The following is a 112,501-nucleotide window of genomic DNA, read 5'->3' as shown; positions in this document are numbered from 1 at the left end:
TGAAGTACAATAATAACGCTATATAATTATTTATAGAAACATTGCTAAATGCTAAAACGTTGAAGGAAAATTATTTAATTATTATTTTATTAATTTCTAAATAGTATATAGCATATTTGTTTTATTATTCAGCGTTATATATAAGAAGTTTTAAAAGAAATAATTCTCAACAGTTTTTAAAGATAATATCATTTACGTATAATAAGAATAGCAATATCCTACTTCTTGTTAATTTATACATTTAAATTTTTTTGGCGGAAATGAAGAAAAGATGTATTCTCAAAAATTTAGAGAGAAACACATCTTGAAAATAGGTATACTTAGGTATACTTGCAAGTATACCTTATATTAAATATGTATATGTATGTATGTATATATAAAGTACTTTACGCAATGTATGCTTCAAAAACAACTGATTGTGCAAATTACGCGAACGCACTGATAAACAAATACTGTTAGCACTTATTTAGTGCGGATATTTATCGTATACTTTATATGTCACAAAATTAATTATGTAATAATAAAACAAAGATTTAATTGCTTCATTGAGGGATACAAAATGAAATACAAATTCAAGGAAACATTAATAAAGTTCTTGCTCTGTTGTAGTTTAAATACATACAGGTGTTCAATTTTAATCTCCTAGGGTAAATATCTTGAAAAATATGAATGATATAAAAAAAAGTTTTAGGTAGAAGTTGTATGGTTTTTTAGAGGACATAATATTCTGTCATTTATTTGACCTTGCGATGACCTTAGAAAAGCCTACGAAGGTCGCCTTTCAATTTTTAAATTGGAACCCATATCTTTTATTGCATATTATTGTTGATGGCATATAGGTTCGCATTTAAAAATTCAAAAGTGACCTTGGTAGGCTTTTGCAAAGACATTGCAAGGTTAAATAAATGACAACATAACATGTTCCCCAGAAAACCATACAACTTATACCTAAAACATTTTTTCATATCATTCGTATCTTTTGAAATATTTTCCCTGGAAGATTAAAATGGAATACCCTGTATACATTATATTTACTACAAACGTATAAAATTTGTAATCCAGTAATCTTCTCCTATGGTCCTATATTATAATCATTCTTAAATAAATTGACATTGGATTTATACGGATAACCGTGAAGTTCTGGCAAATGATCATATTTTGTTTTTATCGCGGCAAAGAATTACACGAACATCGGACAATGAAATGATCCAAAGTTTACAAGACAAAACATGTCCTTCTAACCTGACTCGATATTTACGAAAGGCTTCGTTGTAACGTACTTTTTTTTACAAGCATGTTCAATCTCAACATCGTCAGTTACACGAACCAGCTTAAAAGTTCCACAATTTTGTCTCTTTGTCGACAAGTCACGTGCCAGAGCAGTTATTACCGAACCTGTAGATTTCTATCCAGTGAAAAAAAGGCTGAAACACCAACGAGCAAACCACCTAACGAAACAAATAATATTATTGCTTCCGAGCTTGCCCTTATAAAAAGATGTAAAACACCTCCAGAAGTTAGCAATATTTTTACTTTACTCTCCATCCCTCTCTCGTTGAGAAATATTATATCCTTTAAATATTTTTGTCATGTTTTCATGTTATACAAATAATTAATAACCCGGTCAGCGTTAAAAATTAAATACTTAATGCGTACTGTCTCCGAAGTTTCTATGATTACCCTTTCGTGGAACATCATATACCGAGTGCTTTAAAGCGGAGATTTACAGACTAGTATACTTTATATATTATTTCGGTAATGAGTAAACCGATATAATACAAAAATATTACCTTATGTTTAGCTGCAAATTTCTGGCCGAGGAACTGGGCCCTTAAAATACATGTCGCAATACATAGTTAGAACCATAAAGTATTTATATAACTATGTCTTATGAACTGCACCCTTGGATTTTCTTTCTAGGAATACAATTCAAAGTATACTGAAAATTATCCAATAGTATCTTCATACGTTTTTACAAGAGTTTCGAAAGATGACCGTATTTTGCGTTTTAGTACAAGATTATGCCTGAAAGCACTCAAATAAATTGTTGCATAAATTCTGTAAGGAATTTATGTGAGCAAGTTATTTTTGTCATTAAAAATGTTCACATATTAATACATAAATGTTTACGAACTAAAGGAAAAGGAAACACCAAAACTACAGACAGTACGTGTATATCGTTGGAATCCAGAGAAACCAAATATCAAGCCGTACATGCAACAGTTCTCTGTGGATTTAAATAAATGCGGTACAATGGTGTTGGACGTGTTAACGTTAATAAAAGCACAGCATGATCCCACATTATCCTACCGCAGATCATGTCGCGAGGGCATTTGCGGTAGTTGTTCGATGAATATAAATGGTGTCAATACTTTGGCCTGCATCACGTAATTTATGTTTTTTTCTGGAATCATGTTTTTCACCACTTAAGTATCACAGTTGCATACAGATTTAAGTTGTGCAGAAACGATTTATAATTAATTAATAACCGGTATTTCGGATATTTTTTGCCATAAAACTTGTACCGTTTCCTTTGTTCTTAGAAAAGTGAAGGAATCACCGAAGCCAATAGTTATATACCCTTTACCGCATGCATATGTTATCAGAGACTTGGTAACGGATATGGAAGAATTCTTGAAGCAATATCAGAGTATCGAACCATTTTTAAAGCGTCCGGGTGAAGAAAATTTCGTAGGTATCCGACAAGTCCTACAGAGTCAAAGAGACAGAGATAAAATCAATGGTTTATATGAATGTATACTCTGTGGGTGCTGTACCTTCGCCTGTCCACCTTATTGGTGGCTCGGTGATAAATACCTGGGACCTGCAACTCTTTTACAGGTATATTGCAGACACGTATAAAACTGTTCTTATATCATGTAGTATGATTAATTATAAAACTTTGGTCCCATTTTTAACTATTTCGTCAAATCCTTATTCACGTTCACTATACGAGTTACAGTAATCGACGTAGCATGTAATGGAGTAAATAAAAAATATCATAAATTAAGATACAACAGGTACATTCATATTGTATGGTACGTCTAACACAATATAATCTTTTGTATTGTGCAGGCATACAGGTGGATAATAGATTCACGCGATATGGCACATAAAGAAAGACTCAGCAAATTACGAGATTTTTACTCGGTATATCGATGTCACACAATTTTTAACTGCACGAAAACATGTCCGAAGGTACGATATACCGAATATGTTTAAACGTTCAGAAACTAAAATATTTCCAATAGGTTGTACTTAAGTATTAAAGCGACAATTTTTTAAAGGGTTTAAATCCCGGAAAAGCAATAGCCGAAATAAAACGTTTGTTAGCGGGACTTGCCAAAAAAGAACAACCGGATATGGAAACTCCACTTCCCAATCCCTGCAACGGTGAGGAAATATATCAATGCAGGGAGGAGTAAGAATACGATAGGAAAAGATATGTGATTAACAAAACGTTAGTCTTGAGACAACATGTAATTGTATATAAACCGGTTTTTTGTAGTACAATCGAATTGTTACTTGCTTTAAATTTTTCCGAAGTAAATGAACTGCTCACAGTCACATTTCGTATGCTATAAAACCAATCGAGTAGAAATAATATATATTATAATTAACAAACTTTTAGTGAGCACAAGCACATAATATAAAATACAAAAATAATTTTTTACAACTACTATTCAGGTAACATTTTAGTTTCGTTATTAATATATCTTTATAACTACTGTAAAGTAATTTTAACAGTACAAGTTCATTTAAAGTGTAATTATTTTAAATCTCACTATCAATCAACTTAATGAATTATTCATTTTTTGTGATACATTTTTAAACTTATTTTATCTATCGTTTAGAAAATAATTAAGCTATATCATAAATATATTAGGTCTCGTATAACAAATAGATTACAAGTCGTTCGTTGCAACAGCTTCGTGATTTTTCTTTCGAAATCACTTCTCAAATATAACCGACTTTTAACAGATAATCGTTTAATTCTACATATTTGTACTCAAACTTCCATTCGGGCTCGTTTTATCAAACTAGGATATTGCTCATTCTTGTGTCGATAATTACTGGAAATACTTATAGGCACTACGTTTTCATCATTTTCTTTGGATAATAGCATATCAGCGGTATCTCTGAGATCACGATCCTGCAACCATGGATGCAACAAAACTTGCTTTATAGTGATCCTCTTTTGTGGATTCACGGTCATCATACGTTTGATCTAAAAAATTATTATTAGAAATTAGAATCACTTACTTAAATATCTTATATACTGTATTCCCTCCAGAAGATCGTGTCGTTCGGTTGCAAAACGAGATCATCGAGACTAGTTAACATGACTTTGTAATCACTTTTATTTGCCAGCGACTTGAGACCAGTGCAAAGATATAGAAGGCGATAAAGTGCGACCTTATGGGAGGAATACTGCAATGATATTGCGTATTCATACCAAATCTATAGCTTTGTTTGTAACATGACCAAATTTGGAAGCAGGAAATTTATAACATCCCCTCTTTATTTGCTCCTGCAAGCTTATTTCACGGTCTTGACAATTAAAGGGGACTGAACCACTTAAACAAGCATACAATATTACTCCAAGACTCCATACATCTACCTAATAAAAAAAGGGCATGATATACACAATTTAAGTTTTCGACTTTTAATATTGATGTATGCATGCATGCAATATTTCCTTAAAAATATAACTAAATACGTGTAATTAAATGTACGTACTTGATTCGTATAAGAACCACGTCCAATATTACATAATATTTCTGGTGCAACGTACATAGGTGTACCACAAAAGGTTTTCATCATAGTTTGTGCATCAACTAACTTTGACAACCCAAAATCTGAGACTTTAGCTAATGTGACATCTGTATCGCTAGCTAACAATATATTTTCTGGCTACAATAAATATGGTTAATTTATTACTTTTATTTAGTAGAACTATTAAGTCATGTCTTGTGAAGATGTACCTTCAAATCCCTATGAGTTATACCAGAGTCATGAAGATAACTAACAGCAAGTACAACTTGATAAAAAATTAATTTTGCAGATTTTTCTGACAGCTTCCCCCTACTTTTAATGCGCTCAAATAGCTCACCACCCTCCATTAATTCTAGAACTATATACACTGCCCTTGGACTATCTACTATTTCTTCCATTCGAATTATACAAGGCTGAAAATAAGATATGTTTTTTTAACATACGTGATTACAACAATTCATAGTATGTTTGATCTTACATGTTTCAGCGCTTTTAATATTTTCACTTCATTCATAATTTTGTCTGGATCATTTAATGGATGTCTTTGTCCATTTGTTGTGGTACTCATTTTTAAAACAGTTTTCATAGCAAATTTTTTACAACCAACTTTAGAAAAGACCAATTTCACTTCTCCACATGCTCCAGACCCTAATTTACGCGACACAGCATACCTGCTTTTGAGCTCTGGAGGCAAGTCATTGCTTTCAAATGCAACAGTACTCATAAATACATACACTGTTATGAATACAAAAAATATATGTATAAAACATAAAATATAAGTATCAGAACAAGATAACTTTACTTTCAAATAAATTATTAAAAGTGTTATATTTACCAGTGACCATTGGTTGTGCTAAAGATATAACATCATTACTTTCAAGTACAACTTTATTCCCACGGCCTACTCTTTGTTTATTAACAAAAGTACCATTCTGGCTTAAATCTTCCAAGTATATAACCATATCCTTAGTATTACCATTAATAAATTCCCTGGTTATTTTAAAGTGTACTTTACTCATTACACTAAGCCATTTTGGTTTTAATTCCTTGTTAGTCACCCAAATATCACAGCTTTCTGACCGACCAAGTGTATAACAATTCTTGATCATTTCTATACAAACAGTTGTTAAACTTAGAAATTACTATCGCATAAAGATTAAACAATGTCTGGAATATACATATATATTTACCCAAAGATTTGAATGGTAATTTAATAGGACATAGTCTTCCCCATACAGTCATGGTTCTGTCTTGCGACAGTGATACCTCTTGAGATTGAGTTAAACATACCGAATTTGCGTCTTGCGTGTCAGGTAATGTTAAAACAATTTCTTCATCGCTCATAGTTACAAATTAATTGGTTCGATACAAACCAAAAATATTTGCTGAACACGTCAAAATTTAGAATATCAATAAATAAAATTACGATGAAGTTCAACGCAAATGATGCTAACCCATAGCAATACAATCTTATTATTATTTTCTTTCGCACTACTATTTAAAACTGGATAACTTATTGCAGAAGTGTACAAAAGGACTTTTCAAATAATTCTCAAGCTTTATGGAGGAATTACGTTCAATCTTCCAAAAAAAAATCAAATAAGTATTGCACGACTTTAACCCATAACGTAACTTTGATTGCCTTTGATGTAAACACATTCTTGAACTCGCGGCACTGAATTTATTTAGAGAACATTGTCGATAAATTAGGTATTTTCAGTATCTGCATAATACATAGAGATGTACATACATACGTATGTACAATAAATTCACTTACACTTGTAGAAATAAATATATATTAATCAAGTGAAATTCAATTAAAAAAACTAATCAACACTTTTATTGCCAAATTATTCATAGCAACTTACAATGTCGTTAATTATCAGCTTTATCTACAATGTTTTTATGTAGTTTTTAACGCTACCTGCGTATACTGATTACTGTAAATGATGATTAAATAATTTAAGTTTTTCAACTAATACATTTTTTGGACAAGAATGTGAATAAATTGTTATATACATCTATATATCTTTTAGCAGTACGTTTGTTCAAATATATAGGCTCATTTTTAAAAATTTTATAATTGTAGTTTTATTTCTTCAATTACTGTAAAATCATGAATTAATGTACAAGCATAGTGTATTACGTTTCAACCTCAAGAATTGTTAACCGAAACTGTTTACAAAAAATAATTTGTTAATAAAATTTTAAGTTACGTTCACTTCAATCAAAAAAAGCTTGTCTACGAAATAATTAAGAATTCTACACAAAACATTAATTGTTTTGCGAAGCAAATGATAGGGATATAAAATGTGACTACTGATATCAGCAATGAACGTTAAATCTATTTCGTTGTTATATATTTTTTTTTAGTTTAATGTTTATGCATGTGCGAAAGTAGGTTCAACAACGTAGACATGTTTCATCTTGTAGAATTTAATTGACAATATGAAATTATACGCAGTTGGACAGAAATTATTTAAGTTTGAACATATTTACGATTTAGAACCGCAAGTTTAAATACAATAGAAAGGTTGATTTGAATGATCACTTCACAAACTGGCACTGGTCAAAAATGTGTACAAAGTCTTTGCGATGTGTACTTAATCTTACATTATGTTTAATAGCTGTAATTAATGGTATATTTCTAATAGTAACATCATTATTAGTATTATTATCACTTTAATTAGAATTTATTATTTTGGCAACTTACGGTTCAGCGGAAATTTCACATTATCTTTACATAGCTGCGATTGTACAGCTTAATCGACATGTTTGCTGCAGTGTCACTGTTGATTCACATATATTTCGTTTTCATTGTTACTGGCATTACATTAACGATTGTAGCATATATGTACCGTGTACTCGACTTTACAAAAATTTATTTATATATATTTACGAAAGTAAGAAAATACGAAACGACACTAAGGAATTATTATTCAATGATGATAAACATAAACATTTTAAATTACGAGATTTTTTAGGTGTAAAGTGTTGGGCTAGCTCTTGAGCAGGAGGGACAGGGAAGTTAAGTTTCTAACTATCAATATTAAGGTAATAATCGTACAGATGATTTTTTGCTTTATGTATATGTGTAAATTAGTTTCTTTAGCTGTTTATTATGTAAAAGGTGAGCTGCATGTATTTCCTTTATGTTCTTCGTATCAATGGATGGTACGTCAGTGGCGGTGGTATAAACTTGATAGAGGTGTGTGAACTTATCTTTTATTTTCACACATGCTCTGTCTCCCTCACTCTGTATAAGGATGGGTCAGGCTTTATCCGTTTTTAGTGGCACTGTGATTCATTTAGCTTAATGCTGAGCATCGGTTTCTTTTTTACAGTGCTTACGGCTTCCCTGTAAGACATATATATGTTATTTAAGTGTAATGGAGAAAAATTTAACTTTACACTGAGTAGATATGAAACATACCAGAATTAAATAAGTCTTTCCATTTGAATATTTGTTCATGACCTACAAACACTCCTCTTGGCTTTTTCTGACACACCTCGCCACCTTTCTCTTGAATTCTGTATAACTTTCCCTCCATTCTTTCTGCATTATATTAATTTGTATTGTTTACAATATTTCAATATCAATTGATAATAGAAGTTTTTACTCGTACATATAATTTTACTTACGGCAGCATCCACATTAGCAGGACTTTCATCATTAGGATCTGCAAGCATGCTAATAACACTTATGAGAATAGTCTCAACTGTGTGAACTGGTAACCACCGTTCTGAAGCTTTTTCATAGCCCCACTTATCATCTCCGGGTTCATGTAAAATCGATATGCATACATTACCATTCTTCTCGACTATAAACACAGAGAAATATTATTCAGTTGTATCCCATTATGTATACTAAAACTTAGTAAAATAACACGTACTGTTTGGATGCCATATTTCTGTTATGAATTTCATTCTGGGTGGCCTAAGTGGATACTCTCTTGGAAACTCTAAGTGTGCTTTGAAGAATCCACCCTCACTAAAATATGAAAAATATTTGTAAAAATGCTTGTACATAAAACCAAAGATATTAAATTACAAATGTAATATGATGAATTCCTTACTATAATGTATCTGGTGGACCAATAATGAGTACCTCCCACTGATATATGTCATTGTCATCTATGAGGCCTGCTGAAAACCCTTCTACTGGGTTTTTATTTAATTCTATGAAACAGAAGAAAATATAGATGAAGTCACTTTGTCTTGCATGTCAATATAATAATCTAACAAAAACTTAAGTGCTAATAACAATATCAAATTTGAATGCACAGCACTCTTATATGAAATGTACAAGTACATTAACTGATAAAGTATGAAGAAACTGAAGTATTCTCTTTATAAAAAAAAGCACAGTACAGTTAATCATACTTTGACCTGTTGACAATGAAAACATTAAAAGGCATTCTTAACACGAAACTATACGTTTGTTGCAAAAAAACGACAGAACACTTTTGTTATTCATTGCGTGCAGGTTAGGTCAAATCAAACCTTACAAAATAACCGTCAAACCATCCATGAGTTAATGACGGTGAGTCAGCGTTGACATGGTATTCTATGTAAAAATTTAAAGCGTAAATCTTGAGAGATCACGTCAACCGTCCATCAAGGAATCAAATTCAAGGAACGATGGAAACAATGTAAAAATTTGGAGGATCCTTCTGGCGTCGATCGTGCGACAAAAGTAATAAACTACAGGTTTACGCGCGAAATGCTATAAATAACGTTCCCTGCAATTATTTTCGGTAACAGCGAAAACAGGCTTTGGTGAACATGAAAATTACCAGCGTTAAGATTTATATCGGATAAGGGTATTGCTACGGGTAAACGCGACACTGAGTGCTAGGTTAAAGTTATTCATGGGAGGTACACTACGGTTCCGTGGCCGTATTGATTTTCACGCCCTAATCGGGCGCAGGGCCACCGTGAGATAACGAAAGACCGAACCGATGGTCAGATAAGGTCGTAAAGATCTCGACGAAACTCATATCGCGAAAGAAAAAATGTTCACAAAGCAATCTCGAAGGTCGAGACACGGCGGTGAGGAGGTCGCACGAGTTAGGAGTACGAAAACGGTTCCGGCTTTTCGTCGAGCTCGAATACGTTGCACGGATCACACTTAGCACTTATACTCTTTTTACTGGATACCTGCTAATTGTTTTCGTAGTAAAAGCGCGGACTGTGGCTCTGACATTAATAAAAGTTCCGTTAAATAAGACTAAAGCTGAAAACAATCACTTTTGCTTGACTGGAAAGATGGCTAGGTACGTCGCGGAAGCAATGATTGCGCATGCGCCACTACTTAAACATATGTTCTTCCGTCTCTCCTGTGCGCCGGCCTGATCAAACACCTGCGCTCTCTACTGGAAATTTCGCAAATATTGCAGAATTCAGAATGACTTTTTACTATCGATAAGTAATTTTTGTTATTTGTTGAGGATAATTGAAAACACATGAAAATAGGTACCAACTGCTAATATTGTAAATTCGTTTTTTAAATGTAAATTTTCAGTTTCTACATGTGCTACCAATCGCAAAAACAAGTAACAAATGAATAAATTAAATTAAACTATCGAATTTATAAAGTTATTAATTTAAGAACCGGAGAAATGTAACAGCATATTAAATGAATATTTTCTAATGAAATGAATAGCAATAATATTTTGTAATTGTAAAAAAAATAATTTGTTAGATATTATTTTGGTTTCTAGGTCACAAATCGGGAGACGATGCATTTAAAAATTTTTTAGTTTTTAAAATAATTTTCTTATTTTCCATTTGCAACATTAAATAATATTTTACAACAATTATTAACACATTATAGTAATTAAATGCGTATGTGAGTAAGCAAACGCAAAAAAAAAATGCTATGCAGCATACATTGTTGCTCTTAAATATATTGATTTAAATATTTTTGCCTTAATAAAGGGGCAACATAAATAGAAATTTATCAAATTTATAAAATCAATACTTTGAGGAAATATTCAATAGAATTTCAAATTAATATTAATTAATATTAAAGGTTTTTATAAATCGTTTACCACTATTTATATTAATTTCAGTATATTTACACTTTGATATTGGGTCATTTCACGCGAAATCGGACACTTTTTTGAGCACCATTTCCTGAATTGGAAATTAATTTTCTCAGTGTTAGCATTTTTGCTATGTGATGTTGCAAAATAATGCCACTCGGCGTTTATTCCAAAATCAGCAACTACAGCAAATAAACTTTCCCACCTCGCGGTTGGGACACTTCTTTTGCAATGTTTCTGTAGTAGGTTTAGTATTTTTCAAATATGTACTTACTGCGATTGGGTTTCACAAAGGGATTGCAGCACTTTGTTCGCATTATTTCAAACCCGCGCAGTACGAATGGACACATGCACACGGTTTGACTGTAATAACAGTACTGACAAACAGAGACTAAGAAACCCCACCCCTGGTAAGGTGAATACGTCTACCAACCAATAAAAGAAATGCAGGGTGACTCAGAACACAGGTAGTGACAGAAAAGTATTTCCAGCAATTATTATCATCGACGAGGGAAACTTTCCAATAACTATTAACGGTATTGGGCATTGCAGCGGTCGCATACCCATATATTAAAATGGCAGGTATAGCCGCCGGGCTGCTGGTAGTACCGCACTTGTAGGTGCGCTTGGACGCAGCGTTCACTTCAATTAATTTTTATATGAAATTATTCCGGGTGAACAAATTGCGTGGACCACCCTATATATGGGAAATATCAGCGTAAAAGACTAACCATTTGATAAGTCATTTTTCTTTTATTATTCTGTAATATAAGATACATTGTTCGACAAATGATTATACAGACGTACAATACCCAGCAATTTGTTTGTGTATTTACAGTGACGTCAAATGCACTCCCATACCGTTCATTTTCTTAGCTATTTACAAAGTGTTAATTGATGTTTATATTCCTTACGCTTTACGCGATACCAATTGGAACCACTGTGGTTCGTGGTATTCAATTGCTCTCTCGCTATCTCTCTCTCTCTCTCTCTCTTACGCTTTCATGCACACTTTTGTCAATATACAAGTACCGCCATCACAAAAAACGGGCGCTGATATAAGCAATTGAATGAAAAAGTGAGGAAATGCGTCGGCAGGTTTGTCATATACGTGGAGAATTGAATAGAAAGGGGACATGTAATGGAATAACGAGTAGAAGGAGGAATTTTCAAACATGAATAAAATTGTAAAACTTGGTATGTGATAAATCTCTTAAGGATGGCAGATTGCCGGCATCGCGCAAGAAATATATTTTAATAGACAATACGCGAAAAGTTCCGAAGAAATTACTTCTTATCGTCTTTTCATCGTCTTCTTGTGGTTTTCGCCATTTTCTTCAGTTTGTTCTATTTATACAAGTACTTGACGTGATTTACAAATTAGATTGGAAACAACAACAACTGTGAACATTGTTGGTCGTGTTGTTCCTAGTCTAATCTTTTAAGGACCGGCTTATTCCTCCATTCAAACATTTTGTACTTTATGATAAAGTTACAAAATTCAAACACGTCTTGCAGTGGTTTTATAGTATGGATGATAATTTCTAAAATATATTTATATACAATTTAACATTACGTTATTGAATATTCTGCTTCTCCCCTTTTATTTTTGATAAAAACCTTTTATGAACTGTTGTTACAGATGAATCCACGAAAAAGTAGAAACTTTGTTAAAATGAATTTTATTGTAAGAAATACCCACCAAACAAAACGGCTATCGAATAACTATTATTTCTCCATGATCGAGGGATTAACATAGCTGATTCTTTAATCTTTTCCAAATTTTGATATTTTGTTTCATTAAAAATAGGTTTTTACGTATTCACAGTAGCTTTTATGAACAAAAGGAAATTTATTTATGTTTTAATTATCGCTAATATATAAGATGTTAACATTAGTTTTCACTAATCGCCCACATACTATTTGGACACAAATGAGAGAGTACGAGAAAACAATGAATTCCGTATAAAATCGAGCTTGATGAAAATCATAAAGAAATGTTAAAGGTATTATTAATATTATTTAATTCGAGACATCGACACTTCTGTACAAAGATTTACATTTAATAGAGAACGGGTAATATAGTGAATCCTATAAAGTGCACGAAAGTGTTCTTTTGGAACGTTAATAGACTATGGATCAGTCTATGAAAAACTTTAATAGGTTGTATCTTCGATAGTTTTGTCAGCTTTCTTTTTCTTTGTCTGACGTATCCGGGTTCGTGAGGCGTCAGAATTCTTGCTTATAGACAAATATGATCGAGAGTGAAAATAGAAATTCAGCTCTAACAGTTTCGACAGCACTTCTCTAACATTAAATATTATATTTATCTATTTGTTAATTTCGTACAACGTTCAATGTTATATACAAAGTATTATAGAAAAATTCCGTACCGTTTTAGCTCGTTTCAACGTTTTCACGACCCGTTAATAATGATTAATATCCGGCGATAATTTACCAGTGAGTATTACGTGGTTATCGTCGAAAATTTAATTACGCTCAGCAGAATGTTGCATTACGCTCGAATTATAATTACGGTTGCGATTTCATATAGGATTCGCTGCAACGGGAGGAAGGCAGAAGCAAATCCCGCCAATTCGATAATTGTGAAAATTGAATCAGCCTAAGACTATTTCTATCACTTTTCACTTCCTCAGACATCCTTCGCGTCTAATGGTTTATTCAATTTTTTGCTTGAGCAATCGATGTATATCTTCTTTCATATTTCTTGAAATTTATAATTCGGGAAAATATGTGAATCAGTGGTTATATCTGTCGATGAAACAATAATTAATAAGGTATTGAACAAACGTCACCTACAATCGGATACAGCAGTAGTTGTAAAGTAAAAGAAAGTAGTTTACCAAAAAAGAATACCTAAAAATGGAAAGTAATTGTAAGTTTAACTGTACAAGGATAAAAACAAATTCGTTTATCATTAATTAAAATTATTATGAAACATAACTGACAGTTTCGATTAACAATTACCGTCGTTATAGGATTTGTATCAAATGTAGAGAATACAAAACTGAATGATAAACATCGGATTCTTCTTAGAACTCCAAACAGTAAGTATTAATTTGATCAAACTGACAAAGCTGGGATTGAGATTTTCGTCTTTCTTTCAAAAACCTCTTTGACACTTTTCTTGTAAAATGACTACGTTAAAGTTTCCTGGCAGCCGACGAGTGCTTTGAACTTGGTTATATTTCCCTGAGGAACAGAAGAAGAAACCAGAACGTAAGGGTGCGATATCACGAGCGTGCGAGGGAAGAAAACCTTGTGAAATAAGAAATCCTGAACTGGCAGTGTCTGCTATGGGAATACATGTTGAATCTAAAGATGACATTATACGTAACTTTCGCGTAAAAAGATTCTTTTCTTTCGCATACAAGAAATCTTAAATTTAATCTCTCAATTTAAATTAAAAAGAATCTTGAAGAAATCATTTTTAGCTTTGTTTACCATTAACTCTAATAAGGTAAACTTCGATCAAACATTTTATCTGCTGTAGCTATTGACTCATTTAACTTCATTAAAGCAAATAAGGGAATGATTTACCGATTTAATGTATACATATATGTATATTTATACGTTTAACGTAATAAATCAGCTGGTTTAAGAATTTTGTGATTTTCATTATTGAACAATATAATATGTTCTTTGTAGTGTATTCGACTTTTCGTTAGATAATAATTTCTTTTTTATGTATAATTATATTAATATATAAAAAATATCCATTAAAAAGATTCACGCGCATTGGGGAACTAGCAAAATAATATACATGGTTACTCTGAACGATAATAACGTAATGAAGCTTATGAAGCATATTCCTTATGTTCTGATATTAAATTTTACGCGATCCATAAACGAGTACGTCGGTCTATAAACATTCCTTAACCATCACTTCGATCGCCGTGTGAATTTTATTTCTTTCCTACCAAACCGTCTGCAGTTTCAAAATTTTATTGCTTACCTGGGACTGTTTCGAGTAAAGAATTCTGATTCACACGAACGAATTCGATGAAATTTCCGCGTGAAACGAGTGTTTCGAAATTGTTTCGACGTTATTTAGGGTCATTTCACGAATATCTCCAACCATGTGAATCTTTAAACTCAATAAAAATATCGCCGAATATGTCCACCGATTCATCGTACGTAAATGTGTGAGAATAAAAGAAAGAGTATATACAATTGTGATTTACCGTGATAAACCGTTCAAGCGTCGAGTTCGAGAAAACTCGTAAGTACACCCTTTCACAATAAATCGATTGAACGTGAGGAAGTTTGCTCGGTCAGCTGGGTTCGATCGATGGCTGGATGGGCTGATGCAAGTACCAAAGTAAAGTTTGCTTTGGTTGCCGGCCACGACCCACCATCGAATCGCCAACAGAGTGATAACGATAACTCTAGCAACTGCTCAAGCTAATACCGATTGTCATTAGACACCATACGAAATTCGCTTGTCAACACGCCGCGCATACAATGGAACCAATAGTCAAGATTGAGGACGATGACGCGACACGTGTCGTTTGTCGGTCGTTTATTTCCTCTTTTTCGTATTGTTTTTCCAACCGCAAAAGGATCGTAGCATTTGATTCGCTTATACCTTATGATATGTTACAAGAAACAGAAAAACGGATTTTTAAATCGCTACTGCACGCGGCTCTTTCGTCGGACGTACGGAGCAGATGCTGCATAAATTTCAGTGTTGCAGATCAATCCTTTACGATAATTATTTAACTCTTCATCGTTTTGTCGTGAAAATTGATTTCTATTTTACACGAACCACATTTTTTATTGTTTTCGTTAACGCGATATCCGAAATGTTTCTGTTATTTTCAATTGTCTCGGGAAGAAAATGTACGTTATAATTTGTTAAGATCTCGAAATAATTCAAGGCAATTATAAGGGTGTATACTTTATTCGTAGTACGTCACACGTAATATTAACGTAAATTAATAATCTTTTATTATTGATTTTTGACTTTTAAAATAATAATCTTTTATTATAAGTATTTTGTTTGATTGATATAATTTTTGTTTGTAAGTAAGAAAGCTTTACAGTATTGACAAATTGTTTACGAAAATAATGTAGTTAGGGTCATGTGTTAAATGTAGGATAGTTCGTAAAGAAAAGATAGAATTGCCGTGGAATTGAAGAAGAATAGCTTTGTATCGAGTAACAAAGGGCAATTTGTAAGGTTTGTGCAATTTATGCGATCTGCACTGTACCCGATGAGGTCAATTGTAGTTTATAGCTAATTGTAACAGACTATACTTTACGCACTCCATAATCTCATATTCTATGACGAATACCGATATTAAACACTGTGGGTAGTTTCATATGTAACACTCTTAACGATTAGTGCTTATCCGTAAAAGTATTTTAGTTATTGTTCTTGAGCACAGTATTGGAATGTGATTTTCGTTTCTCGTCGCTGATAATTTTTGCGTCTAATCGATGGCGCGCCGGAATACTTATACAAGGAGTAATTGATTACATCACCATAATTGATTATCGCTCAAGACGTTATATGACCTGGGAACTTATATTATAAACAATTTTTAGAAGTGTCATAGAATATAAAAACTTTCCGGTAAAAATCGATAATAAAAGTAGATATATACAAAAGTTAAAGTTACTTTAAAAAATTGAGAATTTACAGATTGTAGGTATAAAAACTTACTTAATTTTCTTCTCTTATGGGAATTCACTTGTCGCAATACATGTATGCATATTTCATCGATACTTATATGTTAAAATTCATGCAGATGATACTTTGTCGCGGCAGTGTTATAATATCTCAATAATATCCTTCGAGCGTGAATAATTGATCAATGGCGTAGAATGTGAAAAACAATGATAAAACGTGCGTACGCGTACGTATTTTATTATACATAAATCTATCATCTTACAGACTAGACGCAAAAATTAATTTAGTTATATTACCAGTAAGAACGTGTTTGTCTTGTGAGTGCTTAAATATGGAATTACAAGTTTTATCTAAGTAACCGTGTAGAAACATTGAGTCGATTTCCTTCGTAAGCTAGTATGTCATCTCCGAGTCTTAAATAAACTGTTTATTAAACACACTTTGCTGAAAGAATTAACGGGACATATCACCTAGAGTCTTGTCTCGACTTCATCAGAAAAAGTTAAATATATTCGCAGATACATTTCTTCCGACAACGTACATACAGATACTTTATGTTAGTTTACACATCTACAAAATAATCTCTCCTAATAAATCTGTTGCTACCTGTGTTCGTAATATAACAATTTCCTCCTATTACTTGTGTTATCTTCGACTCTAGAGAAAAGACTGATTACACATACCAGTAACATGGAGGGAAGTTCATTAAGAGTAATCTTGGATTAACGTAGGAACGTCTGTAGGAAGTTCAGGAAATTCCTAGAACATTTAGGAAACACTTCGTATACCTTGAAGACATCTTACTCGATGTTAGAACTTCTCTAATACCATTACTGGACTTATCGGACATAGCATTAACGGGTGCACTATCGTAAAATTAGGCTGAGTTTGTTTTCCATAGCTGTTGCCACTTTGATGCTTTTTCTAAAACAAACAGACGAACGGTAGCGTCCAGTAATGTGTCTTAATATACATAGCCATTCGTACCGAACTTTAACTTTCATTCCAAAACTCAGACCATTATTGCTTACAGTTTTGCTGGCCAGAAATTGTATTTTCTAAACACAGGAGATCGAACATTTTTATCTCTTTGTATTTACTAGAATCAAAATATTTTTCTATATTAATCTCGGAAACGACATCCCATCCATGTGCTTTCTTCGAAGTCACCGCATTTCTCGGATCAATGAGAATGCCTCGCTTGTGTTCTGAGTTTCGTGCGGTATTATTTACTTGAATCTGTTAATGCTCAACCCAAATGAGTCTATACGAATGCAGTCCATTAACAACACTGGTCATACTTACTCTTCAAACGAACGTTTGAAAATAACAAATTCCCTAAATCTCTGTAACAAATGATTCCTCGCCAGAAACACTCGGTAAGAAAGACAATTCAATTGTACAGCAGCTGCTACAACTATGCTTGTACGAAATCATTGTTCTAACCCAATATAACGTCTCTTCACTGTTCTCACCATTCGTTAAAGCGCATATTATGTCACTGCGATAGAATAATTATTCTCTATATTTAACATATACTGTTGCGTTACGTGTACCTATTTGACCCAGGTGTGTCATGTTCCTCGAACGAAACCTATCCACTGGGCATGGTGTAATCTTTTCACTTTCTTACTTCAATCAGAGAATACTTGTTCAACTACGAGAAGATAATAGAGTTTCACATCTCGGTGTTCTCCTCGGCCTCTTCATCAACCTTGGGCAACATGTAAACACTAGGAATCGACGGCACATGATCTTCGAGCTTCAAGATGGGCTTGCAGTCTCTAGTGACGTCTACCTGATTGAAAGAGTCCTTCAGTATATTGATCTCGTTCTCGTGGGCAAACAAATTGGTTGGTGGTTCGGATCCACATATATCGGTCTCGTCGGTGCCGTTCCTATGGCACAGGTTGCCAGACGGAAATTGTCACGAGGTCAACGCGAACGGATCGGTCGACAGCTCGTCGACGCTCGAGCTCGACTTCACCGGCTCCGACTTCTCTACCTGATGACTCAGCCTATGGACGATCTCGTCGTGGAGGATGTTGAAGCACATCGCCGTGAGCGCCATCCCGGACATTATGTAGCAGGAGCAGAACCAAATGGTCACGTTCCGCGACTCGTAAAGGCTTTGACGGGGGTAGGAACCGGGTACCATATCGCCAAACCCGATCGTGCTCAGGCTCATGAAGCAGAAGTAACTCGCATCTGCGGTCAAACATGAAACAGGATGTTTAGATACGCCGTATAACGCCTTTTATCGTGGCTGTAGCTTTAAACGAAAATGCAGTTCTAAAACTTCAGTGAATCAATCGTGGAGTTTTACATGAAAACCAGAACGATACGCTAATGTAAAATTATTTTGGAGTTGCTGCTTTGTGCAAGAGTTAACAAGGTACAAACATTAGACATTTTTTGGGGGTCATATTAGGTAATATCTTAACCTTTAACTGGTGTGACGGAATACATTCTGATTTTGCAGTAACATTGATATTTGGTTGTATGGAGCAGTAATGAAATATTGTTGGAGGGGACATTTTTTCGCGTTTTTATGAGTAGACTGCGGATTTTTATGCAAAATGACATTTTATGAACTGATTCATAAAGATAAGAGCAAGAGTAGGAATTTCTGGTAATTATTCGGAATAGGCCTATCCTCACCGATTTCAATGACCTTGAAATATGTTGTCAAGATCATCATTCTGAACAACTTTTCCCTATATATGTTACCGCTGCTCGGCCTTAGTTTTCAAGGCACTCAGGAAAATATGTTTCAATTTATAGGATACTTTTTCAGGTTTTTATTTATTAATTAATTATTATGCCACCCGAGTATAAAGTACAAAAAAGTTATCAGATCGCGACGGATGATAAAGACATTAGACGATTTCAAAAGGTTAAAATGTTCTTGTGAATCATTTATATATTATGTACTATACAAAAACAATACAACAAGACATTTCCTTGGTAATTTTTAAATAATGTGGGAATGAAAGGGTTAAGGAGAGTCTACAGCATTACGATAAAACGTTCAACATTGGAGCATGCAAATAATACGTTTGCCATTTAGAAGAAACACTACAACTCAATCTTATGTTACAACAATTGAAATCGTTTCTGACGTACTTTCCGACATATATCATCGGATGCATTACGATCACACGTGGTACGTTTTACGCTTTTGAAAGAATGTTTCTCCTCTGGGGAGAAATCTGGGATGTCTTTTGCACGTACCTACAAAGGACCAGCCGTCCAACTTGTGCAGAGTAAAAGCGCCTGCCACAATGTAGCAGAGCATTGCGCCGAGACAAATGCTGATTGGTGCGAGTATAGTAACGTTTGGCCTGTCACCGGAGCCAAGACTCGACACTTCGTCCTTTGGACTGGCCTTAATTTCCACTGTGCTCGTGAACGTTGACGCATTCGCCCGGACGTAAAAGGGCTCCTGTAACTGCAATTGCTGCTGCTGCTGCGCCAGTTCTTCCTGTTGCCGTTTCTTCCTCATTCGTCTCTCCTTCTCCTGCGACCGTGTCAATTTAAAAGCAAGTTTTAAGATCGATCTACGATAAAAGCGGTGCCACTTGCTCGTGTAGCGAGAAAAGCTATTTTCAAAAATTTATCTTGGCATGATCGATGTGGAACGATCTTACTTTGTATCCGATCTTGCAAAAGCATTACCGACAATGTAACGTGTAATGAATTATTGGGGAACAGAATGCAGTGAGTAACGATGTAGAAAAGTTTAACGACTTGTAAGTTTAAAAAGCATGTAGGTAGATTTAGAAACGCGAGAAATTCTATTTGATGCGTACTATCAATGCTGATACTACATAAAAAATAACTTGAAAATGTAGAATACGTGTTTTTGATATGGGGTTTTATATTTGAAAAAATGCAGTTTGACAATTGTCGAGTACAGCCGCTTTTGAACACGACCTGTATAGTGTCCGATTACTATCTGTCTCGTTTACTGGTTTGTAACGCAAGTAGAAAATACTAGTAATAGTCAGACACACGAGTTAAATGGTGCTCAAGCGCACCTGTACGCGATAAAATTTTGACATCGATGTAATTGAATACGAAGCCTTTTATTTAATACTCCTTTTTCTGGAAGATGTTAGAACTTCATGTACCTTCAAATAACGTAGGTTGGATCATTCTAGTCATGGAAATAAAAAATTTTCACAAACTAATACAGTTACTAGGTTGTACCACATGAAATTGTCGATATTCGAATAGTCAATAATCAGCTGCGATTAGTACATTAAATATGATCTACATTGTTTGTTGTACTAGTAAGAAATTATAACATTATTGTGCTCCTTCATCTTCTTTGATTCTTGAATTTTTATTCTCATTGTTTAATTATTGTACGTAAGTAACTAATATAATATCAAAGGAATAGTTTCCAATACTTTTCTAATATGAATTTAAGTTAGGTCATGGTAAAGATAGTTGAATTGAATTATGAAGTCGTTAATCATGACATTTATCAGATGATTTCCCAACAGAAGATCACTTTTTTGTTATCGGTTGTTTTGTCTGAGGAACAAAAATATGTCTCCTAATCGAAAATGCAACCTAATACTCACAAATTACAAATGCGTTTTCTGATTGAATTCCATTTTCCTCAGAACAGGGAGGTGCTTTCAATTGCAGTCTTATCATTCACATCAATTTTCAAGATATTCTACGGAGAATATTGTGCTGGATAATATTTGCATATTCACCTCCATTCGTCTTTCATCGTAGCAACAATAGCCGCAGTTCGAACAAAGACAGCAGCAAAGGGCGCGCGTAAAGACACCTCTGGCGCACCTGGATAATAGACCTCCAGCACTCGATAGGTAAACCAGCGTCAAGGGGATCCCTAGACTGGCGTAACCGGTGGTTGCGATCTTGCCCCATGTAGATTTTGGCGCTATACTACCGCAACCTGAAAAGAGACCATCGAATATTCAGATGATGGAAGGATTAAACGAAGTTTCCATTTCTAATTAAACACACGTGAATTTCAAATTTGTATTTTTAATAAACGTGTATGCTTAGCGTGAAGTTTAAAAATAGTGATTTTCTTAATCGGGTGAAGTCTGACTTTCAATGGTGTGATTACTCATAGGGTTAAAGCAATGACCTTGACCTTTACATATGTTGTTAAGGACACTCTCCTGAGTAACCTCCACGAAGTTTTAGCCGTCGTTCATGTTTTATTGAAAAGTTATTAGTAAAAAAGTTTACAACATATATCAGTTGTTTCAATCAGTTACACCTACCAACTCAGATCAGTATAATGCTTTAAAGTTGGTTACACACAGTTCCGTTTCTAACCAACTCTGATCAGTATAATGCTTCAGAGTTGGTTCGACACAGTTCAAGATGAAAAAGCCATTCAGAGTTGGTTAGAGTCTATCATTGTTTATATGCAATGGGTTAGTAGAAGTAACATTGCACAACACGAGATCTCAAGTAATATTACTACACATTGACCACACAATTTTGGAGTGTTCTGAATTTTATAGACAATGAATTATCATTAGAAGTGAAAATATTTTTACTATCCTTTTGAGCGACGATCAAAATTTTCGATAACATTCTTCTTCGCAACTTCCATAAATTTCGCACTTCTATTATATCGGCAGTATATGATTATTTTGTCCGTGGTCGAAAAAATTCGAACACTCATAAACTCGTGGCTGTTTCAAGCGACTATTTATCACAGTATCGACACATGGAGTAACACGACGCAATTTCCATAGAACACCAGGGTATTCGGTACCTTTTAAGCGGGTTCTAGAAAAAAAGAAATATTCCGCATTTCGCGAAAATGAAGAACGGAGAGGGTCGAAGGAAAGAGCCGGTCTCGCGATAGGAGGAAACGGGGTCGGAAAAAGCAGAGGGCCGAATCGATTGGGCTGACGCCGCTTAAGATAATGGATCGCCTATTGGAATTGCTCTGGACCGTGCATGATAGCGGCTTCGAGTCCATTGCCGATGGAATTGCGCTCGCGGAAACCTCGCGGAACTGCACGGAAGCCTATTCGTCACTGTCGTTTCGCCTTATCGTTCACGACGGTGTGACCCTTTTCGTATCCGTTATCTGTTACCATTTGTTAGGGACCTACGGCAGATTGTCAGCTCGAGTTTTATTGGTCGGAAAGCAACAATGTATAGCACGGTGAAAATGCGGAGTGCAGTAAATTCCGCTGATCTCCTCGCATTCTGTATGCATCTCAAGTCCAAGGACGTTGCTCCTTATCGTTAAATCTTATCTTGTGTATGTAAGAATATGAACTACTATCAAAAGTAGTCAATAAGAACCACTATCTAAAATAACTCATTACTTATCAGCTGTATCAAAAACATTTTAATGAATTATATAAGATTTTAAGGGACGCATCGGATTGTATCTTTTTTTTTTTAGATATCAAGATGACCTTGAGTGTTTTCAAGGTCAATACATCTTTTATTTCAATACTACGTTGTTGCCAATAGAAGAACGAATTCAACGATCTATAGCATGATGGTATTAAAGAAAAGATGCAGTGATCTTGAAAAAACTCAAGGTCACCTTGATATCTGAAAAGGATAAGATATAAAAAATTCAATAAGTATTCATCTGATGCATTCCTTAAAATGCTACATACTTCATTAAAACGTTTTCTGATACAATCAGTAGGTAACGAGTTATTTTACATGGTAGTTCTTATTGACTAACTCTGTATATGAGTGGTGTCCCAGTTTTTCCTGCAAAATTTTACTAGCATATTCTATGAGTAACAATATGAAGAAAATATCATGTAAACATACGCTTTTAAATGCTTTAGTACAAAGTTATAACAAAAATACAAGTCTTATTCAATCGTGCATATAGGTATAGACTGTCGGTTCACGTTACAATTCCATTTCAAAATGTTTACCGTTATTATGGATGCAGGACTGGCATCTACGGAAAATAGAATCTATTGCATTACTAATTTCTTGTTCATTTTCTTTAATTGCAGCACGTCACGAATCCTCTGCATTAACTCCTGACGCGTATTAATTTGTGTTTGTGTAACTTTTTCTTTCACAGTTCCCCACGCGTAAAAACCTATTGACGTGATATCTGGTGATCTTGCCCTATCTATCGTTGAGGGTAATAGTCACTTAACCATTGCAGTCGCAAGAAAGCTGAATTACATTATCATTTCGTGTTTTTGTTATAACTTTTTAACGAAGCATTTAAGAGCTTATGTTTATATATTTGTTTTTTAATTGTGCTCATAGAATATGTTGGTAAAGTTTTGCGGAAAAAACTGGGACACCTTGTATGTTGCATCAGGGAACTGTATTGAGTATCGATGACTTAGTTAAGGTCCATAATGTAGTCTGTGTTTCCATCGTCGAATCGAGAAACTAAAAGTGATTTGAATTATTGAAAGTCTATTGAAAAAAAACTATTCGATATCTTGAGTATTTTATAATATTGATTTTTACAGTTAAAGTAATATATTTCTGCAATTGTTCGATGGGTGTAACAATTGTTTGTCTTGAGATTAACCACCATCGAAGAAACCAGATGTTCGGTCGAGGGTTGCTAGTTCGAATTCGGTCGAATGCGATGCTACGAAACTCAGAAAACTCATTGGGAACATGTCCAAGTTTGACAAGCTGTCTTATTGTTAGACCAAGGAACTTATCCACAATGACCTCGTTAAGCCCGACTCTTGAACTTTCACTAGATCCTGGATAATGAAGATTTCCCGTCCGACAAGTGCAAACCTTTGACTCTGGTTTATTATAGCGCTATTCAAATATAGCTTGAGGTTGTTGGCTTTCAGTTAACCACTGACAAAATTAGTGTTCAAGATACACAGTCTGTACTACATACAGGGCTAAAATAGTAATATAACCATGAAGACTGATTTTTTCACGTGAAAACAAATTGAAAATATCGATTAAAATTATGTCATATGTGGTATTGTTTTTGAACAAAATTTATTTAGAAAATTCAAAGAAATCATCCATTCTTTCACACTTGTCGTTAATGTTATCGTCTGGTACAGTGATTTTTGTATTTCAACTATAAATCTTTGCTAAATGATTACGAACAATACATAAAATTATACTACTGCCAGTATTCACAAATATTAACACAGAAGTGATGAGGTAAATTTATTAGTCAAGTCTTTTTCAATCGAGCATTAGGTATATGAATTTTTTCAAATATGAGGCCTCGAGTAACAGTCTTCTTTTCAAGTCTTCACTATATTTTTACATCAGAAATTAAACCTTTAATTTATTAGAATGCACAAATTCTATACAGGGTGGAGTATTTAAATGAGAACATGTACATATTTATTGTCGTTATTTATAATTGTATGAAAAACTCCTTGGGACAAAGTTATATTATTTTAATGGGCACACGTAACGATAAAAAACAATTTTTCTCGAGGTCATTTTTTAATGAAATTTTAACGTCATCGATGTTTTCTTAGATGGAACCATATATTTTTCTTCCATATTCTTACAAAGGGTAAAATGACAAAGTGGATCACCCACAGAAATGTAGGTACCGTTGTAATAGTTGTAGGTTACCTTGCTCATATGATCTTCAGATATTTATTGTATATTTTACTTACATAGCAGTGAAGACTCATAATAAATGATTTATATGCATTTTCTATTACCAGCGACGTAATCGAAGCCCATGTTGCAGTAATTCTTTGTCTCGTATCTTCTGATGTGAATTTGTTATGGGCAACAGGATCAAATGAGCGGAACCGTATATTGTTATAGGCGGTAGAAATGGTTATTTTACCCTTTATAAGAATATGAAAAAAAAATGCATGGTTCCGTTTAAAAAAGATCGATGACCTTAAAGTCTCATAGAAAAGGGACCCTAGGAAAAAATGTTTTTTATCGTTACGCGTGTCCTTTAAAATAATGTAAATTTTATGTTCCCATTTAAATGCTCTACTCTGTATAATCGTTTATTTTTTTTTAGTAAATTTTAAAGTGAATTTTGTGGACGGTTTATACGTGAAGTTTCCTTGGGTACATGCAGGTTCTAATTCAGTTTAACACATACTGGCGATGCGGTTTCAACTCTGGTAACGAAATCTACTCGGCAGTAATGACATACGATGAGTAATCAATTAAACGTCTTCAAACCAGGCTGCGCGTAGCGTATCGACACCGAAACTTGCGGAACATCGTGGAAAGCATGGGGCGACATGATGTTACGGAGTAAAGTTCGCAACAACTGCTGGTGACGTTGTTGCATCTTTGTAATGTGCAGTAAATAGTTCTGGGAGTTCGACCACTCATCGAGACCATCGTGGTTACCGAAAATTCACGGTCCGTTCGAATTCGTTAATTATAGAGTCTTCAAGAACTTCCGTCTTAAATCCTGTTACGATGGCGACGATAATGGCCCAGACATTTCAGTTTGATCCGAACTTAAAAGGACATGGAGATTTCATTGGAACTGAAATAGATACTCCTAATATTGTAACTCTATTAAATCCTATCTACAATTTATCTATTAATCTTAACCATGCTAAGCTGACGCTAGGCTTCGAGTAAAGACAAATTTATCAGGCGCTGAAAACCTTTTCGCCTTGCCATGAATGCTCCGAAACGGATCCGAGTATGTCGCACTTATGGAGACATTACTGTATATCTATATTAGTTCCTAGTTTCGTATAACACAAATTTGCATAATACGGAAATTTTTTGGAACCTAAACCACCGTGTTATATAGGGTTACCTGTATTTACTCGTTTTTCTAGTAAAAAACGAAAGTTCGTATGATTGCCTTATTACCTGCAAAGGAAAATTCGGTTAATCTTACGCTGTTTAAACGGCTTTCTCAGCCGCGATAGAGTTAACTGGCAAACAATTTTTTATCCATCGTTTTTCAAAAACATCATAATATTACATCGAGGCACAGAGACGCATAGATGGAAGTAAGGAGCATAACCGCGACGGACGAGGGAAAAGCCGGAACGGTGTAACGAGATGACGGTATCGTGATAAAAAAGGCAACAGACACGAGACACGCGAGGCGGAACGAAACGAGAAACGGAAGACTTCGGGGATTATTTATTTTCGCGGTAACCGCAATCCGCGGGCGCATTTTCCGCGAGACGACCGACCAAACTGTCTGGAAAACGAGGAGAAATTACATCGGTAAAAATAATAGACCCTGGCCACTATCGGTTGGATACCCGTAACCAATTTACGCCTGCACGACGAGCGGCGAAAAAGAAGCATGACCTCCTATAGAAAATTTTACAGCACATCTCGGTTTTAAGGGTATGTTAACGCCTTAAGGGGATATTCTACTGTGACATGCGATTTTTTAAACCTTTTTCAAGCATTTTTTAAGGACTTAATGAATGATTTGTATGCTAAACTTTTTTGTTGTATATTTATTACATGTTAAACTATAAATAAAAATTTTGTTTGGTTGAAAATATGAAATAAAAATGACGTTGCAGCCCATGAAAGTCGACCACCTTGAAATAAATTGCTTGATTGGTTGTTCTGTTCATATAAAATAAAAAAGAACTAAAACGATTCTAAAATTATTCAGGCATGGCTATCGTAGGTGCCAGGTTTGAGTTGAAATATTACAAATCTTTTAAATGGCTGCAATTTGAAAATTAAATATCGATTGTTGCGATTTCTTTCGCCTTTTTCAAGCTGTAAGCTTGACAATTGGATCTGTCAATAGTCACAGAAATGTGACTAAACTTGAAAGTTTATCGTCACTAAAATGTTAAACTATCACGAGACATTTTCTATGGTATATCAAGGATTTCAGTGCATTTTAACAAGTGCTCCCTAAAAGTCGCTGAACATTAAACGTTTAATATACAAAGTGTCACATTTTAATCTAATATATTGAATTATCGCACGAACTATTAGTCGAAAAATCATTTCAAATAGAACTTACTTTGTTTCGAGGGGGACATCTTATTACGATGGACACATGTCTTACTTATATTGTTTCACAGACATTTGTTTCTTAAAACGTAACTATATGTATATTTTTAGTTTAGCTAGGTGTGTAGCACATTCTAAGACGAATTTATTGACCTAGATATGTTGGTGTTTCAAGGTCACTCAAAGTCAATTACAATCGTTTAGATTTCATTTTCGTTGGTCTGAAAATATCCCCGTCGTAATTTCTACTTGAAATATTTTTTCGAATAATGAATAGTTCGGGAGATAACTGCGTGTACAGATTAAAATAGGATAACCTGTATACTTCATGTCATACACCTGTTCGGTTATCCCGATAGTTACAGCATAGGTAAATCCGAGATGTCTATTTCAATAATCGGTGTACAGCGTAATGTGTAATGCGAATTCGTGTTATACGAAGCTAAGCCTAACATGTATTTACATACATGCAAAAACAAGAGTTAGGTTTCAAAAACTAACAAAACTGCACTATTCTCGAAGTTCTAGAAATACTATGTTATTCAGGTCTTCCCCCAATTTTCTAACAGTGTTATACGAATTCGTGATATACGAAACTAAAAACTCATACACATATGCATACAAAAACAGTGTTAGCTCCCAAAAAGTAAGAAAACTACTCTATTCTACACAATTCTCCAATCGTGTTCTATGAATACCGTGTTACTCGGGGGTTTCCCCGATTCTCCACCCGTGTCAGATCGAAACCATGTTACGGGAACACCAGGTTATACAAGGGTCGCTTGCGCTCGATTACGCCATTACGAACAAGAATTCCGTACACAGTGATCCCCACCAAACGAGTTTTTCCGCTTAAACTGTACACAACCAGCGCGACGAGGAATTCGGCGGTGCGGATATTATCAGAACCGACGCAACAGACGGTACATCCGTAATCAGCGTGCCCTTCTCCCCGTAATCAGACCCGCTCGCGCACGATGATTTACGGACGCAGCCGAGAACAGGCGTCGTCGACGGGTAGGCGACTTATCTTGCGGGCAGCATTTACGTTCCCGGTTTCGGCTGTTTAATTTACTGCTCGAAATAATTTGCATACGGCAGGACGAGGTGCTTTCGTCGGCGCAATAACATCTCGAAGATGACCCCCTCGTGTACCGTGTTTGGGCGAACGCATTTTGCGCCGCGCACGCCTGCCAACCTAGAATCGGCTGGCTGAAGCGAGAGAAGAGGTTAGGCAGCCTGTTCCCGGCGTTCCTTGCGCACCTATCATGTCTCCTCGTCCGCTCGGTTCGTCAACGTCGTTTCGCGGAGCAGAGGCTGTCGGGGGGATCCCCGACGCAACCCCCGGGCACGTAACCGGTAAGTCTCTCAGCGCAGGGACCCGAAATTAATAACGCGACCCGGCGCAAATACGGCGCACATAATTAAAGCGATATTACGATCCGGGACGGCGTGGCGTATCCTTTAGCGTATCCTTTACCTATTTCCTTAGACTCCTAACTTGGATGGAGCTGTTTGCGAGTAGGTGATTTATATTGATTCCCCACCTCCTCCCCCCGTTTTGATGAACAAAAGGTAACTCGACGGAGAAACCGGTCGGGGGTAACGAACTGTTCACCGACTCGAGGAAAAGAGCTTTTTGTCGGGGATTAAAGTAATGGGCTTGATGTTGATTTGGTTGGTGTAGTTCAGCTTTTGTGGGCGATTTATCATTCGGGGAAATATGGTATTGTAAGTTCGGATAGTTTGCGGGAAATACAGTTTCTTGGGTGGTGTTAATTCGATACGGATTTATTGCGATTTGGAAGATTTCGGGTTTGGAGAATTGAAATTGACTGCTGGTTTTGTGGCTTTCAAATTTGCGCAGAAGTTATAGTTCAAGTTTGCGAATTCTTTATAATATGGTGGTGGTAAGAAACATATGTTTTAGGGACTGAATTCGATTTGTAGTTTATTATAGAGGGATTATAAATGTAGATGTCACTGTGTGATAAAACAGTTTTAGTAACATAAGAAGCAATTTGACATCAACCCGCAAAAAAAGATATAAAAAATTGCTTACTTATAGTGGACCATTCAATATTTAACATTTACTGAGCTTTCTACTTTCCTTTATCGTTGTGCTTTTATTCCAAAGGTGTACATTTGTTCTGTCCATTGCATGGAACGTATGCAAACGAACAAACACAAAGAAGAAGGATTAAATATGACAGTCACGTAAAGACATCGAAACGAGAGAAAAATGATGAGAAAGAAACGGAGAAGCAGTAGAAGCAGTAGAAAAAAACGCATAGATCGAGGAATAAAATGAAATAGAAAGGATACGGATGGAATACCGAGAGTGTTTGAGGTTTCACGGAGACGGTATATGCACCTGATGTACGAGATACTTCTTCGTGACTGCTTGTATACGCCGACACCGTCAAGGAAACGTTGCCCCATAAAATATATCTCGCACGTTGGCTTATGCTTCGCCCAGGCCAGCGAGATACTTCATGGAAACGCACATTCGCCAGCTGAGCGTGTTGAAGGCGACACGTCGAATGATAAGGTTGACGATAGGGCTGAGGATAAACCACTAGGGGGTTGTTCGATGCGTTACTGTGTTTCGCAGCCTCTGCGCTCGACGTTGCAGGGGATTATCGACGAAATTTTCTCGTTAACGTGTAATTGCACCTTCTGCATCGAAACAATATACCTACATACACTATCGGCCAAAAGTATCGAACCAGCTCGGATAATTACAGAAAGAAAAACAACATTATTCTACAAAGATTTTATAAAAGTAATGTGCTACACCTAAATGATTCGAATACGTACTGATTCTGTAACTTTTATTATATCGTAGCAGAATAAATAATTTACTGTTCGTTCTATCAATCATGAATTCTGGTCGCATACTTTTGGTCGGTAGTATATGTACGTTACACAGCGTTACAGTTTCATATCTCACGGAACGTGGTTCCGCGAAGGATGTTCAAAATTTTAGAACTTGTGCGGAAAATTTTTACACAAGAAAAAAAAATTTTTCGTTATATTAGGCTCATATGTATTTTTTACCTGGGCCATGACAACTTGAATCATGGGTCATATCACTCGAATTATCCGGGTAATATGGCCGTATGCATAGAACAATAATTTTTTTTTATTTATATCTATAATTATTTCTTAACACCTTGACGGCTGCACTTTTAACAAAAACGTTTGCTCTTGCCGCCGGCATATTATGACGAAAACCAGCTGGCTGCGATGAATTTACTTGTTTACTTTGATATTATAAATCCACATGTACTTCCACAAATATATTTTTTTACTTTATATATCGATTAAATTTACAATGTACTGATTAGAATATATATTTTATCCAGAGTATAATTTACATTGTAGTACAAAGTGAAATCCTATAGAAGTACACAGAGGTCACCTGTACATAGGTCTGGAGATACTTATCTATTAAAGATATAAGGAAAAATACTTATATAGGTAATAAGTAATATAACTAAGAAATGTTATATGTATTCTATATATGTATTTCGTAGATTAGTATCTGCATCATTAACAGGAAATAAATTTTTACTCAATTAGAAAATGAAACGAAAAATTTTTCTAAACAAAAAATTAACTTAAACAGTTAGCAAATATTTGATATAATCCAAGTTTTCAGTTTCTTGATTATGGTCTTCTCTTTTACGTCTAAGAATTTTTAGAATATTAGGAAGCTTGTTGAATGTTTTTATTGCAGATATCTTACTACTCTTATTATTTTAAGATTCGTTTAAAAGAAGTGGACCATCACTCCCCGACTTACCCTATCAATAATTCCGCTGTCGAAACGGACCAATCAATTGGAAGCGTTCACAATTATGTCCAATCTGTGATTGTGTTTGCTTTGGAATGCAAGGTGTTTGCGTCTCGTCGATGTACGATCCGGTGGTCGCGCCGGAACAACGAGTTAACGGAATAAAGACGCGATAAGGTCGTTGCATAAATCACGGGGAGGGGGGGGGAGAGCCATTCGGAGCTACATATATTGCAGGGCCGTCTATGGGGTCGCCGTTATTGTGGCGATTTTCGCGCCGGCAGCGAGCGTTTTACGAGTGAACGGCTCGGAGCAAATTGTCGACTTTTTACGAAATACGACCGGAGATAGGAGATAGACCGACGGAGGAACAGGTCCGAAACATTTTGCAAGTTGGTAAAGTGCGGAAGAACATAAACGACGGAAAGGAGACGGGAAAATTTATGTAATCGATGCTGGTCCACGACGGGGGGTGGTGGCAGTATCTACATCCCCCTCAACCCCCCGAAAATACCAATAGGTTAATAATTCTCGCGACGTCGTAAGTATGCCGTGCGAATTTGGATGACGACCAAGAAAGTTGCACGAAAGATATCCCATTATATTCTATCCTATATTGAAACTCGCGGGAAGAGGAATCGTTTATCAGGTTTAAACTTGGACACCGCCCAAGATTAGTTAACGCGTAGTTTAATAAGAACACGTGTATCGTGCCGCGATCTTGTAGTAACGATGAACGGTGTTGTTAGAAACGCGGCGCCAAAACTGATAATTTCTGATAACCCCCAGAGAGGTTGTAAGCTAATGTCCACTGAAGATGATCGCGTACGAACGACGATACATACTCGTGCCGTTTATTGGGAATAACACTTTGATCGAAGTACATGTTGTTTTTGTAAGGTATGTTGATAAATACGTTATTTCTTATTGAACGATTAGATTTGTTTTAAGTGTGACAAATTTTCATCCCAGAAGACGACAAGAACGAACGTTATCATTATTAACGAATAATTTACTTAGTTTATCGTTTGTGTATTCATGATACTTTGGACTGAACGAGTTCTCTGCCTAGTTTAGTTTTACCTAGTTCTCTATCTACGTTATCTTTGTGGGTTAATGTGTTAGATGACTTTATACGGTTTCATATCATCGTTTCAAATGTAAAATTGTCAATTAATGTAAACTCACGTTGGACTGATTCTAACTACCAACTATACCATTTATATCTATTTTTTGACGTTTATTAAAATATTGATAAATTAAGTAAAATAAATAGTAAGAAACAAATAAAATCACGCATTTAGCCTGAGATTCGTAAAAAATGCAGTAAACTGTCTAATACATAAATACATTAAAACTGTCTAAACATTCGCTATTCTACTAGGGATAAAAAAAGTATAGCATGCTATTAAAAAAAATAGTGATGACTAAAGTGTGGATTTTATGCATTTATAGCTAATAGGGCTTTGTGTAATACAAAAAAGAAAAAACTTTCATCACATGTAATGTGTTTTCTACTTTATTCTGAACCCAATAAGATATTTAAGGGAAGAAATAAAATCCTATCTTTGCTGCTGTCGTCAAAAATTATTTGAGAAAATGTCATTTTGCATAAAAATCCGCAGTCTAGTGATGACTTTGTAATTTCTGAAAACTCTTTTCCCAGAAAGAAATCATTACTGACATGTTAAGATCCCTCGGCCCAGTATATCTTTTGTAAATAAAGTCATTTCACGTTTCTAAAAATAACGGATATTCCAGGTGGTCAAACGTATTGGTCCACCGTGTATAAGTACCCACTCTGTCTAATACTCCCCACAAATTACCTAACATTTAATTAAATCCACGCCAGCGCAACAATTAATAAAACCCCGTGTGACTGACGAATAACGTCCAGAAGACAATTTCGCCAGCGTATACCCACACTCATTCGTCCAATGACAACGCCGCCTGACATTTTTCCTTGTAAGAATTTGTTCCCATTTCGTCAGGTCGAGTGTTCACTTAAAACGTAATTGACATTCATGAATTTTACCTTTACCCCCTTTGACGGTTAGCACCGACATGTCGACGACTCGAAGACGCTTCTTCCCCTTCCCCAACCCCTGCCCTATGTAATAAGAAGCGGCACCGAACGTCCGCAAGGAGCTCGAGGAGTGCACGAAAATTCCAACGGAATCCCGGAAAAATTTATGATCGGGATGTTTACCGACGCTGAATTCCCCGGGAGCTCTCTCTCACACTGGGGGCGGCCTCGACGTTAAGGGTAGCGGTGAGGCTCTATTTCGTTTCGCTCCTCCGGCACTCAGAGGATGGTGTGGGGGGATGGTGGCTATTAGTAGTAATTACTGGAAGAATAAGTCTCCGTTTAATACTTCCCTCTCGCATCCTTTCATCTTTCACCTCTCCGAGACGGTACTCTCTCACCGTTGTCGTCTTTCGAGGGTGTAAACTACCCTCCCGTTCCGGGGGTCCGCCCAGACCTTCTAGCCGAAATCTTTCTCGTACGGCCTTCATTCCGGCTGAGTCGGAATTAAACGGTGAGTGGGAATTATCGCTTGCAGCTCAATATTCCCTGGCCCGTTCGTCCGTGAATCTCGTATATACATATATTCGAGCCGGTGAAATTGGGCACGGTTTCGCTTCATTGCGAATAAATGGCACTCCGCGATTCGTTAATCCGTTTGGCGAGAACAGAATTACGCACCAATATGTTATTTTGTTAAAATATTATTGGATATTATTATATTATATATACAATGTACATTTATAGCTTTGTGGACCGTATGAAACTTAATAAAGCGTTCCCATTAAAATTCTACTCTGTGTTTAATGGTTGCCTGACGAATACTGGGTCCAATTGTATTTATTTGTACTTACTATCGATCAGATAATATAACATATAATATACAAAAACACGCAATTAGACATTTTTGTAATCATTATGGAGATGCAAGAATAATAAATTTAGTACACTTATTTATTTTTTTAATTATGGCTATTTTATCTTGGTTTACTTTAATAATGTGGCAAGTCTTTGATGTACCAACACAGAATGATTTCAATGATTTTTGAATATGTCGTCTGGGTCATATGAAGGAATTAGGTCCTAATAAATATGGATCGAAAATTTAATATTTTCGAAGTTATAAACAATTTTTCATTTCGATTAAAGCAACTGATAGCTTCGGAAGCTATCGTACTCTATGGAAACAATCGATTATCTGTTGGAATAAAAAAAAAGAAAAATAAATCTTCTGTAAAAAGAAGAAATGATAAGGTAATCCATTGTTTCCATACGGTACAATAGCTTCTGAAGAGGGAAAATTAGTCGATTTAACTGAAACAAAAAATGGTTTATAACTTTGAAAATATTAATTTTTCAACCTATGTTAATTACTAGTATTTACCCTAGAAGTTATGAACCCTTTCTTTATTACCCTGCATACAAAATGAAATGAAAATTTAGCGAAGATGTAGAAACAAAAATGTACACCTACGTTGCAAAAATATGACATGACTTCAAGTAGATCCAGTAAGCATCATGCGATGGCCTATTAAACGATCCGTTACTTCAGGATTAAATGAATTATTCTAAGATTATCATCCAAATATTTAACACATGCTAGTGATCTGTAATACATTTTAGTGTTTTCTTTATTATTTTCATCTCATACGATATCAAATCATTTGAACGGATATAATACATAAAATTTCAATCTAATCAATTCAGAAAATTCTCTATTTTTCAGAGTTGTTGACGGGGTTCGCTGAAACGCTGACGGGGTCTAATCTTTTCAACCCCTTTTTGATCGACATCTGAATGTCGTACCAACTGGTACTCCACCACTGGGAAGACAAGTTTCCGGTGTAATAAGAGTAAATCGATGCCCCCGGTATCCCTTCGGTCCATCTTCTTCCCTTGGAATTCATTAGTCTATGTCAGAAGCTGATGTAAATGCAGCTGTGGCGGTCATGTGTCGATATTATTAATAGTAACGTCAATACAGTATTTTACTACAGGAAAAAAACGTGGAAAGAAGCAGCAGTCATGTTATAAATATTATGTGAAATTGTTCTCTAGTAATCATACTGTTTATAAAGTAAATTTTCAATGTATAAATTTTGTGTTTAACTGAAACCAAAAATAAAATATACGTTATTCCTGAGAACGTTTTATTGATTAATATTGCGTAACTAGTTTACTTAAGGGAATTTCAATATTCACAAAAACATCGATTTATTATGAAGATATTTCCAAAATAATCAGGTCATTGTAATGCATTTATTATTACCTGTCGTTTTCAGTGCATCATAAAATACCGTTCAAAACCGCCATTAGAAATACTTCTAAAGTTTCCAGTAATACAAAATTCTACAAAAAAGATAAATGTAATATTAGATTTGAACCAGTAATAATTCTTTAATCCGCACCACCCCATATCATTCCATTTTCAAGTTGGATATTAAGTAATAGTAATCTTTTGATTGTTTCCATTCAGGACAGAAAATTATTTTCTTCTTTTTTCTCTGTTAACGCTCTCGAAAAATGAATAACAATTCGATTCTAAAGTTAACATTTACCAAAGATTAATAATACTATTTGATATAGAACATGTTAATTTCTTTTCTCTCATTTATGTCTCCTCTTTGGACCATTCGTACTGTATTTCTCGTCTTTTTTCCTTTAACTTTCATCTCTTTTCCTATTTATCCGTAACATTTCCATCCACCACGCTCGACTCGATGCTATTCTATTCCAAGGGTTGGGTTAACATAAGCCGATAGTTTAAAGAGGTTTAATATTTGCTTTTTGTTCGCTCGTGTGTGTATGGAAGTTACTCGTTATAGGGAGTGTGTGCATAGCCGGTTAGAGGCTTGACTGTCGGGAGTGGTAAAACGAGAAAATCGAATCGAGGGAGAGAGAGTGATACATAAAGATAAGAAGGGTAGAAGGGAGGCGATAAAATGAGAAACTAGAGAAAATATAATACATCGAGCAGTGCAATGGAAGAAGGGTAAGAGAAGCAAAAGAAGCAAAACCGTGATAATACAAAATAATACTTTCTTTGTATTATGCATATTGATAATGAGATTAAAATGCAAAAGAACTTGAATCAACAAAACGTATTATATTATTGAATTACGTATTATTAATACATGACAAATTAATCTTGCGCGATTTGTTCAGATTAAAAGATAAATAATGTGTGTGTACTAACACCGACGATCCATTAAATTAAATAAGCATTAACGGAAATGATGTTGTTTCTTGTGTGTGCTGTGTTTCAACTGAATCTCTCTTCTATTGGTTAATTTGTAAGAAAAATGGGTGTGTTTCCCTTGCGGCTAATTGGTAGTTTTGTAGTTGTAGATATGTCACATGCAACCTGGGACAAAGAATGGAGAGGAAAGCTTCCTTGTTTGTCCCTATGCATTGTTCCAGGATTCCTGGAATTAGCTTTTGCTAAAAAATTCGGAAGAAGCGTACGGTTCAATAACCCAATGAAACAATTTAGACCCTCGTGGTCTTCAGTCCGCCAATTTGCGATGCGACAATTATTTTCATTTACTAGTAATTCTATCTAGTAACTTATTATTAATGTCCTATATTCGTATTTAATTGTTTATATGTTATTCTGTACCAAAAATACATTGAAATTGTAAATATAATGTTACATACATTTGTTTCTTCTAATTTTTAAAACCATAAAAAATTGTTCTCTCTGAAGCTCTCTCTAATAAATGGTCCGAATAGAACGTTAATGGCAAATTAGTTCCCACGATAAGTTTTTAATGACCGTCGTTAAAGAACGAATCCGGGGAGCGCAGAACGATCTGGATCAACGATTACTGACGTGGAAACGTTCAAGGTCGGTATTTATGGGCTTAGAAATCGACGCAACCGACGGACGATCGTTACTGCCTTTCGAAGTATATTTACTGGCAGCAAACTCTGCTGGGATCGGCCATTCCATTGTATGCTAATTCGACGAAACGTGAAAATATGGTGTTTTCAAAAATATTTTATAGAAATTGTTAGATTCGAATATATTATGTTTTTAAAAATACTATACGTATGTTGTTAGATTTTAAAATATGTACAATTCTTATGGAATTTGTTGCTTAGTAGAATTTTGTTCAAATATATCTTTTTAACGATTATTTTTTAAATTAACGGTGTTACATTAAATACTAAAATTATAGAAAGTAATGATTCTGTAATCCTGCTAGTGTAGTAGTTTGTAAAAGTTCTTGACCTCTTAATTGATAAATTATTAGAAATATGTTAGAAAATCTGTTTTAATTAAAAATAGAAAACTCTACATTACAATAAGCAGAAGAAAAATGTTTTACTGTAGGATCTTTAGACTTTATTGTTCACTTTAATTACTTGCACTGAAACGAAGAAATTATTCTTCCTTTTCGACTAAACGTAAGAATCATCTTTTATCATCACGAATTCATTTGATATTGGAATAGTAATTGATGTTCGCTCGATTCCAAAAATTTGATTACTTCCGTTTTTAGCGTATTGTAAATTTTCGTTGCGATTTTCATCGAACAATCGAATCCGTTCTGGAAACATGGAAACTCGATTTAATTCGAAGCAAAGTTAATTCTGTGATAAATGGAAGACAATAAAATTACCTTGTAATACGTTGCGAATATATCACGAACATGGTACCGATATTACAACAAATTATTTGCATGTTATTAGGTATATGTAACAGTAATGACCGCTTTCCAATGAAAATCTTCGTCAATATTGAATAATTGTTGTAGTATCTGTTACTCGAAACAGTTTCTTTTATTTTTTATAATTTTCTGTTAATACTCTAAAAAAAATGGGATTCCTCGTTGATAAAATAAAATGAAAGCGTTGTATCAATTTAAAAACGGTTATTGCTATTGCATAAACTGAATATGTTGTTTGAAACAGAAAAGTGGAAAAATTGTATTATTTGAAAACAGTTTATACAATATTAAGAGAAACGACGCGAGAATAATGAAACGATTAGTGCAAATAATACTAATATTTTCTCCTGATTTACGAAAACTCTCGTATGATAAATGAATCGGGCATATCGATTAAGGTCTTATTGAGAAAATCGGCTTTGGTAATTTATCTGATATGCATATTTATTCGTGGTTATAATAAGTAGAAACGGTAAGTTATGAATAGACATGCTACTCTTATTCAAAGGCACGCGTAACCAACGAATATACATATAAAGTTTTTCTTTTTTTTCGAAATGAAAGCTCCTATAAAAGAAAATTTGTTATATAGGGTGTCTGCGAACTGGTGGTGCAACCCGAGAGGAGATGATTTTGCATATAAAAATAAGTCAGCAATGTACAATAAAATTCGTTCCTATGATGCTCTGTTATCGAGATAATCGAATTGCAAAATCTGCTGATCATGCGAGCTTTTGAATATATTGTAACTGGGCTAACGCGTCTGTTCATTGCATTCAGTTTCTACTTATTGTCAGAACGAATGCATATGAGATAGATAAATTTTCAAAATTGATTATTTTGGAAATGAAAGATCATAACAAAAAAATTATATTTTAACATTCGTCTAATATGTACGTATTCGTGCGGACTATAATTGGATACCGAATGTAATAAACAATGTGTTAGCCACGTTCTAATCATTTGCATGTGTATTTAGTATGTTTTCAAATTTGATTACCTCGAAACTGAGATATTATAAGAAAAAATTTTATTGTATATTTTCGACTTATTTTCGCATTAGGATCACCTTCTTTCAGATTGTACTACCAGCTTGGAGACACCCGCTATACATATATTGACTTATTTTTGCAAAGGGAATCATGCGTGCTTAGATCTACCATAATGGCGACCCTTTACAATTAATATTTCAGCACTGTGTAATATTAATTACACTCATTCATACATATTAATTAATATATTTATTTCATTCATAATTAAATAGTGATTATCAATTAGTCGTTAAATAATTAATAGTCATTATTTAATTATCACGGAAACAGTTCTTGTGAATTTTCAAAATTATCAGTTTCTCAGACGTGCAAAGAATTTAAACGGTCGTATTGTTGGCAGTACTGTTATTCTGAGAATAAATAGAAAAATCCCTGAATTGAAAGTATGTAGTGCAAAGTAACCAAAGTAATATTTGTACAATTGAATGGAAATACCTATATAAAATACACGGAGTAAAAAGAATATACAAGAATAACATGAAGTAATAGGATTCACTAATAATGAATACATTCCTATACTTTACTATTTCATGTAACAAAGCGTATTTTACCATAACAATACTAGCCGCTGTACCTCAATACTCCGTCCAATATTTCCCGAGCAAAAAGTTTTGACAAGATATTTACGAAATTCAAATCGTATCGAACTATTTTTCCCCTTTGCTGAAAAAAGGATATAAATTATATAGGTATATAGATTACTGTTCGGTGCATCTATTGATCGGATATTAGAGAACGGAAATGCTGCAACATGTTGTTTAATATCGAAAAGTGCGATACAGTTTCGCATCTGCGGCAGGCGCTCGGCCTGATTGCGCAAAATAAACGTCTCTCTCGGTAAAGAAGAACGTCGGAAACCTGTGTAAAGGAAGGCAGAACATGGCCGACGCGGGGGTTAAAAGTACCAGGATAAAAACAATGCTGTGAGCACCACAAACACGTAAAAAAACGGAGAAAAGAAGCCACCGTCGTGACCCATTTCTGAAAATACATTTGTAATTCGCGCCACACAAATGTAGCAGTTGCAAAATTGCAACAGCGAAAAGTATCCGTGCAGAAAACAGGGAAATCGCCTCCGCGCCGGAAACTGTCGCGTGCGTAATACTGGGCCACGGATTGCTCGAGAACGGTCGTAAACGTGTTTCGTAAAAGCGTCTCGCCTACACTTGGCACGCGTTTTGCTTCTACCATGGTTATCATATGCCCGGGAATTAGCTTCTTACAGAGATTTCCTTTTACGCCGCGATCGTTTAAGACGTATAATGCTAACAGTTCTCGCGCGAGCTAGGCGCATATGTCATTCCTCCACTGTTTTGCTGAATCGTAAGGATAATTTAGGAGTGAATTTCTTTCTTTTTCATTCGCGATGCATTTTAGGGCGTTATAAATGTTGTGGATACCGCAACGTGTCGTATTAGTTAACCCAATAGGATCCTAGGTCAACGCAACTTTTTAATGGTAATTCTTTTTTCTCAGTGAATTTACATTATTGAATTTCGTTTTACGTGTCGCAGTTATGAAAGAGGATTTCAAACATTTGCATGATACAGTGATTCTTTGATGAATGCAACATAAACAACGGCGTTACTCCCACCACTGGGGGACTCCCTTCCTGGGACCAATCAAAACAGAGTATCCAGTAAAACAAAAGTTTATAAGGGGCTGAAAATCTTTTCTTCGTCATTATTTCTTCTTCCACTTAGATCCTACGATGTTTTGAAATTTGAAGAAATTGGAGCATTTGTAGCACAAGGGTCATTCCACGCGAAGTCAGACACTTTTTAGAACAACATTTCGGATTTTGTTCACATAAATAACTTATAAACGTATATAAATGTATCTCGAAGGATTTTTAAAAATTTTATAAATTGTTCATTTTACAGGTGTTTGAAATTTAGGGTCAACCTTTTTTTAATAAATCATAACTATTGAACTAACACACTGATCGTAATGAGTTTTGCGGGTATTTACAGTGGAGACATAAGAGTACCAAATAAAACTTATTTCAGTTAAAAAACGATATTTTTTAACTATGTATTTTGCAATTGTTTTAAATAAATGCCCTGTTTTTATCTCGGAGAACTATTTAAGAATTTGAAAAAAATGAGGATATAGCTCTATTTGTCCTCTTTATGGACATATCTTCGAAAATATGGATACTTTAAAATTGGCCGTATGAAAATGAATTGAAGTGAACGCTGCGTCCAGGCGCACTTACAAGTGTGGTACTATGTAGTAGCAGCCCGGTGGCTATACCTGCCATTCTTATACATATAGGGGTATGCGACCGTTGCAAGCTCTAGTACCGTTAATAGTTATTGGAAACTCACTCTTTGTCAATGGCACTCATTGTTAGAATCATTGTTGTAGTTAAGTTAGTACTTTTGCCGTAATATATTTTCTTATCATTTTTTTTCTCTATTTTTGAGCACCATATTGTACTAACAGATGACAGTGAAAAATATTCGTACATATGTATGTATACATTGATTATCATTACAAATATCTTTATGACATTCTAGAAATTCTATTTTTATATTTTGTCTTTTATAGTCCTGCCCATGCCTTATTGTCAAAAAAGAAATGCAGCAATTTTTACAACAATTTACATGTCACATATTGTTCTGTCAAAAAAAAAAAAAACGAGGGAGAAACTGTTTCCTGTATTATATTTGTGCTATGTATCAGCAATTTAAAATACAGATTTTTAGTCGCGTGAAAACGTGTTATTCGATCCGTCGATAACAAGATGTCAGTTATAATTCGAAATTGATGAATATCGTGTTCGGTGACTAATTACAAAATGTCATCGTTTAATGAAAGGATATTCAGCTTTTGCATACTTTGCAGATGGGTACTGGCGTTCGAAGCAATATTTACGATGCAGAAATCTCGCTATTGTTATCCGACTGCAAACGTTTATGAAAATATTAAAAAGCGACAAATTCGACGCAAAATCAAATTTGTCATTGAATTAATCCGATATCGCCTGCAATTAACGCGGACTGTATCGAAGAGTAACGGGCATTTGTATACCAAAATTAAATCATTCTTATACACCATTATCACCCCGCTTTTAAACAGATTATTTTAAGAACTTGATTTAAAGGTGAATACAAATTACATTAAACGTCACGTGAGAAATTACAGTTCCAGGATTATTTGTAAATTGAGGATTAAGAATTATTAATGACCTACATATTTCATTATAATTATTTAAACAGACTGGTAGAACTTAATGAACGAATGATTATCATTATTGATTCCATTTTAGTGTACAAAGACTCAACTTTGCCTACGAGAATCTAATTTCTACCATATCATTTTAATTCATCAATTGATAATATGGTTTGCATTTTATTTCGTATATGTTCTAAACAAGGTGAAATCTTTCTTGAAAATTTTAAGTAATTTTTAGATCATATAAAAAATAACGTACCGTTATATTTAATGGTATTATACATCCATGTACACGTACTTTAAATAATATATCTGTACAAAAGTGTTTTAACGATTTCCTCGGTGAAGTATCGGATATTGTATTTCATAGTATGTAATTTCCATGCATTCAACCTCAATTTATAATAAATAAACGAAAAATTTTCTAATAAATCCGATGTTTTATATAAAGACAAAAAAAAACCCACTTTAATGACAGGTCCCGTGTATCGTAGTCGGAGTAAATACTCTGTATGTTTCTGCTAGTTCAGCACATTTAATAAATTGCTTTTTTAATCCCGCGCACGAAAGCGATTCGTATTCAAATACGCGTTAAAACGCATTGTTTTTCAATAGATGAATTTCGTAGCTCGAGTTTCGTTATTCAAAATAACATATTGGAGTTTCGAGGAGCATCTCGAACGCAGATGGAAGACCGCCGGTTTGTAAATAATTCGAGGCAAATGGCAATCGATCGGTGTTACCGTTGCCGCTTGAAATACGTTCGAAAGTAGAAAGGTAGGGAAATTCGAGGGGGTTATAATTTCACGTAAAAACATTGCGCAACTCTGGTTCCAGATTAATTTCCGGTTGTTGCCGACAGAACGATTCGGAACACACGGCAATACAAACTCTTTTGGTGTTGGCGTTCCTAGATACACTGCTGTATACATATACAGGCGACCAATTGCAACGTGTAGCCAACGCTACCGCGGGAATTCGAACGTCAGACTTGCGCTCTGATTGGTCGGAGTTTTTCGTTAATATTTCGTTAACAAAGCCTCGGATAACATTGTGGCTAAGGAAAAAGTTGTTTTAAATCATCCCAGGAACCCCTCATCTTCGAGAGTCGAAGCTATTTTGGGACAACCTGTATTGTATATGTCGGTGGTGTATACGAACGAAATTAATTTGTGAAAATACACGATTCCTTTTCGCTCTTTTTTTTCCTTCCTACGTGCTTGCGTAATTACACGAGCTCACGCGTTTCCTGGCCCGAATATTATACGGCCGGAGCAGAATTACCCGGGCAAACGAGATTTATGATAGCGCAACGACGCCGGTGTAACGAAATGTTGCCAAGCTACACAAAACAAAATTCACTGACCGGTTTTTCGAGCCAAAGAGCAACTTCATTCCTCCGCGGTGTGTGTACATTGCGCTCGTAATTAGAATTTACGTATTTGCTACCCTATGCTGAGAAAAATACTGGCACGCGATAATGCACGAATACTGGCCGTCTGTCTTGTTCGGAATTTGTTCGAGCGCGGAATAGTTTTTAATTTTGTCTTTTACGAGTCTGGTTTACAAGGAGAGCGGCCCAACTGCGAGTCGTCGATTTTAATGAAACTTTTACGGCATGCTGTAGGCTTCTTCCTCTGCACAAATCACCCTCCATATAGAGGCGGATACTTGAAAATTTGTTCCTTCTCCAAAGATTTTACGACGTTTTCGGGACGTATTTGAACTCTGCCCGTCACGGCAGAAGCTACATTGTACCTGAGAATAATCGGGCAACATTAGCGTTTTCGATTGGAAAATTCCAGTATTCCCTCCAAAACTAAATAAGAAATACAAGAAACACAAAAATTGGTCGATTCAATATCGATATATTCGACTTCAAAATAACCAGAGACAATATGTATGTCAGTTTCATAATTTTGAAGTAACGATTTAAATGTTTGAGCGTTAAAGGGTTAATCTGGAAATAAGCAGTCCGGATAAATCGGGGCTTAGCAGGCAATCGAGATATGGGGAGAAATGACTGAAAACGTATTTTATATACAAAATAAGTACATTACTTTTTACGATATACATCGATGTGTATCTTTCGTGTAATAACCATTTATTTCGACTAAGCAGAGCGTCCGACTATTACGTCGGTTAAAAGTAGTTATCATTTTTGTTACTTAATCAGCTATTAAATAAAATACGTTAACATCGTCCACGCGCCTGTTAAAAGGAGGGTGGGGGCTATATCCAGAAAATATTACAGGTCGCAATTTATTCCGAGTAGGCGTTAGCTTCTCGAAAGGGATAGCCCAATCACGAAATAATTAGGCACTAAAGCGGCTTGCCTATTATGCGGGGGCAATATAATTAATGCCGATATTATACCTCGCGCCCGTTCACTTGCGCCGACAAGTCCCTCCCCATATTCCCGGGAGATCCTGAAAATAAAATCTCGGGGATCATCCAGCCAGTCTCGTACGTACACACCGGAGGGCGCCTGGCCCGGCCAGCCAGGCTTTCCCTGGATTTACGAGTAGATATTATGCAGATGGTACTTGCGTTAAACGCACTGACAGTGCAATACTGCGCGGTTGAAAAAACGGAGCTGACGTGATAAGTAATTATGAAGTGATTACATACGACTGCCCTTCGAGATCGCGTCCTTTCCAGTAGACTGAATGCTTGCAATTTTCGGACTGTATTTTACCAAATAATAAATATATTATTATTATGCTAATAAATATATTATTATTATGATATATTAGGTATGCGGATAAGTAGATAGATATATTCCTTGTTTCAGCCTCACAGTCAAGAAATTTAGACTTACTTTACAACTCATCCTAACCTCACATTACTGTAATAATTTAACCCACGCATTCTTCTCATTCACTCTCTCCTTTCATTCTCTTTCTATTTTAAACCCTAATTTATTTCTTACTTTTTTTTTTGGTTTTATGTTATTTCTTTTATTCTACCCCTTTTCTGTTTCAAATTTTTAAGCCATTCCTCTATCCTCCCGTCCTGTTTTTCACTCACTACGTCTGGGAGAAATCAAAATTTGTTTGTTTGCTTTCTAACAATAACATTTTCGATTAATTCTACTCTGAAACGAGGGATTGGTAAATTTAACGTTTAAATAACTTGATTCTGAATCAATTCATTTCTGTTACCACATGGAAAATAACGTATTTCCATCTGGTCCGTTTTGATATTCTCCTTTCGCCGTGTTAAATACTTCCAGTATAAATTGTGTGTCTGTGACAGAGGGTCGTCTTTGAGCAGCAAGTTCACGGAAGATTTTAATGGAAGGCCGGAAAAGCTCGTGCAAGATGATTTTCAAAGTAAACGACGTGGTACTGATCGATACCTGAAACTTTGTTAAAGTGTCGTCTGGCTCGAGATAATACGAACATACAGAGGGAATCTTCCCCGCTTTTCCTACAACCAACTTTACTCTACTCAACCCCGTTGTCCAACCACGTGGCAGCAACCACCCGTCTACCCTTACCAGAAGTTTACTTATCTTCCGTACTCCTGGGACAGATCGAAATACGATCGAAAAAGAGAGTACAGAAAAGCTGACGAAATGTAGTCCAAGTTCTTTCGGGAACAAATTCTTGTAATTTAAAATACAGTGACTTACTGCCTTTTTTCTCGTAAATCATATATAAACCTCATAGAAATCTTTTTTAATTCATTAGGAGCGTATGAACAACAACAAGTATACGTTTAAAAATCTCAAATACATCTTTCAGTACTCCACAATAACGTTAATATTTGAATTGGATTGTTAAGTAACAAAAAATACCGTGGGAATCCTCTCATAAATTGTATGTAGCTGCAAAAATCTGTAAACTTTTAGTGAAATATGGAGCTATGATCTCGTAACTTAAAACCTGCATTAAATTACTATTTAAATATCATCTAGATAATGAAAGAAAATATGGGAAATTTGTATCGTTTTGATATGGATTGAAACAAATAATGATCAATAGGAAAATCTGCGACGCATTTAGTTAAAATATTGTAAGATTTTATTACCTGCATAATTTTTGTAGAACTCGGCAATGAAAATTCTTGTTAAATATAGTAGATAACCACCTCCATCTTTTATTAGTTTCGTTAACTTTGTCTCTTTTATGATTAATTCGTAATATTCTTTTTTTTAAATGAAATTATGCGTAAAATTAAACGAGAAAACTACAATCGTAAAGTGAATATAATTAACCTATATCCACCAATGTATGCTGGCACAAAACATTAGTTTAGTAAAATTACACTTCGGATACGTAGAATATTTCGACGTGCCATTGCAGTTACTCAGCGTACGTACACATTTGGTTACTGAATGAGCTTTTCCGGTGAAGCCTAGTGACTGGATAATTCAATTTATTATATTTGAATGCGTATCCCCAGTAAAAATATTTTTTCTCTGATTTCCGCGCCGCTGTTTATTAAATGGAAGTCATATAGGAATTTCTTATCCTTTTTTTTTACGTCCGAAATATGCTGCGAGTTATATTACGAGATCCGGTTGCTATAGAAATATTGGTCGTTCCCTATCCTCCATGGAACAGAAAATTTACTGAAGCGGGAAATTAAAAAAATAATTCCGAGCTTGGCTGCCTGTGCTCTTTGTAAGCTGTATAATAAATGAAAACAAATTGCTTAACGAATGTATTTTTAAATTATATAATTACCGGTTCAAAAGATGTAGTACTTTTCTTTTTACAATGAAAAAGCTTCTGATCCTGAAACTGGTATTTATATTTCTGATATAATATAAATACATGTTCATTGGGGATTTAATATCTTAAAGTGTGTTATACGATATTAAAAATACAAATCATTACAAAACGGAGAAGTATTACATATCAAAATCTAAGATATATAATTTTGTTTCTATAATTATCGGAAAATTAATATTTACTTCATCAAAATAGTAATAGTGGAAATAAATAATAGTAAATACTAACTCGAATTTATTTGCTTCTGTTTGTATTGATTAATCGTACGGTAAACATCTTTCTTATTTTATTTATGCGTCTGTAGAATGTCGACCCTATATATGTATACTTTGAACATTTTGTTAACGCGTTGCCTTGTTTTTTGGTATTTTTCAGTTAGACATAGCAATGTTGCCAGATATTACCAACCCATATCGATTGTTTGTTTTATATATTACATACAATATTTGTTGTGTATAATATAACTCAAATATGCTTCTCGTGTATTGAATGTGTTTTATATTCTATTTTACTGTACAGCAAGCGTGGTTGTATTCACGTGTTAAATATAAAAATAGTTTCAGAATACAGCTATGTGATCATAATACTGTTTAAAAAATTTAAATCATAAATAGAATGTGACAATAGACAATGCAATAAAAATATACTAATTTCACTAAAGTTCACATTTCTTGTTTATTGTTTGTTTTCACGCGGTTCTATCTTCGTTCATGGATAAAACTATTAACAAAGGAATGTCGAATGGATTGTAGATGTATTTATTTTTATCGTAAATAAATTTTATGTCGAAGCAAGAGACTAAGCAAGATTTATTGGTTACGCAGAATGACCTGGTCGGCGAAATTTACACGTGGAATGCAGAATATGTCACATGATACGATAAAATCGTTAGAAATTTGGTGAAACTGTCAAACGTGTGCACAATACTTCATTTGTCGACGTAGAAATTCGAAACCCCAATTGGACCATATCAATGTGCTTTCGATGAATCGACAGGATTCAATTAAGAATTCTATCCAATTAACGATTCCAGACATGTAGATTTGGAATGATGAAACGAAAGCGGAAAAACGTTTGGTTTTTACAAATTGCTCGTTCGGATGAAAAATTGGAATCAAGTTTGCTAGAACTTTCAAAACTGCTGTTTGAAAATTCAATCAAAACCTTGTACTTAGAAAATTCCATAAATGGATTTTATTGACATAACCGTAGAAAGGATTAACGAAAAGTATTGTATCTGAAATGAGATTCCATTCCACTGTTTGGAAGAGTGAAAAATATTACGTGGTCTTTATGATGATACAATTGTGCATAAAATAATACTCTTTTGCAAAAATATATAACTCTTTAATATATTTCTAGGAGTTATAATTGTCAGTGTGTATCTAATAAAGTATTTCTTTCAAGTTTCCTAATCACCACTCAAGATTTCCCATTAATTTGATCTCAAGCAACACAAATAATAATGTTTATGAAAAATTTACGTTATATATTAATATTAAATATAAATATTAATAATAATTATATTTAAATTATATATAAAATATTTAATATAATATTTATATATAAATAAAAATAAATATGAATTAAAAATATTATGTTGACCACTACACACTATTAATAACTCAACAAAGGAACGTTTACTTGAAAATGTAAAGCGAACGATAGATGCCTCTGGTAATCACTTTATTATTATTAAGTTACGTTCACGTATATAAAATATTCTCTTTCACGATCACTCTTGTTTAGTAAATAACACACCGCGTCACACATATTTGTAACTAAACATCTGACGGAACACGCACCATAGAAAATTTAAAGCCGAAGCGAGGTCACGTAGTTCGGGAAACGATGTCGATCGGTTAAATGGCGTATCCACCGATATTTCAGCGCCCTCGGTCGCGTTCAGTGAATAAATAATCTCAGGTTAGTGCGTTCGAAGGGAACGACCGGGGGAGAGTAAAAAAAAAATAAGAGGAACACGGGGAATCATGTCGGAAGTACACAGCAGAGTTATGGAGAGAGCGACACAGTTCGTTCAAATCATTTCAACTGGATCGGAAATTCGATTTGATCCCAGGCACTTGTTTTTTTTTTGTTCCCCCCCCCCGCGGATGCCGACAGTGTATTTGACATTGACTGAGAAATGTGCACAACGGCGCTACGAATTTTCCAATCTGTGCCGGGACAACCGAAGGGCCGCCATTTAATTCGTCGCCTCGAGTAAAGCGCGGTCGCGTTTTTTCCCCGTGCCCTACCGAATTACTGGCGACCACACTGTACAACGACGAACGATCTACTGACATGGATCACACGACCGATGCTACTTCAGAATGGACGACAATAGCCTTTGTCACTCGTCTTACTGATCTGGAAGTTGAAAACACCTTCAGGGAGGTGTATGTATTTCGAACAGGGTTTGTCGATGTATATACATTTTGTAAATAAAAGTATACACTTATTGACAACAAATACGAAATAAAATACGTTTTATGAAGAGAATGTTTGTTGTTCGTGTTTATATGTAATTAACTGTTTAACGGTGGAATTTCGTTTTGGAAATGTGTACTTAGTTGATTCATTTATTCTAATAAAAGAAATATATTTTTCAATTTTTATAGTAAAAGATATTTTATTTTTTCACATGACGAGTATACTCGTCAAACACCGTTAAAGGGTTAACACATTTGCTACCAGCGTCACATTATGATACTCCAATTTCGAAGTCAGCATACTTTATTAGAAAAAAGTAGAATATGTTTTGCGATACATATTTACCTATATTTTACGTTATTCGTTATCCCTATTTTATGTCTTTTTGATATCTAATCAAGAGGGTAAGAATATTCCACTGAGTAGACTGATGAAAATCTAGTTTGTTCTATGACGAACATCTTCGAAATAATATGGTAGTAGCAAACACATTGATGAAAGTCGATTTCATATATTCTTTTACGTTTTTTCAGACCAAATGATATACTATCGTCTATTTTATTCAAACATTTCCATATGGAAATGATAATGGAAAATATTTTATACAGTTTCTGGTTAATTGCTTTGTTTCTTAACATCTTTCGGTATGTGTATGGTATATGATTTATAAGTAAAAGTAAAGATGTATACGTTTTATAAATGAAAAAAATAAATAAGTATGAAAATGTGTCATTTTTATAGAAGGACCCCCGTATGTTACTAGTAGTTTGTGTAGTATTTTGGAAAGACTTACAAGTACTTTGCACCTTGTAATATCACCAAATGAAGAGTGTTTCTTCTTGTGCTATAAGTACTCAGTAAGCTGAAACTTTAAAGCAATTTCAATACTCATGTTAACTATAATTGTTAAAACATTATTTCACTAAAATTTAATAATGCAACGTTCGCAAAATTTATGAAAAAGGGTGCGCCGTCACGATTCACTGTATTGATTTCACGACGCACCGGTGGGTTGCAATCCTCAATTTGAAAAACATCGAATTACGTAACCCATATGCATTCAAGAAAATAGAAAAATTTGGATTTTGACAAAGTATACTTCATTACATTTTTAACCTCATTAAAATTCAATAATTGTTTAATGGATATTAAACATAAACTTATCGAAAAATCATAAATATGAACAGTACAGAGAAAAAAAAATACTGAACTGAAACGACTTGGCTAAAGACATTAATTTGTATCTATTGTATATACATATAATGTATATATTATTCGTACATCCAGAGATCCACAACTTCAAATGGTAAAAAAGCTTAATACCTCGCATAAAATGCTATTATCATTTGTATAATGTAAGTACAATAAATAAAATAGGAACAAGAATATAAGCTTTACCATTTCATTCAGCCAGTAGAGAGGAATTCAATCCAGTAAATCCTCTAAAACAGGTATCAAATTGTTCGTAAACGGAACCGCAATTTCTCCTCTATTCTTTGAATAATGCACGACTGAAATTATTTTCATAGCGTAACAATGCGGTCTTTCCATGCGCGAGTGTCTGTTATATTATAAATCACCGTCCACGAGTAATTTCCTATCAAATTCCACCGTATTCCACGGCTGCCGGCTGTACACGTCGAAGATCGCAATATTTCTCTGCTTCCTGTCGGAAGCTTCACCGGACCGAAAGCAACCTCGCCCGATTATTCTTCTCAGCAGCGGTACACAGAGGGGCGGGGGATGGGTTTAGCTAGCTGGCTGAAGGGAATAGCCAGGAACTTATTATGCCAGGCTGCTTTCTGCCGCGGTTTATTTGAATATCGCTACGTGACACTAATGCACGAGGTTCGTCACTGCGCGTGTGTCACTAATGCTCGCGCCATCATTGGCTAGATTGGTACGTGCGTGTACTCATAGATGGCGGTCCATTTAGTGCGTGTTTGAACGTGTCGTGAGGAGCCGGATTCAATAACCTAGCGGAGCTGTCACGCGATTTGCGACAGTCAATAAAACACGTGTATATTCTCAAGGAAAAAGGTTTTAACCTCGCGAGCTGGATGCAAAAGTCTTTCTCTTTCTCGTCTCTCTTTCTTCGTACGTTCCTCTCTCAACTACGTACCTTTGTGTCACCACGTCCGAGTAATGGAGAAAGGCGTTTGTGGACGACGCGTCTCGATCGTATCGTTTCCGTTCCTCTTTCGTTCGTGATTTATCGTCCTTCCGACCGATCTCCGAATTGGCTTCGAGATAGCGGGGCATTTTTGAAACGTGTGGAGATGCCGGGACGGATCAAGGATCGTTCGTTGGACTTTACATCGGCGGGAGACAATTGCGTGTGATATTGGATGCATTGGATATCGGAGCTTCGTATTTCGCGGCCGAACACCGCTGAAAGAGGAACAGTTTGTGTTTCGGATTGCGACGGGGACCGAGTTTATGACGCGGACGTGATTCCTTTGCTACTTCGGGGATTTGGAATTTCAATGAATTTGATCTGTATGAAAGAATCGCACGTTTGGATCCGGGTAAGTCTCGTACGTTTGTGAGTTTATTTGGATTTCGGAATTTAATAAATTTATTTGGATTTTACAATTTTCTGCATTTGAATTAGGCTGCAGTATGTCAGTTTAATATTTCGACGTCAGTTCGTTTGTAGCAATAAGTATAATTTATCTAAATACGTAATTAATACGTATTTATGTAATAAGTTGATATTACTTAAACAAATGAATTATATTATAATGACATGTTGTTATATAGTATAATTCGAGTAATTTATATAAACATCTATCAAATATCGTAACTTGTCATATGTATGGTACTTACTATGAAATACAAGTGTTGTGACATTAGTACCTGTAAGTAGAACATATTTTATTCTAGAGAATAATGAATATTTCCGTTATTTAATAATTTGAACACTAAATTAGTTATTTATCGTGCAATTTATCAGTCAAAGTTTCTGAGTGTAACTTGATCAAGATAATGAACATTGTTACATGTTATCATGTCAACACTCTTATCAAAGTGCACGTTACGTAAAATTTACTTTATGAACACAATTAATAATACTGGTACATGTATAAACGCGATGTGCAGATCTCAAAGTTCACTTACTCAGACTGCACTTTCAATAGGTATGCTCTCGTTTTATCATCCAATAAGTTTTATAACCTTTCGCCAGGATAATGGAGAACCAAAGGGACCTATAATACCAGTAACCCCTTCTACTAACCATACACTACCCTCTGTCTTTCCACCTTCACATTCGTGCACCTCTCGCCCCTTGCACCTTTACCCACTTCTGTCACGCCTGTACCTCTTTGACACTCACTTTGATTTACCGGATTAATTTCCTCTCTGGTCGCAATTCTCCTATACCTCCAGAATCCTTATTCCAGGATATTCGATTCCACAGTTTACCAGAGCGTGATAAATTAATTTCTTCTCATTTCTATTAGCACTGTGCTCCCATCCCACGTTTTTACTCCGCCCAGTTGGAGTACCTTTTACATCTTTCTGTTTACACGAGGATATCCATACATTATAGTCCTCGTGCACATATTTGCGCATTTCATTTAACTCACGGCAGAGGCCGCCGTACACAGATCCGTGTATTCCACTTAATTTATGTCAAAGTCTTTGTGCACACACAGCCCAGGACAAAATTATAGCAACTTGATCGTAATAATTCTTTAAAGATCAAATTCTTTAGCATTTTCTATATTAATTAATTGTGGTGTGGATTTTATTAAAATTATCAATATATTTAAGAAAATAACGTTTAAATGCTAAAGAAAGTAATGTTTACAGAATTATTACGCTTGAGTTGTTATAGTTTTGCCCGGTATTGAATTTGTAGTACTGTGAATCAAATTTTATCTTTAAAATTCGTTAAAATTTAAAACAAATAACAGATCATTCATTACTAATTGCATGTTAAATAAGTGAAACAAACAATGTTATTTAATTGTAACTTTTTGACCCGAAAAGGTTTCATCATTCCAAAAATTGTCATTTCTCAGGGATTTCTGTCAGTCAATGAAATGTTCAACATAAATGAAGTGTTGTTTATTTATTAATACACTTATTGAAAGTATAACAAAAGTTTTTTTTGGAACTTGTAATAGTTTGTTTTTTATTTATACATCGCACTGAAGTGAGCGCCTTGAAAAAGTTATATAGTGCTGGTGTAGGTAATTGCAAAAAACTATTTGACCAATTAGTCTGAAAATCAACAATTTAATACTTTTTACAACGTGCAATGATTAAAAAAATTTTCCGAATTTCGAAATTTGAGCTTTAAACCTTCGGCATTTTATTTATTTTTTAGCAGTCAAAATAAGTTTGGTTCCGGCGATAATGACAGTCAAGTGTATTAATAAATACACAACACTTCAATTATGTTCAACATTTCGTTCACCGAACGAAAAATTCCCAAAAAATGACAATTTTTCAGGGCTCCACAGGCACACGATCCCATAAGAGCACGTAAAACATACGTGCACGGTACATTTCAGTTAAAATCGTACGTGTCATCTTTCATAATAGAAGAATCTTTACGTTACATTGCAATAATACCCATTTTAATTAATTCTGTTACAACATTTTCCTTTCGGTATTAAAAAATTTGGTTTCGATTTTTAAAAAAATTTGATCTAAACTCCCTTAATAACTACGGTGGATTTTCGGGCAGAGAACAATACATGGTAAACACTAATTGTATCGGACGTTAATTGCAATTTTACCGCGAAGTTCACTTTCAAAGAGTGAAATACCGGTTTCCATTTCTCTTCCCATTATTTACGATGGTGAACGGCATTTTCATGTATTTCGAAATATCGTTCAAATTAGACTGCCATTTTCACATACGTTATTTTTGATCGGCGGGGTTGGGGGTGCGCTTTGTCCGTTCGGCAGCAAATTTAAATTTACACGGCTGCTAACACATGGGCCAGGGAGGCTCTCGTGTTAGTAGAATATTCCTGCAACGTGCAGCTATGCAACGTTCGTAGCCGGGAACCATCAGCCGGGGGATGAAGCTGGAGGTGGCGCAATCGATTTAACAAATGATAAATAATATCGGAACCAATGCTGGACGGGTTCCCGCGATCTATTTCTTTCGAGGCAATCGGCACTCGAGGCTCCTGTGAAAGACGGTTTCGTTGAGGTCTGTTTGTAATCCGGTCACGGGTATCTACCATCGATTTTCTCTGATATATACAGGGTGTCCGTTTATAAATAAAACATGCAAACTGCAGTAAAAATATTTATTGTATGAAAAAATAGTTCAAAAAGAAGTGAATAGTTTCAAGGGGAACATAATCTGGTGTACAGACTCCTCTCGATTATCATCCCTAATTCGGGTACGCGCCGGGATAATAATCTTATAGGGAGAAAAGCTTCAGACCCTCGTAAATTCGTTTGTTGCTCGAAGCCCGAGTTTTGGCAACAAAAGTGGAGGGGCAAAGATATATGTGCTTGACAGGTTTCACGGTCTCCTCGCACCCAGTGGTGAGAATAACGTTTGGACAATAATCGTGTAGAACAAACCAGATGATAAGCGAGATGAGTATGTAGTTAGTTTCTTTGTACATGGGCAGGTAGAGGTCATATCAAGGTGACATACGTTTTTTTTAAACGAAATCATATAGTTATAGATAAATATTCCTTACAAAAACAGTATTAACCTATTTATGTCGAAAACTTATTAGTTTAGAAGGTATTTTAATCTCAATATTGCAATGTGACACTGGTAAGTACACATGTTTGCACCTTCTAAACTAATGATTTTTCGACACAAATAGGTCGATACTTTTTTATAGGGAATATTGAGACGGGTCGATTATTGTTATTTAAACTTATATGATTCCATTTGAAAAAACAAATGTTACCTTCATAGGCCCCCTACCTGGCCAACTACAAGAAATCTAATTACTTCAGATTATGTCACCGTTGAAACCATTCACTTCTTGTTTAAACCATTGTTCCATACACTGGATAGTTTCCCAGTAGTTTGCATATTTTGTTTATAACCGTTCACCCTGTATGTGTATACATACATAAAAAAAAACGACACATGGAGTTGGCAACAACGACTCTCTCTGTTGTAAACAGTGGGAAATCGTAGGTTTGAATGATTTTGCGGTATCCGCAAGAAAGCTCTCTTTAGAACAAGTTGATATCGTTCACCCTTTTTACTAGCGAAAGGAACCCTTTGAAAATTGGCATCAAAGTTAACGATTTCCATTACTTTGTGCCCACCCATTGAATCTAGGGAGCTTTTCCGATTCTAAGGATGCACATACCGCGTTGAAGCCTTAGAATCGGAAAGGAAGCGCCTGGCTTTGATAGGTGCTAAGGTGAAAAATATTTCTCTTGGTAGCGGCGTTTCGGTGGGGTGCGCTGCCTTGTCCTCCTTTTTTCCATCTCTGTCTGTACGATGCAGATCGTACATCTTCCGCCATTTTCCTCCCACCTTTTCAGCGATGATCGGTGGAATTTTGAACAAAATATCAAAAATGTCTGTACCACAGTTCAGCCTTCACTAACCTGGACTATCAGAAAGGACACTTTCGAAGAATGCTTTAACAAATGAATGGATAATAGAGTATTCCCTATTTTCTGTTCATTATTTGATATGTTGGGTAATATTATAGAAACATCAATGATTGAAATTACACAACAGTACAAGGAATTAATTTAATAAATGTTTACGAATAATTCAACGTTTAAACTGTAAAATTATTCGAGCATACCACTGTACAGAATTACATTTCTGATGTAAAGAATTTACAGTTCTTATTAGAATTCATAGTTAAAGTTAAGTTTACTAGTACTACTTGCATTAACTAATTTGAAATTAAAATGATACGTGGGAATAGACATATTATCTGAATATTCAAACCCGGAGGTCTACGCCAGAACTATCACGAGGCTAAACTGCAGGCGATCGAATCGAAACGACACGGAAGGGGGAGATGAAACTATAATTAATGTATGCCCGAGTATTTCTCGGTGAACATGCTGAATGGTGTATTATGCTTGCTATTGATGTAGCATAGACTGTGTGTTCGAATAATGTTAGGTAGGCAGAGTTGGTCTAACAATAAGTTTACACGCATACACTGCTAGTATTGAACACATTGAACGAATTCATCATTTGAAATTGGAATGCACAGTTTGCCCCAATACTTTCTGAATTGAAGTTAAAACAACAATTTTTCGTATGATATTCTCGCTTTTTGTCAGAAATTATTGAGAACAGTTTCCTTCTAAGGTGATATATTATACAAATACAGAAAATAGTTTTGGTAATTCTTTTCCAAGATGGCGGAGAAAGTAGTCATCGAAGCCCTATGAATGTTAAAATGATTTTAAATTGTCGCTACTTTGTCTTCGTTTCCAATTTAAATAACAGGAATCAGTTTGATGTAGCCAAATTAGACAAATACGGCGAATAATTGAATTGTGAGATACTTTTCGAGACCAAATTGTGTAAACTCCTGGCTCGTGGAGCTAAAAGTTTCGAACGTTGTCTTTCCCACCATCTTGAAGACGAATTATCACAACCATTTCCAGAGTTTGTATAATTATTACGTAGAGTATACCTCTTTAACCCTCTGCGTACTGTGCCAGAGTCATGCGTTCGCGAGAGCGATACTTGAAGCAATAACTTCGTGGGTAAGCAATAATTACTGTGTAATCTTTAATTTCTCCGGTTCTTTATAAGAACTCGCCTTCCATAGCTTCAAAACGAGAAGGGGGCGTACTCTCAATTCAGGGATGGTAGAAACTATAGAATCACATGTCCTGGTAATGAAGGCAGGAGTATTCGGGTTGCAGGGTCGCGTTTTCGATCAGCATTCTCCCTCTCTCTCTCTATAAGAGCGCTTTCGATAAAATCTCAACTGTTACGGCGGCTAAATGAGAAGGAGGATATGCTCTCAGTTCTGGAACGGTAGAAACTATGAAACCAACTGGCCAGGTAAGGAGAATGCGGCAGTATTGGGGTTTCGGGGGTCCCCGGATTAGCGTTTCCAGACGGCCCACTGATGAGAAAGGTGGGTATGGGTGCAATGAGCATCTCGGATCGAAGTCTCTAAATGGGCGATAAATGATTGGGAGGATCTTTCTGAATTCAAGGATGCTAGACACTATGAAATCAAGTGGCCTGGGAATGAGTAGGAGGGACTGTTGGAACTCTAGGATTTGATGGTCCTAACTGCCGACAAAGAATAGAGATATTATGGCCAAAAGGGTCAAACTATATTCTTCAAAAGGAAGCTGCGTTTGGTGCTGTGCGTTGTTTTTTTGAAAGTTCAGTAACCTCTCCGTAGGGAGAAACTTGCTCGGTGCAGGTAACTTTTACACCTGCAGCCTCAATTTGAGGATTAACCAGCAAAACATATCATAATATAAATACATAAAAATCGTAAAAGTGTACTATCTATTTGATTATGTGAGAAAATTTCAAATACAATAACTTTTTTAATAATGCAAAAATCAAAATTCCAATTTATCCGTCTTTTATATTTGAGTATATAATTTTCACATACAAATGTTCAAGAAAATCGATTAACATTTGAGCAGAACAATTAACAAAAAATGCTGTTTTTTAAATGTATTGTTTAAACAAATTGATTATTCTGGAATCCAATTATGTAGCTGAATTTCTGATAAAAAAATACACAATATTACAATTTATACCGTTTTTCTATCTCTAATAGTTTCCGAGATATTCGACAGAATACAGTTCACATCCCTAACTTTGAGGGCTGTTTTCACCCCTTTAACGTGGATAAGAGCAGCTATAAAAAAATCCGTGTCAACTATTTTTATGAAAACTATAATTTCACACAGTTACATAAAAATCGGCGATTTAGTATCACCTGTACGCTGTTATATTAAATACTGAACAATTTAGAACGAAATCATTTTAGTAAAATATTATTTCTAAAAAAAAGTGAACTTAATACATTCTGCCTCTGGGGTTCAGGTATAATCTTCGGACCTCCAAGGTGGCCTAACTCTTTAAGTTCACGCGAACCAACGAAAAGGGTCATGGTGTCAGCCAGTCTTGCTGCATTCGACAAAGATCACGTTCCATGTCACGCGCGCGATTCTACTCGTTATTTTGTTATTTGTTAAAACGAATTGAGCGTTCCTAATCAGGTTTTGTTCATTAACATTCAACATTCACCTCAGTGATAAAAACGTCAATTTTCCTCAAGTATCTTCGATAAAATGGTATTCTATGTCCCGCTACAGAAATTCTCGGTAAAGAAGCTACCAGGTCGTGACGGCAGTTGTTTCTCGCTTGTCCTTCGAGGCTTAGTAATAACTTGCCGGCATAAAGCCTCGGGAACACGAACTTAAAATCGCTGTGACTGTAGTAGTCAGCGGATCCCGTGTTTGCTGAGAGCAAATATCCAGCGAGTTCTTGACGTGTCATCGTGTCTGGCAGTCCCGTGGCGACCGGTAGAGGTAAAGAACTCGCCTAACCGAAACGATAGAGGGACACCCATTACCTGTCAGGTGGTAATACGTGTTCCTCGTCCGTCGGGACTCGCCGAATTGTAAATTCTGCGAAATTCCAGCGGCTGAAACGATTCGTCCCCTCGCCGGAATATTCTCGATTGCGAATTTCGTTTTGTCGCACAAAGGTGTATGTTGGGTAATTAAAGTTGAGGATAAAGGACGTATTTACAAAAGATAGGAATGTAGGATTGATCGTAGGTTAAATATTGGAATTTTTGTTTTCAACTGAAGATGCGATGGTCACGATTGATCGAAGATTCGCTATTGGGTTTTGACTTTAGGAGTGCCACCGTAATTCCGAAGCTCTGTAATCGGGTCAGAGTGTCATATGAGTGTCGTATACCAGTCGTATAAACACACAAACGATTTTTAAATGCTTGAACATGGGTGTAGTCATGGGGGCACTCGCCCCCCCTCCTCGTGGACGGAAAAAAGTGGCTTTTGCCCCACCCTACAAGAAAAAAATTGGATTTTGTACCCCCCCTCCCTTCCCAGAGTTACAAAATTGAAAACAACGTGTAATATTTAATAGTGCAGTATAATTTGAAACACGACCAACAACGTTTATTAATAAAACGCATACATTTTCAACGATTTATGACTTTAAAAACAAAATAAAGTGTGTCTGGCTAAGTACAGCCTTTTTCACTGTGGCAGTCGATGTGTTAATATTTTTGCTGTGCACTTAACTTGTTGTGGAATATCAATGTGAATTGACGGCTACTTGCCTTCAAAAATCTACTTTTATTATAAACTGATATGAATTGAATTCATACTCATCGATATTTATATTGTTTTAAAATCAAAGGAAAAACTTATCAATGAATATAACAATATTCATTATTAAGATAATTAAACATAATTACCTTGTAATTTTTTGGTTCCCTTAAAATGATAATTCACTTCTCTATAGTGTTTGTGACTTGTTAATTTATAATGCAACTGATATAGCTGCGGTATTTAGAGATTTGAATATTTCAATGATTCCGATTAGATCGATAGGTATAAATCAGTTAGAGCACAGTAACCCCGTTCCAACAAGCGAAACACGTTATGAATATCTGCAGGACAATCAACGAAATTACAACCTAATTAACAGAGTTCAAAGCGCGACACATACATTAATTATTATCACTCGGATATCACGCTGTTATCCACCATTTGATATAAAACGATGTACCCGTAATACCAGAAGATTGCGTTTGAAATTAATCGGCAAATTGTACCTGTCAAAAGAACATCGTAGGATATTCATGAATTAAAATGACACGAAATTAATGTTTCTCGCGGTCGATGTCAAATGTACAGAAAAAATCCAATAGAAGGTAATGACGCGGGTTGTCCATTAGGGATAATATAATACATACATAGTTTTCGAAGTTTGTCGGATCAAATAAACAAATTCGACAGATTTACGAAATCACTGTATAGAATAGAATCATTCTTAAATCCAATTTGTAATCATTTTTATTCTTTATATTTCTCACGAAAAGTTAATCGTATTCGAGCTTTTAAATTTTACTTTGACGGTCCTGCACAACGGGCTCTCACATGCAAAATTTATGTAACACCATGCATTCTACTTTTCAATTCAGCCACTGTGTAACATACATTTGAAAATTTCCATCCTGCAAAGTTAAAATGAATACACCGTCCATATATGGGAAGCTAAAAACGTCATACATAAAAATGTGTAATGGAACAAGTCTTAAGCTATAAAATATTTCACTGTGTATCGAGTTAAAAGAATTCTTCCTAAAACAACATGTTATTTAATAAATTGATATAAAATCCAAAAAGTACAATAATTACGGCATTACCGCTTTGTTGGGATGTCAATAAATCTTATCACTGAAATCATATGTACTGAACAAATTTTCCTGTTCACATATTTGCACATAATTAAATTACAATCGGCGGCGAATCATACAGTAATGAGAAACTTTTAGCGAACGAAAGATAGTAACAAATTCATTAATGTTTTAGTGGACTTATTACTTGAGAAACAATAATTAATCGAATCTACAATATTGTATTACTTTAGACAAAACCTCGACATTCAGCGAAGTAATCACATTTTATTTCGTAAATGAAAGGTGACGAAAACTGTAGGGATAAGCGTTTGGGTAAGAATAGAAACGTTTGATCTCGTGGGTGATGGTACGGTAATCGATCGTATCAATTGAAGTTTCTTTTGTACGCGGTGTAACAAAAAGCTACGGGGAAAGGGAACCGAAGATCTATAGGGAAGATAGTAGGATACCGAGAGGAGAGAAAAAGATGCCTAAAAGTGTCTTCATTCTTTAACGTCCGACAGGGATTACAGTGATTGATATAACGAAATTGACTGGCTTTGTTATGGTCTTCCATTTGCGATTCTGCTTGTGCTGACGAGTCACGGTATCGATCAATACCAATAATTAATAAAGTCATGCCCGACCATCGTTAAATGCTGTAAGGTTTGAAAACTTGCGAAATTAATTGATCTGCATAAAGTCCATTAAAAGGGAGTTTATTTTGTTAACATGTGTTATCGAAACTGTGCAGTTAATTGTAGAGAATACCATTCTAATAGATAGTTTATTCTTCTATAAGACAGTCAATATTTATTATTTTATATGTTTGTTGAGTTATTATTATTTTCATTTGTTAGCATTATTCCGCTATTTCTTTTTAATTTGTGTGTATACAGGATGGCACCAAATTTCTGCTACAACACAAAATTAGTTGTGTATTAGTAATTTTACGCGCATTTATCGATAAAACTAAAGAAGCAGAATAGTTTTTACTAGCATCGTATCTGTTACTTATTTACTTATGCATAATTTAATGTATGTCGATTTCACATATTTTTTTAGATTATGTTTTTCCCATTTTATTTAAACATTATCCGTTTCCCGCGGATACGCCCGTTTTAGCTTCTAAAATTATTTGAAAACAAGAATTAAGTCTAGACAAATAACTCGAAAATGATTCATTTTTATTTCTTTGTTTGACTAATCTAGATTCTTTCATAACATGACTTTTCCCTGAATTTTCATGTCATAACGTAACATGTTTTCTTCAAAGTGGCAACGTGCAACACCATCAAGTTTTGCTTTGCACTTCCTGCCGAGAGTGCTTCAATAATCTTCTAACGAAAAATCCAAAGAGTTGCGAAAAAATGCCGAGATTCAACCCTCGGAATAACAAATTGCATTTCCGGTTCTTCTGAACCATCGTCCATTGGTTGTTTTCGATCACGTCCGCTGCACCGTTGCTAGTCTTTTCGCTTTGACATCGATTTTGTATCGGACAGGTAATTACGGGTTTCCAGTTATCTATGCGAATCTATCGACGAGACGTGCCCCGAATTATTACCGCATGCTTCGGTCTCGTTTCCCTTCTTTTTTTTCTCGTCTGGACCTGTTCCCTCGTCCAGTTCAGTCTTTCCCGTAAATTCTTTATTCCCTGGACAGTCACCCTAATCGTTTCTAGAAATACACGTGATTCTGAGAATATGAGTTTGGGAGCAACGTAATTTGTACGCAAATAAAAAAAGTTAATGAAATAATAATATTTTTAGTTTATTTTACTCTGATCGAATGAGGGGGAACGAATACAGTAATGTCTCGATGAGTGCGACGTACTCGGATCCGCTTCGGAGCATTCGTGGCAAGGCGGAAAGATTTTCAACCCCTCATAAATTTGTTTTTCGCACGAAACCGTGTCTTTACTTAGCTTCTGGTTACTCTGTTTTAATTGGTTCCAAAGGGGACTCCCCCCCTCAATGGTGGGAATAACGCCGTTCTTCGTGAAGCATTCATTGAAGAATTATTGTACTTCTGCTATTCACTGTAGATGTAACAGCTTCGAACGCAACTTCTCGTCATTCTTGATTTTCATCTTAATTTGTCGTGTAGAATCCACCCTCCGAGAGTTCCCACATTTTTATTAACACCCTGTATACGTAACATTTATTTTAATTTTGTATGTTTTAATATATTTAATCTTACGTTAATATTACTTTTATTATAATAATATTTATTTCGAATATATTATAATGTAAGTATTTACATAAAAATGAACAGAATGGTTGACTTATAACAGTACTTGGTGCAATCTCACGAATAAAAGTTGTTACTCGTTCAACTTGTGGGAAGGAATAAGTAACAGATCTATTGACGTTGGGCGGTAAGGGCTTAGGCGCCATCGGTACTACAGCGAATCATGGGGAAAGGGGCGAGTTTATTTTCACGAAGCCGCGATATAATTTCCAAGCCGACGGTTGTATCTCGAAGCATTAAGGACGCATTCGCCGTTGAAGTTTATCGGGCCGTGGGGGTTCGATTTTTCGGTCTTCTCGAGCATGTCGGTTCGACGCTGTTCTAGATTACGACTGGCTTTCGTGAACGGAATAAGAAGCAGACACGATATTTCTTCTGTTCGCATCTTTTTTCCCCTCGAAACTTGCTCCCCCCACCCCCTGATTCACGTCCAACGCGACAAAAGCCTGTCGCTGGACACCGTCGAAATCGAGGGATAACGTCTCCGTCTGGAAACACGCTATTGTCTGCCCGATGAACATTTAAAGACAGAGAAAACAGTAAATGCGAATGCCCCGAACAAGAAGGGAAGAGAAGATTAACCTTTCGCGATTCTCATGCTTCCCTCGGACGTTCCAAAACGATAGAGTGTGCGTGGAATAATAAATATATTATCTCACTGTTGTACATCTTATTTTTCATCCATTTTCGAGTACCAATGAGGAATGTTTAAAAAATGGCGTATTTTCTGCGAACATCCCTCCCTACTGAGTTCCTTTTTAGGACTTTTTCTATTAACGAAATTAATGGGTAGCAAATGTAACCCATATGTATTATAGCGTTCGGTGTTAAGGTAATATTTTAACATAACATGTATTTCCTTCCTACACGGTCGTTTTGAAAAATTTATCTGATGCTAAGTAAACTCAAGGGGACTAGGCAATCGTTTTTCGCGAAAAGAAACCTTTCTTTTTCATTTATTTGTAAGAATATGAAAGCAAGTCCAGATGTATTCTTTTATCGAATGTTTCGTACTATCATAAGGTTTAAAAAACAATTAGTATGAAATATATATGTGCTTTCAAAATGGCGGTACAGATTGGTAACCATTTCGATGTTTTTCTGTGGTTCTGCCCTAATATTCAGAATGGATAGTACTTTCGAAAATACAATAAAAAAATCGATTTTTCGAATACGTAGTCCTTTTAAGAGATTATAGATATATTAATGAACATTTTTAGTAAACACTAAATACAGAATGTTATCACTAATAAATAATACTATTTCTAATATAAATGCGTGTTGTAGTAGTAAAATCGTTGATGGTACCATTAGTTTAGGAGATATTTTAATATTAAATTTAATATTTAATATTAATTAATTTCAATATTGCGAATTGGTACACAATTATGGTATAGTTACTACGCATGTTATCTAACACATTATGCTTCTATGCATGACATGTCAATAAGTTTTAAAGAAAGTGTTGATAGGCCATTTAGATACTGAGCAAATCTCTGTATGTAGGTTGCATTGTAAATCATCGAAGAGTGTTCGAAGGCTCCTCGGCACTGAAGATGAAATATTTTATAATTTGATGTCTTTATGCGGCTGACACAAATATCATTGACTTCAGAATTCCAAGCTCTATCACTTGCTAAACCTCATTAAAAAATCATCGTTACACCTGTGGACCTTGCCTTGGCAGTGCCGAGGTGCCTTCGAACAGTCATTGATGATTTACTGTATAACGTACTTTCAAATATTAACTTTAAGAAGGGAAATATTTGTTTGGCATAAATATCTTATACTTTTTTATAGAGAATATCGATCGATGTACATTAAAAAATATAAGATTCTATAAAAAAATTCACACGAAAATTTCACATCGAATCACAGGAAATTATGTTCCCCTCGAAACCATTCAAACTTTATCTGAAATATATATCGGTGTCATTCAACTGTTTCGAAGATATTTACGAGGGACCGATTTGAATGAGTCACCCTATACAATTACTATAAAACATCATATTTCCTCTGTACAGAACAAATGTCTTAGTACTTATGAACAAGTATGTAAATCTTTGAATGCATAAGATGATAAGTAAAAAGTTTTCTTTACACAAGAAGCACTTTACGACTAAAAGCAATTTCTACAACAAGCAATGTTTCTCTGACAATGCATGAAAATACAGAAAATGAGCATGATCAATCGTTAGATTAATGATACGACAATTGAACAGTATTTTTCATTAAAATGTTTGATAGAATCGTAAAAAGTACAATTCATGAAAAACCCTAATAAATATACCCCGTCTTCTGAATGCGCTCTTAACCCAGTTAAAAATTTCCACCAAAAAATCGGGAATACAGGGAGAACAGAATTATTTCGAAACTGGACGTTCGGTTTTCAGAGTAATGCACTCCCCGTCAGGTGTGCTCAATGAGGGTGCACATAAACCTGTCGGGCCAGCGATAAAAAATTTTTAATCGTCGAAACGAGCTCGCCGGAAGAATGCGTTTTTAAACGGTGGTTGTACGTCAACGTTGTCACGGGATCGCGTCATTCCCAGATTGGCTCATTTGGATCGCGGTTCTATGTCCAGAACTGATTTCTATTGGATATGTCGTTTCGACGTGCACCAGCCGCACTCTCCCGTATATACATACATGATCTGCAGGTTTTCAACAAACCACGTTCATTTTTATTGCTCGGCGTTCCAAGTACTTGGAGTTCAATACACGGTTTTATTGGCCGTCTACAAAACCTGACGGTAATTTATCGACTAACCAGGGATGTTCGCAAGGTGATACACCCCCATTTTTCTGTAACTTTGCTCAACTGTTTATGGGAACAACCGAAGAATTTTGCCGTACTTGTTTGGTATTACTTTTGAACTTCAAGGGAGAAAACACCCTTTTTATTCGAAGCATCCTTTTTACTTATTCGCTTGTAATTTGTAAACTACAAAATATATCGAAAACAAGTTTATATATATTTTATATCCTTTTTAGTTGTCCATATATCGGTAAGAAGAAATTTTCAAAAAAAAATTTCGAAAAAATTACTTTCTTTTTAGAATTTCTTCCTATTGATATATGAAGAACTAAAAAGAACATAATATTTATTTATACTTTGTTTCGATATCTTTTGTAGCTTACGAGTTACATTGAAATAAATGAACAGGACATATTGGATAAGGGTGGTTTCTCCATTGAAGTCTAAAAGTAGTACCATCCAAGCATGACAAAAGTCTTAGGTTGATTCCATAAAAAATTGAGCACAGGTATAGAAAAATCTGCGTGTCTCACTTCACGAACATCCCCTGTAAGTATAAAATGTGATCAATGAAAAGAGGAAGATAAGTGGAACGTACAGAGAGTGTTTTCCTTATGATAGGTCATACTCCTGGAAACGCAGAGAGTGTTCAAACAGGAATGAAATTGCAGCTTATAACTTTGACAAATTTTTTTTTAGAGACTCTATATCATGAAATTTGGTAATAGTAAGACTGTTACACGTTACATTATGAATATAAAAGAAAGTATATCGATATTTATACTACACTATGTATGTACACTGACGAGCAAAGTCGGCTTCCGCAAGGGGAAAAAGCAATGTAGGGGCAAGGGCCTCCTACCTCTGATAAATTTATTTCAAATACTGAAATTAATGTTAAACCGAATATTAATTTGGCATATTCTCATGAGGTCCCTTACACACCTACAAAGTTTAAAAAAAAATCGGAATTTTCGGGTTACCGAACTTCCCTTGTGAGACAGTAGATGTAGATTCGAACAAAACGATTGTATCTGTAATTGAAACATTACCTTCTTGTTTGCCAAGATTCGTGTCTCAATTTTTCCCATCTCGCTGTACTTCTCAAGACGTACTAGTCCGTAGTTTCGAGCGTATTGATTATCCAGCATGAATATTAATTCGCCCCCAGAGTGCAGTTATGACTTAGACCGGTAGACGCGCAGTCTGATCATGGTTCCGTCTCGCGGCAACTTCAAAACGAGTCACATTGAATCGTTCAGCGGTTCCAGGCGTCTAGCTGCATCCCGCCCCCATCCCTGACTATTTGCTCATCATCGAACTAGGAACGAAGAGACTGTTTGCTGTTTCGCAGACTAATATCCGATAGCCAAGTTCGTCCGTGGAATTATTCACACTCGAAGCTGGTTGTTTATCCTTGTCGAGCTGAACAGATTCGAGGGAACTTGAAGTTCTCGAGGAGCCACTTGGTCGCGCGCGCCTCGAAGACTGCTTGTCAAGCCAACGGCAAGCAGCGCGCTAAGAGGTATCGGTATCCTCTTCGTCGATATTTTTCGACGTTTCGCTGGCACGGCCATGGTGAACAAGCGGAGTGGAAGAAACGGTAGGAGGAGCCCAGGCCGGCGGATCTTCGTTTTAATCCCCCGGCCTTGGGCATCTTTTGCATATTCAGAAGTTTTGCGCGTCGAATGCCGGGGCCGTTGTTATGCAAAGACCGCGGAGGGCGGACTGGTCGGCTCTTAGCATATTCCGACGATATTTCCGGCTCTGCCGTACCCCACGGAACTTCCGGTAGCACTGTTGCCTACCAAATATCACCCTCCCTCCTTCTCCGTTTCCTTTCTTCCTTTAGTTTCACGCGTGTTTGCATTATTAGCTTTAATTACTGCCCTCGGCTTGTTCCTCACTCGGCATGTGTTCTCTTCGTTACCTTATTTCACCGTGATCGGTATTTTGAAGTGTTATTTCGTCACGCGGAAAGAACTGTCGAACACGGGATTTTGTGATTTAGAGTCGACTGTGAGAAACATGGTGAATGAAATGTTTCATTTAAACCTCAGAAACCACACCCCATCTCATCATACGTAAACACTATATTCGTACGAATTGGGTTTTTTAATTATTGATGATTGTCCCGCTCACTGTATCGTTTTGGTATGTTGTACAAAAATTTTCTTTTCATAAAATCAAGAACCAATTTTAAGACTATTTAAAACATTTTTTTTTAATAAACAATTTGCTCACGATAAATAACGTGCTAGTTAGTACAGTGTACTTCAAGACATTCCTTTAGTTTTCATCGTGACAGATTACAAACAAATGGTAATAGTATTAAAACAAAGAGATTTACTTTGTTTAAATTGTTCACCCTCGCCCCACAGCGATCTGAGCAGATTGGCTAATTATTTATGGATTTATGTTGTTGTTCTTAGTTAAATGCGTTGAAAAAAGACGGGTGAGGTGGCGCGGCATCTGTGCGAAACGTTCCGGGGGGAAACACGGCGGATTACGCGGCCAACTTTTTATGGGGGGAAAGCTGCACGAAGAAATCCAGCGACCAGATGGATGGTTAATGTGTTTGTTGGAATGTTGCTGCAATGAATCTGCAAGCAGAGCCATCTTTGTAAGATATATTGGTAGGGTATTACGTGGACTTAAGGCTTATACATTTTTATGGAATAATATGGGCCTTGTACGTTCAGACACGATATTTACGTTGATTTTAAAACTTCCATGCTCGCAGTTTTATTGTAATACTTTACGGATGGTTTATTTAAATTACGCATTTATTCATTTTTACAATGAAAAGACGAATGGAATGCATACAATTTTCCTATAATTGTAGCTATGGCACTTCAACGTCCTTTACAAAACAGTTTTTAACCGTTATAACAATTTTTATCAACTCAAAAATCATGTCTTTGTACAGTATACCTACCGGTACAGTACTTGTAAAAACTATTCACTAATAGGTAGAACAGATAACTGAAACATAAATGATAAGAACGTACCAAGTAATTAGATCCCATTTTTTCAAATATCGAAATTTTATGACCAAGATTTGTGTCTGTAAATGTACCTATCATTGGTCCATTTTGTAACGGATGGAAGCGTGCCCACTTGCAATAAGGCTGATCATGAAACTCATCGCTTCCATTCTTCCAAGTAAAAGACTGCACTAAATCTCTGTTCCTTCTTTTTTAAATTAATAACACAACAACCAAGTGAAATTTGTAAAACGCCGATTTTAAGTAAGAAATTAATGGACCATCTTCTCTCTAATGGTTACGTGGTTTTATTGCAAGGTGCTCTATCTTTAAGGGGAACAGATAACACAGATGAGAATCTTTATAGATAATATGCGTTTAATTACTTTAGAATAGTTTGTAACGTAGTTCACTACCGAATGTTACGGTTTATAATTGTTTGACAGAACTTTTTCTGTTCTTTAACAGTATGCCAAACTCATTCTGCTTTGAATTTTTCTATATTCAAGGCTCAAAGTGTTTTCACGTGGAACATGAAGTAGGTTTTCTCACGAGCACCGTATCACATTAATCAAAGGTAACTATTCTCGCTTTCTTCTCAAGTGTCGACATCGTCCAACCCACTTGCAATTTTTCTGCCGAGCAATTCTCTTCCCTTCCATCGTCCGTTTTAAAGTACTTGTTTGCTCAGACTCGTTACTTTCGTAAATTGTTTCACCACGAATGCATTTATTCATTATGAACATTAGTTTAACCCTGTATAATTCCAATGAATTTTTATTCTTCAAAAAATGTCTTATCTGCATATACTGTGTTCTACCGACCAGTGGAACACATGAAACATAAATTATCAATCTTGGAAGCTTTAGTTTTTTGAAAATAGGTTTTCAATTTTACGATCACACTGGGGAGTAGAAAATATTCTAATTCTCTTAATAAAGGTAAGAGTGAAACGTGACTTCAAAGTTACGAGTGACTTGAGTTGAGAATAATAAATACCTTGTTTGCTTATTTATGGAATATTATAAATAATTCGTTATTTCTGACCCAAAGACAATGAGTTCGACACCCTATACGAATGGGTGGTTAAAAAATAACTTATTTTATATTTTTTGTATGAAATATGGAAAATCAAATTGATGTTCTACCGCATATGATTATATTGGCAACTGATTTCTCATGGCTACTAATGTAAAAATGACGTTAGAATGTTATTAAAACGCTGTGAACTGTTACGTTGGTATAATGTTACACCGCGACATTTCGTTAATTTCGTGCGCAACTACGAATACATTACTGCCGCAGGCATAATTTTAGAGTACCAGAGTTATCACCACGTAAAAGCGCAAAATGACAGAAAATGTTACTATTATTTCTTCCATCACGACGACTACGTGTTCGTGGTGTGCTCAGAATTTTTTTACACTCTATTTGTGCAGGAAAAAAAAAGAAATACTTGGTTCCCTATTAAGTACCGAAAATAAACTCGTTTAATTTCTGAAAGCATTACAGATTTTAAAATTTCAGACCTTATTTCAATTGTTTCTTTTTTAACGTAGAAACAGATTTCGATTTCTATATTGCGGCATTTTTTATTTTTAACTCTTCGACTTGGGAGATTAAAATATTGTTACATCGTTTTGTAATTTGGCCACAAAAGCTGGATTCACAATATTAAATGTTGTATACCATAATAACAATAATTTTTAGATGCACAGTTTTCTTTCGTTCAAATTGACTATTCGGGTACCTATTGTAGAAAGTATCATAAACTTTTACAATTTTTTCACCAATAATACTATGTTAGTGCTACCACTTGTAAGTGCTGCTTTTACATTCAGATGTACTATTAATTTTCCACAAACTGTAAAACTGTTCAAGGTATTATTACACGTTCGGTATCGTTCTATCGGAATTTCTCTCGACGTATATAAGAACGTATCAGAAGGAGGAAAAGGAGGAACACTGGAGCGAAGCACAATATAAAGAAATGTTCTTCCTCTCGTAATGTGCGCTATCGCGGTAGGAAATAGAGAAACCCCAGCGAGTCGCTTGAAATGCCGCGAAGCACGTACGTTCCGTTAGACAAGGAAGATTAGAAGAAATATATTTTCAGATGTTCGTTTCACCTATTCAACCGACAATTGATGAAGCATGGCCCCGTTGGAAGAAGAAACGTAATCGGAAAGTTACCTCCATTCGGAAATTCCGCGAGGGAGAAAAGGAAACGGTGAAATGGGGATTGAAATGGAGGAAACGAGATTAAAAAATATATCCTGCGAGGTGCACAATTCCACTCAAGTAACGGTCGATCACATGTACAGTATATCACTATACTATATCATAGATGTTAAAGAAAAGGAAAAATGTATCTTTTCGTGGCATCCAATATTGCAGTATCTATACATACAGTGGGTCCAAAAAGTATTCATACACCCTTTAAAACAGAACATAAACATAGATAATTCTACTATCATACTTTTCCGAAACTCTTAGTTTTCCCTTCCTATAATATACCAAGTGATGTTTGAGACAAAAACATAAAAAAGTGTGAAAGGAAATTTAGAAATGGGTACCTGGGTACCCGGGTACTCCGTTACCTACAGAAGGGTTAAGTCAGTGCTGTTCAACTAGGCTCTTTAGAGCCGAGAGCTGTCCCCCACCACCGTCTGTCATTACCGTGGAGTAACAGAGACAAGAGTCTAAACTTCTTTGTCTACGAAGACACACGGCGCGAAATAAAGATTGGAAAGGGAAACACTCGCGTCAGGGGCCACTCTCGAGAGCCAAGTTGGACAACACTGCCTTAAGTAATATTACGCCCGCCCAAACCTCCCCTCCCACTACTAGCAATAATATTATGTCTTACGAAAATATGACTTTCCCTTTGGTAAATACGAAAAACTAGCTTTTGATACAATTTTTCAGAGAAAAGGTCTATGTTTATGCAAATACAGGGTGTCCCGAAATAGCTTTGACTCCCGGAAATGAGGGCTTCTGGGATGATTTGAAATAACTTTTTCCTTAACAAAAATGTTATCCGAAGTTTTGTTAACGAGATATTAACGAAAAACCCCAACCAATCAGAGCGCGAGTCTGTCGGCCGAGCTCCCGTGGTAGCGTTGGCTACCAATCGCAGTGCGCAGACAACGCTACCGCGGGAGTGCGGCCGGCAGACTCGTGCTCTGATTGGTTGGGGTTTTTCGTTAATATCTCGTTAACAAAGCCTCGGATAACATTTCTGCTAAGGAAGAAGTTGTTTCAAATCACCCCTGGAACCCCTTATTCCCGGAAGTCGAAGCTATTTTGGGACACCCTGTGTAGGTTTTTGGGGATTAATTTACAGGAACTAGACTCGGACCAACATCCGTTTACTTTATTTACTATTCCACTAGGTTCCAAAGAAAATAAAAACTTCAAAATTTAGCAAACTCTTGAGTTTAGTGAGTCCTAGATAATCGTGTGCTATAAATGAAATAAGAAACAGTGTTCTCTTTCGACACCCTGTTTTTTTTTAAATTTAGTGAGCTTTAAGGGGTTAAGTATAGTGTCACTAGTGTCATCTCGCTTGAAATATTTGACTTCAACTTATGACGTTTCTTCTCAATGGTGGATCTACGTATTAAAAGATATTTCACGCAATAAAACGGGAATTGCAAATTTTTGACTTGTGACACTTTTACGGCAAGGGCTCGAGGTGTCACTATATGCATACACGTAAGATTTATCGAGCAAAACATTAGACTCTCGTCCTCTTTAAAATAAAGGAAAAGGAGTGTAGGACGACGGAGCTTTCCTTCCGTTTCTCGATGGAAACTGATTTCAATTGGAATTACGCCGAATTGCTTTCGATACGTTAGAATTCGCGGTCGTGTACGTTTTCCAGGGGCTGTGGAAAATAGAAAATGAAAATAGCAATTTTACGGCAGCGGGAAGAAAAGTAAGAACGAAGGTGCGACGGGAGAACGTCTGAGACGACTGACACGCCGTGCTACGCCTGAAAGATGAGAAGCAGGGCTCTGCGTAACGGGAGCAAAGAGGATGGAAAATAGCGCGAGGAAAAGCGAGGAGGGTAGCGTGATTCGGATCCAACGAAACACGAAAGGCGGAAGCCAACTTCTTTGCCACTTCGTGACTTTTCCGCGATCCCCTCAAACGCCTTTTTTGCTTTTTTTTCCTCGTCTTTGTGTTCCGTGTTATCGAATTCGATTGGGGTTCAGGAGGGCGGAAAAATGAAAGCAACAACAATCAAGAATTGTTTCGAGCGGCTAGAACCCGTCACGTAACCCTTTTTCGAAAACAAAAACGACAGGAATGTTCCGCGACTCGAGCGCGTTTTATTATTGGAATAAAATAGGGTGTATTAATTTTGTGGTCTGATGGCAAAACGTGGTATGCACGGTTTTCTTAATATTATAGTACAGTAATTTAAAAGTTTGTTCATGTGTGAAAGATTACAATGTTTTTGAAAATGCATTGATTTAGCAATTGTTAAATTAAATCCTTGATTGTTTAAATAGCATAACTGTGACTATATATTTTATAAGAAAGATTTCATGGTCTTTTAAAGACTTATCAAGGGTTTCCTAAAAACTTTAAGTATAATCATACTGTGAATTTTATAACACGTACCTCCTGCAAATATGAGTGTAAAAAATATAATACAACAAAAACGTGAGAGAATTTTCATATAATTTGTTTTCCCCGAAAAAATGTTATTCTTTCTTCGACGTATTTTTGCTCATAGAACCACTTTCTGCCCAGTTGTATACTCGATCTGAGACACCCCATATAACATATGTTAAATGATGCAGAATTTTTTTACTGTATATCATAAATATATGTAATAACTGTTGTTCCTGTCACCACGATAATTATTATGAAGATTACTCTGCAAATATTTGAACGAATCGTTTTCTATCTACAAAAAGTTTCAACAATTTTATGTTACATCAAAGGAGACAATGTTTCCAGGCAGTCTTTTTATCTCTAATTTCCGGAACAACGATTCACCGTTCTCCGCTTCGATCACTGTTCTACATCGTTCGTATTTCGACACGATTCCCCTCTTTGTCCCGAGTACTCACCATTTTTTTTTTTTTTCGAACATTCAATACTCTCCAATTCTCTTATCCCCTTAATTCGCAGTCTTTCGGTAAAACCGAGTACACTCCGATTTTTCATCGCCTGTTCAATTCCCTGTCGAATGAACAGAACGACGTCGACACGGTCCCAGCACCGATTTGCAATATTGAAGCGCAATCAGCCTTGTTTCGAACAGGGGAAGAGGATAGGTGTTACGGCAGCGTCGAAATGGCGGGAAACAACGAAAGGTCGCGGAAAATAACACGACCTCGAAATGGATGAACAAAAATTGCGATTAGTCCGCGACCTCTTCTCGCCTAGCAATCCATTAGCGAGTCACGGAGAAGTCGAATGGGCCCCTGGTCGTCTTAGGACGGCTACCCGGGTCTTCTGATTAAAATTCGCGAAACTGCTGTGAATAAAAGGACGCCTTCGGTCTTCTTCGAGCCGGTCGGTTGTCGATGGCGCCCCCCCCCCCACCGTCATTTTCCTTGTGTTTTTCGAATTGCCACGACACCTGGCAGAAAACGACGGAAGAAATTGTGGTGTTATACAGGGCGTACAAAAATTACGTTTCTGTAAGGGCGTAGAAAAATTAATAGTCGTGTTTTCAAAAGGTGAATGTACACCTCTGGAGATCGGGGGACATTTGTTTAAGAAAAACTTGCCGCTCAATTATTTATAACAAGGGCATTTTACGCGAAATCGGACACTATTGTTGGATATGTTGTAGTCTTTACTGATATAATAACTTATTTCGTAGGATTCTTGAAAATTTTGTCAAAAATAGTGTCAACCGTTCGTCAATAAATCATAACTATTGAACTAATAAACCGATCAAAATAAAACTACTACAACGAATTGAGGATATTAAATACGCTCCGTTTGATCGACCCTATAACATTGGCACCAGAATATGAGTGGAGCTAGAACCAATGTAAACTACAATAAATTAATATACACCCCATACAACAAGCAGAACCACAAAAGTGTAAAAACCCTATGCATAGGGTTGAAAATAAAAAAATAAAAATTCATTTCTCGACGAATAGAACATGTTGATGTAAAACAAAATTTTACCTTCATTCTTAATTTTGTAATCAATTTTGCTGCCCGTTGGTTTTATAAATGTCCACCGATCCAGGGCAGCAGATTTACTTCCTGAAGCCGTGACCATTATTTTTTCTACACCCTGTACAAAACACCGTAGCGTCTTCGTCGAAACCAACGAGATGACAGGAGAGATAGAGAGAGAGAGAGAGAGAGAGAGAGAGAGAAATGTGAAGCGCTGTTGGAGAACCCCAGGAATATGAGTCTAGTTGGAAGAAAAGAAACGATGCTGGATCCGTCGACAGCCTTGACGACGAACAGTTGCATCGTGCAAAGCGCGGAGAGATCACGGCGACGCGAAAGTAACTACCCGAGATGATTAATGGATCCAGCCCCAAGGTCCGACTATCGCCCGTTCGAAGGCTGCTGCCTCGTGCCAGGAAACAAGGTCTGACAAAACCTGAAAACGCGCAACCAGCACCTATTATGCCGGGAATTGCGTGGGATTTCGCTGGCACGATGCATCGGCGGGGCAAATGCGAGCTAATTTAATGGTGATTTATGGGTTCCACCCGAAGACTGACGGCGGCCCGTGCTGGCGAGACACTCTCTGTTCGACCAGACACGGATTATCTTTCGGACGGGATATTGAATTTTAGGGGAAATTGAAATCGAATGGAAATTGTATCGTGTAAATTGTACTGGCTCGTTAATGAGTAATTTCAAGAAATTGATGGGGTAGCATTCGACGCTTTTGAAATTGAGAATTTTTTAAATTTGGGTGAGATTTTAAACGATGTCTGTGAAAAGTGGGTAGGTTTGGGTCAGTTAGTATATTTCCATTATTGTTACATTGGCGTGGCCAGGGGGAGCGGGCAAGTGCCGGACAAGTGATCCCTACAAGAAAAACATTGGATTTTGTGCCCCCCCTTCCTTCCCAGAGTTACAAATTTTGCGTAATATTTAATATTGCAGTATAATTTGAAATATGACCAACAGCCTTTATTAACCCTTTGCACTCGACTGTCCTCTCTGAAGGGACAAAATGTATGGAAAATTAGAAATTTCGAGTGCAAAGGATTAACAAAACGCACATATTTTTAACGATACATGACTTTAACACTAGAACTACCAAGCAAGTCAAAATAACTTGCCAATACACTCTTACAACGATGATTAAAATGTTATAACAATACATTTTCTCAGATCTTTTGTAACTTTTATAACGATACGACATTAAAGAAATTAGTTAATTTAGAAATTTGTAAATTTTCGAAAGTTTGCCATATTTATCGATCGATCGAAAAAGATATGCGTTTATTGTTGGTAGTTTTAGTGTTAAAAAGAAAATAAAGTGTGTCTGTAATACTATTTACTATCTGGAAATACTATTTTGAACTTTTAAACGTACCAGAAAAATTCAGGCGATGAAATGAAATAAAACACCCTGTATTTAATTGTTAGACAGACTGTGTGTAATAAAATTGGCCCCTAGGAAATGTTTAATACGTTAAATAAGACGTATTAAAATGGAATACCATTAAATATTTTACATTATAAAAGCTTGAAATTTGATGCAAGAGAATGTCCAAGTTAAGTAGACTGAGTGAAATAAGTACATGAATAGGTGATTCAGGAGCTTAGAGAGGATAAAATCCTCGCTGATCCTTGAAAGCCGTGGTATTTCATGGTTTGGTTCCTCTGAGCAGTCGATCCATTTTTAACCAGCCACTGGTAATTTACCACCATACGAGCGAAAAACCAAATTACTTAATGTACCCTAAAGTATTCACACTTCTTACTTATTAAACTGTGCATACATGAAATTTAAACAATAAATATGATATCAACAAAGATTATTTTATACTAATCTCCCAATTACAAATAAGACGCGAAGAACACTTATAACATTACGTTTGTAACTTTTTCGTAAATTATTCTATGAAGAACGAAATTTTCATGAAAGCTTGTAGACGACTGATTACTGTTCTCTCCTTTCAAATCACATTGTATTCAATATTCTTTTGTCATATTCAGCTATTCTCTTTGACAGGGTACTCCTTTTTCAAGAAAAAATATTAAACTGATTGATTAATTCTCGGAAGATCGATAGTATAAAATGTCCCCATTTCTGCTCAGCGAAAATAAAAATGCTCGCATTTCTGTTCACGAGCGTGTCCCTATTTCTGTTCAGCGAAAATGGAATTGCCCAAACTAAACTTTGGTAAACAGTATTAAAGATTCCGTAAGTTTTTTTAGGAAAAAACGCAGCGTCCACGTGTAACGCACGATCGCAACGGAACCGCTCAAATCGCGTTTCTTTACGACGGACACATTTATTAAATTGATTTCTATTAAACTGCTGCCATCTATTGAATAGTGGACCGTAGCATGTTGTACGTAAATACTGACCGAATTTAAATAATCTTTTATATAACTAATTCATTATTTAACTTTTTACATTAAATAAAAAATATACGCACTGAGCAGAAATCGGGACGTGATTAGAAATAGTGACATTAAATTTACAACCACAGAGAATACGGTAATAGCTACAAACTGGTGAAAATGACCCTGCATTCGAAGGACGACGGTTAATTGATTCTCGAGATGTCTCGAAAATCCATCTGAATTTCTCAGATTCTATTATGTTTCGAAGGTCCGCGAGAAATTGAAGAAATTCCAACATTCCCTCGGGAATATGCATTTGTTCCTGTACACTCTACCCAAGTTCCGTCATTCTATCTCGAAAGCGAACAAGTAGAATTCTGCAGCTCAAAGTGTCTACCGCCCAACATCTTCCACTCTCACGAACGCATCAATCTTTCAGGTAGACGCACACGGTAGTCGACGATTTGGTCGCGCCACATGCCATCGACCAGACGGATAAAATATTTCACTCGGTAAATTTCGCGATCACGAAACTGCTCTAACCGGACTAAGAACACACTGGGTCAGATGATATACAAGGAATATATCCCTCCGAGGGGGATAAAAATTGAGTTTGATCCTTCGGATCTGTATTCTCTGGTCTCTTGGTCCACGTCCAGTGGCGTTCGGACGATTTTCTGAATACGTAACATCCTCCAGCTCGCGTTGAAGAGGGGGGGAGGCGATCGGCCAAATATTCATGTGACCTCATATCGAGAAATATAAACCGACGAGTCGTATCTCTCTCTTTCTGCTATACGTAAACTGGATTATGTGCCCGGGGGGCCGAGATTTATCCTGAGTGTTGCGCGATATTTGCAAACGGGCCACGGTTTACAAACAGCTGCGGGTCCTAGGTCCCCCCCCCCCCCTCCGGCCTGTGAGTGTTTAGGAACATCCAGTAATGAAACTTTACGGAACTCTGTTTGGTATGCCAAGCTTTGCCCTGTTATAAAATTAATTTTCTTGTATCGCGAAGATTCTTCTGGAACATTATTGGAGTTGGTTTCGATTCGCGGGAAGACTGTACTGTGTACGTATAGTTCTTTTGCGGAGAGAATCTTCCGTGGTTGAAGTTATTACTTTTGTTGTTTTAGAGATTGTTATGGATATTGTACTGAATAGTTGTGCTTTGTGTTTCATATACACTGGTGTTAAGAAGTATTTGGCCATGTATATTAGATTCCCTTTATTGAAGGGTGGGTCAAGTTTTTCGGGGGACCTATTAGGTCGTTAGATATGAAATGAACGATTTAATGATAGGTATGTTGGATCAACATGGAATTGCGAACAAATTGTTGTCACTTTTCTGATTTTGTTTATTTTTATTAGATCTCAATATCAACTTAAAACCTTAATATATTAAACATGTACTAACAATAAGTTTCAAATTGAAGTAAACAAATAATAAAAATGAAACAAATCGAGTAAGTGATAATAATCACTTTTTTATCCGCTGTCGTAGTTCTTTTCTTTGTTTAAAAATTGCAGTGTGTTTTACTTGTTTTAAGGTACTACCTAACACAGCATAAAATCAATTATATTAAGTACTAAAGTTAATTAAGGTAGAGGATTAATTTTAGTTAAATTCGACCATTTCCCCCACGTGCATTAAAAGGCAGGGTGAGTCATCTAAATAAAATTCACAATGAACTTAATAAAGATGCATGTATGCGACTTCTAAAAAATACTATTTATCGATGACAACATTCGGCGGAAAGATGGCAGCTAAAAGTGTCTTCGAAGGGTCGCCTTCAAATTTCGATGTAATAATTATGTAACGAATATAACATGAATTAACACTTGTATTTCAATGAAAAACGTGTATAGAATCCATTTAATTTTACTTTATCTAATAAAATTCGCACAATGATCGATATAATATCAAGTGCCGGTAATAAATGATCATTTCCTGTGCAATATCTTAATAATTTTATTTAGAATATGGGCTATGAAGCAAGTAAAGTTCACGATCATTTCCTGAAACTTCCCAAGCTGAAATGAAAACTTAAGCTTTGTTCGATGGGAAAATTTACACCACTACACTACTATTATGAGTGGTAGTGTATATTATTTGTCTTCCGATTATAATCTCATATTTAACTGGCGATAAAATTCAATAATAAGGTGATTCTAAATACGTATAAAGATTAGCTAAACTTATAGGAGAAAACTTGTCATGGCACGCTCCTTTGTAATTACATCGATGCTCACTGTTTATTGTGTATTGAATAAACCTTTAATACTGACAATAATTATAGAATATCTAACTTGGAATAAGAAACGAAGCGTTCTGCCTGGACGCAGCGTGGGTGCGGCTCGTTTTGCGTACCGTGGATCGATAAAGAGTCTCAATGAAACACGTCACAAGGAATAAACCTACATGAAAAATTGTCGATAATTTCACTATATTACACAAATATAGATCGAGTAATAGAGAGACAGGGTGAGTCGATAAGTACTACTATCTATAATAACTCGTTACCTATTGGTTGTATCAGAAAATGTTTTAATTAATTATTTAGCATTTTAAGGGACGCATTGGATGAATGCAATTTGATTTTTTTATACCTTTTTTTGAAACATTAATGACTATATGATCAATGCATCTTTTTTTTTTAATACCACCACGCTATAGGGCGCTGAATTTGTTCTTCCATCGACAACAACGTGGTAATAAAAAAAGACGCATTGACTTTGTAAAAACTCAAGATCACCTTGAAATCTTAAAAAAAAAATGTATCCATTCGATGGGTCCCTTAAAATGCTACATAATTAATTACAACGTTTTCTGATACATCCAATAAGTAACGAGATAATATAGATAGTAGTTTTTATTGACTCATCCTGTATATACATGATGTCCCACGATAAGTGCCGTTTAATATAACTACTGAACGTAATTCGACAAAAATGCGAGGAGACTTATTATCATTTTTTATGTAGAATGTCACCGTGAACAAACATTTTTTTACCTACAACTGTCAATATCATGCTTAGGTCGTCTCGTATTTTTTAAATGGTTTTTTAAAGTATATTCGCATGTCTAAAAATATCGGGGACATGCCAGGTGGTCAAACTAATTGATCCACCCTGTATATAAATCGCAGAAAGAAATTTATTTTAAATATACAAAGTTAAGCACCAGTCAACCACTTCGACATTAAAATTTAAAAAACTTTTTAAAGTAAAGTTAGTTACTTTGCTCTGAACGGTTCATATAACAGTAGTTTTTTATTTCTGATATGTTTGAAATAATTAATCTGGTAATGGTGTTAACCTGTACGATTAAATACTTGTCATCGGTGGTAGTAACGTTACCGTTAAACAGTCATGGTTTCACAAAGTCTGAATAAATTAGGAAGGCTTGCGCAACAGGCCAACAAGTCGAGTAATCATAGAATTTACCGTTGAAGCTGATACTGTAATCACAAGAGTCACGAATCGTATCAAAACTTTGTTTATCAAGCACCACTACGAATTCCCACTGTACAGTGGCTCCTTGTGTCGTTCCAAAGAACCACTCGTCGGTCGAGACGCGCGAGCAGATCAAATTTTTCGGATACAGTGGCAGCCAATTAAAAAGTTCGTTACTCGGAATAAAGAAGATACGACATCGAGACCGGCTCGCCGACGAGAAGTTTTAGTTGGAAAACTAAGAGTTAATTTGGAAGAGGGCAACGCCAACGAGACAAAACGCGACAACGGCTTGCATTCAACCGCCCTCGAGAATATAATTAAGTGCTACGCGTTAATGCAAATTGCTTCGTACCAGTAAGTTCGCGTTATTCATTTACCCAGTCATCTAAGTTGCATTTCAATGCGATCGTTCCTGAAACTAGAGATTTTTAATTGTTCTAGAAAATAGTTCCTTGGAATTATAATGAAAATTTACCCGTTACTGGTATTATTTATTACTTAACGGACAAGAATTTAAAAGTTTTATGCAATAAATTATTATGCATTTAATTCTCAATATGTTGAAAAATTCTATTACAAATAAAGTCAATATAAACGTAATAAAAATTGAGAATTCTCTGTAGATATACGGGGGGTTGGTTACTGGTGTCAGAAACTTCAAGGAACGGTTCAACATGGCAACATAAAACAAAAATCAAGAATGACGAAATTGTGTTTGAGGTTTCGTTTTCGAGTTATCAACAGGTAACAATTCGGGCCAGAAACGCCTGAAACCAGGCAATCTGCGTATAAGCAGTAAGCGTAGGGTACGACAGTTACAGCGCGTACACTGGCGTCCCTTGAAATCCTTTCAAATAGTATTCTTTCTGATTTAGAATAAGCCGTGTATGATGTTTCAAGAATCAGTAATTAATATGGCGAACTTGTATTAAGAATGTCTCGTTATAATAGAAGGGAACGTCGAGCGGATTTAAAAAATATGTAAAAGTAGTTCTTAAAGTAACAATAGAATAATTTCCCTATATAATAAATTTTTTACTTTCATTACGATTTATGATTCGATCGTTATAACAGATATATCGAGACCATTTCCGCTCCGTTTCATCAGCCATTAAGCACGATACTACAATGTACCACGGAGAAGTCCTCGATACCATTACTGAGAAACTAAGCAAATGTCCTTTTTGTTGAAGCGTTTAATCATATCCTAGTTCGCAGATGTGTTTCCGGAAATTAATTCCCGGCTGGTTTCACAGTTAACTTGCAACACGTTCGCGATTGACCGAAACTTGGAAATAGTCGTAATTTGTTGTACTGAACGTATCACGATTCCAATTTCTCGTAGCAACTAGAACATTGTAACATAACGTACAATGCTTCTGATATGAACTCGAAAGACAAATGCTATTCTACAACTTGAATATATCGAATTAACATATTTTATTTCCTACACTTCTATTGAACATTATATGCATTTTATTAAACAATGAAAGATTAAATAGACTCTATACACGTTTTTCACTGAAATACAAGTGTTACATTTATGTTATATTCATTATGTAGTTATTAAATTATTGTTAAATAGTATTTTTTAGCAGAAACTTACATGCATCTTAAATGTCCATCCTGTATACATGTGGAGGAAATGGCCGAATTTATTTGAAATTAATCCTCTACTTTAATTAATTTTAATGTTTAACATAATTGATTTTATTGTTATGTTAGATAGTATCTTGATACGAGTAGAGTACACTATGTAATTTTGTAATACTGAACGGAGCTATGTTAATAATTTTCATTCATAAAAGTGACGTTAAATAGTACCTATCAGTAAAATCGCTTCTTTCATGTGCAACGAAATAATAATAGAGTTTATGTTTTTATAATTTTAAATCCAATTTATTGAACCTTGTAAATATTAAAGTTCCGTAATATAAATGATTTCTGTCAGGACTGTGAAAGTATATATGTTTAAGAACCGTCGATTTGTATGTAGTACATGGAAATAATTTTGCTCATCTAGTGTGAGGAAATATTGGAAATTTTTCATTCGAAGAATCTAGTAACAATTGTAAAACATTTGCTTCTATTTTGTATAGATACGTAACAGTCTTTAAAAAATCAGTTAGTTTATGGTGATCGCATTATTTATCCCACTTAACAAATTTAACAACATTTGTTTAATTTTCCTTTCAAAACAAGCTTCGTACATGTAGCTTGTCAGAGTTTCTGTGCAGTAAATTATCTGATTTTAGTGCGTTAAGACAAATGTTCCTCAAAGATGAAGTATCTTCTTCATGCTAATTTCATTTCCCCTTTCATTATGTAGCGACTCTTTACTATTCAAAATTCTTACCCTTGCTGGTTTGTTCCTTTGAAGGAAGCTTAGAAAGGAAACTTCTGTATACCACTATATACCCTCTTGTGAGGGAGGTAGTTATTCTTCTTTTAAATTACATTAAGACTTTCCCGAATCTCATCTTTAATTATTTTATCATATTTGAGCTCATACTCGCTGACAAAAGTTAAAGAACAAAACGGTTCACCAAGGACTATGTAATACGTGTATTTTCTGGCAGCACTCGTGCATATAATGATGCGAATAAAATGCAAGAAACATGTACTCTTTAGTTTATTCATGAGAGCACGAACAATTGGAGCATTGACGTGTTGTAGGTATCAGAACAAAATCCATTTTCTATTAATGGTAAATTCAGAGCATGTCTCAGTTATTAATTAACGAACTAAATCGGTATCGATGCAAACATTATTGCGACCATTTTCCCTATATTTTCATTTTTCATTTGTTTATATGTTTAATTGTCCATATACAGTTAAAAATTGTTAGTAAAGACGTCAACACTAATGCCATCTGTCACCATAACGTAATAAAGTTGCAGGTTTTAATAACCTTTTTCTATAGCCTAGATCTCTTTCCATTCGATTATTATTTATACTTTTATTCGGATCAAATTGTTTTACAAACAATCTCGTTCAAATTAATAACGAAGTGTGTACTACAACAATATATGTATATTCTTTTATAGAAATACTTGAGATTTCATTATTACTAGAATGTGAAATCTTATAAATTGTAATCTTTTAATGTCTAATTTTATAAATCTCTAAAACACCTAGAAAATTGGATGACGTTATGTGGTTAAACATAACTATATTTTAAGAAAGTTATGATTGCCTAAAGTTTGTGCAATAAAAACGCGAGAATTTTTTGAAGTAAGAGCACATCTTCTTCAGTACTGAATTTATTCGAACTTTTGACCCATACCGTATTACACCCAATCAACATTACTGCACTATAGACGAATGCTTGAGGAAGCAGGGCATGAGGGTTGAGTGACTTTTCTTGCTAGCGATATTTTTGTCCTCGAACCAGTTGATTAAGGGCACTAGATGTTTTCTGAAATTAAGTGCCGAATGAAGTAAAAAGCGGAAGTTGAAGGAACGAAAAATTGCTGGACACATTTATCGTTTCCGGCTACGAGCTCTCTATAAAGATAGGAGAAGAAGCAAATAAAAGTAAGATGCGGGAAATTGAAGGATTCTGAATTTTACTGATAATACGTTGTTGCGAATTAAATATAATCGTACAAGTGTTGTCCATAAATATCATGCATGTACTGTGAATTCGGAAGCCATTGGAATTTTTGAAAAGTTATTTCATATAACGATGTTTCTTTTATTATATTTCGGGAAGTATATTTCTATCGAAGCAATTTGTAAATTTAGTATACGATTTACTCCAACGCTATAAGGAGAAAAATGTTATATGTATAACAATTTTTAGTATTAAACTACAATAATAGTATTTTTAACTGTGATTTAATATAACTAACGTAGAAAAATTAATTAAAATTACAATATCTGTATCGTTGCATTACAGTTTTTTCCCATATTTCCATAAATCATTTCACATTGCCCGAAATACAAAACTATTTAACGTCGGATCGTTACAAAACTGGACCGTCTTTCTTTAATTCCTTCGAAACAACGGGGCTTCTTCTAAAGTTTAAATCGGAGTTTGAATTTGTCCCATTTCGTGACCGGTCATTTTCAATCCTGAAAAGGAAGTGGAGGAAACCGGGAGAGGAGTTAGAGAAAGGATTAAAACAAAGGAAAGCTTCGACAGAAAGTTGAAAGAGGAGTTAGAAGATAGGACAAGAGAAATTGATAGAATGGAAAGAGAGAGATCTCGAAGTCTGGTTACTAAGAAAATCGAAAAGAAGAGTCTAGAAGAGGAAAGAGCTTAGCGACAGACACTGACTATACACAACGAAGTAGTTAAAAGTTATTTAGTTTTATATCAAACGAAAAGCCGCTTATAAGATATTAGGGACCTTTTAGCCAAATCAATAGACTTTATTGGCATTGGGCAGATAGTCCATTTTGAATTGACAAACATTTTGTGATATAACTCAACAAGAAATAACAGTATCAACCAAGAAACTTTCTAAAAGTAAAGCATAATAGTTTCAGTTTATACAAAATAAAAGAGTACACTCAAACCTGTTTTTGTGCGGTCCTTTTCTGTGCGATTGTTTTTTATGCGGTATATAAAAAAAATGTCCATCAAAATGCATAATATGAATAAAAAATAATAAAAGTCAACTCTGAACGAGTGTGACGTAGCATCTTCAAGCGATAAAAGTGATTTTGAACTAGTTCACCGCAAGAAAATCCGCGATTTTGACTACCAAGAATAATTTTTATATGTAGATTTTGGAAATTTTTGTATGGGTAATATATAATGTAAAATAAAATATTTTAAAATGTTCCTATGTGTAAATTAATTATTTTCTCCTGTTTGGAAAATCAATTTCTAGTTACATCGTGAGGTTTTGAATTCTTTCGTACGTGAGACTTTTTGTATACGGTCCCTATTCATCGCATAAAAAAATTCTTTTTTAAATGTGTTGCGAACAATATTTTTTATAGCTACTTATAAAGTTTAGGAATCTTTTCTTTTGTGCCTTCTCTTTTATGCGGTCTGTATCCCCCGTACAAGAACAGGTTAGAGTGTACATCTCTAAATAGTTATTACTAAATTTGACATACGCTTATACGAAAATCGGTACATTCAGACCCACTCTATCCTACAGTACCGTTACCCAATGTGGTCGTTTAATAGCTATCGAGCTGATACGACATGAAATAAACAAAGGAAAAGAAGAACAATGAAGAAGTGATATTACCAGTAAAACTTTCGTTAGTTCCCGGCGCGTAAGCCAACGGAAATTGTCGATGCGTCAGAAAGTCGGAACACCAGAGAACGAAAAAATCCACATAGCAACGATAATTCGATAAGCTGCTTCGTATTCCCATTCGTTCCTCCTATGAACGTTTCCCTCCATTTCGCGTCCACCTCCATTTTCGTTTCTCTCCGCTTCCTCCTTTTTTTTTTGTAATATCCACAAAACTCATAGACTTCCAATCTGTTTCGGTAATAACCAGGGTAAACGATCGGACGTGACGTCACTCGGGTTCGAACGCCGGTAAACCCGGGCGGTTTGAAATTGTCGAACTGTTGGCTCGCGTGGGCTCGGTGTTCTGGTATTTAAAGGGGACAACGTTAAACCGGCCGATGCTATGGCCATTACACGTTAATGTTGGACTTTGTTTGCCTTAAAAACTGATGCTCGCCAGACCCCTCCCCCCAAACTCTCTCCAGTTTCGCCCTTTCGTTCTCGCAACCGTTCCCACCGACCCTTGTTGCTTCCGCGCTTATTTTTTCCCTCCGTTACCCCGTTTCCCATCAAACGGGTGTATCAGTCGCATTCTGCACGCCTAGAAACCGGGGCACGTTTTATCGGGAACTGTTCAGGCGTGAAACACCCTCCCGCCGTTACGTTTTGTATTTACTGAAGGGACGCAAGAAGGCCGCGAACTTTATACGTTTTGCTTAGAATTTTAATGTTTAACGTCCCCCGATTAATACGTCCGTTTGAACGTCTACGGCCCGTCTGATCTTTCGTTTCATCCGCGGAGAGGGGTCTGTTTATTTACGAACATGGCGCCAGCAGCAGTCGGTGTACAGAGGTCGCGCCACTTCAAGCGGTTGGTTGTTCGGCAAATTTCAAGCTGGCTTGGCAAATTAGTTCCCCGGATTAGCAAGTTAATTACGGCGAGTCCTTTAAAAAATAGAAACACATACACGGTTTTCCCAGACGGAAATAACTTGGTTAATTGGATGACGCATTACGAGGAGCCTTTATCGCTTTGGAAAATTCGTGAATTCGTAGTCCCCTTTCCGCCTCGAAGTATTGATCGATCAAGCACACGGGCACCGGTCCAAGAAGTCGCAGTAAATCGTGCAAATTAATTCTCGACGACAATTTTCGATCGATCGAGAAAAATCACAGAACCGAAATACCGGAGTTTCGCGACGGGATTACACGCTCGTAAGAACTTTTAGTGTCTAACCGGTTAAATAATGTACACTCATGAGCAAGCTCGGCAAGCAATATGGTAAATTTATATCGACTACTGAAATAAATTTTAAACCGAATGTTAATTCGACAGAAATTTCAGTAAGTCACGAAAGAAGTGGTAGGAGGCCCTTTCTCTAGGGTAAAAAAAGAAAGGACCTACCACTTAGTCTCGGGAGTTATTGAATTTTATGTCAAATTAACATTTGGTTAAGGGGGTATTTGCTTTTTTAATTTTGAAAAAATCAATTTTCCTTTTTTGCACTTTCTTAAAGTACATATCTTTGAAAATATCTGTGACAGAGGATATGCCGGAATTCGACCGGAATTGCTGACTAAATGTAAGCATCTCACACATGAAGTATAAACGGTACAAAAACTTTAATCGCGTTTTTCTCGAAACTATGTTTTCTGACATGGCTGACATGATATCTTAAGATCTAGCTGTCCGATTGACTCGAAATTTGGAGAAGTTCTTCAGCAGATCTGTCGCTATAGCCAGTACGAAAATTTTTAAGAAATCTTAATTTTTTCTAATTTTTTATTATATTAAAAACAAAAAAGAGAGCTAAAAAACTGAATTTGAATTTTAAAGTGTCGCCATTTTTTTAAACAATGAGGTATTTCATCCCTTGAGGTACGGGCTATAATCACATTTATTCTGAAGAAAATGGCACCTCGTTTTTTTATTGCAGTCCACTACAACGGCCGGAAACATGTCAGCCATCATACATGTTTTTATAACATTACATTTTTCAATGACACGTACCTGCTACAGTTCTATGTATTTCGGCTTGAAAAAAATATATAATGTAATTTAAAAAGTATCGAAGCCCATAGTACACAGCAGTGTTGTGATTTAAAAAAAAATCCCAAAAAAGCCCTAAAAAATGACATTTAGAACGCAAATACGCCCTTAAAATTTATTTCAGTATTTGGAATAAATTTACCATGTGGTTGAAGGCCTTTATCCCTACGTCACTTTTTCTCCCAACGAAAATCAAGTTTGCTTGTCACTGTATTCGAGGCGCAAGAGGCGGAGGGAACGGCGCTGAAATCAGGGGAGATCACTATCATCGCTATCGTCACCGTCGCGACCATTATCGCTGTCTCGTACTACTGGGCCGTTTCTACCCTCGACCGCCTAGAAATGTGTAGTATTTGCCCCCCGGTAATTATTCGTTTGTCGACGGCGGCCTTTCAAAAGCGTAACCGCCGGGCCACGTCGCATCGGTCCGTCGAACTATTAATTACATCCTCGTGCAGCGTTTGCAATTTTCTTGGCCTGGTTTTCCGTTATACGTGGCGGGACATTTTTGCTGGATATATTGATTGCGAATGTTGCTACTCCTATACGCCGAATGGTATTTCGCTGATTGCATGCCAACACAAATTGCATTAACCCGTTCTTATTTTGGCTCGTGCTGCGGTGATATTTTTCCGGGGCTATTTGAATTCTTTTCTATTTTGGAAAGTGTTCTTCGCTTTGTACAAAGCGTACAGCGATTTTGTTATCGTTCGTTATTATTTAGAACAGCAGATAATTTTAAGCATATATTCATTCAAATGCATCGTGGCATTTTAACAGGAAAATTGTTCAAAATAATTCTCTCATGATTCCACTCAAATCCGTCTATAATAACTTCCACGAGTTTTTCGTGACTTCTAACGCGTGTTCTTAGTCTTTCTGGAAATCAGTCCCAGAACTATTGGATTACGTCAAATTAGATGGTCTATGAATAGAGTTATAAATATTTACAGCTGATTATTATTGTATAATTTTTTAAATAATTCTGAAGGACGTGTAAGGTATGTTTTTTCCACTTCGGCATTATTTTTCATAAAACTAACACTGCTTAACACTAGAACTATCAAGCAAGTCAAAATGACTTTTCAATGCACTCTTACAACAACGATTGAAATGTTACGACAATACGTTTTCTCAGACCGTTTGCGCCTTTTATTACGATATGAAGGTGAAGCAATTAATCAATTTCTAAATTTCTAAATTTTCAAAAGTTTTTCTATATGCGTCTATCGTCGGTAGTTCTAGTGTTAAATAAATCAGTAAAATTCAATTTTTCTCAAAATGATCATTTATCCAGAGACTTTTGGGCGGGTGTGTAAATATTGTATTTGGTGTACAAGTCCTCGCTAGACGAAGTATCGACAACCATTAATGTTTCGTTTTATGCAGGACAGTTTCTGACTGCCGAAGTTCGAAGTAACTAAGTTACCGATTCGATGAGAACGCGGCACGCCATAACGCCTAATGTCACGTTAATTTTGTTAAGTACTTACCGATCGTAGTCAGCACCGTGAGAGAGTAAAGGAACGCCTTGGCGAAGTTCCACTCGTACTCTGGGACACGTCGTTCGGTCACAGGATCGCTCGACGAACTTCCCACGTAGGTACCGACGTTTTGGGTCGTCATCATGTCCTCGGTGATCCTCTTCACCAGTTGATCCTGAAAACGTGCGATTTCCTGGGCGGCCAGCCTCGTCCAATTCTCACGGTAAAGGACGTTCAGGCTCTCCGTAATTATCCATATGTTCTCGACGGTTTTCGCTCGGGCCTCGTTATTAACCTTGACATAGAACAAGGTTTTATTAAGCGTATGAATTTCGATCCTTTCCTGAGAAATCGAGACTCCTTTACATTATGTGGAGATAAGTAATTGGAGATTTGGGATTAGTTGGGGTCTGCGGGGATTCGAGCTAGACGGATTCGAGGAAGGGTAGTATCTTTTCTGCGCAGGAGTCCTTGCGGAACGAGTTTCACTTTAAAGAACGAAGAAACTAGATGGGGACGGTTGATCGATAAAACTTCGTTGAAACGACCGCTAACGCCAGAACGCACGGATAATTCGATTGACTTCGGGTTGAGTGAGGTCATCTCACGTAGGAGAGCGGGATCAAACCGGAGATGTTACGATAAATCGAGATTTACTTTTGCCGGCAGAGTTTCTTCCGGTCCGTTACGTTGGAAAAGATGGAACGCTCGTTATGTTGGAAAATATGGAAACGCTCGTTATCTTATCGAGAACAGGAATTTGATGAAAATAATGCGTATTGGAAGAACAATGCACTCTGGAAAAATTATATAGGTTTTATTAGGTAGTACTGTTTTGAACTTCGTGGTTTTGCATCTTTTCGAGCTTGTATTTGGAGAAACTAATAAAAGTTTATTTTCATGAGTACTGTTTTTCGTTGTAAATAATGGAAAGAGATATTTATAACTCGGAAAGAATAAATTATTAACGGCGATATGTAACTTTATCGCAGTTTCTGTTTTAGAAGTAAGAATGTTATAAGAACTTTCGCGTAATACTCTTTCTTTGCTCGATGAAATATTTGTTAGACTTTATATTTTAAAACGATTCGTTTCAGTTGAAAAAATATGGATAGGTCTAAACACGTAAAATAATTAAGGGAACTTTGAATTTATGCGAGCAATTGCAATTGGATTATTGACTCATTTGCTTAATTTTCAGTTTGACTGCCATTGAAATGAAAATAAAATTATGGAAATCACGCCTTTCTGAGTGCAAATATGAGCAATTTGAACGAAATTATAAAAGATATTAAGGTGGCCTATTTCTGGTGGACTACCGTGTATACACCTCCGCCACAAAGTATACATAGAACGAAAAGAAAAGAAGTATAAAATTCACGATTGTTCCGTTCAAACTCGACAAATAGAGAGTACTCGACTTCCACTGCAGCAATTCGATTAAACAGAGGTTTATACTCTATCCCGCGGAAATGAATTGTCGTAGATCAAGTGATAAAAATTCAGGCGACACAGGCGGAAGTGCGCAACAATAGAATAAATAAAAAGTCAAAATCGAGAATTGTAAAGTACAAAAAACGAACCAACAGTTGCACACCCACCTGCTTTAGCCAGGCGCTGGTGTTCCGCCTGGTAGGCTGACCTCCCGCTATTGTGGTAGCAAGTGTCCTTTGTTGTACACCGACATCGGTGCCGCCTTCAATGGCGAGGAAGATAAAGCTACCGAGCAACGTGTAACCCACCAGTAGAGCGCATATCCCGAGGTTTATAATAAAACCCTTCAGGAAGGAGTGCTGGCTCGCCTTGTCCGGCACACCGCCGAAGCAAAGACACTTTACTTGTCTCGATGGATGCGTTTTCGAGCGGTCCGACGTAGATCTCTTCAAGGAGGACGTGTTGCCATTATTCGCAGGCTTGAAGCCCTCGTAAGCCCTGTAATGTCTCGCGTTGTCCTTCTCCATTCTATTTTTCTCCCGGTCTCGCCGGATCACCCAGTTCTGTCGTCTGACTCACATTTGTCGAACAGTATCTTAGTTGGGTCTGTCGTTCGCATTTCTTGGACCCGGTTTCTCTCGTTGATAGGTCCGACCAAGACGCCAGGGGAAGAGAAATAGTCAGATACGAGTGGACCTCTGACCTTTCTCGAGCTACTTCGACGGATAACCTCTCGTTGCTCTCGCGTGGGTCGTTGCCGACCGTAACAAATTGAAGTTATTCGAGTTGACACGTCCTTCTTCCTATTCTTCGTCTTACTAACTGCCGTTCACTTCTTTCGCTGTCTTCTGTCGCAACATTGTCCGTGTTATCGCGTCGACGTGAATGGTGGACAGTTTCTTCGATAGTTTTCGTCGGGACCATCTTCGAGATCTTCGCGAATCCATTCGTGCCGATAGTACCTTGCTGGCAGCAGCCCTCGAAATAGTAAATTTTCCGGTGCTGGCGAGTGTCGGCTCGAAACATTCTATTGGAGCTACCAATCGTTCACATCGGAATATGTCTGTCGCGGAAACGTTTCAACATTTTCTCGACGAGCGCTGCTCCGCGCTGGAGGCAAAGGGCTGGTTGTCACGGGATCGACACCGGGATCGCAGTCACTGTCGATTTTTATTATCCTCTTAGAAAATGGTCGGTCGACGGATCGCGAGAGGATTTCCCGGGATCGGGCGTTCGATCGCGTGAGAGACGGGCGCTCCCGTCATTTTTCTGGAGGACGGCTGCTGTCCCGACTGGAACGCGGCCCAGAATTCTATGGATAAAATCGATGCTCGAGATATTCGCCGGGGATATTAGTTCCTCTTCAGGGCGAGGTTCTCTATGGACACCGGGAGGAGTCTCGGCTGGTCTCGGTCCTCGTCCGTTAAGATATTGCCCCCTTAAGGGACGCATACGCTTAAGAAATATTTATGTACGCCCGCGCGGAGTAACGTGCGCTTTTATTAAAGAATCCGCCATTATACGAGGCATAATTCCATGTCGTAAGATCGAACGAGGCGTATCGACGTTAACGTTCCTTCGAACTTCCACGGGCGAATTTGTTTCCAAGGTGGAAATTATTTACGACAATCTTCCGCGACCGGTGCAGTCTGTCGCCGATCACGTGTCACCCGAAATAATGCAACCCTTCGAACTTTATAACACGCTGGTATAATGCCATTCGACGGTTTCGCGTATCGATCAATCAAATCCGTCGGGTGGTGACACGGAGCCGAAAGCCACGTGAATTTTCCGCGAAGCACTTCCGCTGCACGGTACCGTTTTTCCCCCCTTCCCACAGTCACCAGGAAAATAGAAACTTAAGGAACAGCGGCGGCGTTGGAGTGAATTTCAAGAGTGTCTCCCGTAAGTCGCTTAAACTTTTCCGTGGTACCGGGCCGAATGTAAAGCCGAGTTTTCCGGCTACCCCATCTTTTCTTCGAACCGCCAAACAGGGTAGAAAGAAACGTCGTCGTCGCCGCCGCTGCCACGCGAGTAGAGCGAGTGTCCGCGGAATGCAGTCGTGAACGGAACCGGCAAAGAAGTGGATGGCAATTTCAAGGCTTCATTCCGAGGAACCGGATTTCCGGAATAAGTATTCCCGATGCATGTCGCGGCTGCGTGGTCCCGCGAGTACCTCGAACCATCTCCGTTTCCGCCATTCTTTCTTCTTCGTTTTTTTTTCTTTCTTTGTTTTCGCCTCCTGTCGAGCTAGCCCGACGCCGATTTAATACAGCCGTAGGAGGTCGGGGGTGGGTGATGGCTCAGGTTCCACCTCCCAGGTGGCGAACCAGCCGCGAAAAGCCGATTAACACTGTCAGACCAGTTCCAGTAATTTGCCCGCGCTTTCCACGCGGCGTCGAGCTGTTTTCATTCCCTGTCCGGCCGGCGAATAAATCAGCGGATGGGGGGGGGGGGCACCGAGCGATGCGCACGGTGAACACCAGCGTCGTTTTCCTTCCGCTCGATCCGGGTAATCTGCAAACAGAAGCGAGAAAATAGGATCGCTCGATTCGATTTCACGTTTACTTTTCTTTACGCTTCTAGCGTACCGTGCTGTATTGCGGTAATATTTCAATGTGGCTGGGCTGGGGAGAACCTTGCATTCGAAATGGAACTGACCGTTCCTCTACCAACCCTCCCACCTCTCCTACCCCCTGTTCACGGACTAACCAATGCTAAGGTGCTTTCGATATTCGAGACAGCCTGCTGTGAAATTTTCAGACCGTGGCGGGCTGTCGACGAGGGCTGCGTCTGTGATGTATTTATGGGACAGACGATGGTGCAAGAAAGAACCTCAGAATGAATGGGAAAAAAACGGTGTTCTTCTGTCGAATAACTTACACCAATGTCGATCATTATAATATACTGGAGATTTAAAATGTTTTTCACTGTTCTGTTTTCTGGTTTTTATATGCAGTTACGCAGAATCGTGTCTGAAAATCAGATACGTACAGTTTCGGTCATAAGTAGACTGCGGATTTTATGCATTTATTGCATTATGCATAGGGCTCTGTGAAATACAATAAAAGACGGATCCAATGAGGTTTCTATGTTAGTCGGAACCAAATAAGATACAATAGGTATCTACATTTGCGCCCGTTTTTATAAATTACTGTAGAAAATGTTATTTTGCATTAAAATCCACAGTCTAGTCATAAGTATTAGAACCCTTATTGTATATGCAGAAAATGTTATTGAGCATTACTAAATTTCTAGTAGTCTGAAATAAATATTGTTTGGGAGATATTAATGTTCGATAGATAACGCTTGTGGAACTATGAAGTAATAAACTTGGTTTAAAATGTATAATTTTCAGGAAACATCACATTTTCCAACTGGAGGACGAATAAAAACTGGCATGAACGTTTTCAAAATGATAAAATGTTCTTTTGAATCATTCACATGCCATAAAATATAGATAAAAAATACAAAGAACCATTTGTTGCGTTAAATAACTGGGGAATGAAAATGTTAAGGAATCATGTATCGAGTCTATGTATTGCATCAGTAAAATCTATCAGAAATTTCAGCGCAAGAATCTATCCCTGAAATACCTAGGTATGTACATCTTTGATATAAACGGCGACCGGACCTGACCTCCGAGGGTAAGAATCGTGGGTAAAGAAAGACTACGGGCCGGTGGCCCGTCGTGACTTCGTAGGTGTGCTCGTACGTTTCTTATCCTCTTACTGGCCGTATCAAATTTCCAAAAGAATCAGAGATCTGACGCCGCTGTGTCGGCCGGGTCGGGCTTCGATGTCCCGGGGAAGACAGCTGAATTCTAGGTGGACGCGGAACGTTGAATTATCGTGGTTAAGGCCCGTTGGGAAATCGTCGAGAAGTTCCGTGATGTTCCCTGTTTCCTCGAGGACATCCTCTTCGGTTTCCGGGGAACCTTCCAGCGGAGAGGCCGTAATCGACGATCATCCTCAAATCCGCTAATACAGAACCCACGAAATCGGACAAAAGGAAGCGCATGGAGGCATCCTTCTACATTCCCTCCTTCCATCCTCTTGGATAAAAATGAAAGGTAAGACGACCAGCGGAGCTGCGGACGGAGGGAACGAAAAGTCGTCCCGTCGTAAGCGGAAACCACACGATATACCCACATACTTCAGGCCTTCGACATCCATAAATGCATAGCAAGATCAACTGGTTTAAAGCCCCGGAGTTCTTCATATCCGAGCGTGATTCCGAGATCCGTGGCTGGCTCGATGTTCGGTGATATTTAAATTCGAAAATTCCACGGGAGCTTTTGTGCCACGTACGGCGGGATATATGTATGTATAGGGAGCGCTACGGCGTCACAGTTGAAAACTGAAAACGTTTCTTTGGTATTTTTAATATTGTCGCAACACAGCGCTATTGGAATTCTTTGCCAGAATAGATGTAACAACGTTTCAAATGAAGGAGAGTATAAAATTCGTAAATTAACAGTGACGATGACATATACAGTTTTGTTTTTACTTATGTTAATAATGATATTAGTATCGTAACAACTTTTAACACTTAGTGCATCGGGGGGATAAAAGACTTCAGTCCCAAGTTTGATCTGACCTCGATTTTTGGAAGCAACCTCAACTTAAACCCCTCCTTTATTACTTTTATTTACTTGTTCTTTAATTTTTATTTTTCTATCTGGAAGTACAAATATTAGACTCCAAAAAATGCTTCTACAACATTTTTCGAGAAGTCCATAGTTTAGGAGATATTTCGAATTTTATATCACTTGGGTCACTTGTCCCCTGTAACTTCTAAAAATGTCCTGTGTACTTCTGAGAACTTTTAGAATGTGTGCAATCGAAGTGTTAAGACACTATCGAGCGGTCGATTAAAATTAGTTATTGTGGAAATTTCCGAAAACCAAACTAAATTAATATAACAAAAATGTATCAAACACACCGTAGCAACAATTGCATTCCAATAGTAAATTCATGATTTCAAAGCAGAGGCAACGTCTAGTGATCCTTTAAGTATTCGATACAAATGAAACAGCGTCTTCTATCGCTTTCCTTCATCACCTCTGTCAATCTGATAATCAAAGAATAATGCTTCGATGTATTTACTGTTCGCTGAGCTTCTATCCTATCCGCCGGAAACCGAACAAGTTCAAATCTGAAAGCATACAAACACACTTAGAGGGTATTCGAACAGCAAAAATTGGCCGCGTATAGCCACGAAAACTTGGATCGGACAGACACAGACATTCGACAGACGTAGAAAGCGGGGTCTATAAACATAAAGGAGGCCAATGTAGTTGAGCGGGTCGAACACTAACTCAATGCTAATTTATCGTCTGTCTTGGTCGATCGTTGTTCCCGATCCTCCTTTCCACTGGCGAAGAAACGATCTTCCATGGGAACAAACTACCGAAGCACACCCACGATCATAAATCGGTTCCAGTGATGGCGCTGCCGTTGAACTGACCTCCTTTTCACTTCCGTTCCGATTTCGCAGGCTTTTTCTTTTCCCACCCTCTCTGCCAGTTCTTTTTACAACACGTTTACGAGTTCGTCCGGCATCCCCGTAAACGTCTGATAGTTCCTTTCCCTGTCTTTTATTGTAAACAATCGAAGAACGACCGGTCCGAACTTTATGGCTTGTTTCGGTGGAACTTAGGTTGCCACAGTTTAAAAAAACGGATCTCTATGCGGGTATATTGTTTGCGATTGCTGATAGGGGTTATTATGATTCGAAAGCTAGATAAAATGCGTGTAATTAATAGTGCGTATATTAATACTGCACTCGGTTAAAATTTAAACTAAATTATTTCACAAAACGAGACACATTATGGATCCAATTTTATTCTATTTTAACGTATTCCTTTTTCAGGGGGACGAAACATATTTTCGCTAGTACTACTCCATACGGAACACAGTTATATAGAATTATGTGGATCGTAATGAAATGTGCAAGTTTCAATTTTAAGAAAATGTACATCGTTTTCGTTGCCTAACCTATCTAGCTCGGGCTCCGTTTTATACTTTTTATCAATCTTACCAATTTAATTTGAATGATTAATATTTTAAACTACTTCAAAATACTTAAATGGAAAAAAATTTACAAATAACTGGAAGAAACAACATTTTTTTTTTAATTTTTACGAAAAAATGGAAAAGTTCGTCGAACAAACCAAAGGAAAACAAACTACGTTGACACTCATTACAGAGATGGGATGCCAGAATGCCGTTGTTGCATTCATGGAGGAATTACTGTACATTGTGTTTCTGAAATGGTGATACAATCCGAAAGAAGGTTATTTTACATGCAAAAATAAGTCGGAAGAATAACATTTTTTGTGTTCAATGCTTTTTGAGAAAATCAAATTTGAAAATCTGCTCGATACACGTGCAACCTCAGACAGCACATGACGCCTTGTAAAATAGCCATAAAATGGGCGTCCTAAGGAGTCATGTGCTATCTGGGCATTGAATAGGACTTTGCTAACCTTTTTGTCTATTGCATTATGTTTTTATTTATTGCCACTGTAAATACAAATGTTTTAGATGAACTTTGAACATTAGATTAAATTTAGATGATTATCTTGGAAACGAATTATCCCACGCAGAAATGTTATTCTACATTTTCGACTTATTTTTGTTTGTAAAATCACATCCTTTCTGGCTGTACCATCATTTCGGAAACACGCTGTATTAACTATATTAGAAGACATTTATTACAAAAAATGTAAAAGAAAAATTAAAAATATTTTATGGTAGTTTCAATTTGGATGTAAAAATATAAACTTATTTACCGCGTTATACGAGTATCCTCAGAATTTTTTCATCGTGTCATATGGAGATGTACTGCACATTATAACCAAATAAAGCTGTAAAACGGTATATTACATTTACGACCGGTTTTATGCGCATTACCCTCTATTATTCGTGACCCTTCTCGCATATTAACTTACATTTTTATCAGTCACCTTCAATTTTTGCCTTGCATCGTGTGTCTTTTGTATTCACTGCAAAATTCGTATACTAATTCTGAAGTTTCACATTTAACACCTAGGTTTACGGATATTTCTTATACTCCTATCTCTACGGACACGCGTCAACGAAACCACACATTTTCTTTAAAAAACAACTTATTTTTTTTAATACTCAATTTACGATAGCATTAAATTATCACGTATCCGTAGAGATAGGTGTACCGTATAGAGAATTTCGCGATTAGAAGGCATTCCAAATGCGTCAAAATGATGCGTCCCGTAAACTTAGTGTTAAGCCAGATTCACACTACGGGTCACGGTACGGTCAGATCACATCAAACCGAGCAGCGGTCTTTATCGTTCACACTTAATCCAATGAGATAAATATAGTCTAAATTCAAACTGATCGTTCTCTGACCGTGTTTGACCGCTGTTGTGAATCTAGCCTAAATCGATCGCAGGGATTATAATCCAAGCTCGTTCGGTCACCACTCGCCGTTGCCCCTGCCGAAGAGTACACCTCTCTCCCGACCCCACGGAACCAAGCACATTTCCGTAACTTCCCAAATTGGAGCGTATCCTCGAACACGCCGTTTCCGTTCCGCGAACCGGCATAGATCTTCAGGTGGGTTGAGGTCGGGAATATTCCGCGACGTGGTCGACCTTAAAATTGCACGTCGGTCCCGTCTCGTCCCGTAACGTTCCTCCACGGAGATTGCATCGCAGCTGGCTCGTACATTAGCATTTATAACCAATTCTCGGCAAGAATCGGGAGATAACTGGCTCCGAAAGTCAAGCGCCCGGCGGAGACCACGTACCGATCGTCGAGGGTCACGGATGCACGGGTATATGGGGGGTCGCGACGTGTCTGTGTACCTAAGGGTGGCGGGAGGGGGTGGAAGGGAACGAAGAAAAACTCGTGTCGTAAGGGTAACGGGAGGGGACAGGGCCATGGATGGCCAGGGGCGCGAGGGAACGAGAGGGTGTGTGAAATGCAATTTTTCCGTTCGACGCTTTTCCTTCCATAGCGGGAGGGGAGAACCACCTGTGCTCGTCTCAGCGACTTTTAAATTCGTACAATTGTCGATTCTATTTGCTGAAAAATGTTTATTCAATTCCGTTTACCGTCACTGTAAGATATTTGCCCGGTCGCTTTTGCTCGAACAGACCCATCCCCCCACCCTTTCCAGCCCAACCCCCTACATCCCTTCGTCACACCACTACAGGCAATGGGAATTGGATGAGGTCGAGATGCGAGGCGGATGCCGGTGGTCTTGGGGGTGGAGAGGTCCGGAGAGAGACCGAGAAAGAGAGAGACCGCGAAAATTTCTCGCTAAGCAAAGTGGAACAAATTTTCCGGCAAATAGAGCATCGTCGGGGTAGGTGTTAAAACGGCTTTGGTTTACGAGGGGAAGAGATATGACTTTTTAAACCCCTGCCTGCTGACTGTGCTAATTCGATATTGGCACAGGTGATATTTCTTTCCGTAGATATACGCGTTCGCGGATGATAAATCCGTGTAAATTTTCGTTCTAACTGGAGGAGTTACCGTTTAGCTCTACCACTTAACGTACTGAGGGCGGTAAAAAAAACGGGAATACGCGCTTTATGGGTTGACAGTTCTTACCGCGTGGAGTGAATAATGTTTAACTCGCTAGCTGCATTTGTCCTCTACGGTGGACGGTCAGTTTATCACTTGGACGACAATATTTGTAACATTTCTTGACGATCGGCAGTACGAAACTTACTTGAATGACATCCAATAATTGGAAGATCGGTGTTACCGTGACTATGAGTTCGTTATTTGTTGTGAGCAAACACATTGTTTAAAAAGAGAAAGAAAAAGAATATTTTAAAAATGTTTTAAATAGTTTTAAAATGACTATATTGGTTCTTGATTTTGTGAAAAACAAAAGTTTTTTATAAGATACGAAAAAGATGCAGTGTACTGGTTAATCAATATATATTACCGGCCAAAAGTTTGGATTTACTAGGCGAATTAAGGGAAACAGGATAGGTAGAAGTAACGGCGATAAACGCATACCTATTTCGATCGGTCGATAAACATGACAAACTATTAAAAATTTCCAAAATTCATAAATTGATTAATCTCATCACTTTCATATCGTATTAAAAGTTGCAGAGGGTCTGAGAAAATTGATTGTTATAACATTTTAATCATCGGTGTAAGAGTGTACTGATATGTTATTTTGACTTGTTTGGTAGTTATAGTGTTAATGTAACTATGGATATTTTATTTGTAAAAAGACTAATAAGCAACATACTTCACATTTTGTACCATTTTTTGGCACAAAGATATATATTGTCTTTTTAAATTATTTTTACATCTATTTGACTGTTTTCATTCTATTACTTTCATTATGGAACGTATTCGAGGATAACAATATGCTTACTACGTCAAATGTAAACAAATAGCGAAAACATCTCAACAATCGTAAGCTATAGGATAAATGCACCTTAGTACTTTTATACTCAGAATATGCCAATCTATCGAAATCGAGCATAAAAAATTGGATATTCCATTTAAAAAAACAAATGTGACCTCTATATCTCTTCTACGCCTCCACTTGCAAGAATACCATTTATACCATGTTATGTAGTTTCTTAAACCCTACAACTTCTGTAAGTAACATTTTCCCGTATTATTTGAAATAACCAAGATATTTAAGTGAACAGAATTCGTAGGACACTAATTCCGTACTAATTTTTACGTAAGTCAATATTAGAACTTATAGTCTGTTATTTAAGAGCAATACAAGCTTAAGGTTTCAGCAAGAACAAATTGACTTGACAACAAAACAATTGACAAACACTTGACCAGCGAACGTTTATTTTCCACGAACGCAGACATTATTCCTCGAATAGCAGGTTCGAAGAACAAGAAACGCACTAGAAAAATCATTCCAGAAGAAACGGATTCAAAGTCGATCAAGGATCCTCGAGGCACTCGTGGCGACCCGTCCACTTCGTTCCGTAAGTAGCCCGAGCGGAAACACCTCGTTACTCGGTGCGCCTGCATTTGTAACTTTTTTACGAAACTCTATTCGGTTAACCTTACAACCATTCCCGCAAGAACCAAACGTGATGAAACGCTGTTGGGCCGCGCGGCTGGGAAGCCGCTGCAAAAAGGAACCACGCTCGGACAAATAACGACGATACATTCCCTGCAGCTGTTCGCCAAACTTTATCACCATCATTTCTCCTCGGTATACGCACGTATATATAGTATATAGATGGGCATGCCTGGTTGTACAGCGGGGCATACATACATACAATTGTGTCGCGGCGAGTTACACGTGTAGAACAGCCTGCACGCGGGACTCTGCGCGTTAAGTTAAGCAGGTGCAGCGTACTGGAAGGATGTCGTAAGTTGCGGACAATTTTCTGGCATTACGTGTGATCGCTTCTCGCGTCGCGATGCAACAACGGAACAGACAAATAAAAGGGAAATGAGATGAGTTGTTAATCCTTGGGGTATTGAGTTAAAAAAAAAATTTGTGTAATTACTAATTAACACTGGGGAATTGAGTTGTATCGCATTTTTCGGGGTGGAGTTCTGTAGGGGATGAAGCTAATGATTTTCCAGAGTAATCCACGATGAGAAATTTCTCCTGAAAAAACAGAATGGTATACACTGTTTGTTACTTATTTCTTGTCGACAAACATAATGTTAACACTTTATTGACTGGTAGCCTGCTGATAGGCTTCTAAATTTCAGTGCTTATAGATAAGAAGCTTATTAATTACTTGTAGATCAATGTTACTCTATTAGATTTTTGGCTATTTTCCATGAATATAATTTGCTACTGTGATTGAACTGTTTAATAATACTTCCTTGAGTGTTGATCATTGAATCTACTGAATTTATTAAATAGCAAGCGGTAGATCACGTGTTAATTTAATAGTAGAACTATCAAACCCGTCAAAATGACGAAATTCAGAGTTGTTATTTTACAACTATTGAATTCATAAAAGTGATTTCATCGATATGCATGACTACCTTTAATTTATTATAAATTGTATACTACATTATATTATGCTATATTGTATTATATAGTATAAATATTAATAGATTATGCTAGTTGTAGTGTTAAATTTATTTTATATGGACGGGGTAAACTCTTTGATATAAGAAGTAATTAATAACAGATGTTTAAAGAAAAAACAAATAGGTTGCTATCCGAGAATGGATAAAATAAAGGTATAATTACAATGTTCTCGTGAATTTCTTGTTTCAGATTACAATTTATGGTTGTGAATAAAACGTCCGAATACTCTTGTCCAACTATACATATACAGATAAAACTTATTTTATATTTTCTGGTACGTAGGTAGCTCCGTGTAACCTTTATGAAAGACACTTGCAATCGTAACACAAAAATATCTTTCTCTGAATTCATTTGTCTGGTACTGTATTACAGAAATCTGAAAGCAATAGTGCAGTGAATAATAGCTGAATTAGTCTCTAAAAGTAAAATTTTTCGATGTACGTGCAATTCCTTTTAGTAAAATAAGAAAAAAAAATGATTAAGATATGCGGTGCGAGGTAAAGGAAGGTAGAAGGGAGAAAAGTGGAAGGACAAAGGATAACGATACTGGATATGAGAAGGTTCCTGGTCGAAGGGAGAAAAAGTGGTACCCGACTTATGACATCCTCCTAGAACTTCGTACACCCTCTGTTGCACGGTACACATGTCGGGGAACGTGTACAACAGGCCTGGTGTGTAGCGTTGCAAAGTGGAACGGGGGTTGGAATTTGTGCTTCGAGATGAAATTCTCCCCTATACACTGAGGATATTCGCGAGAACGTACGTAACCATTCGAGAGAGTCCATTCGCGATTCAACTTGTTAGGGGATGTGGTTATACGGTGGCTCGAGTCTCGAGTGCACGTCTCTATTTTCGAGAATTAGCGATGCAAAGAGGCGAGCAGCTTCGTCTCGAAAATTTGTTACGCGTTTTTCTCTGTGTATCCGCGACGCGAGCAAGATTTGCAATTTCTTGTTCCGAGGATACGGTGAGATTTTAGGAACGTTGGAATACGGTTGAATCATTGTGGATACTTTCGTCGAAATTTTCCACTGGAAATTCGTGGTTGCTCAAAAGTATGAGACTAGGTTTCATAATCAATGAAATGTTAAGAAATTTTTTAACATCGATATAATGAAATGTATGGTGTCAGTAGTACTGTCGTTTAATTTTTTGCTGGTGGAAACACCTCTGTATATTAAAACCAAACTTGGGTAGTATAATTTACTCGTATATGTAAATATGTACCCAATGATGAACATTATTGACTGTCGGGCAACGAAATGTCTGACAGTCAGGCAATAGATACAGAACTTGATAAATAAATTCGGACACAGATGTTTTTCTTTTTCTTTGCTGCTACGGTAATATTACAAAATTTTTGCCCTGCGGGGTGTTTACTATTTCTCTGACGCTGGCTTGCATAAAAGCTACACAGGAGATACCATGCATTAAAAAATAGGAAATAAGTTTTATCTATATTTAGCTGGACAAAAATATTCGGACGTTTTATTTACAAGCATAAATTGTAATCTGAAACACGAGTTTCACGAGAACATCATGTCATACTTTCATTTTATCCATTCCAGGATGGTATGAGGCAAAAGTTTGCCATATTTTTAAAACAAAAAATCATAGATGGTTTAAATGAAACGTCAATACTCACAGTTTCTAGATGTGTAGATATTACGAAATGGATGGTATATCGAATAAAAAAACAATTTTTTCAACGAGGTCACTTAGAAAATATATCGAAGTATGGTCGACCTAAGAAAACAACAATTAGGCAGGATACACGATGATTACTTAATGTAATATCAATGATATCCCTAATTCAAGTAGCACAGCAAAAGATTTTTGTTCGAAAACATTTGTTCGTTACTTATCTCGAAAACGAAGCATCATTCCTTTTGGGGTTGTACTACCAGTTCGAAGACACCCTGTATAAAAGTACTATCAACTTAGTATTTGTTGAAATAAGTATCCAACTATGTATTAGTATCCACTTATATATTAAGTCCACTTATATATTATATAAATATATAAGTGACTATATATTTTATAACAAAGATTTTATAGTCTTCTGTAGACTTATCAAGGGTTTCCTAAAAACCTCAAATATATTCATACTGTGAATTTTTTAATAAAATAAATTTCTTGCAAAGATGAATGTCAAAAATATAATATAACAGAAACGTCAGACAATTAGCATATAATTTGTCTTTTCTTGGACATAATGAAACCCTTATTAAGAGGAGGAAATTTAATATAACTTAATATGTGACCAGTTTAGTTTACAGAGACATCCGCAGGTTACTTACAATACGTGTACAATAAAGGTACTGTAGCAATAATGCTGCAGTATAATACAGTGTAGTTTAGAAGTGAACTGACGAAAGTTTAATCTTATACTCAATTTATTAATCAAAATTGACCCGATTCCGTCGTCGAAGTGTTCAAAAATGGTTTGATTTACTCGTTATCGTCGTAGACAATATCTGTTCAATAATACAGTAAATACTCGAGTAGTTCGACGAAATAAATTGTCACCATTATGAAATCAGCACCAAATCTGTAATACGGCTAATTTGTAAACCGGGCCCTCGTGCTGGGCTAAATATTAATAAGCAAGATGTCGATTCCTGGTAGCAGGGATGCAACTGTTACTACAGGCTGGGACACACGCAACGTCAGACTAATTAGAACTTAATTGCCGGTATAAATGTTATACTATTTACCATCGACGCGGTACATTGCACACGAACGTTACCCAGACCCGTGTAAACCTGATATTATTGGCAGGCCGTTCCTCGATGCGACGTTAACGCCCATAGGATCTTGTCAAACTACGCTGCCCCCTCCCCCTCGCCCCATTGCTATTAGTTCTATCACAAAGAGTCACGAAACCGCCGACGGTTTATCGCGCGCATTAGCTCCATTTTCACTGATATGACCGGTAATGGAATTTTGTTGATAAACGTCCGAGCGGATTATTTGAGTATCGGACACTCTGCAGACAAAACCACTTAGCACGTCAATGCTGTCCCATAATATAGAACCCCGCGGAAAGGCAACCGAAACGGATTAACGGCGCGCCTTTAAATTACGCGCGGTATGTGCCAGTTAAAGCTAGGTATTGTGACCCGTACAAAAGCGATTGTAATTTAATGAAGAATAAACAGAGTGCATATTTTATGCCGTCGTGGCACGGGTACACACGTGAAGCACAATGAGACAATGAATTTAATGAAAATTTGACAGTAGATTCAACAGTTACTTTGATAGGACTTTTTATGAAATGATCGATGATTGGTGCGTAAACAGCAGACGTTTTGAGTGCTTGGAAATATTTGTTTCGAGGAATAGTATTCGTCCTTCTATTGGGTCGTTGCACATGAAATGAGCGGCTTTACTGATAGGTTTTATTGACGTTACTTTTATGACTGACATTATTAACATGACTGCTTTTTTTTATCGTAACACTACACAGTGTACACTATTTTTTTCAAGGTACAGTCTATCTGACATAATAATAAAATCAATTATATTAAACACTAAATTTAATTAAACTAGAGAATTCATATCATTCAAATTCGGTCATCTTCTCCACGTGCATTAAAATATGAACATTTAAGCTAAACTTTACAAACATGCAGGTAAATATCTACTAAAAAATACTTTTTTTATGGCAGCTAAAAGTATTTTTCAAGTCATCTTCAAATTCATTGTAATAATTATGTAATGAATATAATATGAATGTAACACTTATATTTCAATGAGAAACGTGTATAAAGTCTATTTAATATTACCTTGTTTAACAAGTTCCGATACTGAACACGGTACATTAATGCCAGCAGTCAAGGTGCTAAACGTTGGAAGATAAAAGTAATTCCACGAAATTACTTTTTTCGTCCAAACCTCTACATAGTAATAGCATAATACCCCGTATTCGCCGTAATTGCGGCGGCCTTTAACGAACGGGGACCCTTATTTCGTTAATTTTATCCACAACGGAACTGTTGAATCGGGGTAGAAACCGATCGATTAATCAATTTCATTCGCGTATCACCGGGAATCACGAAGCGGTTACCGGTTTTTCCTCCTTAAGTGGTGTTTCACCGGTTTATGGAACGGCCAATCAGAGGGTAATTTCTGATGTAAACGTAACTACCGTGTTACTATAAACGTATATACCGACAACGTTATTGGACGAGGGGGAACAACCCTGGCGAGGACGACGGGCAATTGCTCGAATCCCGGTCACTCGCGAAGAGTCGGCAATTCGGTTCAGTTTATTAGCCCGGCTATGCTCAATTATCGCCGGTATGACAATAATTTGCCCTCGTTTGCAAAGCGGTCCGACGCGGCGCGGCAAACCCGTCGAATCAGCCGACGGAATTAACCGAATGAATTCGAATTGCACGATGGCTTGTCGATCGATTTGAGGCCCTTCCCTCCCCCCTGCCCCCCCCCCCTTCACCCGTGTCCGCGTTGCTCGCATTATTCTAGATGCAACGCCGAAATTAATCTGCGTACACGTGTCTATTCGCCTATAGGCAACCGTGCGGGCTTCCTTCATTAGCGGAAGTAAGCCGAATTACGTGTTCCCCGGAGTGTCCGTCTCCGTTGCGACGATCGAGACTGTCCTAATGTATTGGAAAATTCGTTGATTTGCTACTACAAAACGGGAATTAATCAGATTTAATTGTACACTCGTGAGTAAACTCGGCTTCTGCTGAAAAAGCGGTGTTGGGGAATATAGCTTCCCACCATTTGGTCTAGGGAATTTCTGAAATTTATACGAAATTAACATTTAGTTTAACATTTACTTCAGTATTGGAAATAAATTTAGCAAGTAAAGTCTTTCATCTACGCCGATTTTTCTCGAGTTTACTCGTTAGTGTACATTGGAAAGTTGTTGATGATTGTAGAGAAACCGTGGAATGTTTGTATCACAAAGAACCGAATTGGATTCCATTTACGGTCGTTGTTATCGTACATTTGAATGGTGGATGGGGTTACGGTGTTATAGGGTAAACTCTGGTAAATCCGTTAGAGTTTCAGAATGTTTCTTTTAACTATTAGAATTTACATGGTTTGAAAGGGAGTCAAGGATGTAATGATAGGTCAGCTATCATACAAACAAATAATAGTTTATGAGAATTTTAGTAACAAGGGAACACCGCGAACTCTGACTCGTGGATTGCAATGAAACCTTGTGGGTTTATACATAGAAGAGTGTGTTTTAAGGGTGTGAAAACTAACCTCCAAGTTAAATAGCCATTGTCACTTTTTCGCGCATAATTCTTAAAGTACAAGTGACAGAACAAAATATTTCAAACAAAAGTTTAATGATTCAATATGCGCTATGAACTTGCTTCAACAAAATTGTGAAAAAAGTTTTTCCCTTAAAAAGGATTTTAAAAACTTTTATCAAAATTTGGTTCCGGCAAGTTTATAGCGCTCATTGTGCCATTAAACTTTTGCTTGAAATATTTTGTTCTATCCCTTGTACTTTAAGAGTTATGCGCGAAAAAGTGACAGTGCCTATTTGACTTTGAGGTTAGTTTTGACACCCTTAAGGCGATTGGACGTAAATGAAACATACCGTTCTTCTTGTTTTGAATTACTTTATAAACTTATAGTCTTATAAGTATATCTAATTAAAAAATATGAAATTGAATTTTCACGAAGTGCTGTAATGCACTCAAGTGAGCTTGCGCAAATTATCTGAAGTGCAAACGGGTCTTTAGAGATTATTTCTGTTGTGCGTTGAAAAGAAGCTTTAATAGGAAGTGCGAACAAAAATGATATGATCATCACATTTTTGGTTACCCTTATTGAAAATATTCCATTGAACTATCAGTAATATTACAAAGTGAATTTGTGTGTTATTTAACGGAACAGTATTAAAAAAAGATTTTGAATAATATTTGATTAATATTGTAGATAATATTCAACCGAAACGAAGAATGAATAGCATGAAAACATATATCAAGATAACAACGTTAAATATTATAGACAAAAAACAAATATTATGCATTATTTAAAGTGTTCCATTTTTTTTAATGCGATTGTTCCGTTTAAATAACACAAATTCGTTTTATAATATTACTGTCATTACATTCCTGTATGACTCTGAAACCAAAGAATGAGTATTCTCGAAAAGAATAGTGAAAAATGTGATAAACTTATAGCTTTTGTGCTACTCTCTCTCTGTGTGTGTGTAATAAATAATTAAAGGATTCTGGTCTCCATTTGCAGCCATTGATTATTTCCTATTCTTGTCAGGAACAAAGGAGATTAATTAAATTTTTCAGTCCTTCTATGACACACTCCATTGCGTTCCTATATGTTTATGCATGAGAAATTTCTCAGTGCAACGTTGGATATGATTCTAATTAAGCGATGGAAGAGCATTAAACGATTACAGAATGTCGATATTTATATCAACGTTACACGCTCCGTTTCCCTTGTTACAGATGCAATATTTTTCGACCGTCGATAATGGCCTATCTTTTATTTTTAACCGGACGCAGAAACTACGATTCTCGATTTTTCCCGCAACTTCACTCCCAACGTCTGCACGATAGGTGGGAACGATTTCGAAATATCTCGAAACTTTATCGAAGCTTTTCTGTTCATTCGAGCCGCGAAAAACGCTGTACGAGACACTTGAACGATTTCACCCCACTGCGAAACTTTCATTTTGTCGTTCCGTCGACAGGGAGTGCTGTAAAAATGGTGGGAAAAAAAGTCGCGCGGCGGAAGCGAGAAGCGAGAAACACGAAAGGGAGAAGCTTCAGGGGTTGGATAGAGAAAGGAGAAATTACTGGCGAACAAGCGAATCGTCGTTTTTAAAAAGAAACCCCAAAAGGTAACTACCAAACCTAACCAGAGGAGCCTATTTTTTGTTATTTAAGAACAACTAAAACTACCTTTTGTTGTATGCGTCAAGTTTTTGTACTTTCTCATTGTTTTCTTTATTGATTCGTGTTTTTATTCATTGTGACTCTGAAGTAGTGGCTAATTCTTTCATAGACTTTATTCGTGTCTTTGACGTGATTTTATACGTTTTAATGGTTTAATGACGCAGAAAATTATTAATTAATAATTCGATCGATTTTTAATAATATACCTTTACATCGCTTCCAATGAAATCATGTTTGATCAAAGGAAACTGGTTACTAATTTAGTACCTACCGTTTCTGCGTTTTTATAGGGAAATTAATGAATCGGAAATTAATAAAGCAATGTAATGGTAGTTTATTCTCCTTAATAACGTGCATTACTTGCTAACGGAAATTAACCGCGAAGCTGCGATTTAATTTCACGCTTTAATCGACTGAATTTTCATCGGAGAAGATTATAACATACAAATATAACACTTATTACCGTAATTTCATATCTGTTCTAGATTTTCGAAGTTTCATTTAGGAGAAGTAATAACGCATTATTTGTAGAGTTTCATTAATTGCTACTTCATTAAGTTTATTAAACACAAAAGAATCAGAAACATTCAATTTATATTAAGTTTCTCCTAACCTGATCAGGAAGTGTTGTTTTTCATGACTTTTAACAGCTTGCATTCTTTTGGTCTAATTTCCTTTAAACAGTAGATGATACATGTCACAAAACAACTAAATATTGGGTCAGTGTCAATATTTACTGACATGATTTTGTAGAAACCAGAAACAATGCTGTTAACGTATTATCATTATGAACTTATGCCAACTGACGTTCAGAACAAAAAATTATGTGATTGAGTATGTTTTACTGTTTTAAAACCAAATTGAATATAATCTTTTATGGGCTCCATTTTAATGTCACAGTTGTGTATCAGCTTTATACAGGAAGAAACATTGCAAACTTCGTAAAAACATTTGTAATTCCTTAGAGAAGTCGGTGTGTTAATCCCAAAATGCGAGAAACTCTAAATTTATTGATAGACATTTACTTATATAAATTCAGGCATGATAATGATATTAATAAAATTTGTTTATTACAATAAAAATATCTATTCAAAATACATACTGGATTTGGCCGAATAATATGTAAAAGCGGGCATTATCCTTATGAAAAAGAAGAAAAAATAAAGACTAAAATTTTGTCATTCTCGGCTTAGTTTTCGAGGAAATTGATTTTGAATATCTGCCGGGTACGCGTGTAATTGAATAGAACTTAGCTAGCGTATTTGGTCATTATATTTCGTTCTGCTTACTACCATGAATATACACGCGTTTCAGATTAATTTTCAAATTCATTTTTCTCGAAAATTGAGCCGAGAATGACAAAGTTTTATTAAAAACTTATCCAAAATGTTTGCACTGATCCATTATATTGTTCGACTTTCTATTGACTTCACTTATACAGGGTGTCCCAAAATATTTGTAAGCCTTTCAAAGAGGGATTCCAGGGTTGATTTGAAATAGCTTTTTCGCTAAGTCACTAATCACCCCTTTCAAGGACTTAAAGCTTTTTTTTGACATTCTGTATGTTTTCACTAAACAATCTGCAATAACGGAGAATTTCGTTTCGAGTACCATTCGGACGGAACGATGTAAAACTATTTTATTTAAAGAAAGAAACGCTCCCGTCTGTTTCACGATTTAAATTAAAATCGATACCCACGATTGGCACAAGGGTTGATCGTCCCCCTCGAGTACACGGATCGTAAAACGCAAACGGAGAACGGTGCACGGTGTCCCACGGAACAATACATTCCGTAATTTACGAAATAAGGATGAAGCCGGGAGCGGTACGCAAATATCGTAGCTACTTCTCGACGAGAGCCAGTTTACCGAACCGCTGAGTTGAATTTCTTCCCGTAGTTTCAGCGCTCAACTGCGGTCTCATTTGGGGGATCGATTCCAAACGTGGGGTTTTCCCGGCGCGGCGTCCGTTGGAAAACCGTTCGATCAGGAATTCAGAACTGGCGATGAAGTTTCCGCCAAGTAACCGACGGGAAATGTATATTTAGAGATATTCCTCGGGAAAAATGTATAGAAATGAACCGTCTCGGGTGCGCTGCCGGCGAAAACTTCGTTTTCAACTTTCCGCACGTATCGCGAGTTACCTCTGTACTTATTGCACCTGGAAACGGTGCGCGCGGTATGCTCAGAGTTTTAAAAATATTTATTGCATTACCGGGCGAAGCGTGTCGGTTTCGGTGATACCGTGGGATCATGGTTGGAGAGGGAGGGGGGTACGTAGAATATGAGACTGCAATGTGGCCGCTTTTTGAACTGACTTGATGTCCTTTAATCTACACCTTTCGCTATGCTTGTGAAAGACAACACCGTCGATGAATTAGTCGGAAAATTTTGAGGTAACGTTCATTGCCAGACTGTGGATTTTTATACAAAATGTCATTTTATGGAGTGATTTAGTAAGACTGCAGTAGAAATAGAAATATCTTTTCTCAGGGATGGAAATGAAATTAAAAATTTATTAAACTCGATGGAATGTTTGTCTCTTACTGTATCTCGCGTATGCTACACGTATAAATGCATAAAATTCGTAATGAATTCATCACTCTTATGAATGTCAAGAGTTATTGCAGAATATTGCTATAGTTAAATAGGGCATGAAAGTGACGGTTTGTACATCACATAAAAAAGAAATTAAGCTTTTTACCTCGTAGCCAAAAAAGTGACGTGTGGCAGTTGTACTCGTGCCTGGCCTATCTTCTTGCGACACTTCATAAAAGAGCACACGCGAATAATTGCACACGATTAGACGTGGTTAGTCGTTTAAATACACAAGGGAAACCACAGCACACATGCAGAACGAACACTAGATAGTATATTAATTTAAACTAAACTAAAACCCACTATAATAAATTAAAAGTATAGAATAAAAAACACAGATGCTTCTCTTTGAAGGCTACTTTGCGCCGACTAGATGTGTTCGCGTTGACGACTGCCGTCGAACTAAGGAAACGTTACTCGAATCCCACACAAAGGGCAGAGAAGTAATAAAAATGTGTAAATATCGAGGGGAAATATTTCAACGAGAGAGGTGTTCGCTAGTAAGAACAATACCTCAAGAATAATCAAAGATGAGGTGGTCGGGCGATAGAAAACAGCGGTTTATGACATAGTCCAGACATCCTATTCTTCAGCAGCGTCGCTAATGACCTGCAGATGTTGGGATTGTAGCAAGAGAAATGTACAATATCATATGTTTGACTAAGAAATCGTGCCCTATGCTCTATGCTTACTGCTTGCAAGTAGGTTGCCTAGTTTCAGGCGTATCTGGAAGGAATTTTCAATAATACTTAATATTAATTTCTTTATTAATATTACTATTAATAATTATCAACTCTATATTACTATTATTATTAATAAAGAAATGTGGTCAAAATTATGTCATGTTTGATCACACTTTTAATTGGAAGAATCACACCAACATACTAACAAAATTGACTGGTATCTCGGAAACTGTTCACTCTAGACTTTAGACTCTATACGATACAATACTTTTTTAACTTCACAAAAGAACTCAAGTCACTTGGACCAATTTTAAAAAAGTTCCGTTTTAAAGGGTGTACGAATACTTTTGACACCGACTGTATAACTCTATACAACCATGGTAACAGAATGCAAACATTCATAGTATGAACTACGAACATTATAATATTTCAAATTACACGCTTTCCAAGCTTATACAG

The 112,501-nt window shown here is 36.4% G+C and overlaps 4 protein-coding genes across 4 annotated transcripts; 1 reads left to right on the top strand and 3 right to left on the bottom strand.

Moving 5' to 3' along the window:
* The first annotated feature begins 1,294 nt into the window (after positions 1-1,294).
* Positions 1,295-3,425, top strand: LOC107188732 (succinate dehydrogenase [ubiquinone] iron-sulfur subunit-like). Its single transcript, XM_015577076.1, has 5 exons — positions 1,295-1,516; positions 2,140-2,387; positions 2,544-2,841; positions 3,076-3,198; positions 3,288-3,425. Exons 1-5 carry the CDS (start codon positions 1,295-1,297, stop codon positions 3,423-3,425), a joined length of 1,029 nt encoding a protein of 342 aa, XP_015432562.1.
* A 467-nt stretch (positions 3,426-3,892) lies between these two features.
* On the bottom strand, positions 3,893-6,275 carry LOC107188762 (ovarian-specific serine/threonine-protein kinase Lok). Its single transcript, XM_015577115.1, has 7 exons — positions 5,967-6,275; positions 5,612-5,887; positions 5,255-5,511; positions 4,986-5,189; positions 4,741-4,914; positions 4,457-4,621; positions 3,893-4,228 (listed from the first exon to the last, which is right to left on the bottom strand). The coding sequence occupies exons 1-7, from the start codon at positions 6,118-6,120 to the stop codon at positions 4,010-4,012; spliced, it is 1,449 nt and encodes a 482-aa protein (XP_015432601.1). The 5' UTR covers positions 6,121-6,275; the 3' UTR covers positions 3,893-4,009.
* Positions 6,276-7,562: 1,287 nt separating this feature from the next.
* LOC107188749 (ubiquitin-conjugating enzyme E2 G1) lies at positions 7,563-10,079 on the bottom strand. Its single transcript, XM_015577099.1, has 6 exons — positions 9,937-10,079; positions 8,853-8,955; positions 8,670-8,767; positions 8,419-8,597; positions 8,210-8,332; positions 7,563-8,134 (listed from the first exon to the last, which is right to left on the bottom strand). The coding sequence occupies exons 1-5, from the start codon at positions 9,980-9,982 to the stop codon at positions 8,252-8,254; spliced, it is 507 nt and encodes a 168-aa protein (XP_015432585.1). The 5' UTR covers positions 9,983-10,079; the 3' UTR covers positions 7,563-8,134; positions 8,210-8,251.
* Positions 10,080-18,376: 8,297 nt separating this feature from the next.
* LOC107188777 (TWiK family of potassium channels protein 7-like) lies at positions 18,377-91,331 on the bottom strand. Its single transcript, XM_015577134.1, has 5 exons — positions 90,972-91,331; positions 89,380-89,665; positions 21,210-21,415; positions 19,714-19,999; positions 18,377-18,687 (listed from the first exon to the last, which is right to left on the bottom strand). The coding sequence occupies exons 1-5, from the start codon at positions 91,329-91,331 to the stop codon at positions 18,407-18,409; spliced, it is 1,419 nt and encodes a 472-aa protein (XP_015432620.1). The 3' UTR covers positions 18,377-18,406.
* Positions 91,332-112,501: the final 21,170 nt, after the last annotated feature.

This window comes from Dufourea novaeangliae, unplaced genomic scaffold (genome assembly GCF_001272555.1).
Source record: "Dufourea novaeangliae isolate 0120121106 unplaced genomic scaffold, ASM127255v1 scaffold108, whole genome shotgun sequence".
NCBI lineage: Eukaryota > Metazoa > Arthropoda > Insecta > Hymenoptera > Halictidae > Dufourea > Dufourea novaeangliae.
This window is presented reverse-complemented; position numbering and strand designations above follow the sequence as displayed.

Bases quoted from the DNA above. Each gene is read 5' to 3' on its own strand.
- LOC107188732 (XM_015577076.1), top strand. From the start codon at position 1,295: ATGTTCAATCTCAACATCGTCAGTTACACGAACCAGCTTAAAAGTTCC. The intron at 1,517-2,139 runs GTTAGCAATATT...TACGAACTAAAG, and splicing joins GATGTAAAACACCTCCAGAA to GAAAAGGAAACACCAAAACT. The intron at 3,199-3,287 runs GTACGATATACC...AATTTTTTAAAG, and splicing joins GCACGAAAACATGTCCGAAG to GGTTTAAATCCCGGAAAAGC.
- LOC107188762 (XM_015577115.1), bottom strand. From the start codon at position 6,120: ATGAGCGATGAAGAAATTGTTTTAACATTACCTGACACGCAAGACGCA. The intron at 5,888-5,966 runs GTAAATATATAT...CTGTTTGTATAG, and splicing joins ATTACCATTCAAATCTTTGG to AAATGATCAAGAATTGTTAT. The intron at 4,622-4,740 runs GTACGTACATTT...TTTTTTTATTAG, and splicing joins GTGGTTCTTATACGAATCAA to GTAGATGTATGGAGTCTTGG.
- LOC107188749 (XM_015577099.1), bottom strand. From the start codon at position 9,982: ATGTCAGAGCCACAGTCCGCGCTTTTACTACGAAAACAATTAGCAG. The intron at 8,768-8,852 runs GTAAGGAATTCA...TTCATATTTTAG, and splicing joins GGTCCACCAGATACATTATA to TGAGGGTGGATTCTTCAAAG. The intron at 8,333-8,418 runs GTAAGTAAAATT...AATATAATGCAG, and splicing joins CTGCTAATGTGGATGCTGCC to AAAGAATGGAGGGAAAGTTA.
- LOC107188777 (XM_015577134.1), bottom strand. From the start codon at position 91,331: ATGGAGAAGGACAACGCGAGACATTACAGGGCTTACGAGGGCTTCAAG. The intron at 89,666-90,971 runs GTGGGTGTGCAA...TTCTATGTCAAG, and splicing joins CCAGCGCCTGGCTAAAGCAG to GTTAATAACGAGGCCCGAGC. The intron at 18,688-19,713 runs GTACGTGCAAAA...GTTTGACCGCAG, and splicing joins GGACGGCTGGTCCTTTGTAG to ATGCGAGTTACTTCTGCTTC.